Below are 115,888 nucleotides of genomic sequence, written 5' to 3'. Positions count from 1 at the left end.
CCATCAGTAGAATCCTCTTCATCCCCAGATAAAACAGTAATGTCCTCATCACCCTCTTATGCTGACAATTTTCAGGCCTCCCAAGAGCTCATGAAACACCTGGTAGAATCCCTCTAGATCCCATTAGAAGAGATCCAGGAGTCTCAACACTCCTTGGTGGACATTCTAAATATCACCCTTCAGGGTGAAAATCTCCATCTCAACCAGTTATCACCTTCTGTTATCACCTGGCTCACAGAGTCTGGCAAACACCTGCAACTATCCAGCCCACTTGTAAATGGGCAGATAAAATGTACTATATTCCATTCCCTGGTGGTGGTCATGGTTAATGAAAGAAATGGACAAACCTGCTACAGGCCCTCTCCTTATGATAAGGAGTCCAACCTTTTAGACCTGGATAGAAAAAGCTACCTCTCTGTAGCGCTCCAATTTCAGCTGGCAAACTGCCAGATTCAGTTTGCAAAATATGATTTTAACATGTATTCCGAGTTCACACATTTTACTGAACATCTGTCACAGTACCAGAGGAAACAATTTCAAGCCCCTGTTTCAGAGGGCCAATTGATAGCTAAAATCTCCCTCCAGGCTGCCCTAGATGCAACAGACATTGTTTCTAGAACCTTAGCCCTGGCTATATACAGCACATCCTGGCTCCAGTCTTCCAGTCTCCCAAGAGAGGTGCAGAATGAGCTTGAAGACCTTTCCTTCGAAGGGCCCAAGCTCTTCATTACCAACCGATTCCTCCTTCCACACCCTGAAGGACTCAAAGGCAACCTTATGGTCTCTGAGAATTTCATTCCTGCAACAAAGAGACTGTTTAGTAGGTCCCAAACGTGACAGTGCTCTAAACTGTTTCAGTATTATCCACAGCAGGTTTTCTGAGACCTTCCAACTTTAACAGGCAATCTAGACTTCAAAAAAGGGGACTGTCACTTTCATAACAGTATCAACTGCACCCCCCTTTAAGAAATAGCTTTCATAATTCGGTCGAGGGTCTTGAGCAACTACTTTCCCAGCTACTGTGCTGCACAAGTCCATCCACCTTCTTTGAAGACCGACTCTCCCACTTCCTCCCTGTCTAGAAACAGGTTATCTCAGAAAACATGGATCTTAGAGGTGATGGATGTGGGATATTCCATCCACTTCCACACTGTTCTCCCCTCTCATGTCCCTTCAGGGACATCTCTCATGAAGCTCTCTTAAAACAAAAGGTCCAGTCTCACCTACTCCTGGGGGCAATCCAATGGGTTCACCCAGAGTTCATCAGAAGAGGGTGTTTTTCCAGCTATGTGCTAGTTCTTAAGAGAGGTGGCAGATGGAGACCAATCCTCAATCTCAGAAACCTGAACACCAATATCCTTTCCCAGCACTTCAGGGTTGTGATACTAGCCACTATAATCCTTAGATCTCGGAGACTGGTTCGTTGCCCTCAACCTCCAGGATGTCTACTTTCATGTAGATATTCACCCATCCCACAAACATTTCTTTAATTTCGTAATAGGTTTAGAACACTACCAGTACCGAATCCTTCCCTTCGGCCTATCTATGGCCCAGAGGGTCTTTACAAAGCTCTTCTCAGCAGTGGCAGCCCATTTATGTCAATGGGGCATAGAAGTATTCACATATCTGGATGATTGGCTCCTCAGGGTTTGATCAGTTCTAGAGGTACAGTCAGCAGCCTCCAAGGCATTAGCCCACTTTCACTCTCTGGGCCTTCATATCAATCAGAAGTCTATGTTGACCCCAGTCCAAAGAATAGACTTCAGGGAGCCACTCTAGACTCCCTAACTACCAGAGAATTTCTGCCTAAAATCCAGTCTAATCTTAATACAACACAGCCCACAGCCAACTGAAAAGATCTGCCTACAACTCTTGGGCCACATGAATGCTTCCATGTTCATGTCACCTCACGCAAGACTGCACTTCAGGTGCCTTCAGACATGACTAAGGTCTGTGTAAACCCCCAACAAACACAGTCCTTTTAAATACATCACAGTACCTCAAAAAGTTCTGGACTCTCTCAGATAGTGGAAGGATCCACTAAAGGTCTGCATGGGAATCCCATTTTCACATTCCCCACTCTCAAAGATCCTCACAACAGATGCATCTCTTTTGGGATAGGGGGGCTCACACCCAAGGCAAATTGTCCACACAATAGATTATGATCCACATCCATCTCTGTTTCTGAGAGCAATTTGGTATGATTGTCAACACTTTCTTCACACCATACAGGGCCACTCCGTCAAGCTAATAGTCAACAACAGGGCACCAAAATATTACCTCAATCGAGACGCAGGAGCAAGATCCCAGGCCTTATGCACACAATTCCTAAAGCAGTGGAACGGGTTCATTTTTCAACAGTCTATCTCTCAGGCCTCCTGAGCAGGAATTTCCAACAGCATCCCATCATGGATGGGAACTCAACGCTTCTGTCTTCCATAGCATCTGCCAAACTTGAGGTCTCCCAGAAGCAGACCTCTATGCTACTCCAACCATGTTTCCTCCCTAGGAGCAGAAAAGGAAACAGCCACAACTCATTGGGAGATGTCCTGATAACATGGCTCCGTATTCTGCTATATGCTTACCCGCCTCTATCTCGGATTTTCAAGACCTTGCTCAAACTGTGACAAGTAAGAGCAAGGATTATCCTCATAGCCCTGTCCTGGCAGGACAAGCATGTACTCAAACCTCCTTCACCTCCCTGTGGCAGTGCCTCTCTGACTTCCTCTGAGGAAGGATCTCCTGTCACAGAACTCGAGACCCTGATCCATCCCAACCCCTCCTTCGTGACCCTGACAGCACAGTTCTTAGATAGTGCTCGCACATGGAGCTAACCTGTTTGATAAGGTCCAGTCAGTTCTCCTATCTAGCAGGAAACCTAGTACTCACAAAACTTATATTCAAAAGTGGTAACTCTTCCATTACTGGCATTCTCTTCACTCTTCTCAAGCATCAGACCTTCTGCTCTCCAGAATCCTAGACTATCTGTTGGATTTGAAAACATGAGGTCTATCAATAAGCTCAGTCAGAATACATTTGGCCACTATCACTGCCTTCCTCTTGCCTAGTGAGAGCATCTCAGTTTTTGCACACCCCACTACGGCCAAATTACTCAAGGGCCTACACAACTTGTTTCCCCTGAATGGCCCATAGTCACCCAGTGGGACCTTAATTTGATTTTCAATGGCCCAAGGAAACCTCCATTTAAACTGATGGTTGCCTATTCTCTCTTCCACTTCTCCCTTAAAACTTGGATCCATATAGCCGATCACTCTTATGGAAGACAAGCCATTTATTACCTTCTGTAAAGACAAGATTACACTGTCCCCACATCCTCACTAAGGTCTCTTTGTAATTCCACATTAATCAAGAGATCCATCTATGGCTGTTTTACCCAAGGCCTCATGTTCCCAGAGAGGCGGCCAGCCTACATACACTAGATGTCAGGACTCTTGCCATCTACCTTGACAGAACTAAGACCTTCCAGATGCAGGACTTCCAGATCTAAGACTCTCCTAGATTATTGTATTATTTGCAGAGAGGATGAAAGGACAAACCATTTGTACTCAAAGACTATCAAAGTGGGTTTCGGGTTGCATTTTATCCTGTGTGACAAAGCTCTTCCTCTAGCTCAGTGGGTCCAGTGCTTCCTTCTAGCAGGGAACTGCTTCACCCCTTAGTGTTCCTCCACCCACAGCCTCTCTAAGGTGGCCGCTCCCTGCTGGGTCCCAGTCCTGTCTCTGGTTCTCAGAGGCCCTTGCCTCTTTGCTGGGGCTCTTTCCCCTTCAGTGAATGGCTGGTAGGGGATGGGGGGATCCCAGCCTTGACTCTGGACCCCATCCCAGGGACCCTACAAGTAGCAGCCTTGTGCTGTGGAACACTTGGCCAGATTTGATGGAAGGCCTGCCCACCTCAGAGTATTCAATACTGCTTCTACCTTTCCCAGGTGGGTTTCTCAGTCTGGGGTATGGAGAATCACATCATCTAGCTATGCAGTAGCATAACTGGCTTGGGGGCGCAATAACTTGTCCATAAGGCGCTGAAAGGGAGCTGGGGCCCCATGTAGTCCGAAGGGCAGAACAGTGTATTGAAACAGACCCTCAGGCATGGAGAAGTCTTTTCTTTTGCTTCTTTGGCCAGGGGAATCTGCCAATACCCTTTCATCAAATTCAGAGTGGTCAGGAATCAGGCCTTGCCCAATCAGTCAACTAAATAATCTATGTGTGGCATAGGGTATGCATTGAATTTAGAAATCTCGTTCAGTCAGTGAAAGTCATTACAAAACCTTGTGGTGTCATCGGGTTTAGGCACTAGCACAATCGGGCTGGACCACTGGCTGTGGGATTCTTCAATTAGTCTCAGTTCTAACATTTTCTTTACCTCAGCCTCGATTTCCTCCCTTTTTGCCTCTAGGACTCTGTAGAGTCTTATTTTTACCTTGTCCCAGGGTTCGTGATGATGGGGTGATAGGCCTCTGTTGTTTGGCCCGGCTTTGTTGAGAATACATCTCAGTTTTAATGGACCATCTTGGCCACCTTGGCCTTTTGGTCCAACATTAGGTCAGGGGATATCTTCACCTGTTAGTGTGGGTTGTTTTCCTGAGGCAGAATCTCTAAGGTGACTACATATACCTTTTGGACCTGCCAAGGCTTCAGGAGGTTGATGTGGTAGACCTGCTCTTGTTTCTGGCAGCCCGGCTGCTGCACCTTGTAATTTACCTCTCCCACGTTTTGACTACTTCATAAGGCCCCTGCCATTGGGCCAAGAGCTTGCTCTCAGCCGTGGATACCAGTACCATTACTTGGTCTCCAGGTTGGAACTGTCAAACCTTTGCTTTGCAGTTATAGTAAGTCTGCTGGGCCTCTTGTGCCTTCTCCAAGTGTTCTTCTACAATGGGAGTGACTCGAACTATTTGGTCTCTCATCTGTAATATGTGGTCAATTAGGTTTCTCCCTGGGTTCAGTTCTCCATCCCAAATCTCCCTGGCGATGTCTAATATGCCCCACGGGTGTTGCCCATATAATAAGTTGAAGGGGGGAAAACCTGATCTAGGCCTGAGGAACCTCCTGGATGGCGAACATGAGGTAAGGCAACAGGGTATCCCAATCTTTCCCGTCCCGACTTACTACTTTTCTTATCCTAGCCTTGAGGGTCCAGTTGAACCTCTACACCAGGCCATCAGTCTGTGGGTGGTAGAGAGAAGTCCACAGGGCCCATATGTGAAGCAGGGCACATAAGTCCTTCATTATTTTTCACATGAAGGGGGTCCCTTGATCTGTCAGGATCTCCTTAGGTAGCCCTACTCTGTCAAAGATCTTTACTAGCTCTGTTGCTATTGTCTTAGAGGCAGTGTTCTGTAGGGGAACAGCCTCCAGGTACCAGGTGGCACAGCCCAGAACAAGTGTGTGTTGGTGGCCAAGGGCTATCTTTCTCCAGGGGCCCCACCAGGTCCATAGCTATCCGCTCAAATGGGATCTCGATAATTGGCAGAGGAACCAGAGAGGCCCGTAAGTGAGGACGGGGGCTGTGTAGCTGGCACTCAGGGCAAGAGGCACAATAGCGCTGGTCGTCCTCATATATTCCCAGCCAGAACCACCTCCATAGGACCCATGCCAGGGTTTTTTCCACTCCTAGGTGTCCCCCAAAGAGGTGACTGTGGGTTAGGCTCAACACTATCTTCTCATGCTTTTGTGGCACGAGGAGCTACTGCACTTCCTGTCCTTGTGTCTAGGCAATACGTTACAATAGATCTCTCTTGATTATGAATTAGGGCCCCAATCCCCAGGCTTTCCCTTCCATGGGCACCTCATCTATTTCCACAACCTCCCTCTTGGCATTATCATACTTGGGTCCTCTGCCTGGTCTTGCTCAAAACTCTCCCTCACAGGACTGAGCTGTTCGAGCTCAAGTGTGCCTGTCTCAGTTTTCCCCCCTTCTCATTTGGTGTGGGTCAAGCCTGGGACCAGCCTCGGGTCCCTCTGCTCTCTGGGCAGTCCCCCTATGTGCTACCCGTATCTGCCTGCCTACGAGGATAGCCTTCTGGCCCTGGGGTCAGAATCCAGGTACCTAAAGCCTTAGCAGCCCTCCTTTCCCGCTTGGTCTTTGTGGCCTTCCCAGGAACAGGGAACAGATCCTGAGCTATCTCAGAGAACATGGGGAGGGAATTTTCCGCTGAAGAGAATTCATGTACCTCAGCATCCCCCTTTTCTTTCAACCCCTCCCATGGGAGTAGGCTTCCAAATCCCAGGAAATCCCTTCCTATGAGGACAGTACGGGAGCTTAGGGACTACCCTGCAGTAACCTTATGACATTTCTCTGACCCCCGATTTCTACCAGAATGGTGGGGTAATAGTTAACAGCCCCATGAACACAAGTAACCCCCGTGTGTTTGGCCTGCATCAGCTGACTCCGCTTGAATAATTTCCCTGAGACTAGTGTAATAGCATTCCCGGAGTCTGCAAGCGCTTTCCACCCCATTCAGCTTTTCTGGCCTCGTATATTTATGTGGGGTCATTGCAACACCCACAAGGTAGATCAAGGTGCAGGCATCTGCCCAGGTCCCTAAATTACATTGCACGGGCTCCTCGGCATTAGGGCACTGGGCTGCTATATGCCCCAACTCCGCACATGCATAGCACCGGTAAGTGGGCCTAAGCAGCCCTCTTCCTTGGGCTAAGAGGTCTGACTCCATAGTCCTCTCTGCCTAGGTCGCCCCGTCCCTTTGCAGCCTCTGGCTGGCGCTCGGCTTCTTTTCCCGGTTCTCAGTTGTTCAAACTCCAGAGATCAAGGCCAGTGGCTTGATTCGGGGTGAGTCTTCTCTGGGTGGTTGGAAGAGTCCCCTGGCTGCCAGCCGCCTTTCTACTAGCGTGATTACCTCATCGTAGGAGAAGGGGCCATTCTGGCCTACCTATGCGCGGAGATCTGCTGGTAGTCCCTTCATATATCGGTTGATGACCAGGACCTCCAGGATCTCTCCTGGACTACGGATCTCAGGTTGCAGCCACTTCCATGCAATAATTGGGACCTTGAAGGCTTGCTTTCCCGGTACTTCCACTCATGATACCTCTGGGCTCTCACAGCCCGTTACTCCTGATTGGGCCAGGATCTCTGCTTTCAGTTGTGGGTAGTCAGCTGTGGCCTCAGCAGACATGTCATAATAGGCCTTCTGGGTTTCCCCACACAATAAAGGAGCAAGAATGCTGGCCCATTGGTCCTGGTGCTAGGCCTCACACAGTGCAATCCTCTCAAAAGTCAGAAGATATGCCTCCACATCATCTTCCAGAGTCATCTTTGATAGGTAGCTGGTGGCTTTCCAGGCTTGCATTCTGTTGGATCCGTGAGAAAGGTTGGTCAGGGTCTTTAGCTGGTCCGTCGCCTGACTCATTAGTAATTGATTTGTTTCTTGTTGCACCCTCATTGATTCCTGCTGGGTGGTCATCTGGGTCCTGATGACCTCGTGTTGGGCTGCTGTAGCCTGTACTAGTGCCCTCACCATGTCATCCACTATAGTGGACGGGACAAAAAACAAAACAAAAAACCCCCAAAAAACCACCACACGCCACTTTTTGTGTGTGCTTAGTCTGCTGTGCTGTTACACGTATCCCTCTCTGACACCAATTGCAACAAAGCTTTTCCTCTACTTTGGTGGGTCCAGGGCTTCCTTCTAGCAGTAGGTCAGGGAACTGCTTCACCCTTTAGTGTTCTTCCACCCTCTAGTGGTGGGGGGAGGGTAATAAAGCCTCTCTAAGATGGCTACTCCCTGCTGGGTCCCAGTCCTGTCTCTGGTTCCAGAGGTCCTTGCCTCTTCGCTGGAGCTCTTGCCCCTTCAGTGAATGGCTGGTAGTGGGTGGGGGGGCCAATCCCACCCTTGACTCTGGGCCCCAACCCAGGGACCCTACAAGTAGCAGCCTTGTGCTGTGGCTTCAGGAAAGCTGCTAGCTTCCCTTGGTTACTTCCCCGTGCCCCTTGACTTAATGTCCGTACCCTGCTTGGACAGGGGCCCCTCCTAGCCTCCTTGCCGGGGGAGACTCTTGACCTCTGACAGACCCACTAGGTGTGGTAGTGCCAACCAAATGTCCAGTTCTATCTTCCCCTTCTGGCAGGGTCTTTTCCTTCAGGCCTCCAGGCCTGGGAAAGGTCCTTTGTCCTCTTCAGGCAGAGTTTTCCCTCCCCTGGTCATTGTACCACAGGGTTCTCTTCTGCCAGCGTTCTGCTCCTTCTAAACCCTCCTGGTTTCGACAGCGTCTTGCCTGATCACACACATTGGTAGCTCGCCTCACTCTCAACTCTAGCCACACCCTTTCTCTGGAGGGGAGGCTTTTAAGAAGTACTAGGTGGGGCCTTGATTGGCTCCAGGTGTGTTAATTAACCTGGAGTAACTCCTGCTCAGCTACCAGGGGAAAAGGGATTTGCTGAGCCTGAGGCTGATATATTGACCCTCTAGCACTCTCCGGTAGCCATCCAGTCTGATCCTGTTACACCTGTTATAAATCTGCTGGGATGTAGCCCACCTCACAGAATGACAATGCACTTCATTGAAGTCCAGCGTATCTATAACTCTACTGAAAGACATTCCCATAACAGAAATCTGTAGGACTGCAACTTGGTCTTTCATCCTTACCTTTGCCAAGCATTACACCATCTTACCTGCTTCCAGGGATGATACAGTCCTTTGAAGAATCTTGGATTTGCCTCTTCAGCACCCACCTCCTCATTGAGTTACTGCTTGGGAGTCTCCTACAATGGAGCACACATAGGAACATATACTCAGAGAGATTACTTACCTTACAGTAACTTGAGTGCTTTGAGGTGTTTTCTCTCTATGGGTGCTCCACCTCCCCACCCTTCTTCCCATGTGCTGTAAAGGCTATACTTAATGGTTGAAAAGGATCTGAGTAGTGGTGGGTCCACATGCCTCCTTACATGCCCTTGTTTGGAAGCAAAAGGTGCTGCTGTGTCCGCAGATGCTGCTTTGCATTGTCTGATAGGGAGTGCACGGGCATGTATGCATGCTATGGTGGAGCATCCAGAGGGACAAAACATCTTGAGGAACTCAAATTACTGTAAGGTAAGTAACCTCTCCTTCCTTTCAATTACTGAGTGTTATGTCACACTTTAAAATAGCTTTTTTGCAAACACATTTTAACTCTGACTAATCAACAGTGGGCAGAAACAATGTGAAGGTGAGATTTCAGTGCACATCTTCAGAGATTGCCAGGAAAAAACAGACTTTCCTTTGGTTAAAAAAAAAAATACTCTCTCTATTCCCTTCTTTAATCATGAAGTAAACAGCAATGCCATTAAAAAAAATCTTTGCAGGCCACTTAATGATGAAGATCAGTGGTTCCCAAACTTTATTGGCTCAAATACTATCTTCTTAAAAAACTGATTTTTTAAGTACCATATGCAAATTTCTGTTTTAGTGCACATTTACTTCAAGCCTTAACAGGCTTAACTGAAGTATTTATGGACTCTATAGTAAAATAAATGCCTAAGGAAACCTAAAATGTTCAATTACATCTAAGGCTGGCCAAAAAACAAGAATTCCAATTTTGCCAAAAATATCAGGTTTTGATATTTGTTTTCAGTCCAATGCAGCACAAAACTGAGACCTTTCGATGTTTTTAATCGAAAAACAGAAACCCCCATCCAGTAATCACTATAGCCCATGGTTAGGGCACATAGTGGAGATGTGGGAGACCCACGTTCAAGTTCCTAATCTAAATCTGGCAGAGCAGGTACTTACTGAATCTCCTGCATATCCCAAGTAAGTGCCCTAACCACTGGGCTATTGGCTATTCTGGGGTAGGAGATCTCATTCCGGTTTTGATCAGAAATTCCATTGAGGACCCAAGTAACCTTCCTAATGGAAGCTTCATTTAAAGGTACATTTCCATAAAAAGTTTTCATTTAGATGAGTCATCATTTTCCAACTAAAAACATTTCATCGAAAAGTTCCTGACCAGGAACTCATTATAATGTCCCTTTTAAACATCTCTGGTTTTTAGACAGTACATCACAACACGATGAATCAACCATTATTAAGTCTTTCATGTTACTCAAATTACACGGAAAAATTAAATGTCAAATTACATGGTGATATATTTTGCTATGTGCCAATGAACTATATACTATGGCCTAACTTTAACCTGTCTAATGTACATTCAAAGATCCCAGTAATTCTTATCTGGATTGTTGCTGAACACAAGCCACATTTCATTTTGCTTCCTGTGTACAAAATTTTAAAACAACATTTTGAGTAGCAACTGGAGAAAACAAAAAAAGTGCCACTAACAAGGAAGTGTGTTTGTGAGAGAGAAAAAGGCATTGGGGGAGGGGAGAAAAGGCAGCTATCATGGGTGTATTATTTACAAAGAAGGAAGTCAATCTTTAACAATTTAGTTAAATACGATCAGTAGCATTTCCCACATACCTTAGTGGATGATATTGGAATCAACCTCTGTAAGAGTGGTGGTGTGGGATCTGGCAGAAAAAATCGTTAAGGCTTTACGTTAGAAACGGTGGTTCTAGAATTCAAGACCTGTGCATGTTCTTTCTCAGACCAAGGGTGTGTACAAATGTGTGCTGAAGGAGATTTAACAATGTGGAGACTTGGAAGGGATAACAAGCCACTTTTAACTGAAAGGGAGACAAACACATAAGTCAGGGTCATTTTTAAGTGAGCTCTAATTCTAACTGAAGTGCAAAGTTGAAGAAAGTTGTGGAAGTAAGTTTGACAATTTGCAGGGCATTTTAAAATACATATAATGGAGTTAAAATAAGATTTTATAATGGAAGTTAATTGCAAGCTTAACTACTTCTCCATAATAGACTTGGTTATATAACTTAAATGTTCAGGAGCACAATGTGAAAAGAGTTATTTTTATTCATCAAAAGTTGAGAGCAACAAGCACATATTAAAATGAGTATGGTAAAGCCTTTACAAATGGCTTTACACTGAAGCTCTCTCCCAAAAATGGCTGTTGCAACAAACTGTAAACAGAATTAATAAACAGTCTTTTACAAAAATAACACAGGAAATACAAATGAATTAAAAGAAAGCACCAGTTTCTCAAACTTGGTAACAGTTGTGCTTACTGTACTTAAAACAATGTAAAACAAATTACAAAAATGGAATGTCTTCAGTTTAAAATTAGTCCTTACATTTTGTCCTTAAAAACATTCTCTTTTTCACATCAAAAACCCATAAATGGGTAATGTTTCAGTAGAGGGAGGAATAAGTAAACAATGCACTTTTTTCAAATCAAAATCAAATTTGGTCACTTAGCTTTTGTGCATAGTTTAAGGCATCTGTAGCAATTTGTTACAGTTTCCCCCCCAGTGTGGCTGTTCATTACATTGTCACATTCTAAAAGAATAAATAAAAAAATGTTGCAGTTGAAACCCTTCCCACTCCCTCCCCCCAGAGCCCCACACACTCTCACACCCACACATACATAAACATTGCAGCGAAAGGGGCATTTGTACCCTTGTTCTGAAGGACACAGTTCCCATCCCACTTTATTTCAGATTGGCAAATACCCTGAGTTGATTATGGTGTTTATAGACATTCTACCTTTTTCTTGCATATGCAGTTCAAATGTACAACAGTGAAAACAACATGCAACATTATCACTGCAGAATTGCAACACAGTTAGGGACAATGTTCCTCCCTCCTCCCCCCACACTGCAAATTCAGAAGCATTTTCAAAAATTGCATTCCCATACAGCACTGGAGTAAAACTTGGCTGTGCTCTATGATGAATGCTCAGTTCCCAGTGCACAAACAAAATAATGGTAAATGGAATCTTTTCTTGCATCCAAAGGAAAAAGTTGCAGTATCAGATTTGATCTTTTCTTTTTTAAAAGAAAACCCAAAGTTAGTGGTTCTTTCACCGCCATGCATAAAGATAAGTCTAGAACCAATAGTTTCAGAGTACATTTGTAAACATCAAGTCTTGCCAGAGGCAGCAGAGGATGGGCACTTCACATTTCCATATGTTAAACAAGGACTGAGTGGAAGGTATGCTTTGAACATGTTTATGTAAGACTTGCTAAGTCCCAAGAAAATGGAATAGTTCATATCAAGTCTTAGTTTTGAAGACCTTATTTCAAACTTAAAAAAAAATCCATGTGGCACCATGATGAAACTTCTTGTATAACACTTGAAGATTCAGTCATTGCTGTGCTTTGCATATTCAAAGTTCCAAACGAAAGTCAACTGAGGCATATCCATATTGCTCTATGTTCTGATCCTGTAATTAAAAATTGGGTTCAAGTGATCTGTAAAGGAAAACTTGGAAATAAATAATGCTGGCATTGTTTACACTGAACCTTGAGCACATAAGTTTCTCCTCAAACCCCACTGTGCAGATACCTACAGAAGAGGCAGTTTTGTCATGCAGATTCTGGGGTCAGGACAACTGAGTTTCCTGAGGTAATACGTCTGAGTCCATTTCCTCAAATGCAGGATCAGTATCATCACCACTGCTCGATTGCTCTCTTTGCAGACCCTTCCAACTAGCTTTATTCAGTCCCAGATGACCAAGCATTGTTTGCGATAACCTGGTATTTGAAAACCGGGCCCACTCTGCAAATAATGGCTCCACTAAGTAGGTCATAAAACCTTTAAAGAAGAAAGCTTTAAATTAAAAACAGGAAAGAGTACACGTTTTTAAATTAAAGGTTTTAAAGAATTTAGGAAGTGATATAAAAGATTAACAATGCATTAGCAACTCTTCTTCAATTTACACTTAAAAATAGTCATCTTTCAATATTTCTAACACTATGGCACTTTATTAAAATATAGAAGTATAATCTATAGAAATGTTACAGGTTTGTCAACTAAAAGAATAGCATTATATTGTATTAGGAAATAGCCAATGAATCTCATTTGTTTCCTTTTGAGGCAGTGGAGAAATAAAGGAAAAAAATACTGCAGAAGAGAAAAAGGAGGAAACCAATAATCAGATTTGAACTAAGTCTCACAAACTAGATTAAAAAAAACCTAAAAGTCTAACAGAAAAAATCTCATATATAATAAATTACCCCATGGACAATCTGAACTGTATTACAAAGGAAATACACATTAAAATTCCCTCGGCATCACTAGACCAGTTAAGCGTACTGAACAATGACTAGGCAAACCTATGTCTCCTTCAAGGCAAAGATCACTATGGCCTCCACAAATTAAACGGTTCTCAGTGCTGTGTAGCAAGTGAGACAACTTGAAAGAGCCAATTTACACACACACACACACACACACACACACACAGAGCAGTATTTTGTCTAGGTCTAAGATTTTAAAAAGTATTCAGGTGCCTAACTCCCATAGATTTCAATGGCTGTGAGATGCCTAACTACCTTTAAAAACCTGGCTCTATGGACACAAACAAAAATTTAAAGATACGGTTGCCAGAACTGTACTTTTGCCTTATTTACAAAAAACAGTTAATTATTTTTTAAAAATCAAAATTATGGTCAGCTATTCAGCAATTTGGGTGGTTATAACTGATGTAATTTTGTATAATAATTTGAGAACACCAACATCAAAATTTTTTTTTCATTTCCAGTTTTATATGAAATAAAAAATTTCAAATCATGTCTGGGGTTAAAATGTATTAACTTGCTTACTACAGAAGAACATAATTTTTCATTCAATCCCATTCAATCTATATGAAAACTTTAAAAAACTATCAATGTTTATTAATGGGAAAATCCTTTCACTTCTGTCCCTGGTATAAATCCAGCCCAGGTTGGCAGTGACCAAAAATAATCTAAAAGGTGTCTATTGGCCTAAATGACATTTCTGTGCTTTAAGACTATCTTTAAACCAGTTCCCAGTGAATAGGTGTTCACATGCCAAAAGGCTATGTCAACTGGCAGCTTCACTAGAGGCACCAAGGACTGAATGGGTTTGGTGAATGAAATGTCCTCTAACTCTGGAGTTTGTCATTCCAGGTTAGGATTAAGGCACATTGGAGAAGTAGTACGGGAAAGGCTGCATTGCTGCTGCCCATGCTGTACCTGTTCAATGAATACAGGACTTCAGTTTCCAGGACTATCAATCAAGCACCTTTCACGAGTACTAAATTCAAAGAAGAAATTTTAAAGCAAAGAAAAAAATTGCTCCTAGTGAAGAAGCATTGCCAAACAAACACAAAAAATAATAGAAATAAAATGCAAATTCTAGGATTCATAGGCAAAAGCAACTTTCCTTCCTCTAAAAATTACTGAAAGGGAACTACTGAAATGTTTAAAACTGTTCATATACATATATTTGTATTTACCAATTTGGATGTTGGCAATGGTTTCTGACTGTCGATCACACAGCGGACTCACACCCACATGATATTTTTTTTCAACATCTCCTAAAGAGAGAACAATTACTTAGAACAGTAATTTTTAACTATAAGCATTCTGAATTGTTAATTCATAATATACACAGTCAAACTTGTCCTAGGCAACCATTCAAGGTTACAACTGAATCTTTACTCTTCAAATGCATTCTGCAAAATATAACCCACATAAGAGCAGATACATAGATATAAAATTAAGACAATCCTTCATTTCAAGTATCTTTAATACTGAGGAATACATTTCAGTTAGAACTTGAATCAGGATTTTTGGGTCTATCGAGTTAAAGCAGATTCTTCATCAGCTGTTAGTAGTAGCAGATGCAGCCTCTTTCATGAATGTTGCTGAGGACTATGTTCTAAACCCATAGCCCTTCATCTCACAAGTCACTATGACTCTTAGATATGCCTCTTATGATACATTTACACATTCATTGTTATCAGATTAGATGATTTCTATTCTTTTTACTTGCCTTGATGGAAGAATTCCTCTGTTACTTTTTCACTCCATTGCTTGCTCAGTTCCCAGGTCCGGCATGGATTGCAAATATCAGCACACTTCAAAGCCATCTAGTGAATTACATATACTGGGTTACACTACTTTAACTTTTTTCTACATTAAAAACATGAATACAAAAAAGCTGCATAATTTCTAGAGTAGCTACTAATCCATAATATCTTATGCATTTTTCTAACCAGTTGAACAAAGTCAACCACTTGCATTTCATTCTAAAATTATGTACCATAGTACACTAACATAATGCGCTTTGGAGAATTATAAGATGTCATGAACACATGAGTAAAACTGAAGCCAAAAGACTAGTTCTATCCTGGACAAAGTGAATGAGTGTTAAATACAAAGTACCTCTCAAGGGCACTGTATGCAGAGCATTCAATGTGAAGGCATCCCCGCTCCCCATTTTATAACTGCAATAAGACATTTAAAAGACTTAACTGACAGTGTCAATGTGAGAGATCCTAGTAGGATTGAGTTAGTTAGTATAGTGCAGTTTGACTTCCTGCATTACTTACTTCTGAAAAACAAATTACAAGTCCCCACTTAACAGAAAATTCACTGTTTATGGCTTGATCAGGACAGTTCAAACTCTGGATTCTTACTGGTTATTGACTTTTGTAGGCAGAATGACCGATACAAAATCACAGGATTTTTGTACTCTTTAGGAGGGTCCTCCCTCCAGTTTAATGTTCTTATTTCTCAAAGGAAGTGTTTTAGCCTTCTGTACACCTACCTATGAAGAGTTATCTGACAGCACAAACTGAGGGTTCAAAACAGCACAGCAGTATCCCACAATATACCTTAGAGTATTGCCCAAGGGACCCAAAGCTAACTCTAAAACAGTCTTAACCAGTCTCTTAGGGATTTTCTTTAGAGAGGGAGGAGCAAAAAGCTTATGCCTCCATGAAAGATTTTTAACCCAGTTTCTGACTGCTGGGATCAGTGACAGATGGAAAACCTTTACCTGCATTTCTAATTCCCCCTCCTTTGCTTCTGACTCATCTGCTCCATTCTGCTTTCTCTCTAACGTGTGCAGGCAAAAAGGGCTGGTTTTGCCCTCTACCAAGTGAGGATCTTGTGGAGACTCAGCAGGACTTACTGCTACTCCATCTCACTGTCTGAGCTGGCCTCTCACACACAAAGCGCAGATTATGTCAAGTGCCTGCTAGCAAAGAAATGGTATTTTTTACTTCAGTTTTGTCTTAAAATTCTCATTGGTTCCTGGATCATCTGTAAGCCTGTTGCAAAAACTCATGATAATGGTGACCAGAAAGTAGCTGCAGAGGTCGCCTTCCTGTTGCTTTCTTGTTTAGAGGAGGAAATCAAATAGCTTTGACAGGCTATCATCTAGACTGCATGGCAGTGAAGGAGGAATCACCTGTGGTGTGTTATTGCCTACCAAGGTTTTAAAATTAACCTTGAAAATAAGTTGCTTCCAAAAGGTTGAAAGACTACTTTAAAAAGCAAATGGAAATGCTGCTATTCACTCGTTGTACAAAAAGGAACTCACATGCCATCAAATCAAGATCCAACAGAAATAATTAAATATGCAACAATTTTGTCTAAAAAAGAATGAGGTCAATAACTTTCTGTTCTATCACAGGAACATGTTCTGCTTTGAAAGTTAACAACTCAGTTGGTGTCCTGCTTGGCAGTCTCTCTGCAGAGAGAAAGAATTGAAGAAGCAGCATCAAGACAGAAATACCCTCTTGATCCTGAAGATGGTCCCTCCAGAAAAAAGGTGATATGCACTGGCAGAGCAGCATAGGGAAAACATTTGTCACCTGTGCTGTACCTCTTTGTGAACAAACATAAGAGCTTAATTTTCAGTGCTGTCAACCTGACATTTTACAAGATCTAACAACTAAAGAATAAAAATATTCCCTTTTCACTTGTCACCCAGGGCAGCTGAAGACCTGGGAGGAAAATAAAGTATATCTGAAGCAATTTACTTCTGAAATAAAAATGAAACTTTCAAAATAGTCACCTGTAAAATGAAGTGGCGGTGGCCTGCCTCTTCTAAACACAGGTCTCCTCTGTCCAAATGGGTTCTAAACAGGGACAGGTATTCATTTTGCCGACTTATGTCTGTGGCAAGAATCAGAGCGCCTATCTGGCTTTCCATCAGCTGCCTGAAATTAGTGATATAAACATCCAATGGCATGAAAATATGAGGAAAAAGAAATTGGAGCATTGTATTTACATATTTAACTGTATATGATTGCATACATAAACTGTAAGCCATGATGGCTATAAGTTCAGTATTTTCAAACATTTATATAACATTTTTAAAAAGCTACCATATTTATAAAAATATGTTGACATTTCACAGACAGCTCTCTGGAAGAGAGAAACTTACTGCAGGTTTTCAATATTATTATGCAAAATATGGCTAAATTATTCTAGCTGTTAAAGAAGATTAAAAGAGCTGCAATTTAAAAATATAAAACACGAGTTACTGTTTGGGTCACAGAATACAATTATCTCTTACCAGTCAGTCGGTATTTTCTTTCAATCTAATCAACTACTTGTGTAATGAATACACTTGCATCAAACAGTGTTCATAGTAAATATTAGTTTCCAAGTTCTATACTGCATAATTAACTATTCTTGCAAGGCTCATGCCACCCCCATTAAATCTTAAAATTGATCTGAATATTCAGCGAGGATTATTAATTGCTATATAATATTTTAACAGAACATTTGCTTACAAAATTGTCTTATGCCATGGATAATACATTCTGTGTAACTTCACATAATGTATACTCTCTGTATAAAATATAACATACCTATTTTCTAATGACATATGTGCAAATAAACCAGACTCTCTCAACAACCCCACTGCTGATCTCCAGTGGTGGTTTTCTAATACTGAGGTATTCTGCAAACAGAAACAAAATTATTGGTATCAGTCACTAGGTTATTTGTTTAAAAGATTTTATAAGTCTTACACTTCAGTCTATATACCTCTTAAAAAGGTTAATGATTTTAAAACTTTTTAACACTTCTGTTAAGTTTATAGCTTGTATTTCTTGTTTCCACTCAATGAGATAAACATCCGAGGTTCAAGTCTATTATTGAGTGAGTACATTCACAATTTCACTGTATATAATTCTTCTATGCTGAGAAGATATTCAAATCTGGTTTTCATATGTATGGTATTTTCACTTACCTTATATAAAGTTGCTAAGTAATGGTTTGTTTTAATAAGGAAAGGCTGATTAACACCTGGATGATCCAAATCATGTGTGGCGGCTGCAATTAAACTGAGCAGAACATCCCATGGAGTTAGAGATTTGGAAAGCTGTAATAAATATAATAGTATTAATCATGAGACCATTCACAGGTGAAAAAATTCTGATTGGCTTTTCATATCTAGCATTCAGACTCTGGAAAAGTAAGGTCCCAAAAATGATAGTTCAACTTCATCTTTCGTATAGGGCTTTGAAGGAAGAGCGCCATGACAGAAAGGTGAGTGGGGGGAAAGGAATGAAGGTACTAGTATAATTTTAAGTTTAATAAGAATCATGGTACAAGGCAATTCAGGGGAAATTAGCCTATAGGAGTTAAAGGCTCAAGAACAATTTCATCTGACCTTGTCAATAATATCTAGATAGCACTCGAATCTACAATAACGATTTAAATATTTATGGTAGCTAGAACTGTTGTTCAAATTGTCAGCTACTCCATTACCAGAGAATATTTCAAAACCCCTGTTTAAATTAAAAGTTCTTGAAAAAGGTTATTTCTTCAAGTTAGTTGTCCATCTAATCTTCCAAGCCGATCTTAACGTGTACAATTGTCAGTGAAAGGTTCTTGGTTTTAATGCAGACAATATCATTTCAAATAAGGTGTTTTTTATTTTATTTTAAGCGAGTTAGGGCTTTTCATGCCTCAAATACTGTCAGAACTGTTCATTGGGTGGTTTTCCATGCTGTGTCACAATCCCATTTCCTACCTCTATTGGGGAAAAAAGGGGATAATGGAAGGGAGATAGATGATGGTACCCAATAAGCTTTCCATAAGACAGAGAAATTTTGGGAAAGGAGGGTGGAAGTGTAGGAGCTTGCTCAAATTTCACAGCTCCAGCAACTGAGCATTTCACAAGGAAAACAAAAAATAAGGAAGAGGAAAAGTGGAACTATTCATTAATAGTACTTATTTACCATTATACCAAAAAAGAAAAACCTGTGCCAAGCCATCTGACTGCAGGAAGACCAACAAAAAGTTCAGATGCCAGTTTGTTGAACAGCCAAGGAATCTGTGATACATTCAGTGAGTGTTAACTGAGAGGTTGGTGGTTTGAATTTATCCCAAGTAAAGACAGTTTGGGTAAGGAAATATTTTTGTGGGCCTGGCAATTAAGTTTTTAATATGCCGCCTTGTGGTGTCCCTGGAACTTCCTGGAGTAGCTGAATTTTTTTCTTTTCATTTTGATAAATGATTGAGATATACTTATATACCAAATAGAATTTGCTCTTTTTACCAGTAACAAACAGTTCAGGGGAGTAAGTGTTTAGGGTGATAAACAGCATTTGGACACGTGAAAAGTCATTATAATGTAGCCTTTATCAAAGGTTTTCTTTTGCTCAATATTTATGACACTTGTCCAGTGTTTCATGATTAAATATTTAATAGCACTGACCTGCTGGAAAAATCCTCACTTCAAGAAAAATGCATGTCATTGTTGAATCAGAAGCTGGAAGTAATGACTCAAGAAAACCCTCTTCCCTCCCTCCCCATCATCCCACAAAAGTGAACTGCTGTATAAATATTTCACAGCCCTAGAAAGTGTCACCACAAAAGGATCCCAGTTTTTTATTTTGAAAATATGCTAATTTACAGAAGGGAACAACACCTAAAACCTTTCTAAAATAGAATTTGTTACATCCAGAAAGCATCTAGCTGTGAATAGTTAAATATATAACTGCACAATCTTATTTTCATTATCCTCATCCTCCTCCCTCTTTTTGGATGTCACTCACGTATTGCACCGTGTCTCATATTAGGCACAAATCGTCGAAGCCCTAGCAACCTCAATGCAATGCTATAGCTAGCATGCCGGCAAATTATTGCTGACTTGACGCTTCAGACAGTTTAGCTAATCAGGGTAGGTATTTTTTCTTACTATGTGTTCATACAGCACCTAGCACAACTGGGCCCCACTCTTAACTGGGATCTCTAGGCACTACAAAAATATAAATAAAATAGTTCTTTACCTCCCAAAACATTATACACCTTATTTAATTAATATTTATAAGTGCTTTGAAATCTCAGATGTGATGCTATACAAGAGTAGTTAGTGTAAGACCATTACTACTCAGGAAGAATAAACGGAACTAATAAAAAACAGTGTTGAATGAGATAGCTGGTTTCCAACTGGCTACAGTACACCATAGGTCTCTAATCTAATCAGAAAGTAGCATTTTCCTCTGAAGTTCCCTGTCTAGTGCAAAACCTACACCAGAGTACCAGCAATTCAAGTCACCTCTGACAATTGCTGGCTTTGCTCAGCTCCTTACATAGCACTCTCTCTGCTAGGTATCTCCCTTTCATAATGCCCATTTTAGAAAGAAAAAAGGACAGACAACTCTTGTACCTTGCTATAACCTGCATCTGGCAGAGGAGCTTTTTTCTTTAGTATTCAATGTGAACTAAGCATAAGAGATATATCAACTTTTGAAAAACTGAGTCAATTGGGTCTCTACCACCAGCTTCTGGAATGCAGATTTTTTTTTTCCACAGTAGTTTAAAATCTTTATGGTTTTACAGAACACTAAGAAAAATACAAACATTATCTTTGTACCCTTACATGTTATATAAAACAAATTCTGATATCTTACCTTAGGTTCTTTTAAATAACAGTGCATGGCCTGAGTTACATCAGCAGCATGAACTGCATTATGATAAGGGTTTTGACTATGATAATCTTCTTGAACCATAACTATATAAAGAAAACAAACATCTGGGTTTAATTTAAATGCCAATTTTAAACAAGCAACAATATAAATATCACAAATTGACATTTTTGATAAGACATATAATAAAGTCCACATATCAAATTTGTTTAAGTTGAACCATCTCCAGTACCCACATACACAGATTTTATGTGGTCACACAATATTTTTAAAATTAACACAAGATTTAGTATAAAGTCATCTTGGAGATCAAGTTACTCAACTCTGACAAAAATATTAGGGCCTGGAATATTATGATCTTGATAGAGAAACTCTTGCTAAGGAGGTGGTTGCTCACTCTTTCTGCTAAGCTAGTCTGCCTGAATATTGAGGCAACCTGGAATACACTGATGGAAGTTGATTCTATTCACCAGAACGGTAGGGTTGACGCTTCTGCTAACCTTTTGCCTCCCTCATAGATAATTTAGGCAATTCACGGATCACACTGGCGGCCTTGATCAGAAAATGGTGCTCTATAGCAGTCCATCAGGACAGAAGAGCCAGATGTACTGCTTTTAGTTTCAGTACATGTGAAAAAGTCTTTCCTTCCCAACCACTGTCCAGCCACTACCGTAAGAACCAGACTTTTGTCTTCACTTGCCTCTCCAAGTCCTCCTTAATGTCCTTAAGCAATTACAATACGTGGAAGGTCATCTAAGTAGAATCAGTCCAAGGGAACCAGTTTGTAGTAAAACAAACAAACAAACAAACCAACCCTTGTTACTAACCTAGTCTATAATTTCACTTCAACTGTGCACCGGGCACCCACACACCTGTTGGAGAATTTTCCCTTAGTGATACCCACTCGAGTGGCATTAGATCTCTGCTGCCTCATGCCATCATGAAGGTATAAAGGGCGGAGTTACCCTTGATCATCCCCTCAGTCTTTCTCACCAGACAGAGTCCGACAGAGATGGAAAGGAGGGTGGGTTGTGAAATGGACATGTGCAACACATCTCAAACAACAACCATTACAGAATAGGATTGTAATCATTTTCTCTTCTTCGAGTTGTTGCCCATGTCCATTACATTTCAGGTGACTCAGAAGCTGTTTGATTTGGTAGTGGGATCACAGTCTACCTGAATAACGATTGCATGCCACATGCAGGACCACATCAATACTGAAAGATGGCATGATGTGAAGCAAATGTGTACACTGAAGACCAAGTCACTGCCTTGCAAATGTCCAGGATAGGCACCTGAGCCAGAAAGGCTGCACGAGATCTGGTTGCATGTGTTAACACCCTACTCCATGGAGTTACACTGATCATGTCATAACACAAACATATGCAAGCAGAGAGCCATGATGAAATCCTCTGAGAAGAGACTGGAAGGCCCTTCATTCATTCTTCATAGTTGTGACAACCACCTAAATGGTTTAATTTTGTCCAGGTAAAAAGCTTAACGCTCTTCTGACGTCCAATGTGTGGAGTGTCTTCTCACTATGATTATGAGATTTAGGGAAGAAAGTTGGTAAATATACAGCCTGATTAATATGAAAGTGAGAGTCCATGTTGGTGACTAACTTCAGATGAGGACACAGATAAACGTTGTCCTTGTAGAAGATCGTATATGGAGGTTCAGGAATCAGAGCTCTCCTGGCTGAGAAGACTGCAACCAAAAACGCCACCTCTATGGAGAAATGAAGTAATGAACAAGTAGCCAATGAATCAAAGGGGGGGGGGGGGGGGGCATTAGCTTTGCTAACGCCAGGTTTAAATCCCAAGGGGAGACAGGATCCTCCACTTGGGAACATAACTGTCAATCCCCTTAGAAACCCGATCACCATTGGATTGGAGAAAAAAGGGTGGTTATCAACTGGTGTGTGGAACCCCAAGATATCTGCCAGGTGGACTTTGACAGAACTAATGGCAAGACCTTTTGCCTCAGGTATAACAGAAAGTCCAGCATATGGTGGATCAGAGCCTGGAGCAGGGAAATGCCATTCTGCTGTGACCAGATGGGTAATCTCTTCCATTTTGCTAGTAAGTATACCTAGTAGGAGGTTTTCTATTACTTAAAAGCACATCTTGGACCTTGTTTAAACAAATTTCCTAGAGTTAGCCATGGAGCATCCAGACTCTCAGATGTAGGGCCCTGCAGGTAGGGGTGGAGGAACACAAGAACGGCCATACTGGTCAGACCAGTGGTCTATCTAGCCTAGTATCCTGTCTTTTGACTGTGGCCAATGCCAGGTGCTTCAGAGGGAATGAACAGAACAGGCAATCATCAAGTGATCCATCCCCATGGCAACCATGATCCTTGAAGATCAGGTCTGGGTCCAGTAGTAGTGTCAGTTGAGCTTTGTGTGTGAGTGTTAGCAGAGTGGAAAACCAATGTTGCCACGGCCAGAGACCTGTGAGTTTAACTCGAGCATGGTCCTCTCTGATTTTCAACAACACTCAGAGTACAAATGGACCTGGAGAAAATGCATACAGGAACTTGTCTGACGAAGGCAGAGGAAAGCATCCATCAGAGATTCAGGGCTGTGACTTCCTTAAGAACAAACCTGGTGATTCCTGTTGATTTCTGTTGCAAACAGGTCTATAAGGGGTGTCCCCTACTACTGGAAAATGAACCTGGCCATATCTGGACACACAGACTACTCAAGGCAACTGCTGAACAATCTGCTTAAGCGGTCTGTCAGAGCATTCTAAACATATGGTAGGTGAGAGACTTTGAGATGGATTGAATTGTTGATGAAGAAATCCCACTGCCTTTCCCTGGTACCTGCCAGGATCATCCAGTTTCCTATCAAGTCCTGTCGCCTGAAAGCAGTTGTAACCAGTGCCATGATTGGTGAAAGTCCTCAGGGCTTATGTAATGTCAAAGGATTGGCACAAACACAGGTTATGACTATTTTGCACAGGCAACTAACACCACACATGGGAGACAGTAACATAAATACACATTTTTCTTATCTGTCAAGACAACGTAATGCTCCCCTTTAGATGGTCACCCACCTCTATCTACATGAATAAGAGGGAAGTTCAGAACATCTCCATCCAGAATTTCTGCTGCTTTATAAACTGCTTCAGTCACTTGATGTCTAAAATCCTCCCCCTTTCACTCAACTTATTGGTTATTGCAAAGTTCCTAGGGTAATAGACTTGTCATTGATCCATTTTTGAAGAAATAATGGTCTGACGACACGTTTGATATGTATCTTCTCTGACTGATGAAGCTGGAGTCTGGAGATGAATTTGCAAATAGGGTAATGGGGGAGACAGAGGATCTCAAAGTAGTTTCTAGGCACTGCAGAGAGCCCTGATATATCTGAAATACTGAGAGCCTAATGGGGCTGAAAAATGGACACTTGGAGGTACACTTTGGAATGACCTCAAGTAGTCAGAAATGATCTTGGGAGAGGCCTGGAACAATCTGAACTGTCTTTTGGTGTCTAAAAAAATGCAGCCTTCTGGAAATTGGCCTACCGGTCAGACAGAAGAGGAAGGCTTCTTCCTGGAAGTAGCATCCAAGACAGGATTTGGTTCATACTGACAGAGGCTATGATTAGAAACAATATTTTCTTTTTGGCCAGATATGCTAGGATAGAGTTAAGGAAAACTCTGAATAGTGGGAATATCCTTGGAGGACAGGGAAGCCAAACCATGCTGGAATGAAAGCTTGTCTTCCTATCCAAATAGTCTAACTCAGAGAGCTCTCCCGAAAACCATGGAGCTGTTGAATACGTTGGCAGATGATCCAAGAGAATCTTGGACCATGTGGCTGAGGTTACTGATTACCATAAGACATTTAGATAGGTTATTCCAAACTTGATTTTAAAAATGAAATGAACTCCCCTCTCTAGCTGAATCTCAGATAACCAGGGGACAACCAAGGAGACAAGACAAACAGGCCACAGTGACAAACTAGACAGCCTAATGAAACAGGTTCTCCTAGATACTCCCTTCACCTCAGGTTTTTGAGGACAGCTGATCTGTCTATTTGGACCACAGAGACCTGAATCCACTTTAGGAGACTTCAGCCATTTATTAGGAAAAACTGTCAGGGAAGTTGTAAAGCAGAGATTCCATTTGAATAGACTGGTGAAAAGATAAAGCCTTCTTCTGCCTTTCCTTTCTGTCTGGGGGAGAAGAGACATCCTTTGAGTCCCATTTATCCTTTGCTTCTTCAAACTTCATAACCAGAAAAACATGCTTTGTATCAAACAGATCAGGCCTTCTGAGAAACCCTGCCAAAGGGCACAGAAACCTGCTTCTGTCTCAATAAAGAATTAGCCTTCCCTTCATATTGAGCTGGAGAGTATAGGGGAAAAGGCAATGTGAGGGATGAGACTTTGGTCTTGGTGCAACAAGTCATGGTAGAGGCATCCCAGGACATCAATGAAGAGTGACATGTTGCACCACATGATGACTCCTGTATGAAAACAAGAAGGAAGCACCATCTCAGGGTCTGCATCAAGGACATTAGGACACAGAAATGTAAGTCCATGAACAATTAAACAGATCTGCTTTCCCACTGTCAAATAAAAGTAACATTAATTTACACATTTCTCCAAGTATTTACACCGCAGCATCACCTCACAAAAGGTCCCAAACATTCCTGTACAGCTTTTAGAAAGTAGCTTCAATTCCTATGTCAGTGGAGTAAGACTGGATCCTTTTTCACTAAAAAGACCTGAGCAGAAATGGGTGTCAGCAACAGATACCACTGAACTGATGATGACTACAGGTGAGTCAAGGATAAACTATGGTCCACTCCTTTTCAGAAAAAAAAAGTTAAATCCAGATTATATTTCAACCATGTCCTCACTATCTTCTCTTCACTCATTTGTGATGTGAAATTCAGTCTTCAGAATCCCTTACATAGAACTGTGATGCATTGTGAAGTTCACACATTCTTGGACAAAATCAAATTTTTCTGCCAAAATTAATTTCACTGCTCTTTGCTTAATGTGGAAGTGTTTTCCTTTCTCCTCCCCAACTCATTCTATTATTAAAATTAAGCTATTCCCAACATTTTTAAGTGAATGAAGTATGATAATACTACAATTATAGGAACCAGCTTCAAATTAATGCTGTTCAAACTTTCTTGCTAAACTGTAAGCAGTACTTCAATTTGTACAATTTAAAATGCAGTTAAAGAGTAATGTTCACTTTAACAAAAGGCTATAATATTTACCTAAAAATCTACGAAGTTTCATCGTATCTAAGTGGAAGTGTTCTATCAGTCCATGAAGATTGAACAGGTGGAAGGTTAAACTGACTAGACTGTTTCCTAAGAATAAAATAGAAATATTAATTCATTTAAAAAGCATGAAACTAGTGCTTCCATCACAAAGGGAAAATTTAAAAGTTTTTTGATACAAAAATTATGCAAACAGATTGAAATCTTCATGAATTCTTTAAGCATTAGTTAATTAGTCTCCTCCAGTGATTCTCAGTATATCCACTATCAGCAATGAACTGTGCAATGAGAAGTCTCACTCAATATTAAAAAAAATTAAGTAGTCCATGTTCAATGGCACTGCACCTTTAAAAAATATTTAACCTGCAATCCTCCTAAATAGGTTTATTGCTTAAAAAAGGAACACAAGTAATTAGGCCAAAAAACTAGTCACTGTTGGCGACTGTCCCAAGCTGAACACCTTACATTTAGCTATTATACCATGTGGTTTTTTGCACCGAAACCAGAAATTAGAGCAAAACACAAATGTGCAATTTGCTGCGAAATTTGTACTACTACAAATGCAATTGTGATGATCATTTGTTTACTAGGAGCTGAAATATTTCACATCATACATTTGATTTCTTTTTTAAAAAATTTTCTGAGGCAGTAAGGAAAGGCATGCAAATTAAAAAACACACAATACTGACAACTAGATCAGTTTTTGGCATATTTACTTTGACAGTGTCACTTTAACAACCAGTTAAACTGTCACTCAGTGTGCTAGGTGCTTTACTCAGAAGCACAAAGCTCCCCATCCCACACAGCTTATTGTCATGCTTTACCACGTATTCCTGTCATTTTGGTACCACTTCCCCAAAAAGCCGTTTTTCCCAACACCAGGACATGATGTTCTTTAAAAGTGTATTTATTCCTTTAAGAGGTATTTATCCAGAAGTACTCTGCTATATTAAGTTTGTATGGAAAAATCATCAGAAATATGTATGTGCACCACTCTCCCCATACAGCTTCAAAGAACTGGACTTCCATTCTAAAATATCTTCCAGGATGACAGAATGGGAATGATCCATATCTAGGGTGGATAAAAATCAATGATTTTTTTAAATCAGATTTTTATTTATTAAATATACTTTTTATTTTAAAAATAATATTTAATATTAAATTTGAAATTTGACAACCTATGGTAAGGCCTAAACTTAAATTATTTTAATAGAACCTACACAATTTAACAAGAAGTAATGTTCAAGCAGTAAATGTTTGCTGCCAAAAGTTTAAAGAAAGTAAGAACAATGAAGGTGGGAGCACTTGTGAACCAGCTTTTCACAGCAGTAGCCTCTTTTGCAGGGGCAGAGAGAATATTTTCTTCATTTCCTGTTATTCAACTCGGTTCAATGACTAGTTCATTTGAAGTTGAGAAACTAATTGGGAGTTGAAAAAGCAGAAAAACTCATTTTCCTCTTCTAATCTATGAATAAGAACTAGGAGTGAGAAGATGAGATCTACTAGATCTTAAACCCTAAAGGGACATGGTGACCAGAACATTTTTTTTTAAATGACCTTTCATAACTGTTCTTGGAGTTGTGTTGCCCATGTCCATTCCCAGTAGGTATGTGCAGGCTGCGTCACATAGTCACCAGATGGTTTTTCCCCTAGTGGTATCCATTGGGTCGGCTCCAGTGCCCCCTGGAGTCGCGCCCTATATAGGGCCTTGCTGACCCCTTGACTTTCAGTTCCTTCTTGCCATCTGACTGACTGAGGAATAGGTGGGTGGGTCCTGGAATGGACATGAGCAACACATCTAGAAGAACAACAGTTACGAAATGTCAGTAACCATTTTTATTTCTTGAATTCCAGTTCCAAGTAGATGACACCCAAGCAGTTACACAGGAGGAGGTGTTGGAGCTTGGTGACATGCAGATTGCAGCATTGCTCTGTCAAATGCAGCATTGTCTCTCGTTTGTCATGTGATGGCATAATGAGAAGCAAAGGTATGGATAGATGAGTGTGTTGCAGTCCTACAGATTACAGATGTTCTGGATCAGGACCTGTGCCAGGAATGTTGCCAAGGATGCTTGTGCCCTTGTGGAATGTGCTGTCAATGCGGGGGCAGGTACCCTTGCCACGTCATAGCACGCATGGATACAAGACGTAATCCACGATCATATGTTTTAAGAGGAGACTGGTAGGCCCTTCATTCTATCCGCTATTGCTACAAAGAGCTGAGTCATCTTCCAAACCGGTTTTGTTCTTTTGATGTAAAAAGCCAATGCCTGCCTGATGTCAAGGGACTGGAATCTCTTTACTTGACTGTTGGTATGTGGATTTGGGTAAAAGACCGGTAGGAATACATCCTGGTGAGGAATTGTCAGGTGGTCTCAGCTCGGATGATACACTGAAGCTAGCCATGCCTGGAGAGGCCTGAGCTGCAATCTTGCATGCTATATGACATACGTGCACGCTGCCATGTGCCCCAGCAGCTTCAGGCAGTTTTGTGCTGTGGTAACGTCTTAAGTCCTCTATGATGGAGCATATGGCCTGGAAACAAGACTCCGGAAGGAATGTGCTGATTTCACCCGAGTGTAGTACTGCTCTTATGAATTCTATCATCTGGGTGGGAATGAGAGTTGACATCTGTATGTTTAGCAAGAGACCCAGCTTGTCGAAGGCTGATCTTACCAAGTTTACATCTGCCTCCACCCGTGCCTTGGTGCGGCCTTTAATCAGCCAGTCATTGAGGTATGGATAGACCTGCACCTTTTGTTTCCTCAGGAATGCGGCGATGATTGTCATGCACTTGGTAAACACGTGAGGAGCCGCAGACAGGCCAAAGGGTAGAACCATGAACTATGGTTCACTATGAACCGCAGGAACCTTCTGTGACTCGGCATGAAAGATACATGGAAGTACATGTCCTTCGAGTCGAGGACCACATACCAATCCCTCGGATCCAGAGAGGGAATAACGGAAGCCAAAGAGACCATGCAGAATCTCAGCTTCTTCATGAATCTGTTGAGGTTTCGCAGATCCAAGATGGGTCTGAGACTGCCTTTGGCTTTTGGGATTAGGGAATAGTGGGAGTAGAAACCCTTGTTCCTTAGCTCCTGAGAAATGTCTTCCACTGTTCCTAGTTTTAGAAGCATTTGCACCTCTTGGTTTAGAAGCTGCTCATGAGAAGGGTTTCTGAAGAGGGACAGGAAAAGTGAGGGGTGAGGGAAAGAGGGAGACAACTGAATTGAAGGGAGTATCCCAGTTCTACCATGCATAGCACCCAGTGATCTGAAGTGATATGGGCCCAGGCATGGTAGAAGTGGGATAGCCGGTCCGAAAAACACAGGGGTGATGGATCTGAGCTCTGAATTGGTGCACTATCCTTAGGTGAACCCTCAAAAGTTCTGCTTAGAACTGGAGGACTGTCCTTCCAGCCAAGGACCCAGAGCTGCAAAAGGTGGAGGGGGCCTTCTCCTATAGTTCCTTCCATGCTTTCAGTTATCCTGCCTGGGTTGGGATTGATAGAAGTGAGTCAGGGGCTGTGGTTTGAAGTGTTTCCTCTGTGTTGCAGGGGTATGGAGCCCCAAGGACTTCAGTGTAGCTCTCGAGTCCTTGACACTATGGAGCTTTAAGTCTGTTTGCTCCAAGAACAGAACTGGTCCTTCAAAGGGGGAGGTCCTGAATGGTCTGCTGGACCTCATATGGGAGGCCTGCGGCCTGCAGTCAAAAGCTCTGTCTCATGGCCATGGCTGATGACATAGTATGGGCCACTGATTTGGCCATATCCAGTATTACCTGCAGCAAAGCCTTCGCTTCCATTTTGCCCTCTCCTACTAGGAGTGCAAACTCTGCCCTGGAGTCCGATGGTATCAGCTCCATAAACTTTGACATAGTTCTGAGCTCCTGATAAGCCCTGCAGTTGTCCAAGACTGGTGCTGTGGAGGATCCCACCACTACTTTCTCTGGAGACAAGGTGATGATGCTCTGGCAGGTGCAAGGCATTGTTCTTGTCCTTCTGCCCCATGAGGATTGCACAGTGCTGGCTACTCAGGCTTGGTGCCGTGCAGCTGTTCGTGGACCTTCTGAAGTAGTGGAGGAGCTCTGTACTCAGAAGCGAGTGACAGTGACCTCCTGGAATACAATCCCTGAGCCAGGTGGAACGCCCATGGGTCACTGTGCTAGCAGTTGCCACTGTGCTTGCCAGAGCATAGGGGAAGTTTGCCCTGTATTGACCCCGAGGTGCAATCTCTCTGACCAGTGCTGACTTCTCCTCAAAGAATAAGACTCCGCTTCTGAGTCAGAGGAAGAAGATTTGCTCCACAGTGACCAAGGCACTGCGGTGCCAGATGGTGGAAGTGGTGCCGGTGGGAAGGCGACCAGTGCGGCATCATGGCCAACAGCACTAGTTGCTTTTGTGCCGCTGGTGGTCTGGAGTCCAGAGCCCGGTCCCCCCTGGGGGAGACAGCCGTGTCATAAGCTCCATCAGCTCCCTAGCCGCCTTGAATGTTTCCAGTGAAGGGAAACTGTAATGTCTCCTCAAGGCTCTCCCTAGAATGGGAATCCAGGGGTAGCAGACTTGACGAACCCCTCCGTGGAACCAGAGTCAATGGTATCGTACTAGGTAGTGCGGAGCTTGAGTGGCCTGGCCTGGCACCTCACTCGAGCTCTTACGCCCTGCTGGTTTTGGCCCATTAGTCTTTTGTTTTTTTGCATGGCACTGGAGATTGAGAGCAGTGTCACGCCTTTCCATGTGAGAAGCCCCTCGGTGCCTGAGATCCATGCCAGTGCCAAAAGTCTCTTGTGACAGTCTTTCCTCTACGCCATAGTGTCTCTCGTTGACGCTGGTGCGCTCCAGACCTAAGCAGACGTGCTGGCTGTTGGCTCACCCGGGCTCAGTTCTGCATGTGGTCTGAGTGCTGCCTCAATCAGGAGGAACTTTAGTCTTGACTTCTCTTCTTTTTTGTTCTGGGACGGAATCCCCTGCAATTTTACAGCAATCCCTCTGATGCAGTGGTTCCCAACCCACGACCTGCGGGGTCTTTCAAAGTGGCCCACTACTTCCCTCCCACTGGCTGCAGAAGGGAGCCGCTGCCTAAGGACCCAGGCGGAGCACATTGCCGTGGGGTTACAAGACCAGTGCAGGCTCCTTGCTGCACCCAAGGGCACGGAAGATCAGCACTCCCTTTCCCCTGGCTGTAGCAGGGAGCATGGCAAAACGCTCCGCCTGGGTCTATAGGCTCTGGGTTCCCTGCTGAAGCCAGAGGGAAAGGAGATTGGTGCTTCATTCCCCTAGCTCCAGCAGAGAGCAAAGCACTCTGCCTCGGTCCCTAGGTCCTGGGGTCCCTACTGGAGCCAGAGTGAAGAGAGCACTGATCTCCTGTCCCCCTGGCTGCAGAAGGGAGACGCAGCCTAGGGACCCAGGTGGAGTGCACAGGGCTACAGGACGTGTTTGGTTTCCTTGCTGCAGCCAAGGGGATGGGAGATCAGCAAGGAGGCTGCCTCCCTGCTGAGCTTCTTCCGTCTGGTTGCAGTGGGGGAGTGAAGGAAGGGGGGGCTGTTGGCGGAGCAGCCAGGACACATCATGCTTGAGGAGGAGTAGGACTCTAAAAATCAGTGCCTTCTGGTTTGGCCTGCACTTAGCAGGCCACCCACCGTGACTTAGCTTCCAGGCCACGTGCTTCAGTGTGTAGTGACAGTCACTCATCTACACTAGTGCTTTGCCTGGGAATCTGTGACATACCGTGAGTAATTTGTAGGTGTCAAATAGTGAATATAAAAATGAGCACAGTAGCATCAAAATGTTTACTTTAAATAGGTAGTGATTTGTAGTCCTTAATGGTGTATACTTCAATACATTTTATATGAGTTGATAGACTAGTGGCCCTTCAGGGTTGTAAAAATTATATTTGTGGCCCTCGAACCAAAAAGGCTGGGAACCACTGTTCTGATGGGACTCTTCCAGGCACTTCAGACAGATTGTGTGGGGATTGCTCCTAGGCATGGGATTTTTACAAGCCCTGTACAGTTTAAATCCAGAAGACCATGGCATGCCCTAGTCCCGGGGAAAAGAGGAGAGGGGAGGTGACCCTGATAAACAGGGTCCTAACTATTCTATTTTCCTATACTAATCTATAACACAAATTGTAACACTAATATTCTTAACTATTTACAGGTAGAAAATTAGAAATCTACTGGGGAAGCGCTTGCCGAAGCAAGAGAAAAAACAATGTTCCAACAACTGTCACAGACAGTAAGAAGGCACTGAAGAGGCAAGGGGTTGGCAGGGCACTATATATGGTGCCATGAGGGAGTGAGACTCCAGGGGCACCAGAGCCAACCCGACGGATACCAATAAGGGAAAAATCTTCTGGCGACCACGCGTGTGGCGCACACACACGTACTTGGAATTGACATAAGCAAGCACTCAAAGAAGAACAATAATTTCAAATAAGTAACTACAGATAAATTTTCCATTGTTAATTAATCAGTATTAAATACAAAAATGTTTTGATAAATTTACTTTTTTTCCTAATTTATCCAGCCCATTTAAGATTATTAATCCAATAAAGCTATTTCAAAACGCTGTTTTGTGCATTTTTAATTGATTTCCAATTTTCATCCAAATGGAGCTTGACACAAATCACAAGTAGAAAAATTAAACTTCTATTAAATAACATCATTCACCACTTTCTAATGTAACAAAATGTAAAAATTAAGACTGAATAACTGTAGGTTAAGCTCCATAATTGCTTAGATAAATGTAAATAGATACAGTGTATCCTCTTTGTTAACAAAAAGTAGTACCAAGTTATACCAACCATTAGAATCAACCTTTCTTTAGGAAAATAAATAAAAAATACAAATGCAAAAAAAAGTTAAAAGTGACTATTTAAATCAAGGTTTCCTGCTTGCCAATTGTTCTCTATGCGTTTGTATATGTATGTGATACCTCCTGTATGTGTTACCTATTTGCTGTATCATTTCTACCTACTGCATCTGAGGAAGTGAGCTGAGGCTCACGAAAGCTTATGTCTGCTGAAATTAAATTTGTTAGTCTTTAAAGTGCCACAGAACTCTCGTGTTTTTTTTTTTTTAATTAAAAATCAGTTATTTAAATGACTTTTTAGTAGACAAGCCTTTACTGTGCCCTGTACATCTCATGTGGACAAGGTGGATTGATTTAAATCAAAGCAATTTAAATTCACTAAATCATCCTATCCTGTCCATGAGAGCATAGGGGGCATAGTAAGGGCTTGTCTACTCAAAAAAGTTGAACTGGTACAACCTGAATCTGCTTTTACATAGATATTGATAAACTGGTGCAAAAAGGTCATGTGCACACTTTTATATAGAAACAAGTCTTGTTTCAGTTTAGTGAAACATGTTCCTAACTGATTTAAATTAAGCTGAAGTAAGCCATTCTTATACCAAAATAAGTGTACCAGATAGTTTGTGTCTACATATTAGTAGGTCTGTGTAGCTATGCGCTGGGATAACTCTATAGTCTAACGGCTAATCTACATTTGAAACACTACAGTGTAGACATTCACTACAGTGAAAGGAGGGGTTCTCCCATTGCTGTAGTTAATCCACCTCTCCAAGAGGCAGTAGTGAGGTTGATGGAAGAATTCTTTCATCGACCTAGCACTGTCTATACTGGAGGTTAGGCTGGCTCACCTACATCACTTAGGGGTGTGGATATTTCACATCCCCATGTGATGTAGCTTTTGAGTGTGCACATGGCCTATAACAAAGGAAGGATTTTCCCCATGAGTGTTAAGAACACTACCTTCACAAACAAAGTTAGCTATGTTGACAGAAGCATTCTTCCCTCAACACAGCTGCCTCTACACTGGGAGTTAAGTTGATAGAACTCTGTGTGACACACTGTCTGTAAACACCACTGCAAAGAACTCCATATTCACCAATGTCATGTAATTACGATATGTTCTCTACAAGGTATGCCTTGTGTGGTATTATTTTAAAGGTCTTGATCTGCTAAACATTAATATCCTGTTGGACTGTACTTGCTACCATAGTATATGAAGTTATAAAAAATTGCTGAAAATGCTATTAAAACAGGTTGCAAGGTGGGAAAATCCCACAAACAGCCTTTCAGGCACAACAATGGAGTGGCCAGACAATGTTGATGGCTCTCTCTCACCCATTCAAGGATAGATTCCACTAACAGGGATTGTTTACAGTGCAACTTCACCAAGAAATAATGTACACAATGAAATACTAACTAACCAAAGAGGACAACCAGTCACAAGCATCACTGGTCCAGTAAGCTGGAAAAGACTATAAAAGAACAGGAGTGACATCATTACTTTTCTTCACGCCCCCAAAACTAAACACCTGGAGAGACGACTGAAAGAGAAAGAACTGTGGGCTGGGGGAAGGGAGTTCCAGACAGGAAAGCAGTCTCTGTCTGTGAATTGAAAATCTGTAGTCTGCTTATACCATCTCTCATGTTGAAACATTTTTAGATTCAAATCCTGTTAGAATTTAGATTGTGTTCTTATTTTTATTATTTCTTTGGTAACTTCTTCTGATCCCTTAAGCCTACTACATATAATCACTTAAAATCTATTTTCTGTAGTTAATAAACTTGTTTTATGTTTTATTTTAACCAGTGTGGTCTTGAACTGAAGTGTCTAAAAATTTTAGCTCAGTAACAAAAACTGGTGCATGACTTCCTCACATAAAGGGGGAAGCAGACTTATCCAGCGCAACACGGTATTATCTCGGGATGCATTTCCGGGTAGTGAAGAACCTGGGATCTGTGAGGGTTGTTGGCTGTTCCCTATGGTGGGAATGTAGCACCACTAGCTGTCGTGTTGGATGACAACAGGGTCTGGAGAGACTGTGTATCATTGACAGGCGTATATTTGAAGTCAAGAGAGTAAGGAAATTTAGCAGTACCCCAGATACAAGCTGCATCAGGCTGCACGTCCATGACACTCTGTCAGTCAGGGATGTATTTTTTTCTTAGCTATGTACACCTAACTGAAGTTCAGACTAAGGCAGTGCTTTTTGCACCAGTTTAACTATATCTATTTAAATCTACACCTTAAATTACACCAGTGCAACTTTCTTATGTAGACAAGCTCTCAATCTCCTTGTCTTATTCACATTCATTTTTAAGACAAATGAAAACATAACAAGAGTGGATAAAAAATAAACTGATTCTCTTCCACTAGATGAAAATATAAAATATGATGCACTTAGACCTTCCCTTCAACAAAAGAAAGACAGAATACTATTGGGGGCGGGGGTGTAAATGCCCCTTACCTTGCTGGGTTGTTCCTTCGATGTTTCTTTTCAAGGTCCAATCCTCTGACAAGGTCCCTCAGTTTGCTGCCCCTGGACCTTTTTTCCTACAATCTCTCTTTGGTGACCTCATATACTACCAGCCCTCCTCTAACCCTCTCTCTCATTTAGTTTCTGTTTTAACTGCCCGTTTGCCCCTTTGCAGTTAACTGCCTGTGTGACCCCCCCCCTTCTGTGCAGTTTGTTTTAAACCCCATTTTGCCCCTTTGCAGTTGACTGCCCGTTTTGCCCCTTTGCAATTGACTGCCCGTGTGACCCCCCCCTTCTGTGCAGTTTCTGTTTTAAACCCCGTTTGCCCCTTTGTAGTTGACTGCCCGTGTGACTCCCCCCACCCCTTCTGTGCCTTGTAATTAACTCATTGTCTGTGAAATCTCTATGTGAGAGCATTCCCTCCTGTAGTTAACTGCTTCTGCCTCTGTGCTTTTCAGTTAAGTCTGTGTAACCTGTTTCCTACAAGCAACTAGTCCTGTAGTTAATTGCTTCTGCCTCTGTGCTTTTCAGTTAAGTCTGTGTAACACCTTTCTGTTTCCTACAAGCTACTAGTTGTCTGTGTAGCATAGTGGTAAGTGTCCCTGTCTACCATGTGGAAGACCAGGGTTTGATTCCTTGTCTGGTTAATATAAGTGTGTAGCATAGTGGTAAGTGTCCCTAGTCTACCATGTGGAAGACCAGGGTTTGATTCCTGGTCAAGGAACCACTGTCTGGTTAATCTTTGTAGTTAGTTGCCTGTTTAATACTTTCTTATATCAGTTTGTTTTGTGCTTAATTGTTTTTATGTCCTTTTATAACTAGTTAAACATATTACCATAATTAACTCATTTAAATTGATTAATTATTGACTCTGGGGGATCTTTTACATCTTTCCCTCCTCCTTCAACCCAGACCCACATTTCTCTTGGGTGTACCAACACAAACACCATAAAACTAAAAAAAGAGCTCATCTTTCCCCCAAAGCTTTCTCCTCTTCTCCTTTCTTTCATCATAGTTACCACCACAACTATCTCTCTTTCTATCTTATAGACATGAAAGCTTGGTGTCATTTTCAATCCTTCTTTCCCCCCAAATACTGCCAATTCCTTTCCAATATTTTAAAAATTCACCCCTTCCTCTCCATTTGTATGACAAGATGTTAACCCATGCTCTAGCAATTTCCTGTATTAAACTCCATACCATAAACTCCTCCTTGCTGGTTTCTCACATGCACATCTCTCCTTCCTCCAATTTATTCACAATGCAACTGCCAAGATTATCATTCTACTATACTAATCCAACATGTTTCCCTACCTCCACCTGATTCCTTACATTGGCTTACTTCTTTTGCATCAAGCTCCATGTCTATGCTCCAATTACCAAGCAATCCATAACTTCATTGTACCTTTTCTCAGCTATCAACTCTTTCTACATTCCCCCACACACCCTCTCCAGTCTCTAAGTCTGTTTACACACCTATTCCGATCATTTCCTTTGCCAACTGTTGATTTATTGCTCTCTTCTATGATGCCCCTATACTTAGAGCAGCCTCCCCCTTTATAGATACCCAACTCCTACTCTCCTCAAAACCTTCTAAAGCCCCATCTATTCTATACATTTTCCTGGCTATAATGCACAATTCTGCTTTTTGTACTGTATTATATTATACTATAACTATTCTGACTTTACACTGAATTCTTCAGAGCAAGGGACCTATTTGGCATAATTCACCTATTGGATAGAATCCATATATACTAACAGCTTTCCATAACTAACCAGCACAGATTTTAGCGATTGAGTTTCCAACATTTTTAAAAGATCTTTGATAAAGAAAAAGGATAATCAGGCTATGAAGCAAGTGCCTGATGGGTCTATTACATCAGCTCAAGGATATGGTGATGTAAGTAGTAATACTACTGCAATGTAACTAAGTGGACTAGATTTCAAGTCACAGAGTCTAGGCTTTCAAACAAAGTGCCACTTGATCAAAAACCTTTTACAAAATTTGTATCCGCATCTGATCTGCAAATTGATCTGCGGATATCCAAAAATTTGCAGGACTTTAGATACAAAATATTGATCCGCAACCATCTGCGATCTGCAAAAATGGTCCACGGATGTGTATATAATACAGATATCTGTGGATGTGCAGGACTCTGTTAGTCATAATGTCAGGATAATAAATGTGTACTGTTTAGAGTATAATCAAGGAGTAAGATTCCTCCCCACAGACAATGAAGTGAAATGTTAATATATAGGTTTCTTTCTGCCATAAATTAAGAACAGTACAGCATGCTTAAAAGAATACCAGCAGTAAAAAATGAACTTACCATTTGTTAGCCTATCAAAAAGAAAGATATCAAAATTCCATTTTCCAACTTTCTCCAGCATACACTGAAAGTAAATAAAAACATTTGTATTGTAACATTTAATTCAGTATGTTATTAACATAAATCATAGGCCACAGAAAACTATTTCTTTATGACCTAGCTACAGATTTCAACATCTTTTATTGAAAACAGATTAAAGGGACACAATTTATAAACCACATTTCTGTCTGAAAGTTTTCTAGCTAATATTGTTGCAAACTATATAACACTTGTAAATGTTACAAATAAAATCACTATAACTGAAAAATTAGACATCTTTTTGACAGCACTGGGCAGTCAACTTTACTCTTTCCCCTTTTAGTCAAACAAGGAAGAGAAAAATATTTTAAAAGAAGAGGGGGTCAACAAGATTGATACTTCAGTATATATATAGATAGATAGATACTTCAGTATATATCAGATATATACTTCAGTATATATTGATACTTCAGAATATATGGATATTCAGTATATATCTGAGCCAAGATTTATAACCCAGAGTTTTCCTGTCCCTCCCAAAACAAAACTGAAGTGAATTCTAGAATGAATCCTGAAACAGAGAACTTAAGCTCATTTCACTTACAATATGCAAATATGCTTTTATTTCGTAGCCAGTTTCACATTGCATTAGAATTACTGCTTTATTTTTTTAAGATGACTACATAAAATAAATACTATTGGTGTTTAAAAGGGCTTGACAAAAGGAGCAATCTGACTGATTTGGTTCCAATATGTCCAGAAGTAGGACAACAAAGTTGCACTGCAGAATTTATTAGCCACAAAATGTTCTCCAAATAATTACTCTCAGAGGCAAAAAGCCCCCATTAAAGTAGCAGACAAAAAACAAAAATCTAAGATATTTTGTTTAAATGGTTATTTTATCACCAGTAACATTTTTGTTTTTAACTTCAGAAAAAAGTCAATAGGAATACACTGCATTAAGAATGAAAGAATACATAAAAAGAATTTCCTTTCGCCTCATTAGGTTAAGAGACTGTATATATAACAGAGATACACTGTATGCAGAGATGTACATCTAGTTTGTTTCACAAATGCATGTGTCTGGAACGCCATACCTGGCAAAAGACACTATTACGTTTAGCCACCTCCAGTGTTCATTCAAATTACACTTGGTACCTACCATCTGCTGCTTTCATAAACAGAAAATCAATAGATGTCATTCTCAAAAATTAAATGCCTCAGAAGATATGGATATTTAAATAACTAGCATCTCCCAGCATAGCCAACTGGGTTGTTCTTCCTTACTGTCTATGAGTCATCTCTCATACTGTTCCTTTTTGGGGTTTTTTGTTTGTTTTGTTTTACAGGCTAAATTGAATAATCCTGAAGCAAAATTATTTGGAGTCTTTTGGGGGGGGAAGGGCAAGACGGAGTTGGGGTTTTTTTTTTTTTTTTTGCACACAATACAAACTCAGTATAAGCTCACGTTTACTTTCATATATCTGTTCATATACTGTTACAATATAGTAGATATTTGTATGGTTATATAGCATTCAAATTTTTCTAAAAAAAATCTTGAACAATTTTTAAAAACACACCTTTGCTTGTCCATTATAATCATCATCTAAAATGTTTGAGGAATTGGGAACTGTAATACCACGGAAGAAACGAGAAGATCTCAAGTACCGCTGGAAACTAAGTAATCGTCGGATATTCCTTGCAGACACAGATACTTCAATTTCAGAATTTGCTAGAAAATAGAAGAAAATAAAGTCTCTCTTAAAATAGTTGAGAAAAATCTGTGCAAAAAATAAATATTGCAATTCCTTTATTTCACCAGTGTTCAGTAGTAGATGAAGTAAAAGTTATGTCTAGAATAGCTACATCCTCATCACTAAGTAGTCCCTGAGGTATGTTTCAGAACAAATATTTCCTATTTAAGCTTGCTGTAAAGAGCAATTGATCTATAAACTGTATCCTGGTCATCTGTCCTTTAACTAAAAATACAATGTATTCTAAGGAACACTAAAGAATAACCACATGTTGCACCAGCACTGTCAGCTAGACTGCAGACCCATTGAAAATGAATTACGGAGAAAACAGTGCTGCAAATGACAGTGTTTTCCAAAAATAACAAGTGCAAATATGTAATGACTTCAACCAACCAATTATAAGATACTTACTTACATACTAGGAACTGAAATATTTCAATAGCGATGTAGTGGAATATGAAATGACATATTATATAAAGAAGCCATAAGTGTCCAAAAATAACCTAATACCAGAACCAAAGCCATGAGACTTTCTTACTCTAAAATTAGGAATTGTGTTAATTTTTCAAAAGCACCTGTGACTTGGGTACTTTTGAAAAATGTTACCCAGAACACTTAATTTTTCAAAAAAAGCACCCTAATTTCTACTTATTATTGTCATGTACTATGTTCATATTTTCACTGAAAACCTTACCAAAACACAGTGAAACCAGTTCAGAGACGATTTTTAGTTTGTCTTCAGAAAATAACAAAAAATACCCCAAAGTATTCTACTCCACCTTTATTAGATCACTTTTAGTAACACAACTGATTTTTGCCATCCTTAAGACAAGTTATATTGTGTAACATACCAACAGGTGATATCAGGTGGCTTATTTCTGGAACTTTGAGATCAAAGTATGGCTTAAGTTTTCTAAAATTATTTAGATATTTTCATCCTTGAACCTTTAAGGTCAATTCTGCCTTTGGTTTATTTTGTACAATATCTCTAACAAGCAGCTTCATTTATTTTAAAAAAGTTGACTGTTCTTATACTCAAAGTGTCTGAATTTTCTGAGAGAAGTGATCAGTAAAATCATTACAATACATGTTTAAGCAGGTCGGGGTTAATACGCCCATTCCCAAAATACATAAGCTTGAAAGCAGCAAGTACCAAAATTTACAGTCTATACCCTTGTTCTTTCCAAAGGGTGGAGAGATTAATTTCAGAAACCATTGATACAATACAGTTCAATATTTTTGTTCTTAAAATCAAACATTCTAACAATATTTTGTAACTGAAGTTAGAAGTTGTCCCTTAAAAAAGTCAACTTTATTAATCTTCTAAAGCCCAAGAAAGTTACGAAGATCATATACAATCCTGTTTAGTTTTATTCATCGAATAAGTTATCATGACTTTGAAACTCAATACATGATCTTGGTAAATATTTTTTAAGATGAAAACAATATTAAGAATTTTAAATTACAGAAAAGCTACACATTTCCAGAACAGAAACATGATCTCAGTGAAACATGTCTTTCAATCCTCTCCCTTTGGCTTCCCTTTTTAAAAAAGGGATTTATCACTTTAGACATATTTTGCTGAGACTCTTTTCACCTCTTAAAGTTGTCATGATGCAGAGGACAGTGAGCAGACCAACAGATATTCAGAACCTAACATTCTTTTTACCTTACATTCTAGAACAGAGATTTTTAAAGACATGCAGGGAAAAAATATAACTGAGCTGTGTTGTTTCTTTTGATTATGAAGGCTTTAAAAGTGATGCATACTGGTTTTTTTGAACTACAGCTTTTTCTTGATTTTCTTTTACTTTTTTAAAATTACACTGTTTAAGAACATAGGAATTACCGTACTGAATGAGAGCAGTCATCTATCAAGTACAGTACCGTGTGTCTAAGCCTATGTCTACACTTGCCGCCAAATTCAGCGGCAGTCGACGGGAGATATGCAAGCTACGTAGAGCTGGGAAATGCACTCCCGTTGACGCAGCGTTACTACACCTGGCGAAGGTGGATTAATAGTGTCTATTTCTGGGTCGATTGAGCAGGTCTCCACTTCTGCTCAATAAATTGATCTGATGGCGACGAATTTGCCGCCGTCAGTCTAGACATAGCCTTACTGTACCAGGTGTTTCAGAGGAAAGCACAAGAAACCTCCAGATAGACAGATTATTCCATAATTGGGCACAGTGAAAGCTTCTTCCTTATCACCTACATTCTAAACCTTGTTAATTTTATGTTTCAGCAGTCTGGTTCCACTTTGAATAAGGGGAAGCCCATGGCTTTTGTATCGGATCTCCCCTCTCCAAAACGTTGCCCAATATCTTTCCTCTTTACATCATCTTACCAATGCACTTAGGCCTGCTATACACAAAAAAATTATGTTTGAACAGTTGCCAAAAATCATGATAACAGACAACATTGAAGGTTTAAGGACATTCAATATTGCATCAAGTAACTGTGATTAAACTTCCAAAGTTGACAAACTTCTTCTAACATGGTAAAATTTTGTAGTACAGACTAGGACCAAGACACTCAAATTCCTCAAAGCTGCTCCTGAACATGGAACTGGAAAAATTTCAGATAGCTACCATAGAATCTTAAACCTAAATCTTTTTTTCCCCAATAATTTCAATTTAGACTCCTGGACCTCCTCTCTACATCTCCCAAAGTCACTAAATATTGAAACTAGACATTTTGCTGCCCAGGACTCATCAAAAGGGACGTCCAACATCTTCATATCCAGTAGGCAAGTCATAAGTTGGTTCTCTCACTACATATCAATCTATCAATATTTTTATTAATCAAATTTCATGTCATCACTTTTTGTGTCTCAGACCTGTAACCTATCTTTTGGAGCAACCTCAGTGCATGAGGAATAAGTCTCCTCTGCTATTACTGGAAGGTAGCTTCCAGATAAGGGAAATTTTCCTCTCCTTCCTGGTCTGCTTCCCATCATAACACCAATTCTCCAACTTTTACTTGACTGTGAGATACACTGACTGTCTTAAAAGTACTCAAATTCAAATACAAAATCCAGGAATTTCAGGATAGTCTTTGATAAAAGAATACACAATATGAATCAAATCTCTTATAGTAATACAAACATTATTCCTAATCAACATACAGTTTTGGCTATAGAATTTATAGTAAACGAAGGCACTTGTCATGCCACAAACCAGTGGGACTATCTGTAAAAGGAAATGAGATATTACCGTTTAAATTCTATGTAACTTGATTCATTTAAAGATAGCACAGCAGATATGGGTCTTTGGGGGTATGTCTACACTGCATTGTAAACCCAGGTCTGTGGACTCTGTTTGCAAGCCTGTGCTTGGGAATTCACACTGCATTGTAAGCCTGGGCTGGCCCCAGGTCTCACAGAGGTGCGAACACATCCATGCTACACTACTTAGATCCTGATGCAGGTATGCGGCTTGACCTGCATCCACACTGCAAAATGATAGGGTTTGGACCCAAGTCACAGCAGAACTCATGCTCTGACCCACCCTCCTAAGATCTGGGTTCTGAGTGTGTGCTGACTCAAGTCAGACTGATTTGTCTGTGGCCAGAACAGGGACATGGGTTCAAACCTGAATCAAATCCCAGGCTTAGTGTGCAGTGCAGACAAACCCCAAGAGGGACTTAAAATGAGGGCAAACTAGGGATCTTCTGGATGTACTCAAAGAGGTTGTACAATGCCTGGGAGGCTGCATTGTGGAAACGCATGAGATGATTATGTGAAAAATCTGGGAAAATGGTAGATGAGGTTGGGAACGATGCTGAAGTGGAGATGATAGGGGCAATACGATGCTTAGCAAGGATGCATAAGGGAGGGGCAGAATTTCAGAGTTTTGAGGGTGATGAAAAGAAGCTTAAATTTAATACAATATTGGATGTGATGCCAAAAGGAGGAATTCAAGGAGGGGAGTTACACGATCAAACCAGCAGATAAGGAACAGCAGTTTAAAGAGCAGCATTTTGTATGCACTGAATGGGAGCACTGCATATGCCTGGGAAGCCACAGAGGAGGATGCAGCATTAATCAAGACACGTATAAGGCACTGAATGAGTGATTTAGGTGTTTGAATGGAGGGAAAAGAATGGGTCTTGGAGATGTGGAACAGAAAAAGGCTACAGGATTTGGAAATAGCCTGGATGTGTAGAGCAAGGGAGAGGAAAGAGTCAGAAATTACTCCCAGGTTGTGAACCTTTGTTCCATATACTGGTGAAGTTGCCAGTGTATCATTTTTCTTCTTCCCTACGTAGGTCTCCCCCTCACAGTTACTTTTATTAAAGAAATCTTCTATCCACGATTGATGTGTTCCTAATTTAAGATTGTTTTCTGTTTGTTGTTTTCTTTGAGACACTCAAAACTTCATGTACTTTTATTTCATACACATCTTAAGAAGTGAGAGCAATATTGATAAGGGAAAAAGACATCTTCCAAAAATATTGCTCTGTTCAATGAAGCTCAATATTTTAGCGCGCACGTGCACACACAGTTTTGTTATCTTAAGGAAAGAAAAACTTAAGTTCGGAGATGATGGCTTTCACCTCATAGTTCCAAGATGCTTATATTACTCATTCCACACCCTTTTGTTAAACAGAATTATCTATATTAGATGGTGCAAAGATCTAGAGGAAAGTCAGCATTTTTGGATTCTGGACATATGTTCACAAATTTCTCTTTGTAGGAACAACAAAATATACTTTTTTTCCCTCGTTAAAATTTCAACTATTGAATATGAAGGGATACATTAGACAACATATTCAGACCAAAGCATCTGCATAATCACAATTTAATGTATTCAGTACACAATATCCAGGTCTTCAGTTGCAGCATTTTTAAATATTAGTATTTTTGGGGGTGCATTTCTTTAAACTCCTTTATGACTGCATTAGAAAACTTGTCAAACAGTGTTTTACACTAAGAAATAAGTTTTTACAAATATTGAACCTGGTGGTCTTTAAAGTAAAAAGCTTATCCAACAGTCAGATATATTGCTTCACAGCCCTCAGATGTCAAATACTGACCACACAAGGAAACCAAGAAGATTATCTTAAATTTTTTGTGTCCTATTTACCTCTTGCTCAGGGAACCAAGAACACAGGAATTGAACATCTTTCAGTCTTCAAGATATTTTAAAGTAACTTTACATTCTAGTTTGTTACTGACATTGTGCTGCTCGATGAAACCCAGATACTTTTGGGATCTATTTATTTATACAGGCTCCTATATCTCCACCCACCACCGTAACAAAATTAGAGGTGCTTTTATGGACCGTGGGAGGGAAGAAGCTAACTCCATATCTAAAGTTATGTTATTTTGATATTACCACTAAGTATTAACAGCCTGTGAGCATATGTAATTCCGTGGGCAAGTTAATGATAGGTAAGAGAGATGTCAGTTGATTCATAAAAATCTACCAAACTGTAAATTCAGTGATGTCACCTTCTGTGGTATGCCAGCAGGGTTTGCTGCCCTTCTCCAGGTCCACCAGTTGGTGGAACTGATAATGCAATGTTGTTGGAAATGGGTCGAGTTGGGTATCAAAAGCCTTTTCTCCCATGAACGCAATGTACCAAACACGACAAACCTAGGACAATTATGCAGATAGATATTGGAGAAAATGTTTAATAATAATCTTTTTTAATTATATTTTAACACAGGTATGTCAAACATGCAGATCCCACAAAGTTAAATTGTGGTCCTCGAGTGACACTACTGGGTTAGCAGTTAATGCTTAGAACATGATATCTGCGTAATTTTATTTTTTTTTTTTTGGTATGTGTGTGTTACAAATTACTATAAATGAAAGGAGTGCTTCAAGCTGATTTGCCACCATCGGCAAAAAAAAACAAAAAAAACCACCAATGGAACTGATTATCAGCTTTGTTTATTATGCCAAGAGTTGTAATGAGGCAATGATTAAGATGTCAGCATCCAGCCAGAAATTAGTGGAATCCATCTGCTAATGGTGCGAACATAGTTGCATATAACATGCATAAATTACTTTGGATTATAATTTTTACAAAATCCTTGTTTTTACTTGGTCTTGATCATTTTTAGGCATCAATGGGGAGACAAAGACAGTACCAACTAGTAGCTGAGTTTTTGGAGAATACCACCATGGAGGAGCTGGTTAAACACAATGCCCAGTGGCACTTTACATGCTATAAGAAGTGCACCCATAAACTAAATTTGGCAAGGCTGGACAGGAAATACATGACCAACAGGAAAAAGTTGAAGATGCTGGAACAAGAGCCAGTTGGGGGAGAGACTCGCCTTATCTTATGTCCCATGAACAGGTATTTCGAGAAGAACACCTGCTTCTTCTGTGGTAAGTCGGAAGCCTGAAAACATCCATTAAGCACAGTTTGAACGTATGAGACAAGTGAACAACTATATGAAGCAGTCACTCTGAGATAACTGCATGGAAAATCAACTGGGTGCACTGACCCAAAAGATACCCTTACATACAACATTGCATAACACATTGAGAGATGCACCAAGAATGTATGTGATGTGTTGCATTAAAAGGTAAAAGCAACAGAAATGAATACTGATTTTACTACTACAAACTGCAACTCAACTGGAGTTCATAAATTGCCTTTCAGTGACTCTAATGGACGGGAAAGCGGCAGCAATGGCAGATGCAGAGGCTTAGTACAAAGAAATATGTGGTTTGAATGGGATTGAAGAGGAACAAATGCTTAGCAGAAAGGCTTTTAAAGCACTTATTAAAGATTAACTGAAATATGGACATAGTTTTTAGCAATTCTATCCACAGAAATGAATCATATTGCATACCTTAAAAGCTGGAAAAGATAAGAAGCTATCAAAAATGGAAGAAAGTGCGCATGTCACAATGAAGAAGTACTGTCTCATACTCGCACAAAGTACAAGTTAACCACATACCTTGCAAGAAAAAAAACTCCAGTGTGTGGAAAATTGTTTGAAGAATTTTATCACCACGTATCATAATGAAGTTGCTTCTTCACATTGCTCAGCAGAGTTTCTTTCAGTTCCCATGAGAAAGTTGACACTAAAATTATCTTGCATGCCATCAATACCACACAGAGAAATGCTACTACAATCCAGATTTTTGCACAAGACACAGATGTTCTAATGCTCTTTCTGAGACACTACTGAAGACATCTGCAAGATTCTGTTTTTGTGCTTGCTGCTGGGAACAGAATCGCTGTTTATCCCTCAGAGATGTGTTCCTGTCACTGGGACCATTAGTCACCATACTGCCAGATTTCCATGCTGTCTTAGGACGTGAAATTACTGGAAGGTCGGCTAGAAAGATCAAAATCATCTTACTGGAAGATATTTTATTCAACCTCCAAAGACTCTCTCCATACTCTGACGGTGCTCTGAATGTCTGACACAGTCACTGATGAAGTCAAATTCACTGGAGGCATTTACATGCCAAATTTACCATTTGAAGACCAACATTATGACTACTTGGTGGAGGTTTTCTAAGAAGCCATTTTTGCCAAAGGGGTTATCAAATTATCAAGCAATGGAATGGCTCTGAGATGATTTTGCAAATCCAAAACTACCCTCACCATCAGACCAGAACAGGTCTTGGAGGATGAACTGATCACACCAGTGATGTGTGAAATATCATGTGCTCCTGAATCAATATTTCAGCTAATCAAATGCTCATGTGCAAAGACCAGATGCTCACCACTGTGCAAACATTTGGACAGTAGCCCGCCTTGTAAAGGGATGTGAGACTGTGGGGTTGATGAGGATCAGTGTGACAATATGTCTGAGCAGAGGTGCCCTAGACAGAGATGATGATGATGACTTTGATTAATAAATGTTTTCAGTCCTACATGTCAAGGATAAGAAGCTGAATACGAGTCAGCAGTGTGCCTTGGTTGTCAAGAAGGCTAATAGCATATTGGGCTGCATTAGGAGGAGCACTGCCAGCAGATCAAAGGAAGTGATTATTCCTCTCTATTTGGCACTGGTAAGGCCGCATTTGGAGTACTGGGTCCAGTTTTGGGCCCCCCACTACAAAAAGGATGTGGACAAGTTGGAGAGAGTCCAGTGGAGGGCAACAAAAATGATTAGGGGGCTGGAGCACAAGACTTATGAGGAGAGGCTGGGGGAACTAGGCTTGTTTAGTCTGCAAAAGAAAAGAATGAGGGGGGATTTGATAACAGCATCTAACTACCTGGAAGGGGGTTCCAGGGAGGATAGAGTTAGGCTGTTCTCAATGGTAGTAGATGACAGAACAAAGAGCAATGGTCTCAAGTTGCAGTGGGGGAGGTGTAGGTTGGATATTAGGAAAATGTTTTTCACTAGGAGGGTGGTGAAGCACTGGAATGGGTTACCTAGGGAGGTGGTGGAATCTCCATCTTTAGAGGTTTTTAAGCTGTGGCTTGACAAAGCCCTGGCGAGGATGATTTAGCTGGTTAGTCCTGCTTTGAGCAGGGGTTGGACTAGATGACCGCCTGAGGTCCCTTCCAACTCTATGATTCTAAGACATACGTGTCTTAAAATATAATTTAAAAAACACATTGATTTTTAAGCATTTTCTTGAATATATATCTACATAATCATTCTAGATTTGTCATGTTTGATACCGTTGTGTTCATAGAAGAAAAGCCTTTTTCGACTGATACCAAACTGAGCCCATTTCTGATAACACTGTACTATCAAGATTTCCATCAATCAGAGGACCTAAAGCTGGGGACGGTAGGGGGGAAGTGAGTCCCAGCTGCTACCCCACAGAGGGTGGTATCATTGAAATTATGATTCTGTAGTTTTTCACAAAATCAAATGACATTTCCCTTACCCTTTCTATCACTAGTTTGCCTAGGAAATGAGATTTCACTACATTATGCTTCCAGAGTATAAGCTAAAATCCTAAAATGAAATGCTTAACTTGGAACCTTACAGATTGTTGTCACCAATAGAAAAAGGAACAGTTGGAATGTCCATATTTGTGGGTCAGAGTATGTAGCCCTTGAGAGTTATCTTTAAGTTTTTACAAGACCTATAAATACCTTACAGCTTCTACAGTGGGTGATCCAAAAAGGAAATCCTATCAAGGAGACTGGAAAGATATTTTTTGGTAGAAGTATTCATCTCTTAAATGTAGAATTTATACTGAATAGCAAATACTGCCCTTAACCACACCTGTGATCTCCCCACTCATTTTTTGAAAGAATGAATTGTCTACCTTCCTCACCAGCTATTATAAACTCAGGATAATACCAGAAACTTTCTAATTAACTATAATATACAGATATCGTATTTGAAAAGAGCACACAGTTTCAGAGATGAATTTCAATCTTGCTTAGAAAGCGTTTTGGAATAAAGGTAACTTTACAGTTCTAGTACCAGAATTTAAATATAAGAGTTAGAGCATTTTTACTATAGTCCACTAGATGGAGTTCTGTTATCAACATACTCCAATTACCAGTACAGTCCAGTCTGATCAAAGACATTTAGGAAATTCATTATTACCATCTTAAAACCAAACACAGTAAAAGATTAAAATATGCTTTGTTATTTAGCTCTTCCTGGAAACCCAAAATTATCTTTTTTGTTTATACTGGTGCACAAAGCACTTTTAAAAATATATGTTACATATAAACAAAATATGTACATCATATCGTTCTTTATAAGTAACATGTAAAAAGTTCCAACTAACATTATAGCTAAATAATGAAAAAATAATCCTTTATCAATATCTTTAATATTTTTAGCTGTACTGATGTGACTATAAAAAGCCCTTCATCTGGCATCCCACTTTTGATGTTCACCTTTGTTTAGAGCATAGAAACTGAAAGGTTAGAAATGTTCTCTTTTTTTAAAAAATGAACAATGCTGAAAATTGTTCTGTCACAGGTAAAGTACTAATATGACTAACACAGCCTTGTGGAGATTGATCTGGACCAGAAAGAAAAAATAAATATTTACCAACTAGTTGATTTTCCACATTTCAGTGTAAATGTTTATATAAAGGTGGTGCTGAGAGGTCCCAATCAAGCAAGGATCACTGTATTAGATGCCATCAACATATAAAAATGGTCCTCTACTCCAAAAAGCATATCAGCTAAGTATACAATAGGAAGTAACAAGATGATAAAACAGGGGTTGCATAAGGTAACAGATTCACAATATAGGGATTGTACCTCTTCAGTGTGAATTAAAACCGAATTCTCCAGTGGAAATTGACTATATACCAACCCAAAATGTGCAAGGCACTTAATACATTAACTAAGTTGGTTAAGAAAACAATAACTGAATAAAATAAGATCTCTAGATGACTATCCTTACAATAGGGATATATTCTAAGTTCTGGCTCCTCCGCCCGTTCAGTTAAAGAGACGAAGACAGACATAAAATTGAAGAAATTAAAAGCAACCTTTTTGATAATATAGCATTTTGCAACGATCCTAAGATGAAGTTAAGAAATCCTGCTTCAGCACTTTTAGTGAAACAATTCACAACACAAGATCTAACTAGCAATTCTGTAACCGTATCGTCGCAGACATACCTCTATCCACTGAACAAGACAAAACTCTAGATCAGTATAGCATTCTGAGAACTAGATACCTGGAAGCAACAGCAGCTGAAATGTAAATTCTGGATCAATACCACCAGAAATCATAAGACAGACCAAGGGACCTGTCCTGCATGTCCATAGCTCAAACCTCTCCCCTTTACACCCAGAGGATACAGCTGCTTTAGCCAAACTAGAGACAAAACCTATGTCTACACTTGCAGTCAAATTTGGCAGCAGTCGATGGGAGATACCCAAGCTACGCAGAGCAGCCTCCATATCTCCTGTCGACTTCCTAACTCCCATTTACCATGGTGTCTTCAGTTCACTGCACCGACAGGAAATGCGCTCCCATCGATGAAGCGTTACTCCACCCGGCAGAGGGGGATTAATAGCATCAATTTCCAGATCAATTGAGCGGGTCTCCACTTCTGCTCAATTGATCCAGATAAATCAATCTGATGGCGGCGAATTTGTCTCCATCAGTCTAGACATAGCCAAACACACAGATAGGGCAATCCCTCTGGCCAGGCAAGCTTCTTCCATTATTTTCCTGATGCACTGAACAATGGGTTTTGGAGGGCTCCCTCATTTTTTCTTGGTAAAAGTTCAGAGAAAAGTCCCTGAGTGTTCTGGAACTTTTTAGTCCTACAAAGTAGAATTACAGAGTCCTGAAGATAATACAAGTCCTTTCTTTTGCCCCGCCCCCTCCCCTTTTTTGGGGGGGGGGGGGGGGGGGAGGCAAGGATGGCAGTGGAACTAAGGTCCACATCCTGGTTGACGGGGAAGGAGTGTATATTCTTAATTGCATAAACTTGTCATTATGAAACACCAACTGAGGATTAGGGATGAGAAAAACCATACTCTCGGCCAAAGTGAGGGCCACCAGAAAAATGGCTTTCAGAGTAAACCAGCAAAGGGGAAGAGACCTTAGAGGTTCAAAGGAAATGAACTGAAGCTAGAATGTGGGTATACCCCCTACCAGTTTAATAAATCTCAATATACACCCACAGAACTAACTCTAGGTCTTATACTAAAAAAAACAAGCATGGGCTTGCTGAGGAGAGTATGTGCACTTTTGGGGTGGGGTGAAGAGGGAGCAGCAGTGGTTGGAAAGAAGGAGACTCATTCTCCAAAATAGGTTCCTAGGAAGATACTCAGCTAGGGCAACAGAAAATCTAACAGTAGAAGACTCTCAAAGTTCTATGTTCTAAACAAAGATCTCAGATAGAAGCTGCCAATTAACTATGTCAGGGATATTATATTAATCCTAACTATTTTTACTGGCAGAGAAGGTGTTCAAAATTTAGAAGATTAATTAGGTTTTGTGACATGTATATCTCTAACCTCATGCTCCATGGAGCAAGAGTCAAGAAGTCTACACTCAAAAGAAGAGGCAGGTGATGTTTATAATTGAAAGCACTAAAGCTGTGTTTAAATTGGTTACGTTTTAATAGGATGACATTGCCACCCCTTTATGGACATTGCTTATCTGAGGGTCACTGGTACAGCTCAGCAGATGGACTGAAAGGAGTTCAGCTTCACCATTATGGCTGGAGACAATTCCTATATCTGCTGCATCTCCAGGATCTGACATCAAACGACTGGGCCTTCATTATCCTGATTATGAAAGATGCCTTGATCAGACCAGGCCAGAGAAAAGGAGTCAGATCACACCACCAACTCCATCAGGTTTGGCTAAACCCTGATCAAACATCAAAGATGCAAACTTTGTGTTACTGTTGTCAACTCCTCTCTCGTTTCTGTTTTTACTGTTATTGTATGGTGCCATGAAAGGACAGAATTAAGGTTGTCTGGGTTCCCAGAAAATCTCTTAATGGTTATGGACAAAGAGCAATCAATGCAGAAACTAATAGATCCATCAGGTATCTTAGCCACTGAAACCCCATTTTAGGGAGGGATAGTCACATCAAGTTAGTTTCACCTCATTCATCTCAGATTCCAGAGGGTCATGATAGGAAGGCGCTTCTTGCCTAGATGAGGAAGCAGTAGCTAGAGCATAGCAAGATGTTCTCTCTTCCAAGAACTGGTGTCCTAAAACAAAGAACTTTCCTAGGAATTTAAGAACATAAGAATGGCCATACTGGGTCAGACCAGGGGTCCATCTAGCCCAGTATCCTGTCTTCTGACAGTGTCAAATACCAGGTGCTTCAGAGGGAATGAACAGAACAGATAATCATCAAGTAATCTATCCCGTCGCTGATTCCCAGCTTCTGGCAAACAAAGACTAGGGACACTTCAGAGCATGCTTTTGCACCCTGCCCACCGTGGCTAATTGCCACTGATGGACCTATCCTCCATGAACTTTTCTAGTTCTTTTTTAAGCCTTTGATTGTCTTAGCTTTCACAACATCCTCTGGGCAAAACATTCCAGAGGTGCATTGTGTGAAGAAATACTTCCTTTTGTTCATTTTAATCCTGCTGCCTATTAATTTCATTTGGAGACCCCTAGTTTGTGTGTTACAAGGAATAAATAACATTTCCTTATTTACTTTCTTCACAGCAGTCATGATTTTATAGATCTCTATCATATACCCCCTTAGTCATCTCTTTTCCAATTTGAAAACTCCCAGTCTTATTAATCTCTCCTCATATGGAAGCTGTTCCATACCACTAATAATTTTTGTTGCCCTTTTCTCTAACTTTTCCAATTCCAATACATCTTTTTTGAGATGGGGCGACCAGAGCTGCACGCAGTATTCAAGATGTGGATGCACCATGGATTTATATAGAAGCAATATGATATTTTCTGTCTTATTATCTAACCCTTTCCTAATGATTCCCAATATTCTGTTTGCTTTTTTGACTGCTGCTGCACATTGAATGGATGTTTACAGAGAACTATCCACAATGACTCCCAGATATCTTTCTTGAGTGCTAATGGCTAATTTAGACCCCATCATTTTATATGTATAGTTGGGATTATGTTTTCCAATGTGCATTACTTTGCATTTATCATCATTGAATTTCATCTGTCATTTTGTTGCTCAGTCACCCATTTTTCTGAGATCCCTTTGTAACTTCTCAGTCTGCTTTGGACTTAACTATCTTGAGTAGTTTTTATTATCTGCAAATGTTATCCCCTCATTGTTTACCCCTTTTTTCAGATCATTTATGAATATGTTGAACAGTACTGGTCCCAGTACTGACTCCGGGGACTCCACTATTTACCTCTCTCCATTCTGAAAACTGACCATTTATTCCTATCCTTTGTTTCCTATCTTTTAACCAGTTACTGATCCAGAAGAGGACCTTTCCTTTTATCCCATGACTGCTTACTTTGCTTAAGAGCCTTTGGTGAGATACCTTGTCGAAAGCTTTCTAAGTACACTATATCCACTGGATCACCCTTGTCCAAATGCTTGTTGAACCCCTTAAAGAATTCTAGTAGATTAGTGAGGCATGATTTCCCTTTAGAAAATCCATGTTGACTCTTCCCCAACAAATCATGTTTATCTATGTTTCTGGTAATTCTGTTCTTTCTTCTGTTATTTTTGTTTCAACAAATTTGCTGAAGTTAGTACTGAAGTTAGGCTTACCGGCCTGTAATTCTAGAATCGCCTCTGGAGCCTTTTTAAAAAATTGGCATCATATTAGCTATCCTCCAGTCATCTGGTATAAAAGCAAGAGAAGATGAGGAACTTCAGAGAGGTCTAATGAAGCTAATTGAATTGGTAACACAAACTGGCAGCTGAAATTTAATTTTGACATATATAATTTTGAAAGGAATAATTGGGTCATAGACATCGCTGAGTTCTAAATTGATTAACCATTCAGGAAAAACACCTGAATGTCACTGTGGATAGCTCAACATGCAGAAGTGGTGAAAAAAGGAAACTAAAAATGTTTGGATGCATAAAGAATGATAAGGAAAATAACTGTGGAACTATTAGAATGCCTATACATAAATCTACATTATGCCCTCACCTGAAATACCATCTTCAGTTCTACTTCTGCTGTGATCTCTTTTAGAAAAGGTCGAGCAATTCTTATATTCCATATATATGAGTAGTTTACAAGTAAAAAGATCTCCTCTGTACTTATCTTATCTTGCAGTTTAAGCAGATTCAGAAGATTGATGTTAAAAAAACAGGTAGTCTTAAAGAAAGGATTGGCTGGTTTTGAAGGGGATGTATACCCAATTCCATCTTTGACCATGAAAGATCAAATCAAACATGTACATTCTGGAGTGATGGAAGGAAACTTCTGGGGAAGGTGATCAAAGCAGCTGGTGGCAAATGTTGGAGAGAGAATACAGCCTGTTATCAAACTTCTTTACTATAGAAGAATGAACTAGAAGGGCTCTCTCCAAATTTGCCAAAGGCAAAAAGATGGCAAGCTTGCCTGCTCCTCTTGTATGACAGTTTTCATTCCAAAGAGGGAAAATGTTCAAGGTCTGTCATCTGTGGCACTAAATACAGCTATTCTTCCTACAAAATCCTTGTGGAATAACCAGAAAGAAAGTGAGGGAGCTGAGAAGAAGAGGTCAAAGCTAATTTCCCCCAGAGACTGAGTTGGTAGTAAGGTACAGTACACCTTTGCTTGAAGAGTCTGAGGGGGAAAAGAAATCTGAACAGGACTGCAGAGAGGAAAGAAGGAAGGATTTATTTTTAATTGATAGTTAATTGATACATGGAAGTTTACAAGTGAAGAAAAATTGGGCTGGATCCCACCACAAAGCACTCTACCTCTTCATCTGCAGAGGAATTATAGGGAAAAAAAGTTTGTTCCATGGGATAGGGGCCTAAAACAAGGTGAAGCTTCCCAGTTTCTCACTCCTGCATAGGAAAGGTTGGGGAATTGTGTGCATACAGGGCCACAACAGCTGGCTCAAGAGAAAAATTGTTGCCAAGGCATTTCTTGTGTCTCCTAGCTACCTTCCTCCTTTGCTGTTCCTAGACACAAAATTTAATGCTACTAAAAGTTAGCACCTCAACCTGAGTGAGCAGAGGTAGCTGGGCTGAGTGCAAAATATCCTGTCTCCTGATTAGTCATGACCTGCCTGATGGAAATATACCAGACTGATGACACAGTGATTAGCACAGTACATAAAGCTAAATAGCAATGCCAGACAGAGGATTGTTCTCCCCCTACCTCCCCCCAAAATTGTACCCCCTTTGTATAAATCTGTCTATAAGTACATGAAGAATGTCAGTGACTTGCATTCATAAAATGTATTTTAAAAATTAACATTTATAAATTGCATATTATTTCTACAATGTCTTATTTTGCTGTACCTGGGAGAATTACCAATTTTTAGGAATGCTTTTGTGACAAAGTCTGAATTCCCCTTCACTGGATAATTCAATACACCATACTCTTCAAACTTTGTTTTCTCACCTGTTTTGTGTAATTTTAATAACTAGTTTTAGGGGCTTTAGACCATTAATGAGACCTAAAAATAAATTAGTGCATTGGAGGAGAGATCTGAAATCTAATAACTGGAACAGGGTTTGGGTTTTTTTTTATTCTTGCCATTATCATTTAAGTAATTACAACAGCCACATTTTAATTAAAGCCATCAGAAAATGTTTTCCACCTTCTCCCACTGCACTGAAACATATTCACAGAGTTGTACTGATATCTGTGACATTAATGTACTTGGATACTTTGTAACAAGACACTTAAAATCCCTTTCATGTTTGTACATTTAATTTACTACTGATTTTTAAAGAGTTAAAATTTAATTTACATGCATATTTACTGAATGTTTACATTACGGTGAATAAAAATAAATAATAATACCTATTTCTTAGATAGCTGTTTTCATTAGTACATCTCAAAACGCTTCACACAATCTTTTAATGTATTATCCTCACAATATCTCTATGAGGTTGGGAATCATTATCATTCCCATTTTACAGATGGGGAACTGCAGCATAGAGAGGCTAAATATCTTGCCCAAGGTCACACAGGAAGTCCATGGTAGAGCAGAAAATTGAACCCAGGTCTCCCATATCCTATGCCACTGCCCCAGCCACTGGACTCTCATATGGATACTGCAGCTTGTGTACCTTAGTGCTAGCATGTTTAATCATAGCATAAATGCATAAGAAAAATGAAAAAAATTAGTCAAATTCTGACTGAAGTTTATAGTACTTTAAAAAAAGACTAATTATATTTCCTAACACATTGTCAATTAAACAAATTGTTTCAGCTCATTATTTTGTTATGCTGCTTTAAGCTTCATTTTAGGTTTGTTTCCTTTCCACCCATAGTTTTCGGTATTATCTGCATGTGCTAAATCAACAAAGCCTTTCAAAAGATTAAGGCTGGTTCAGGGAAACTGAAGCTTACTGCAGACCTTTTCAATCCTTATCCTATGTCCACTTCCGGAACCATCTATTTTTCTTTGTAAAAGCTGGAAAAATATTCTTCTCAATTGTCTCTTCCAAGTAAATAATCCATTGCTGGATACAAGATGATACCTCACTTCATTCAATAACCTGTGTCTAATCTCAATGTATGCATAACTTTAAACTATACTTTTCAGAATATAAAGTAATACTGAGCATTGGGATTCCTTTGTACTATTTTGGGTGTAATCAGAAGAAAGTAGAGGAAAGATTTTGTTGAAAAGTTCAAGAACAGTTTCTTGCTACGTAAGCAGCTGACTACATTAATTTTTAGAGGCTCAGAAATTAGAATTAATGGAAGCCTTCACGTATTTGTCATTTATCTGCTTTTAAATACTTACAGTGAAAAATACGGAAATCAATGTATGGATGAGAACCTCTTCTTTCTGTTTCAAATCCTGCCCGACTTCTTACTCGCACATCTCCTAGAAATAGGGTCAAGAATGAAATAAAAGAGTGGAAGAGCAGCAGAGATAAAATGCAATTGAACATAGCTGCAAGGGATAAAAAGTCATGTACTTAATGAGGTAGGATTATTCAGATAATAAACCTACTCAATACTTTTTGTTTTAGAGGTGACATTTCAAAACAAAGTTTGAAGATTTGTTAAACATGCAACTGCATGCTTTTTGTCAACTTCTTTTCTGCCTAAGTGTATGTGGCCAAAAGCATGTAGAAATCATTCCAATGAAATTAAAAACAGTTGGCTACACCGTTATGATAAAAAATGCACCTTAATGTGACAGGAAACAAGAATATTAAAACTTGATTTGTCCCTCAACAACACATTAAGAAGGAATATTTGTGTAGTACAAAAGATTCAGCTTTGAGAAATTGTAGCTTTTAGCAAATAAGCTAGTTACACTGTATGTTCTCATATTAAACAGAACGCTCTTCCACTAGCATTTACTTACTTGTGCTCAGTCTGAATATTACATAACAGATTATTAAAATACTCAGAATAGGTCAACATAAGAAATGTCATACACAGATTAATTAAATGTATACTCCTCTTTGGGTCGGTGGAGTGTGTCCTCAGTAGGAGCACTTCCACCGACCTAATGGGAACTGTGGGGAGCCCCATCTCACTCCCTGCCAGGAGCTCCCGGGCTCCCTGGGAAGTGCTTCTCCACTCACAACCAGGAGCTGGACTCCAGCCGCCCACAGCTTGCCCTGTCCCAGCTCACAGCCAAGAGCCAGGAACCAAATGCCCCAGGCTTGCAACAGCCAGGGCATCTCACCCCGCTACCAGCCGGGAGCGGAAACCAGCTGCCCTGTCCCGGCTTTCTTGTCAATTTCACTGCTCCGCTGGAATGACAAGAATGACAGCCCCTCCACCGCCGTAAGGGGATGCAGTACCTACACTGACACTGCATTGCCCTAGCTATGCTGACAAAAGCCCTACACCTCTCATCGAGGTGGTTTTATTTTGTCAAAAAAACAGGGCAGTTTTGATGGCAGCAGGGTCATTGCACTGGGTACACCAGCTCTGTTTCGTAAACAAAAGCTGACTTTTGTCGACAAAACTCTGTAGTGTAGACCACGCATCAGTATTAAAACCGTAAAACATAAGTATGTTTTTAAGTATTTGCTACTGCAACTAAAACAATTAACACTATGCTGTATTTCTTAACATACTAGTTGATTTCTGCATTTGTGTTTTACCAATTGAAAGCTAACAATTGTAAGTTACTTTACTAATTAATTCATTCATTTAGACAAGAGAACTCACCTGAATTAAAAAAATACCCTTCAGCTTTTACAAATAGGAGATCAATTTAATATTATGTTTGTTTCAAATCTAACTCAATACTAAGAGATTGGAACATTCTCAGAATTGCTCTATTTCTATTAATTAAATCCTGTATGTATATTACAGTCCTCTCCCCAAAGAAAACGGTTTTCATGTAAGTCATAATTAGGGACTTAATGGGGATGAGAGACTGTATTTTTAAAAATTGTGAGCATGAACTAAAGAAAATTCTGTAGCTATTTAAATTCCAATAACTGCCACCATTCCAGTGTGTTGAAATTTTTACTCTCTCTCTGTCTGCTTCACCAACTAATTTATTCATAGCACTAACTTAAGCACATTATTAAACCAAGTTGCAAACCACTTTACCAAAGGTCAGAACTGTAGCTGAAGATCCAAAATCTTTGTGAATAGTAACACATTTAAAATTATCCATCTGACAACAGTATGTATGATAGATTGTTTTGCAGAAATTCTATACATTTAAATACTACTGTTTGGTAATACATATAATAATACACCTTATATGAGTAGTATCTTGAGAGGTATAGTGCGAGTACCACAAAGATGAGTAGATCCAGCACTCGTGTATTATAATGAAGTATTTATATATTCATACAGTCTTTAGGGGTATGAAATGTTCTCAGTTATTCTTTCCTTGTTTATGTTTTAAAGGACTGAAAATCCCTTATGAAACTGCTAGTATAAGGTTTCAGCAAAAAGAAAGCTAACCTCATCACTACCCAGGCAGTTAACCCTCTCAGGCTAACAAAGAATGTAAAATTATAAGGCTCTCCAAGACGTTCAGCTAAATGGAGTGGCTCATTCCACTTTCTAAAAGATACAGACACAGCATAGTAGAACTCTTCTGCTAGGCATAAGAACAACTCGTGATTGGTTGGATAAGTAATGTGACCTTAGGAAATAATTCTTAAAAAAAAAATGTAAAAGAAAAACTTGAGAGAAAAAAAAGTCAAAAGATGAAGAAGAGGGAGGGAATTTGGATTGTAAATTCATATTTTCATATGAAATTGGCAAATTGGACAGTGCTGTCCCTCATTCCCCCGGCAGAGTGCAGCTGCCAAACCTGAGTCACATCATCAGGTAACAAAAAACAGGTAAAAAATAAAAGCAGAAGTAGTAAAGGGAATCAAGAAAAGGAACTAGGAGAAAACCACCAGCTGAAGACTCTCTTGGGAGTTTCCTGTTGATAACAGAAACTAATGGGGGTATTGCTCCTCAACTAAACCTATCTAAAAAAATATTGTCTACTGTGTTTTGAATTCCCACTTGCTAGGGGTTAGAGTTTGACAGCTGAGCCAGTCTGCTCAATTGCCCATATTTCTCCTAAACATTATAAGACTTTGAATGGAGGAAAATTTTGAAGACTTCATATCTGAGGAGGTCACTATTCATTTTCTCTTAAAAATTTCAGTAACCTACAGGTTCCATTGTTGAATTCTACCAAAGTGGTATGGATATAGAGGAAGGAATAGTTTAACTATTAAGCTGATCATCAAGCTTAAAGGATGATAGGGAAGGAGACTTGCCTGATGACCATTTCCTTTGATTGAATATATGCAACATATTTCCCGCACCGGAAAGATTCACAGTGGCAGACATGTTGATCACAAAGGGCTGTTCAAGTGGTTTGTTTGAGAGCAATTTTGTTTTGCCAGTTGACCAAGTGAAATACAGCGGTAGAGTTACAAATAAGGGCACTGTTTCTGACTGAAAGAATGAAACACACTTGAGGGGGCAGGTAGCCCTAAAGAAAGAGCAACATACTAGAGATGAATATGGCCAACAATGAAATAGAGAGAACTGTAGTAAGATAGTACAGGGGTGGGAAGTTATGCTTTTATATCTACAGCATGAGTAGAAATTAGGGATGTAAATATTTGTTTAAATAAGAATCCGTTTAAACATTCTAAAAATACAACGTTTAAATGGCTGAATGCATGGGGGAGGGAGCCATGCTGGGCTCGGCGTCTCACTGCCAAGCAAGAGCTGCCTAGCTGCGGCTACCCCCCAATAGAGAGCCGTAGCTGAGCAGCTCTGCCTTGTGGGGAGCTGACCCGAGCTCAGCTGTGGTGCTCCCCCACCCCCCTGCAAGTAAGAACTGCCCAGCTGCCCTCACTCATGGGGAGCTGAGCCCAGCTGTTGCTCCCCTCCCACCCCCGTTTAAACAGTAATAAGCTGTTTAAAACGTTTAAACAGTTGGTTACTGTTTAAACGTTTAGGCTTTTACATCCCTAGTACAAATTTCCCAAATAAGCAGAGAAGAATATGTGGAAAAGAGATTTTCACTACGCAGTTGAAAAGGTAAAGATCTAAAGCCCATAAACTCTCCCTCCCCCACAGTCTTCTTTTATATATTAAAATACCAAAAGCATTTGCCCCAGAAATATAGGGAAAAGAAGACTGGTACAATGGCTCCTGAAGATTCTGAACGGTAGCTCAAAACAAAAAGACCATCTCCTTGCTGAACTGAAATGAAGGGTGGACTTTATGAAGAATGGAGATGAGCATAGAGGAACTCTGGAAAACAGTAGACTATATACAGAGAACGTCTGTTTGTAATGGTTCCATCCTATTCTTAGAAGAAACAGCAATTCTTGCCTTCTACAGGTAGTCTTCCTGGGATGACAAACCTTCATTATCACTTCTTGGACCTCATTTTAGGGGAAGACGATTCTGCTCCCAAGACACAGAAAACCAGAAGTTGATAAATACCTGTTGGCCCTGATGGGAAAAATGGGCTGTCTCCATTACCATTGGGAGACACCCAGAAATTTACAAATGGAACCTGTTTAGCATCTTGTGCAATTTACACTCTCTCTAAATCTGAAGTATCTATATGGATTTTTTTCAGAGTAGCTTTAATCAGAACAGAGGGAGCATGAATAAATCTTTAAGACCCTGACAAATGTCCCGTATCAGGGCCAAATAACTCTTCTGGGAATAAAACAAAGTCACAATTCCAATAAGAGAAACAAATGATATTACAAGGAGTACTGCAAATGAAATTATTTCATCCCTTCATTGAATTCTCTTTTCCTCTGTTCAGGACTGGCTTTAGCCTTTTAAAAAGTTTCATCAAAGGGATATCTGAACTATGGCAACAATCACAAAGAATCCTTTAAGTCTGTTACAAAAGCTTCATAATCTTTTTTCAAGTAACATTCTATTTGCTTATTGGCTAGATTTTTGGGAGCAGATGCCCAAACTACAAGAACAACAGTCTTCATTAACTGAGAAACACAATCATATTCTTCAGGGGGATTAACTTAAACATCTCTTCTGTCTTCCCATACTTTTTTCTGAAATACATGACAAACCCTGCTGAAACTACGTTTCAGAATAATTCAACACATATCTCTAGCGACCCCTGAATGGTAGTCTCTAATCACCACTGCACTCATTTTAAAGGGATTTTTTTTAAATCCACCACTTCAAAAAGGACCAAAAAGATAAAGAAGAATCTTCAGCTTCTTCAGAAGAGAAAGGAGAAAAAACCTTCTTGGTTGAAGTATCTGATTTAATGTGCATGTCTGACATGCACTTTCTTATGTATTTTTGTTTGCTCAGTGTGTTAAACTCTGGTTTTCTCCTAGCATACTTGGAGAGCTTGGATGATTTGCAATCTGAAAGAAAAGTCATCAAGGAACCAGCAAAGGGAGAAACTAGCTTGGAAAAGATGATGGTGAAAGAACAGAAAGGAAAGGAAGAGAGCGCTCCCTTGGCTAACTAGTTGAAATTGCAGAGAGCAGGATTTCCAGAGGAATGTCCCAGTTTAGAGGAAGAGGATCAGACTGAGAATTTAAATGGAAAATGGAGAACAGCCTGCATATAATTAGAAGTAAGACAAAAAGAATCAGGGGATATCTGTTGCTGAGGGGAGGTTGCTAATTTTCTACCTTTGTTGGTTTTTTTGCTTTTTCTTCCTCAATAGTGATGAAGAGCTATGCAAATGGAGACTGAAGGGATCCTGGAAATATAGGGTAAATACTCCAGATCCAGCTGAGAAGTGCATTATCAAAAAAGGCAGACTGTTTAGAGTAGGCCACTCAGTGCCCCATAACTTTCAAGCCCTGTATTGGCCAAGTCGCCCCAAAATGGATCTTGGAGGCAGCAGAAAAGAAAACAGAAGGGAATCAAGGAAACGTACAGGAGCATATGGAGGAACATTGAGGAGAGTCTTCTGTAGCTATAGACAGAAACAGCTGGCCGGGGACCAACATAGCTAGATCACCCTCACAAGATTTCAGCACACACAGCAGAAGAGTTCTACACTGCTGTATTTCTGTTTGATGAGCCATTCCCCACGGTCTGAATCTGGACTGCGCAATGCTTTCAGAGAATGCTAGAGTGGTTGAATATATTTTTTAGAGTGGAGAAAGACAGAGTAGCCATCTCAAGATGACAATGTTCAGTTATACAGCCACTAATAGAGTCAGTTAAGATTTTCCCATTATGTAGGTATCCACAAGATTATGTTTTACGTAGGATTTGGAAATACTGCTGTACCACAGTAACTTCACTCCACTTGGGGTCACTTGAACTTCTATTCAGGACTTGGATTCCAACAGCCTGCAAACTTTAGGGAAAGCAATTCCACAATCATTGCAGCCAAAGCAAGCCAGCAGGGGAAGTTTTAAGTAGTCTTTCTGTTAATTTTATAAATATTTTAATATCCTCCCACATTATGTTACTCAGTCACATTTATAACTGTTATATTTGGTTCATTTGGAATATCAAGTTAAAGGTAAAGCATATTACTGTTTTTTTACCTGTGTTGTCATGGAATTATACTTAAGCCAAGTAGTTTTGTGATTCTAGACTTTATGTGTATGACCTACGTTACAAAAGCGTTGTTACGCTCCTGCACATTTGTATTCCTGTAAGGAAGCCATTATATTACCTATTTCTTATCCATTAACAATTTAAAATTAAATGAAAATTTGGGTTTTATCTGAATCACAGCTAGAATCTACATTTATAATTGCTTTATAGGAAGTTTAATGTAACCATTTAGATTTCAGGTTGGTCTCTCCCAGGTCTATTCATAAGACAACATTAATGAAAAAAGTAGTTATTAATTTGTACAAAAAGGTAAGCTTAACGTTTGGGAATACAGAATGACCATCAACCAATGAACAAGTAACAATGTGTATTATACATAGTGATACAAGTACCCAGGCAGCAAGATTCAGAGTACACTAAAAGTAAAACAGGGCAACTCCTCTTTTAAGGATTTAGTACATTTGATGAGATAGCAATTAAATACAATAAAATACTGGTAAGGAGTTATATTCTTCATAGTAAATTAGTTTCAGGTGTTCTAGAACATTCAAGTGAAATCTAAATAGGTGCAAAATTAAAATTAATAATTTTGCATGTTTTTACCGTTCTAATTCTATTCCAGTTCTGGCCTTTTAAAAACATGTCACAGGATGTTAGATATTGCTTTCAAGTTGATTGTACAGTATTCAAATGGCAATCATGAGTCATGTTTTGAGTTCCCAACTGCATTTTGGTGCATCACGACACCACTTCTCTCCCCTCAAGAAATTATGGGTTTGATAATCTGCTAATACAATTCCATTAATTTTTTGTCATCCCAGAAACCAGCAAGAAAACCAGAAATCAAATCCTTATCCCCATTAAAAACAATAGAATCTATATACCTCAATCTTCTTGCAGACTTAGCTATTATCATTAGGACTATTTTTATCATCAATTTGATGACAATTTAACATTTCTAGTCCCCTTCATCCAAGCATCTCAAAGCACTTTAAAAAGCTGGATACATATTATCATCCCCATTTTCGGGAATAAGCTGTTCATTTTTATGTTTTTGAAACAATAAACTTCACTTTGCTAACTGAAAAGAACAACAGAATCATAGGACTGGAAGGGACCTCGAGAGGTCATTATCTAGATCATCCCTGCCAGGTATTTGTCTAACCTGCTCTTAAAATTCTCCAATGACTGAGATTCCATAACCTCCCTCGGCAATTTATTCCAGTGCTTAACTACCTTGACAGTTAGGAATTTTTTCCTAATGTCCAACCAAAACCACCTTTCCTGCAATTTAAGTTTATTGCTTCTTGTTCTAGCCTCAGAAGTTAACAAGAACAATTTTTCTCTCTCCTCATTGTAACAACCTTTTTATGTACTTGAAAACAGTATCATGTCCTCCCTCAACAGTCTTCTCTTCTCCAGACTAAATGAACTCAATTTTTTCAATCTTCCCTCATAGGTCATGTTTTCTAGACCTTTAATCATTTTTATTGTTCTTCTCTGGACTTTCTCCAATTTGTCCACATCTTTTCTGAAATGTGACGCCCAGACCTGGACACAATACTCCAGTTGAGGTCTAATTAGGATAGAGTAGAGCAGAAGAATTATTTCTCGTGTCTTGCTTAAACACTATTAATACATCCCAGAATTGTGTTTTCTTTTTTTTGCAACAGCGTTACACTGTTGACTCATATTTTGCTTAGGACTCCCATATTCCTTTCTGCAGTACTCTTTCCTAGAGAGTCATTTCCCATTTTTTATGTGTGAACTGATTGTTCATTCCTAAATGGAGTACTTTGCATTTCTCCTTATTAAATTTCATCCTATTTACTTCTGGCCATTTCTCCAGTTTGTTCAGATCATTTTGAATTTTAATCACATCCTCCAAATCACTTGCAATGCTTCCCAACTTGGTATCATTCACAAACTTTATAAGGGAACTTATTATGCCATTATCTAAATCACGGTTGGAGATATTGAACTGATCCCTGCAGGCCCCACTCAATATGCCCTTCCAACTTGACTGTGAACTATGATACAGGAAGAGGCACTAAGTATCACATCACTATTAAAGCATAAATATAAAGGAAAATTCACTAGTGTTAAGGGACAAAAATCCCAGAAGTGAGAGAACTCATGTTACAGACACTCGACCTGAATTTACTTCCTTATACTTAAGTACAGGGGCACAAACTATATACAGTAAGATAAATGGCACTTTGGAGACCCCTGCAATACATGCTGCAAAAAAGTATGAGTGTAGAGTTTCAGTTCTAAAAACAAAATAAGGAAAAACATTCCATCATATGAGTAGCAGAACTGGAAAACAAACCAGTCATTTTCAACAAGCTTTTAAAAGAAGCATATTTTTCCACTAAACAGCTCTCTGAAGTATTTGCTCTCTACTTTCCCAGTCTTAGAAACCTGAGCCTTTAAAAGCAGACATCTGTATCACATAACCAAATTCACAAGTCCAAAAGATGGAGGTTACTCACCTGTAAGTGGATTTTTTCAAGATGTGGGGTCCCTATCTATTCCACACATGGGATATGCATGCTCACCATGCACCTGAGTCTGGAATTAGTTGCAAGCAGTGTCCATTGGCTCGCATATGCACTGTCTCTCTCCTTATGCTCTTAACTAAGAGCATAAAGGACAGAGCAGGCCAATGCCGCTCCTTTTTCCCATTCTTACCACAGTGTAATGAAGCCGCAGCAGAAGAGATGGAAGGTTGGTAGCAGAATACAAATAGTGACCACACATCTTGAACTACCTCCAGTTACAGGTAAGTAACTTCCATTTCTTCTTCAAATGATGGTCCCTATGTGAATTCCACATGGGGAAGATTAACAAAACAGTAGTCAAATAGGGGGTGGGGATGCAGAAGTGATATTTGACTGTAGCACTGCTGTCCTCACAGTCATAACTGCAGTTGATGACTCTTAATTGCACCTTTTAATTGCTCTCCTATGGATGTAGTTTAGGTGTCTTTCTAACATCCTTTGTTCTTTGAAGATAAAAGACCAATACTCTCCAGACATTCAGAGAATATGGTCTTCTCTCCTCTTCTGAAGCATGTGATTTAGGAAAAGATATAGGCAAATAGATGACCTGACTCATATGAGACTCGCAAACTACTCTGGATATGAATCTGGGTTAGGGGCATAACAAGAGCTTTTTTTTTTTTTTTTAAATAGAAGGTAGAATATGGTGGATCCACCATAAATGCTCCCAGCTCTCTGACTTTTCTGGCCAACATTACAGCTATTAGAAAGGCCACCTTCATGGACAAATGAGCCACTGAGCATGTCTCAAAAGGAGACCGAGAGACGACAGAACAAAACTGAGGTCACCACCAGAGAAAAGGAATTGAGAATCCCCTTTAAAAATTTAGTTGTGATGGTGTATTAGAGATATGGTTATCCACTGGAGGATGGAAAGTGCAGACTGCTGCTAAATGCACCCACTGGGAACTGAACATAAGACCCGAAGACTTACAGGTAAGTAATACATTCTAATATATCAGTGATTCCGGCAGAGTCCAGACACAAACCATGTTGATGAGACAAAGTGGAGATGAGCCCACTTCCATTTAGCTGAGTAACAGCTTCTTATAGACCAGTGGTGGGCAAACTGCGGCCTATCAAGCTTCTGAGTGAGGCCCATGAGATATTTTGTTAAAAGTTGCTCACACGCATGAAAGAATCATACAAGAAGCACACGGAACTGACAATTTGTCAAATTTGACAATTTTTGTCATTTTATGTTATATTATTGTAATATTAAGTAATTTTGTAATTAATATTAATTACATAATCTACTGATAATTTTGATTAATTTAAGTAAATTCCTTAATTAAATTCACACATACAATATTTATGCTTTAATATGGCAACACTGCATGAGCCATGGTTCTGGCTTCAGTCTACTAAGCACGGCAGTGTGCTACTGCTGGTGGTCGTGAGTGGTTGTGCTTACCTATATTACTTTTGCCAGTAATCTGCCCTTAATTTTATCATGAATCGCTTTGTGTTTAAGTGGTTGATAGAGATGCAGGAGAATCAAGTGCAAGATCAAAAGGTACAGAGGAAAATGTATCTGTAGTGGATGTAGCCAAAAAGAGGAAAATAGGTGACGAGGGCAGAATGGTAAAAGAAAGCTGGGAGCTGGCTTATTTTGTTATTGAACAGAAAGGGAAGCCATTTTGCTTAATTTGCAACAAGATTATATCAGTTCCCAAAAAATACAATGTTCAGAGACATCATGAAATACACCATTTCTCTCATGTAGTGAATTTTCTGGTAGGTTCTCCCCAACGTGCTCAAAAACTTTCAAATCTGAAGGAAGCCATGAAAACACAGAAGCAGGTATTTAGACTAGCATTAAATGAAAGTGACACAATGACTTTGGCTAGTTTTTATATTGCTTGATAACTTGCAAAAAACAGAAAGCCACTCTCAGATGGCAATAGTGAAACAATGCTTTATTGAATCCTCAGATGTTTTATCTGAAGGATTTAAAAACCAAGAGGAAATTACTGGACGTGTTAAATGTCTGCAACTCAGAAGGCGTACTGTGAGTTGCAGAGTGAACGACATAGCTGCCAATCTGCAAAAGCAGTTTTTCAGAATTATACGTTCAAGTGAGGCCATCAGTATAGCGCTGGATGAATGAAAAGATATTAATGACGTTGCTCAGCTCTGCATCTGGGTTCGCTGTGTTGACAGTTATCTAAAGGTGACAGAAGAATTTTTAAATCTCTTGGGAGTACACGGGTGAGCACAGGGGTGAGTGTTTTTTCGAGGCATTTACTGATTTTTTCAAAGAGCACAGGTTACCTCTGGAAAAAATTGTATCATTTACAACAAATGGGTGCCTCTCTATCATAGCAACACAAAGGATTTGTATTTGTAGCTTTGTTGAAAGCTTGTGTACCTGACGTACTTGTTGTGCATTGCATAACACACCAAGAAGTGCTAAACTTGGCAAGAGAGAGAGACTGAAAGCTGTAATGGACAAAGTGGTACAGATTGTTAATTTCATATGTGCTCACCCCCAGCATCACCATCAGTTTGTGGAACTTTTAGACCAAATTGAAACAGAATATGGAGATCTCATCATGCACACCTAAGTGCGCTGGTTAAGCCGTGATAAAGTACTGGACCGCTTCCTGGTACTTCTACCGACAATCAAGCAGTTTCTTGCTCAGAAATTACTCAGAGTTAGACGGTGAAAACTGGATTTCGGATGCGTCTTTTATCGTAGGTGACATCACTGGTCACCTGAACACGCTGAATGAGTCATTGCAAGGGAAAAATCACATCTTGCCCACATGAATTGTTAATGTCAGAAAAATAATACTACAGCGGCAGTTTGATTTCCATTCAGTTATCGTCACTTCCCAACTTTGAAAAAAAATGCTGGACAAAACACACTGATAAAGGAAATGAAGAATATGATCCATCAGTTCACATGCTGTCTACACTGACAGAGCGTTTTGAGAGCCACTTCTCTTCTCTTAGTGATCTGAAGCCCTTCCTCTCATTGCTCTCAAATCCATTTGAATTTAATTTGAACCTATCTGTCATAGTATGTCAAAGGCTTGGGGTTGATAAAAGGAAGTTTGAGGAGGAATTACTTCACATTCATGCCCTGGATGAAGACTAAATTAACCAGCTGAAGAGGGAAGGTAAATGAGAACTTTGGAAGAATATCCCCGGGCAAGTTCTATGACATTGCATTGCAAAGCTGATGTCAATCTTTGGCTCAACATATACATGTGAGCAGACATTTTCTGCTGTAACACATATCAAATCCAAGAAGCACAACAGACTAACGGATGGAAACCTCAGTAATGAACTCCAATGCACCTGCACATCCCTGACTCTTAATCTGAGAAAGCTTGTGGAGGACAGATCCAACCAGACGTCACATTGAGTATGATGTATTGTAAGGAAAGCATAAATAAATATTTCTTTTGTCTATACTATTTGAAGTTGATGACAATTCTATTAATATATGAATGAATAAGCATTTTCTAGAACTTGTTATGAAATATTTGGCCTGTATTAAATGTATTTAAGTTTATTTGTGGGGTCATGGTTAGTGCACATGCCTGATTTCAATCTCGTGCCCCACTGAGATAAAGGAGGGCCCCTCATGCGGCCCCCTCACTAGCCTACGTTGCCTATCACTGTCATAGAATCTTTTCTATTTTGGTCAAGGATGAACTGAACTGCACCATCTAGGAACATGAACTGTCTGTCTCAGATGACATCCAAATATCAGGTTCTGAGTTGTAGTGGTCCATGTATTGCAGGATAGGGATGTTCACTGAAGGTTACGCTGAAAGCTTCAACAGATCCATGAACCTGAAACTATCTCAGCCAGTTGGGTGTGATGCGGATGAGACCAACTCTGTCTTGGTGAATCTTTCGTAAAACCTTTGGTATCAAAAGAACAGAAGGAAAAGCATATTCCGGGCGCTCCTTCCAGGACATCAGGAGGGCATGTCTCAATGAGTTTTTACTGAGAATTGCTCTAAAGAAGTACAGAGGAAGCTACCTGCTTGCTTGTGAGAAGAGGCCCCAGGCCAGCATTCCCCACTGAATGGGGAGGTTGTTCAGAAGGTCATTGTGAATCTCCCATTGTGATTCATAGAAAAGCGTCTGCTCAGACAGTATGCTAGAGAATTTTGCACTCCTGATAACCATGCTGCTAATAGGGTTATGTGATGTCTGATGCTCCAGTTCCAAAGAACTGCCTCCACGCACAAAGCGATTTTGTTCCTCCTTCCTTGTTTATATAAAATACTATTGTCATATTATCCAACATTAGCTGAACAAGTTTGAATTAGATGGAAGGAAGGCATTGCAGGAGGAGGAGGGAGGAAGGCATTGCAGGCCTGACAGACCGCCCTCAGTTCTAGTAAATTCATGTGCATTCTGGACTCCTGGGGGGGTCCAGACACCCCGTGCCACAATTGTCTATGCGCACAACCCGACCCAAGGGGGGAGCGTCAGTAATGCCTCCAGTGTCAATGCAAGGAAAGGGATCCCTACTGAATCCTCTCTGCATTTGTCCACCAAAAAAGAGCATAATACCTTGGGCAGAACTGTGACCTTGTCATTTATTGTACTCTTCTCTGGTGAATACACCAAGAAAAGTCAGGCTTTTAGGCATCATAGATGTTGTCTGGTGAACTGTGTCATGTGTATGCATGAAGTCATGTGGTCAAAGATGGAAAGGCAATTTCTTTTCTGTACCTTTTCCAATTCTAATATATCTTTTTTGAGATGGGGCGACCAGATCTGCATGCAGTACTCAAGATATGGGTGTACCATGGGTTTACATAGAGGCAATATATTTTCTGTTTTATTACCTAGCCCTTTCCTAATGATTCCCAATATTCTGTCAGCTCTTTTGACTGCCACTGCACATTGAGTGGATGTTTTCAAAGAACTAGCCACAATAACTCCAAGAACTCTTTCTTGAGTGGTAACGGCTAATTTACACCCCATCATTTTATATGTATAATTGGGATTATATTTTCCAATGTGCATTACTTTGCATTTATCAACATTGAATTTCATCTGCCATTTTGTTGCCCAGTCACCCAGTTTTATGAGATCCCTTTGTAACTCTTCGCAGTCTGCTTTGGACTTAACTATCTTGAGTAGTTTTATATCATCTGCAAATTTTTCCACTTCACTGTTTTACCCCTTTTTTCAGTTCATTTATGAATATATTGAACAGTACTGGTTCCAGAACAAACCCCTGGAGGACTGTACCTCTCTCCATTTACCTCTATCCATTCTGAAAACTGACCATTTACTCCCACCCTTTGTTTCCTATCTTTTAACCAGTTACCTGATCCAGGAGAGGACCTTCCCTCTTATTCCATGAGGCAGTGCTGATGTTTGTTGTTCACAGAAAAGGAGGTAGGGCAGGAAACAGTTTTTGAACCCTGTGCATAATCCCAGACTTCTCCGAGGGGGGGGGGGAAGAATCCCCAGGCAGGAGGAAAAAGTGCTATCTAACTATGCTATACTATACCATTAAAATTAAAAAACTAACTATATACAATTCTTAAAGGAATGACACAGTAAAAAGGAGCTGAGAACACAGAAGATTCTGATGCAGACCATGTGGTGGTAGGAAGGAATTGGAAAGACTTTCGCCTGTATCGCCCTTTAGGACATTGGTTGGGAGCATGAGGAGGAATACTGTACATGTGTAAGCCAATAGACACTGCCTGAAAGAAATTTCAGACACAGATGCATGATACACATGCGTATCCCACATGTGGAATACACATAGGGATCATCACACAAAGAAGAACCATGATACCAAAAAAAGAAAATGCTCAGGATTTTTAAGCCAATTATATTGTTTTTTTTGGTCTGGTACCTGACTTTTGAATTCTTACGGGGAAATCTCCCCTTTCTTTATGAGCACTTCAAGAAAAAAAAACCAAAAAAAACCCTCATCCTGAAATGCACAATCTGGGAGACCTCTTCTCCCTTTTACTTTTGGTTGATAAGTAGGACACTTCAATATCATTCCTTCTCCAGATACTAATCTCAGCTCCCTCCTTTGTGCCCTACACTAAACCTAATCTTAATATACTTTCTCTAGGCAGTGCCCCATCCAGCTCACACCCCCTTTATATAGTCTCTTGTCCTGCTAATTGGCTGTTGGTCCTGCCCTTTTCCTTCTCCCTGGATACTGCCCCTGGCCAGTTCTAGGAGAGTGAAGTCAAGATGGGGTTGACTCCCTGAAGGTTGGACAGGAAGGAAGACACTTCTGGGATATCTTCACTACCTCACCTCTTCATCTCCGTAGAGCTGAACAAAGGAACAGGATGGGAAAGAGTTACCCCCAAGCTAGTATCCTCATCACTTTCCCAGCTCCATGGGTTACTCTTCCGATCCAGAGCACATGTAGGGGGAGCAAAGAATTCCTGCTTCAAGTTACTCCATTTTAATTCATGTCATTAGTTCAAATTACTTTGAGACTTAAGATAGTTTCTGTAATGAACAAGTGTATGACGGAACTATTCTTATATGCAAATATTTACTCTGTTATAAACCACTCAATTTTAATTATAACAAAAAATTACATGCTCATTATCAGTGCTAAAATGTTTTGCTATCTGTATACTGAATCAGGGACTACAAAAAGTACAGCAATACAAATACAGACTTTATATAACATTGTTTAAAAATGAACATACAAAGGTTATTGCCACCCATTCAATCTATTTTTTCCTACAGATATAACTGAGATACACAAAACATAAGTCCATGCAAACCTACAAGGTTTTCCTCCTGTTAAATATTCTTCCTTAAATCCTGAACTATTAAGGAAACAAAGCCTTTGGTATCTTAATACATTTTACAACAGACAGTAACCATGGTTTTCTTATATATCTTTATAGTAGTTTGCCCAATGGGGCCTCAATCCCAAATACAATATTTGGGTGCAATAACTTTTTTGCAGCAGTTAGTAAATGGCAAAATTGACTAAAATAGTGACAGCAGAAAAAAAGGACAAATTGAAAAAAGTGTTTAAGTATTTATAAATTACATTACAGATCACCACAACCATTTTAAAGCAATCAGTCACAAAAATAGAACAGTGCTGAAATACAGAAATTGCCATGCTCACCTAGCATACGAATGTACAATGCAGTTTGATCAGAGCTGTCATAGGAAATTGCTCCACGCCTCTGTAAAAAAGATAAAGACAAAACATCAATCTATTTTATAGATGTTAGTCTGACCCTTAAATTGCATTCATTTTGAAGAGCCATGGTCAACTTAATCCTTTAAATTGACTAATTCCAAAAAATAATGGTTTTTGACAATGCATCCTAATTTTGTCCTTGCAGAAGTAGAGAAGTGCCAAGAGAAGGAGGAAACTAATAACAGAAGCCAGGAGAGAACTGGTGGCACAGGGTCTCTGAGGAGCGCTCAACCCCACACCCTTCCCAATTCCCTTTCCAGATGCCTCTCAAAATCATACCCTCACCCTCCCCACTTGCACAACAAAAATAAGGAAAAATTCACACAGCAGAACATAGTTAATGTGGAGTTATAAACTGCAGACACCTCAGCAATGGCCTGTGCTTCTCATGCCCATTCAAAACATTAAAGTTTAGCTCTCAAAACAAACATTTGCATTTACTGGTTTTCTAACTATTTTCCTTGCAACTAGAGGGAAATAACTGATTTTTAAGTTCATTGGCAATTTTTAGAAGTTTTAGAAAAAAAATTCATTTTGGGCCAGACAGAAAATTAAAGTTAGAAATTTTCAGCAAATCAAAGAAAAAAATAATTATGGGTCAAACAAAATATTTTGTTCAATCCAACACTCAATATTTCATTTAAATTTTAAGCATTTTAAAATTCCTGATTTTTTTATGCAAAATTAAAGGAAATTTCAAAAAGAAGTTATTTTGTACCAAAAAATTCTAAATGTTTCATTTTGAAAATGTCAAAAAAAGTTTGTTTTTTAGAATTTTCTCCCCAAATGAAGAATTCTGCGAAGCTAACACAAATTCACAAAATGTTGATACATAACTGAGTGCATTTTTGCCAAAAAGGTTGCGCCTGAAAAATGTACCCCAGCTCTATTTGGTGCAGTAACTTCCTAATGAGGATATTTTTAATTACACATTTCCTGGATTTGTAATGCCAGAGTCTAGGGAATTAAAGTCACATTCTGAAAGGATATAAGGAGCACAAGACACTACTGAGCACCTGCACTCTTAACGTTTTCTGTATTTGACTACAGAAACAACTTTTAAAAATATTGCATAAAGTTATTTTAAAGAACAAGAACACATACGAACACATATGAAGCGTCATTCATGAGCTATCAAAATTATTACTTCCACAGGATATTCAAAGACCCAGAGCAGACTGTACCTTTTTTACCCTCAAACTTATTCTACATTGTATGTCTGGATACTCAATGTGTATGCTGCCGTACTTGTGATTTAGGAATCTTCCTGCAGTTTATTCTGGATTTGTCCCACAATAGCCAAATATTGAGAAAGTATTTTTGCAAACACAACCAAATCAGCAGGATGCGTTGTCACACTAAGCACTACGGACCTTCCTGTGTGCAGCACCTGTCTGCCAGATGTGGACTGATACTAACAAACTTGATTTTTTTTGCCAAAACTAAGCAAGAAGAAATTACACACCTTGTGCAATAATGATGATTCTTTCAGATGTGTCCCCCTATGGGTGCGCCACTGTGGCTGTGTCCCTGCGCTGCTGGTCAGAGCACTTCAGTAGCAATATCCATGGAGCCTGCACCTGCGCTCTCTCTCCTCATATTGCGCCATGTGGCTAGCTAGCATGTGTGGGTTAACCATCCTTAGTTCCTTCTCTACCACAGAGCCATAAGCAAGAACTCTGTAGTAGAGGAGAGGAGGGCCGGTAATGGAGCACAAATAAGGACACATCTCAAAGAACCATCGTTACTGCACAAAGTGAGTAACTTCTTCTTCGAGTAGGGTCCCCATGGGTGTTCCACTGTAGATGCCTCTCGAGTAGTATCCCCCGCTTGGAGGGTTGGGACTTAGTCACAGATGATAGTACTGTGGAGCCAAAGATGGCATCAGAGTCAGAGTCCTCAGTGATTGCATGATGTTCGGCAAAGGTGTGGACTGACGAACACGTCGCTGCTTTGCAGATCTCTGAGATGGGGACATTCTTAAAGAAGGCGACAGATGAGGAGGAGATTGATCTTGGGGAATGTGTATGGATCAAGTCTGGAGGGTCATGTTACAAATCTGGTAGCACTGTCTGATGCAATTTGAGACCCACTTGGAGAGTCTTTGGGCTGACACCGCTGAGCCCTTAGACCTTTCCACCAGAGAGAGGAATAGTCTAGGGGACTTCCTGATTCAAGGGCTTTCCTAACATCTAGGGTATGCAGCATGGCCTCCCTATTGTCTTAGTGAGGTCTAGAGCAGACAGCCTAGAGCAGACAGGTGAATAAATTGATTCATGTGAAACAAGGAGATCATTTTAGGGATGAATGTTGGATATCTCCTGAGTATAACCTTATCTGGAAAGAACACTGTGTATGGGGGATGTACCACCACAGCTGCTATTTTCCTCATTCTTCTAGCTGAGGTAATTGCAATTAGAAAAAAAAGTTTTCATTGATAGGTATGCTAGTGAACAGGTGGCCGCAGGTTTGAAGGGAGGCCTAATCAGCCTTTTGACAAGAGATTTAGGTCCCACAAGGGGGTAGGAAGTCAGGGTTGAGGGAAGAGTTTTGTTATTCCCTTAAGGCAGTATTTCTCAATTATATTTCGCTGCGGCACCCTTGCGTGGCCATGCCATACCCTCCGCCGACAAGTCCAGGAAATCTTCCCCTTTTCGGCGGCCTAGTATAGGCTGGTTTCGGCGGCGCGCTCTCTAAGCTGTTTTCGGCAGCGCGCTATTTCTGTTAATTTCGGCGGTGCGGTTCCGCTTTTTCACAGAACCTTTCAACTCAGCCCACGGAACCCCAGGGTTCTGCGGAACACTATTTGAGAAACACTGCCTTAAGGAACCTTAGTGGTTGGGTACGATAGTACTCAGTACTTCTACAGATTGGTGAAATGCTGTAATAGCTGCTAGATGGACCCTGAGAGAGCTCAGGGTTAACTCCGATTTTTTAAGGGTCAGGGCATATTCCAGAATATGTGGAAGAGTTGCTGACACTGGAAAGATTTGTTGTGACGTGCACCAAATCTGGAACCTGAACCATTTCTACAGTTAGGCGCGTTGTGTGGATGACTTTCTATTGTATAGTAGAACTTCTTGCACTTGCTTTCAGCATGAGCTTTCTAGATGCTGCAACCATGTAGGAGCCATGCTTTGAGGTGGAGGATCCCCAAGCTAGGATGTATGGTGTGCCCTTTATCCTGAGAAGGTGTGGAATGGCCGGAAGGGAGATTGATGAGCTGAATCTTGGCCATGTGGGAACTATCAAAATGAAGTAAGCTCCATCCCTCTTTATCTTTAGCAATACCTTCAGAAGAAGAGGAAACGTAGACACGGCATAAAGAAGGTTCTTGTCCCATGGGAGGAGGAGAGTATTGCCCAGAGTGTGCTGTCTAATTCCCGCCTTGAAACAGTATTGCAGACGCTTCTTGTTCTGATAAGTGGTGAACAGATCTGTGGACGGTGTTCCCCACTGTATGAACAACTTGTTAAGTACTGACGGATGCATCTCCCACTCATGGTTGTGTGGGAATTTGTGACTGAGCTTTTTTGCTATCAAGTTTTGCGTGCCTGGGAGGTAAGCCGCGGACAAAGTGACATTGTGAGACATTCACCAATTCCATAGCTTCACTGCCTCCATGCATAGGGAGGCCGATATGACCCCTCCCTCCCTGACAATTGATATAATACATGTAGATTGCTGTTTGTTAGGATCTTCATATGTGATCCTGTTATAGAGGGAGGAAATGGGCGTAGGTATTCCTGACCACTCTCAACTCGAGGAGATTGATATGTAGAGATATCGCCACAGGTGACCAGTTGCCTCACATTGTGAGACTGTTTAAATATGTACCCCATCCAATGAGGAATGTGTCGGCGGTAAGCTTTAGCAAAGCTTTTGATATGGTCTCTCACAGTATTCTTATCAGCAAGTTAAAGAAGTGTGGGTTGAATGAATGGACTATAAGATGGACAGAAAGCTGGCTAGACCAATGGGCTCAACAGGTAGTGACCAATGGCTCAGTGTCTAGTTGGCAGTCAGTAACAAGCGGAATGCCCCAGAGGTCGGTGCTTGGGCCTGTTTTGTTCAACATCTTCATTCATGATCTGGAGGATGGGGTGGATTGCACTCTCAGCAAGTTTGCAGATGACACTAAGCTCGGGGGAGTGGTAGATACCCTGGAGGGTAGGGATAGTATACAGAGTTACCTAGACAAATTGGCAGATTGAGCCAATAAAAATCTGATGAGGTTCAACAAGGACAAGTGCAGAGTCCTGCACTTAGGACAGAACAAACCCATGCACTGCTACGGACTGGGGACCGACTGACTAGGCAACAGTTCTGCAGAAAAGGACCTGGGGGTTACAGTGGACAAAAAGCTAGATATGAGTCAACAGTGAGCCCTTATTGCCAAGAAGGCTAATGGCATATTGGGCTGAATTAGTAGAAGCATTGCCAGCAGATCGAGGGAATGATTATTCCCCTCTATTTGGCATTGGTGAGGCCACATTTCCAGTATTGTGTCCAGTTTTGGGCCCCCCACTACAGAAAGGAAGCGGACAAATTGGAGAGAGTCCAGAGAAAGGCAACAAAAATGATTAGGGGGCTGGAGCACATGACTTATGAGGAGAGACAGAGAACTAGTCTTGTTTAGTTTGGAGAAGAGAAGAGCAAGGGAGAATTTGATAGCAGCCTTTAACTACCCAAAAGGGGGTCCCCAGGGAGGATGGAACTAGGCTGTTCTCAGTGACAGTAGATGACAGAACTAGGAGCAATGGTCTCAAGTTGCAGTAGGGGAGGTCTAGGTTGGGTATTAGGAAAAAAATTTTCACTAGGAGGGTGATGAAGCACTGGAATGGATTACCTAGGGAGGTGGTGGAATTTCCATCCTTCAAGGCTTTTAAGGCCTGGCTTGACAAAGCCCTGGCTGGAGTGATTTAGTTCAGGTTGGTCCTGCTTTGAGCAAGGGATTAGACTAGATGACCTCCTAAGGTACCTTCCAACCCTAATCTTCTATGATTCTAAGGAGACACAAAGATGGCACTTGAAAAAAAGAGGTCTCTTTGTATGCATAGGATGGGTTCTTCCACCAGTCCAGGGAGTTCTTGATCCTGATGGGCAGTGACAGGGATTTGTCCAGACTGTTTCTGATCAGTCTGTAAACCAAACTGAACCACATCCGTAGGCATCACAATATGAAGTCTGGTATTGGAATCACCACCATTCTTGCTGCCATATGCCCCAGGAGCTGGAGACAGATTCCGGCTGGCACGTGAGGGCTGCACTGAACTGTGTCTAAGTGAGACCAGGGAAAGAAACCTGCATTGAGGTAGGAATAGTTTGGATCTGTAGCACATCTAGGTCGGCCTCTATGAATTCTAGGCATTGCACTGGTGTCAGGATCTATCTCTGGATATTGATGTGTAGGCCCAGCTCCTTGAACAAGCGTATCATATTTTCGGTGGTTCAACGAGCCTCCTGAAGTGATCAGGCTCTGAGCAGACAATTGTCCAGGTAAGGTTAGATCATTAACCCTTGTGATCGTAGATGGGCGGCTACCACTGAGAGAACTTCAGAAAATATTCTCAGGGATAATGAGAGTCTGAAGGAGAGGACTCTATTGGTAATGGTAGGATACCAGAGTGAACCTGAGAAAACATCTGTGATCCGGTAGTATTGAAATGTAGAGGTAAGCGTCTTGTAGATCGAGGGCTGAAAACCAGTCTCCCTGTTCCAGTGACGGAATGATCATCGATAAGGTGACCATCTTGAACTTCTTAGCTTTGACGAACTTGAGAGCTATGATGTCCAGAATGGGTCTCCAACCTCCCTTTCTTTGGGATATTAGGAAGTAACAAGAGAAGAACCCCTTGCCTCGTGAATGTCAAGGTACTGGTTCTATGGCTCCTAACTACAGGAGGTGATCGATCGATCTACCATAGTAGACTTTCATGAGAAGGGTCCCTGAAGTGGGATGGGGAAGGGTGTTTTGAAAGGTAGGAGATTAAGTCGATGGAGTATCCAGATTTGATGATCTCTAGGATGCATCTGTCCGATGTTATGCGCCCCAGGCACTGCAGAGCATTGCCAAATGGTGGCCAAATGGGTGCATGGGCACAGGTAGTAGTGGGGAGAGGATTCGCAGTGCCTCAACTTGCCCATCAAAATTGGTGCTTAGGGGCAGGTTGTTGGGTCAAGGATTGGGAGCCAGAAGGCTTCCGTTTTGAGAATTTCCCCTTTTTCCTCTGCAGCTCATAGTGCCGTTGTGAAGGGAATTGGGACGAATAAGGCCTTTGTTGGTATTGAGGGCTAAAATGTCTCTCTTGCCCTGATGTGTATATTTCCCATGGCCCTGGAATCTTTCAAGGAGTGGAGAGAGGTGTTGGTCTTCTTGGCAAAGAGCTTCACACACTCAAAGGGGAGGTCCTCCGCGGTGGTCTGCACCTCCTTCGGGAATCACCTCATCACTACAGCTGTGGAGATGGTCATATAGTGGCACCTAGGGCCGACTGCAAGGATGTTTTTGCCACCAGTTGCCCTTCCTGGATGAGGACCTTGCAGGAGTCCCAGGAGCTCTCCAGCAGTTTAATCAATGAAATCATGTAATTTATTATAATTTGTGTAGTTATACTTTGCTGTGAGCGCCAGGTAGTTGGCAATTCGAAACTGTAAGGTGGCTGAGGAGTATGTCTTTTTACCAAAGAGATCAAGGCACTTCTAGTTTATGTCATAAGATGTCCTAGAGTAGTGCTGTCAGCCACAAGGGTACACAGCGTCCACCACAATGGAATTGGGTGGTGGGTGGGTGAATAGGAACTCTGATTCCTTTGCGGAGACATACTATTTTTTTGTCCATCTGCTTGCACATCAGGGCCACCAAAGCCAGGGTTTGCCACATCATCTTAGCTGGGTCTAGGATGGCCTCGTTGATTGGGAAGGTGATTTTAGAAGCAGATGAAGCATGGAAGATATCGATGAGATGGTGGTGCGTATATTTAACCTCCTCCGATGGTATGCAGAGGATGTCCGCCACTTTTTTTTGCCAGCTCTTGGAACAATCAGAAGTAGTCTGCCATAAAAGGTGCTGACAGCATGACGGCTTCATCCAGCAAAGAGGAGAATATGGTCATAGGTTTCACCTCATCCTCTGTGTCTACCTCTTGCTCCTCCGCTTCTTGAGGTTCTGAGGCCCATGATGCTGAGGCCCAAAGTAGCATGCCTGGGAGGCTCTCAGGCAATGCTCAGTGCCCTTGAGACAGGCTGTTGGTGTCTCTCCCAGGAGTCCCAATATGACCACTGTGATGGCATACAACCTGGTGCAGGTGCCCACGGATGGCTGTACCAAGATCGTGGTGGTGCCATCTGGTGGTACATTCCCGGACCCTGTTGATATTGGTCTCATATGGAGCTTGGGAGAAATATTGAGAAACTCCTTCCAGCTTGCTATCCGATCCCTCACTTGATATTGGAGGGGCATGGCATGACTGTGCGGAAATATTCTGAGGTCAGCCATGGCTTGGTGCCATGATTTCAGTACCAAGGGACGGAGAGTCAGGTGCTTCCAACATAGTCAGGTCACTGGCCTGATAGAATTCTGCTTGTACTGCGCATGCCAACATTGGTGGCAGTGCTGGGGGACACAGGAACCTCGCCCATACTGATCCCTTCGGTGCTGGATGGGCCGATGCCGCTAGAGGGTCCAACATCAGCTCGCGTACCTGGAGCATCTTAGGGCATTTGGCCTTATCTCTCTGCACCGAAGACTTGGTGCCCAAGCCCAAAGGGTCCATGGGCCTATCAATGGTACCGGACACCAACGGCTGCTGAGAGGCGTGGGTGCCAGATGATCTCGGTGCTGGTGGTGCCAAGATACTGAGCGAGATGGTGATCGCTTTCTGCTATCCATGGGTTCGCTGAGGGGACTTCACGCTCTCTTTTTCGACTTGTGAGAAGAGTCCCTGGACCGTTTCTTCGACCCACTATCCTTCAAAGTCAAAGGTTGAGGGGAAGACTCACACCCGCTGGAGGGTTGAGGTCAAAGAGCCGCCTCCATAAAGATGATTTTCTGACGAAGCTCTCTCTCCTTCAGGGATCTCAGTCGGAACTCCTGGCAAAGGGAACATTTTTGTTGGATGTGGCTGTCACCAAGGCAGCGAATGCTCAGGGAGTGCTGGCCTGCAATTAGGATCGCCTAGCTACAAGTGCGACACTTCTTGAAGCCTGGAGAGCTGGGCATACCCATCTCTAGCCAGGGTGGTTGAGAAGGAACTGAGGACAGTTTGCCCACGCATGCTAACTAGCCTCGTAGAGAGAGGAGAGACAGCGCATGTGTGGGCCCAACAGACATTGCTACCAAAGTTCTCCAGTCAGCAGCGCAAGGATGCAGACATACCTACAGTGCAGCACCCACAGGGACACTACTCGAAGAACAGTTAAGGAAAATCTAGGGTTTACTTTATGGGAAAAAGCTAGCCAGTATTATAAGGGACTGGATTACTGCACAGTTTTTTTCTTTAACTGAAACGTTAGTTACAAACCAGACTTATTCATGACAGTACAGGCTAGCTGTTTTAGGCATGAGGCATCTCAAAAGCTGAATGATACTTAGAAATATTTGGTGTTATGCAGATAGAAACTCCTGCACTGAAAATACAATGAAGTAATCGATACTTCGCTGTCTCAAAATTTTTAAGGAAAGAGGAGGGCCATCCTGATTATTTTATCCTCTCAAACACTGCAGCCTTCCCCGCTATAAGCCCTTACTCATTTCAATCTGTACAAAATGCAGCCACAAGAATCACCTACCTTGTGGGCACCTATAAACATGTCTAGCCCTTATTCAAATCCCTTCACTCTTCCCCTTACCTTCAATATAAAATTTAAATGTTGTAGCTTTCAATGTTCTGCACAACCTAGCTCCTGTCTACGTCTCTGCTCTGCTCGTTTTGCTCCTCCCTCTATCCCTTTCATGTGTTTTGCCAATTCCCATCCCGGGGCCTTCTTTGTGTTGTCCCTGTCCTACTACTGCTAGCTCTCAAAATTTTTGGTATTTAAAGAGTTCTCATGAATTTCTGATTTCTTCATTCAAGAATATGAAGTTTTCCCTTGTTCACAATGCTTACAATCTACCTTTACTGTCAGTGGAATTGAAGCCTCAGGCTGCCCTCTTCCTTTAACTTTTGCAGATGAGAGTGAGGCTCCCCCATCAAAGATGGATGTCATCATTCATTCATTGACTGTCCTCAGGGAAGATGATGTCTCTTTACCACGTGAGGGCCGGCAGCAACCATAAGATGTGGATATGGGATGAGATTACAAGCAGCATAACTAAGGCAGCACAGTGCTAGGAAATGGGTTAGGAAACTGAGGCACAGCACACAGAGGCATGGGGCTGCAGATATAGACCTGACCTGCCTTCATGTATGGCCCTTTATCAGAGAATGAGGGTACTGGGGTAGCAGGAGGCAAGGAAGTGGGGAAACTGGGAACTGGTACTGCTGGGCCCCAGATAGAGAAGATCTCTGCCTACCACTGCTCCGGAAGTATTGCTGCTGAGTCAAGAGAGTAATAGGGAAAATCCCATCCATTTCCCATCTCAGCAGAAAGGAGAGGATAAGTGGAGTCTCCATCTGAACAGCCAGGGAGAGCTTTGCATTTAGGGTTCACTTTTCAATCTGGAATTATCACACACACATTGCCAGAGGAATGAAGGGGAGTTAAAAAGTCAAAAGATAAAATCAAATCATGTTTTTAGTCTCTTTTTTTAACTTAACTTTTGGGACCAATCTCATAATTTTTTATGGTTTGTCTTATGATTTTTTGCTCTCTTGAGCGAGTCTGACTCATGATTTTTGGTCTCTTGAGGTTGCCACTACTGCTAATCTGTCTTCTTAGGGAGGCGTATAAAGGAACAGGATGGCAGATCCCAATACCCTTGGGGACAGGAGGCAGTAAGACAAGTTTCCTCCAAACTTAGAACAGTAAGACCTACACCTACACATTTAAGGTTCAATTTTGACAGATTACACAAACTGGAGGTAGGCAGTTCTTCTCTTAAAAATATCAGAAAGCATGCAAAACACTAAGACAAATCTCATATTTTTAAGCCACTTGTGACTATTTGAACCATGATGTTTTAACATTTGGGGTTGGCAACACTTCTCCTCAAAGTCATTATTTTACAAGTGCTTCCCAAAAGGAATATAAAACCACTGGCCCTCCCCACAGATATGTTAACTATGTAGACTGAAGATAGTCCTAGAGCAAGATCCATCCATTAGCTGTGCTATTTAATCAATGCTTTTCTCTACATCCCATCCAACATTTGTATGTTGTCTAATTGGATTGTAAACTCTGGCAGAATCTTTGTCTTCTTACCTGCCTCAATGCGAACATTAATGGCACTATGCAAACATTTAACAAACCCACATTTATGGCGGCAACATCAGCAGTTCTTACTATGATGACTGTATGTGTAAATCTGTACTTAACTACCATAATAGGAACCTTAAAAAAAAAAAAAAAAAAAAAAAAAGAACCAAACTATCAAATTGGAAAAGAGGGACAATTACCTTTGTTCTAGCTTATGGTCTTATTTACTGCAAATATGAAAAGACCAAAGGTCTAGGGATATAGTGATGTTTATCGGTAGGATTAAGTTTGTTTACTTTCTGCACTTGCATGATTGAATTGTTAGGCTCCAAGGCCAGAATTTATATTTATTTCATTTAACTTGCCTTCTTTTTCAAGTCAAAAACAAAAAACTTATTCCTTGCAATTTCAAGTAAAAAAAAGATTTCCCCACAGGTAAATTTTATATTTATTATAGTATTGTCCAGAGACCCCCAAATCCTGGTTAGGTTCCAATTGTAGTAAATAATGTCTAGAAGGAAAACATGCCATGCAGCCTTATATGCTGGGTATCTAGCTTAATTTCCATTTTGTTTCTCCTTGGAAGTCTATAAACTCAGACATATTCCCCAATATTTGTTTATACAGCACAGAGCACAATGAGGCTCCAAATCCCAATTAGGACTTTGGACACTTCTACAATACAAATATAGAGAAGAGGGGCAAGAAAAAAGATCATGTGAATTGTCAACTAACAGTTTAAAGTTCAGTTACATAACTTGTTAAATAGGCAAATTCTGCACATTCTGTTGAATACATTTCAATCTGTTCTTTCACCCTGGCTGAGTTCAAGCTTCAAGTCTAGTTTTTTAAACTTTTATAGGAGAATCTCCAATACAAAACCACGCCCAAATGAAAGTGATTTCTAGGAAAGAAAACAACTCGTAAAAAAGTTTAATGTTAAATTTCCTTACACGTTTGAAATCCATAGATTCCGATGTTCATTTCAAGAATTATAGTTAAAAATTAAATTTAATTCCATATAATTCTTAATTAGAATTAATTAGAATTTCAATAAAATCTTAATTAGAATTTATTTTAGCTATGATTATAACAGAATTGTACTTTCACAATCAAATGACTAGTACTTAGTTTGAACAGAAGGCCCTGTAGTAATATTACAGATCTCAGAAGATGTGTGATCTTTCCACCCAGAAAGTCACTGCTCTTTTCACAGAGTGCATGGTCATGAGAGGAGTTACATCTGAAGCTATTATAAACACCTTTATTCTCTGAAACCTCTCTTCACATCTAATTTATGCATTTTCCTCCCTTCAGATATTTGGATTCATCCAGGACAATACCACCACCTCCTATTATATGAAGATTGTGGGGATGGAGTACTACCATGCTTGACAGATCATGTAACTGAGATTTCACTGAGAGCATTGGCAAACTTTGAAATTTAAATCGGACAAAAAGATGGTGACTAGACAAGATGCTTTCAATGAGAAGAGGAAGACACCTACCAACTGTGAAGCTGAAAGGTGGTTTTAATAGGACTTGCAGACACAGAGCAAGATCATGACAGGAATCTGCATATTGCCAGAGGATTAAAAGATTGGTGGTCCCTCAAGAATCTGTCAAGTGACTAACAAACAGTCACATGCTATATACCCGCAGCTGTTGACTTCTCTTTCCCAGAAATGTTGGCCGTAAGTGAGTGACTGAGGTTTTGCCAGGATGGAAGCCTAGAGATCAAAGGGGCAATAAACAACTAAAAAGCCCTTCTCAGAAAAGAAGACAGCCAATTGTCACTTGTTGTTCCACGTGAGAACAGACTGAGATGGGGGAGAGAGAGATACTGCAGTATTGTTTGAAAGGAACTGTGGGCTTCCCTAGCTCCCAGGAAATGGTAACTGTTAGGCCCGGGAAAGATAGGAAAGCATGACTTCATTGTTTTAATATCAATTTTCTCTATAATGCTTTTAATTTAAATAAATACATTTGCTTTTAGAAGGCTGCTTGACTCATTGCTGCTGGAGGGAACAGAACTACAGGATCTGAACCTAAATCAGACTTGCTGAAATAATCAGTTGATCACAGGGGACTGCAACCCAGATCTCAGTCTGACAGTGGGAGGCTCATGTAATTCTACTTCACCACACACTCAAAAAAGGTAACTAGTTGAGACCCGGGACATGAGGATAGTGCACTCCAAGAGACCAAGAGGGGTTAAACAAGGCTGTTAGTCCAATAACTGTTAAACTTACAAGTACATATTTCAAAACAGAAGATTATATGTAATCCTCATTGCTCAGATCATCTAAAATTGGTATTGCTCTAACCCAGTGATACAAATAAAACAACTAAAGTGAAAAATAAAAGCACTATGAAACCCATTCCGGAGAGTAGAAAAAGATTTCTATTTATCAGCTACTTTTAACATTCAAACTTCAACAACAGCATACTCTACAAAGTATGGGCAGTAATTATTGCTACAGCATAGTGATAGAAGAAAATGAAAGACTTTTTTCCCCTCTTTGTACAGCATGGGTTTCATCACAAAGATAGCTGTATCATTTCATTATAATCAAAAGTGGAGAAATATGTAGTAGTGTAGTGGACATTCATTAAATTCAAGTTTAGAACAATTCCTGGATTTTCCAAGAATTATGCTGGGAAATTCTCTATCCTTTAAGTAATGCTCTACTCATAAAAGCTAGCAAGGAAGAACCACCTTGATTCTCTGACCCAAAAGGGAAGTCAGCAATTACAGAAAAATGTTTACCTGTAAACCAAGCACACTTACTATGGAAATTTACACAAACATGCAATCCAAAAATAGTATTCTGACAGACACATCAGAGGAAAAGCATACCCTAAAGACAAAACCATCCATCCCAACTTCAATCCAGAATTCCTGAAAACTTCTAAATTGTTATATTGTTCTGTGCTTGAAAAATCCACTTATGCAAGGGCTGTGGGAATCATTGCTTTGAAAGTAGAAGGGTCTAAACCAAATCAGTCTTATCTGAATTTAAGCTCTCTTTTAAAAATAAGTTTCTAGTCCTGCTGTTGCAAAAATGTGAAAAGAATGCAAACAGATGCAGTGTTTTTCTGAATAAGTAGATGAGCAGCTCTCATGCCACTGCTGTTCATAGCTTACCAAGTAGCTTTACACTGTTATTTGTGAAAACTATTAGCAACAGTTGAGATCAGGCACTGGATTTATTCAACCCAGCTCAGCTATTCAATATTGTGTTTTATTCTCATTGTTCAACAAATGGTCTTTGGCTTTATTTACTGCCTACTATTCAAACCCTGCTCTGAAGACAAATTACTAAATTTCTGCCTGAGCTTTTCTATGACACTCATCCTTGAATCAGAGTCCTTCACAAACATTAATTTATCTTCCTAAAATCTCTGAGAGGTAACTGGGTGGCACTATCCCTATTTTACATATGAGGACTTTATATGCTCAATGCACAGCTCCCATTGACTTCAAATGCAGCTATGAGTGCTCAGCACTTCTGCAAACCAGAACCCAGTTTCTCAAGATGGGCATCCAAAAATGAGGCACTCACAATTAGTACCTACCTGTGAAAAGTTCATTTTAAGTGACTTATCACAGAAGAACTCTGTGGCAGAAACAAGAACAGAATTCAGTTCTCCATGGCAGCATTCATTTACCTTAACCGTGAGACAGTCTCCTCTCTGCCTACAATCCCTGCCTCATTCACTACACACCTTCCAACTTCTGTAACAAAATAAGGCTGTAAGCAGCAGTCCTACAGATAAAAGCCTCAACCCCAATTCATCTCCAGAGCAGGTCCTTCCTATATAATGAATGAGGCAGGGGTCCTGTGGAAAAAGTACTGTGTGCTCATTTAATTAAAATTTGTATGATAACACAAGGGTGCCAAATTAAGGCTGTACACAGCCAACTTAATCCTGGCAATTCCTAACTTTTTGAAAGCTTGACTTTGCAACCTCACTATTTTTCATCTTAGTTTTGTGTAATTTTGTAGTTTTTAAAATACAGCAAATTGAAAACTGAAATTCCATTATGATGTGGCACTATACTGAAACATACATGGACCATCAGCACAGACCTCTGCTACTTCAGCTAACAGAGTTATCACTAGCAACAGTAGGTTGTCATCCTCTATATAGGCGGGCCACTAGAGGGGATGAGACACTGTCTGTGGGTTTCATGGTTATTTGTTGATAATAGATGAATGATGAGACTGATGTTTTAATGCATTTCCCAAATGCATATTTGTTTTAGCTCAACTCTATTTAATCATTCTTAGAGGTTTAAGTATAGCACCACTTGACATTCTGTTAATTCTGAATTAATTCAGTTAAAAAAAGTGTTTTTGGAAGTAAATTTCCCTTGTTTTGAGGAAGTGAGTATTATTAAGAGGCACCTGGGGATGGGGTATGAGAGATCTTCCAGGCCACACTTTGCTGCTACTCAGCTACAAGCTCTGTGGTCCTCCTAGCTCCAGTGGGAAAAGTCAGATATTTGCCTGGTGGTGCACCTTTATTTACTGCCTGCATAGAAATGCTATAAGACACAGAAGCAGCAGGCCACACTGTGCACTACAGGGCAGGGTTGGTGCACAAATTGACTACGTGAATATAGCTATTAAGTCAACCATCTCAGCTCTCCAAGGCTCAAGAAGATGGGGCCATCTTTACACTAGACACCAAGATCTGGCTCCCTGGGAGGGTCTAATTCTAGGCTCTAACCTACTATCATACAAAAGAGTTGTATTAAACTGAATGTGTTCTCACAGGAAGTTCTTCTATTTAACTGGTATGCTGAAATGTGGTGTCCTCTGAAAAGTGATTTAAAATGGGGTGGTGCTCCATTTTTGTGTTTAATTTACAAGTAAAAAGAGGTTAGAGTTTGTTTTTATTTATTTATTTAAGAGAAATGGCAGCCCTCACCCTGCCATATGAAAGACAATCTAGATTATTTCTTCCTCATACATTAATTATTCTTCCTGCAGAGAGGACAGAATGACTGATGTGTTATTTCAGCTTACTGTCTTTACACCAGTACCAGAAAGATTCTCCAAACGTATTAAGACTTAAAGCAACAGGTATGTAAATTAGAAGAGTTTAAGACTGACCATGTTAAATGGCTGACCATGTCAGAAGTCACTTAGCTGAAACTTTGTTTAAACTAACATTCCAAACTTAGCTCCTGGCCAACTGTGGTGGAGACTTTTAAATAAATCACTATCTGAATTGTCTACACATATAGGCACCTCTAACATTTTTGTTCAACACCAATGATATGATCACCAACAGTCAACATGGATTCACCAAGGGAAAGTCATGCCTGACCAACCTGATTGCTTTCTTTGAAGAGGTGACTGGCTCTGTGGATGTGGGGAAAGCGGCGGACGTGATATTCCTTGACTTTAGCAAAGCTTTTGATACGGTCTCTCACAGTATTCTTATCAGCAAGTTAAAGAAGTATGGGTTGGATGAATGGACTATAAAATGGATAGAGAACTGGCTAGAACATAGGGCTCAACGGAAAAGTGATAAATGGCTCCATGTCTAGCTGGCAGCTGGTCACAAGTGGAATGCCCCAGAGGTCGGTGCTCGGGCCGGTTTTGTTCAACATCTACATTAATAATCTGGCGGATGGGGTAGATTGCACTCTCAGCAAGTTTGCAGATGACACTAAGCTCGGGGGAGTGGTAGATACCCTGGAAGGTAGGGATAGGATACAGAAGGACCTAAACAAACTGGAGGATTGGGCCAAAAGAAATTTGATGAGGTTCAACAAGGACAAGTGCAGAGTCCCGCACTTAGGAAGGAAGAATCCCATGCACAGCTACAGACTGGGGACCGATGAGCTAAGCAGCAGTTCTGCAGAAAAGGACCTGGGGGTAACAGTGGATAAGAAGCTGGATATGAGTCAGCAGTGTGCCCTGGTTGCCAAGAAGGCTAATAGCATATTGGGCTGAATTAGTAGAAGCATTGCCAGCAGAACGCAGGAAGTGATTATTCCCCTCTATTCGGCATTGGTGAGGCCGCATTTGGAGTATTGTGTCCAGTTTTGGGGCCCCCACTACAAAAAGGATGTGGACAAGTTGGAGAGAGTCCAGCGGAGGGCAACAAAAATGATTAGGGGGCTGGAGCACAAGACTTATGAGGAGAGGCTGAAGGAACTAGTCTTGTTTAGTCTACTGATGAAAAGAATGAGGGGGAATTTGATAGCAGCCTTTAACTACCTGAAAGGGGGTTCCAGGGAGGATGGAGCTAGGCTGTTCTCAGAGGTGGCAGATGACAGAACAAGGAGCAACAGTCTCAAGTTGCAGTGGGGGAGGTCTAAGGTTGGACATTAGGAAAAAGTTTTTCACTATGAGGGTGGTGAAGCACTGGAATGGGTTACCTAGGGAGGTGGTGGAAGCGCCATCTTTAGAGGTCTTTAAGCTGCGGCTTGACAAAACCCTCTCTGGGATTATTTAGCTGAGGTTAGTCCTGCTTTGAGCAGGGGGTTGGACTAGATGACCTCCTGAGGTCCCTTCAAACTGCATGATTCTATGGTTTTGTACTTGACAAGATGGTCTTCCTCAAATATCTTCTGTACATTTTGCAGTGTAAACACAGAACATGTAAGAAAGCCCAGGTTATGCAACACTGGTATTTGGGTTTTTTCCCCTCTGTCAAATTAGTTTCTTGTGATCACCAGAGAAGAGGCTTAAATAGAGATTTGAGTAAGAGAAGAGGTGGTTGCGTGGTGAACAAGCAGTATTTAGCTTTTGCAAGTGAAAAGCATACGATGGGGGAAAACCTGCAAGCATTGAACTGAAACCACCTCTGGTGCAGCCTGGATGAAACTAAAAGTATAACATGAGGTTTCAACAAAAGTATTTCTCCTTAACATAAAATTGTATTTTTTTTTTAAAAAAAAGGGATACCAATTTGATAATTACATTTTTCTCTGAAGATTTTTGCATACTACTTACAAGTAGCAAATATGGTTAACTGAAAATCAAAATTCTTTTTTTCAATTTTACAATAATCACTTTAAAGCATTTTGTGGACAGTTCACTGACGGTTTCACTTCCTGCCTTATGCATTAGCAAGAAAGAGAGATATAATCGTCAAGCAAAATTGCAAAAGGCGCTCCTGTGCATGTACTTTACACTCTGCAAGGTGATGTTATTTGGTAACCCGAACAGAGCTACTGCTGCTCTTTTTAGTTTCATGCTGGAGAATCACCTCTTCCCTGGACCTCTGCAACTAACTAAGGAGCACTGGGAGTCTGGGAATTCTGATTCACAGCCCAGACTCCTGCTCAGGACCAGAAGCCTGAAGAGGAGGCTGGGGAGCCTCCTTCAATCACTAGACCTTGAACTGGGAAATAGTACCCCAAAAGCTTTTAGCAAAGGTTGGAAGACACAACCCACTTATCCGTCTGCAGGACCTAATGGAGAGGTAGAGACTAGAAGCAGCAGGGTGAACTCAGAAGAGAATGGAGAAGCCTCACCAATCCCAAAGATCCAAGAATGATCAAGAACAGCTGGCCCTAGAGAGAGGTCATCTCTCACACACAGGTCTATGAGTTTTCACTTGGGGGCACACTAGCTCCATAAGAGAGGTAGAAAAAGTGAAGGGCTAGAACAGATACCCAATTAGCTCTCTTCAGACAGAGTTGGAACAAGAAGTGGAATCAAACAGATTCATCAGGGATCTCCCCATCTCAGTTCACAATGGCAGGGAGTAGAAAAGTAGCCAAGTGAAGATCCTGTATTCTTGTCTCCCTTCACAGAATGCAGGAACCAGGAGCAGCAGGGCCATCCTTTTTCTCCAACTTCCTCATTAACAAGCATACATAGTAGGAATCTGAGCTCCTGACACCTCTCCTGTGCATGTATGTGATATCCTGTTTTTGTGGTTCATTTACACAGCAACTGGGGAGAAACAGACAAACCTGGTTAGGAATGTAAAAACAAGTTCCAGGCAGGTCAACTAATTTCAAGTTAAGTGTCCCCTTAATTGCAAACTGATTTGCAAGATAAGCTATTAATATGCACAGATCTAACCCATGCAGCTTTGGTGAAACATGCAAAAATACTATTTCTCCTTATGTTCAACTATATCCTAAGTGGCAGTCCCAAGCCTCAGACAAATGAATTACTAAAAAGTAACAAGAACTAAAAAAAATCTTCTCCTTCTTGAATGGAGGGTAACACATGTAAGTGGACCTAAAATATTAAGCCAAGTAGTAGAGACGGAAGGTTGCGAGAGACTTTATGAGCATGCACCAAGAACTGTTCAACTACATTCAAAAGCAGCTTTTAATGAAAACACTATATGAATTTTGTAATTATTCATGAAGTAGTGTGTAGACATCCAAGCAGATGTCTGGCAAACATAAGAGGGTCTTGTCACTCTCCACCCACCAAATAGCTTCATCCTTGGCAAAGTGGACAATTATACCTTCAGTATCTTGATTAAATGCCCTGTAATCTTGTAGAAGTCCTTTTGAGGTAGATTGTTAATCTTGTGCATTCTTCCCAAAACTCCCCCATATAGATAGATTCACCATGAAAGCACCTGACTTCATCGAGGGATTAAAAGAGATAAAGACTATCTTGAAATAAATTATGTGCATGAATGAGGATGCACAGGTCCAGAGTCTGACCACCACCTGCAAAACTATTTAATCACAACAAAGAACCTGAAATAAAAAATGGTCATCTTATGAGGCCAGAATGATTGCTTCACAAGACATTTTTTTGCAGTCCAGAAACTCTGATGCAGTAATAGGTGAGGAGATTAAACAAAAATTATAGGGAGTGGCTCTTGAAACTCTGTTAGAAGATCTTGTCTGAGCATTTAAAAGCCCATCTGCCAGAAGGAATATGAGCATAACAAAATGAAAAAATACAGAAAAAAGAAGTTTAATCTATATTTCACAGATACTGAATGCAGTAAAATACAAGCATATGTAATTCCCCCATCCACAAACCTGGAAAGAGAGAATTGTTGTTTTTCCAACTATTTTGAACAGCAACTGTTTCCATGCTGTGGAAAGACAGCTATAACTTGAGAAACTTTCAGAAATTCTGTTTACAGATTAAAATTTTCAAAAATGAGAGACCAGTTACATTAGAGTGGTCCCAAATTTCAGTTCTTTCAAGACAACTGAATTAAGATAATAAATACATACAGTTCACAACCAACCTATTTGAAGTTATGATTTTGAGATGTTACAAGTTGGGAAAGAAATTAATTTGATTTCAAAATCTGCTCTAGGAAGTTCAAATATTTAAGATAGAAAATTTTTAAAATCTGATCCTCCAATGCCTATTTTTGTGGAAGAAATTAAAGTATATGTTGCATAACCCATTATTTGTAAAGTAATTTGTAACCAAAGACTTTTCCTTCCCACATTTTTCCATTAATAGATTAAGTTAGAAAAAAGGGGCAATCAAAATAATTTGCTACAGAAATACTGCAGACAAACTTGTTTTTAAGATAAATTTGGCGTACTAGAAACATAAACCTCAAATTTTCACTTAGTTATCACTAAATTAATAAAATAATGGCCTCTTGTGTTCCTTAATTTTAACACCCTCCAGAAACATTTAATAAGAACTAGAGAACAAAAGATTTATGTATTCTAACAACTGTAATTATGATGCCTCACCTATTATACTTGAAAGAAACAAGGATGCAAAAGTAATTTTTAATTTGCATTGACACAAGGCATTTCATACTCAAATGATTTATATCAATACTATTATGCAAATTATAATTAATGCAATGCATTATATAATGGCTAAATAATTTTTGATGGAAATATGTACAGTTTATATAAACATGGAAAATATGAGATAGAAAACTGTTTCTCTCCTAACTGAAATTCTTTAAGTATATTGTCAGTACAGATCCTCCTCTCTTGGGACGTGTCTGCACACTGCATAAAGAGACAGAAACTTTCTGGTGCTCTAGTTATGGGATGTTCTAGGCTCTGCTATGTTTATGAGCTCCATGTAACAACTATCAGTAGAATTTTAACCTTTATATACTTTGATTTTCTTGACCGCCCTGGAGGCTGATATCAGAAAATATATGCAAATCATGTAGGTTTTTGTTCAGTCAGAAGAAATCTGTCACTCTCTGAAGCAAGACTGCAGAGATCTTTTTGCCACATTATAGAATACCAAGTTTCTTTAGTGTTCTATCTTCCAAAGGATGACAGTGTTGATTCTTCCTGCTCAGTTTGTCCATAACCTTCTTTCCCTTGCTTTGATAGGTGTAATGCCACAAATGTGAGAAGGTGGCAAATGCCATTTCAAAAAAGCATTAACACAGAAGGCTGGAAAAGAGTCCCACTCAGGCAATTTACAGTACAACAGCAATACCTTCCCTTCAATGCATGGAAGGAATTGACAAAATCCAACACATTTGTGTAATCTGGTTGCTGCAGAGGTGTTCAAATGATTTGAGTGTCAGCCAGTCCGATATATCTTCCATCCTTTCTTGGAGATAACAAAGACTACAGAAAGGACAAGCAACATGACCTTTGTGAAAAAGGTACATTTTTCGTAGTTTATCCTTTGGTCTAAGGATTTAAATAGGGTGTCCATTTTTACAGGATAGATTGGCTGATAAATATTTAGACATCACAGAGGGTGCAATTTTTGAGGTAAGAGAACGTGAGTACCTTGTCTTCTGATGTAAGCTGCCACCACAGCCAGGCTTTTGGAAGACTAGCCAAACGTGAATACTTTCTGCTGGGAATGATCCTCTGATGAAGAAATGAAGACAGTGCTGTCTGTGAGCTGAATGATGCCTCTGAGGCAAAGAGCCACAGATCAAATCTGATAGATAGGAGGCTAGGGAAACCTAAGAGGCTAGGGAAACTTAAGGCCTCAACAAATTTAGCCATAAGCTCAAGGCAGAAGGGGATAAAGCCCTTACTTCTTCTCTAATACAAAAACATGAGAGAACTTCCTCATACCATACTGTTGCGGGACCACTTTATTGCTACAGAATGGTGGTGACTTAGTCCCTTAGTTTCTCATGAAAGAGACTCTGCAAAAGAGAAGGGGAAGGAAGTGAACTGATTTCATGGATAAAATAGTTTCTCTGAATTATTATTATTATTATTTTTGCACTTGTGTCCCTCTGAAGCCTTTACCTAAAGAGGATACACATGAAACTTTGATATTAGAAACGTTAGGCTCAAATTTAAATCTGTGAAAATGGAACTTTAGAGCAGTTACCACTTCCTTTTTAGCTTTGAGATCAACCTTATTATGACTATTAATATGAATAATAAAACTGCCTATAAACCTGGAATGGGAGGGGAACTAGTGCGTATGCTGATGACTGGAGGAAGAGGCATGACTATTGGATGGAATAAGGGAAGACAAACAGGTGAATTCAGAATTGTTAATTTAAGACATGTAACTCATGTCTAGCCATTACAGCATCAATTACACATATTCTTAGCACAAACCATTTTGTTTCAAATGTGACAAAAAGCATAAAATTGTAAGCATATTGTATATATGGGAATAAACAAAAGAACTGTAGATTTAACTAGTTAGCATAGAATTCTGTGTTTTTGTTTTTTACCTATGCAACTGTAAGCTATTGATTTTAGAGATGTATGTTCTTTGGTATTTGAAGAATAAATATGCCTACAGTAAGTCACCTAGTATGCAATATGTACGGGTTGAATGAATGGATAATAAGGTGGACAGAAAGCTGGCTAGATCATCAGGCTCAACGAGTAATGATCAACAGCTCAGTGTCCAGTTGGCAGCCGGTATCAAGTGCAGTAGCCCAGTGGTTGGTCCTGGGACCAGTTTTGTTCAACATATTCATTAATGATCTGGAGGATGCGGTGAATTGCATCCTTAGCAAGTTTGCAGATGACATTTAACTGGGGGGAGTGGTAGATACCCTGAAGGGTAGGAACAGGATACAGAGTAACCTAGACAAATTGGAGGATTGGGCCAAATGAAATCTGATTAGATTCAACAAGGACAAGTGCAGAGTCCTGCACTTAGGATGGAAGAACCCCATGCGCTGCTACAGACTGAGGACCGACAGGCTAGGCAGCAGTTCTGCAGAAAAGGACTTGGGGGTTACAGTGGACAAGAAGCTGAATATGAGTCAACAGTGTGTCCTTATTGCCAAGAAGGTTAACAGCATATTGGGCTGCATTAGTAGGAGCATTGCCAGCAGATCAAGGGAAGTGATTATTCCCCTCTATTTGGCACTAGTGAGGCCACATTTGGAGTATTCATTTTGGGCCCCCCACTACAGGAAGGATGTGGACAAATTGGAGAGTCCAGCAGAGGGCAACAAAAATGATTACAGGGCTGGAGCACATGACTTATGAGGAGAGGCTGAGGGAACTTGTCTAGTCTGCAGAAAAGAAGAGTGAGGGCGGATTTGATAGCGGCTTTCAACTAACTGAAAGGGGGGCGGGTCCAGGGAGGATGGAGCTACGCTGCTCTCAGTGGTGGCAGATGACAGAACAAGGAACAATGATCTCAAGTTGCAATGGGAGAGATCTAGTTTGGATATTAGGAAAACCTTTTTCTCTAGGAGGGTGGTGAAGCACTAGAATGGGATACCTTAGGAGGAGATAGAATCTCCATCCTTAGAGGTTTTTAAGGCCAGGCTTTATGAAGCCCTGGCATGGATAATTTAGTTGGGGTTGGTCCTGCTTTGAGCTAGATGACCTCCTGACGTCCCTTCCATCCCTAATCTTCTATTATTCTATGTTTCATTTCATAGGAATATCATGTCTTTCAGTGGATTATTCAGATTTACAACAACCCAGCCTTCAGTTTGATTTGAGAAAAACAAGGATCCAAAGCATTAGCAGATAAATTGTGCTCTGGTCAATAGGATTTGAGTTTCTGCATTTTAAAATAAAGAATTTGAGAAGTCTTTCTGACAGTCTTAAGATCAAGAAGAATGAGATGACCTGAATTCACCCTAAGACCTTTATTTTCTCCAACATATCACTATGGGCACTATAGAGATCCGGGCAATAAGGTGTTAAAAGTATGGTGCAGAGATGAGAGTGATCATTACTCCCATCCCATCTTTCAGATTGCTGAATGCACTCCTGCAGTGCCCAAGAAAGCTACCTCAAATAAGAATAATATATTGAGGAGTACTGTAAAAGTAATATCAGTAAGGTAAATGTCTTCCTTAAAGTTTTGTCTCAAGTTTTTATAGCCTCTTCCTCCTCCTTCCCCCCTGTGATGATTTGTGAAGCATCAATATAACTTATTAATTCTGGTTGATATTGTGACATTACCATGAAATTGCTGTATCGAGGAAAAGCTTTGTATGTGTATCCAGTATGTCCTACAAAGCCTGAAAGCAGTCTTCCCCAGACTGAGGACCATTAACAGTATTTAACTCTTAATGACTGGTTAATAGATATAGGTGTCTGTAAGGAGAAGGTACTTCCATCTCTTATCTGAAGGGAGGAGATGAAGTGGACAGCAGGGGAAAATCCCCAGAGACAGAAGGATGTTGCTAGAAGACAAACTAGGGAGATACACAGATACAAAGGAAGTGCTGGGCAGGAGAAAGAAAGGGCATGGACAAGTCAAAGACAGAGAAGGCAAGCTGGGGATGAAGTGTTCATGAGGGAGATGTAACCCAGGATATAGAAGCCTCTCATGAGGCAAGAGACCCTGCTTACTTTCCTGAACACAGATGTTCCTCAAGGACTTTCAAGGGAACGGTGAGCTAGGAAGGGGCACTGAGCTTAGAATGTTTGTGTTCTTGATGAGATGTGTTTTTGTGCACTATCTGCAACGTATATAAGAACAATGGTGTTACAATCTGTGCAATGTTTAATGTATTATAGTCTTTATTCCTGGAGGAATTCTGTGCCAAAAAGTTAAAAATTCTGCAAAATTCTCCATATTTGTCAAAACACCACAATATAATTATGCCAGTTTCAATTATTTTGGTAATTTATTTCAAAATACCTGTCAGCATGTATGTATGTAACAATATAGACAACATAAAAAAATCCAGGAAATGTTGTTTGGTGAATAGATTCCTTACTAGGCATATAAATACAGAACTTTGAGTAATAATACATTTAAAACTACAATACAGAAACATATTTCCCACATCCCTCAAAAGCAGTGCAAAGGCTTGGGGGAGTCAGGGATAATGGAGGGGCTGAGGGAGAGGGAAGTAACTGCTCACTGAGAAGGAGTCTGGGAGAGAACCTGGAGGGTGGCTGCATGTGGATGGGAGAAGTATGGAAGTTTTTTTGGGGGGAAAACGGGGGGATTGTTAGGAAGTTGGGAAACCTCCTCCATGAAGACCCTGGCTGACCTCTAGCCTCTCCCATTCAGTCAGACACCTCTGCCCCTGTCCCCATGTGGCCCTGCACCCCTACTCCCATTCAGCCCCTGGCTCAATGCTGTTACCCATTAGCTCCTGTGCCCCAGCCTGTCTCCTCCCACTAGTCCTTCTGAATTCCAAACTATATGACCCTTAAGCAGCCTCATGTACATTATCTCAGATGATAGCATGACAGAAGATTTCTCATAAATCATAAGAAGCCCAGGTCAAGCAGAAAGCACACATTTAATGGATGTTGTAGTCTCCAGTTGTTCGGGTAGAGGAAGACGTGGATTCCCTGACACCTTAAATGTGCTATCAATACTCTGTGCGGAGTGTCCAACGGACAGAATCATGTATTGGTAATGGTTGGGCCCTATTGTAAATCTTGGATACTTCCTGTGAGCCAGAATGATAGCAATGTGAAAATACACATCCTGTAAGTCAAGAGCCACAAGCCACAAACCAATCTTGAGCATGGAGAGATGGAATGATGGAGGCATGTATTACTATCTTGAACCAGAGATGGTGTATGTATTTGCGGAGTCTCCTCAGGTCTAGGACAGGACAAAGACTTCTTTTCTTCTTCAAAATGAGGAAATACCAGGAGAAAAAGCCTCTTCCCCTGAACTCTAGTAGAATCTCCTCTGTAGTTCCGAAACAAAGCCACCAGGTCACTTCTCTTTGCAATAGGCTCTCATGAGAAAGGTCCCTGAAGGATGGAGAAGGGAGATAGGTAGGCTGTAAAGAGTGGAACTGAACTGGGTAGCCACAGGCAATAATCTCTAACACCCTTATATACAATGTTATGGCAGACCATGCCTGTGAAATGGGACAAGGTGGCTTCTGAAGGTCATATTCACATGACTGCATCTGATGTGGCTTCCGACATTCCTGTCAAATTTCCCAGTGTGTTGGGTTGGGTGCTTTGCCAGGAAGGAGGGAAGGCTGGTGCCTTCTGATGTATATCAGTTTTTTTTTTTAGTGGCACCTGGGTTTCCTGTGATGTTAGGAAAGCATTTACTGTAGCCTCTACTGGGATTGAGGATGATACAGTTTGTGCTTCATGTAAATCCCCAGGGAGCATAGAGAGCCTTTAAGCCTTCAGTGCAGAGTTGCTGTCTGTTTGCTAAGTAGTTCTTTGCCCTCAAAAGGGAAAATCTTCAGTCATAACTATATTCTCTCAGGATACCCAATGCTTGAAGCCACAATGCTCTACGCATAGATCTTGCCATCTTGTGAGAAGCATCCATTGCTACTTGTAAGGCTACCAGTTGATCTTCCTTAATTATGTCTTTAACTGCCTCCCTATTGTCATGTGGCAGCATCTTGAGGGTGTCCATCCTGTCCTAGGTCAGGAAGTCATACTCTGCCAACAAGACCAGTTAGCCATAAGCAGCTGTAGAGATGACAGAGGAGAAGGATTTTCCTTCAAGACGACCGACACACACACACACACACACACACACACACACACACACACACACACGACTCTTACTCAACAGATTTCTCTTTTACCACTGACATGATTAAGGAGCTCAGGTTGGGGTGAATTTAGAGGTACTCAAGCCCCATTGGAGGTACTTGGTATCTCTTTCTCCACCCATTTTGCAGTGGGCATTACGGTTGACATCTGCCATAGTGCCTTAGCTAGGTCAAGGAATCCCTCATTTATGGGACAGAACTCCTAGCTGGACCAGAAGTGGACAAGATATCAGATATATCAGAGAAATCCAACGAGACTAATATCTCTATCTCCAGAATCTCTGCAGGCCTCATAAGAAACTCTTGAAATGATTCAAAGTCATCAGGCTCCAGTACTGGTGTCAAGGATACCACTTCATCAGGCAGTGAAGACAAGAGGTCCTCTGGTAGCAATATGGGACGTTTATGATGCTCTGCCCCTGGATCTGGTTCCTCCTGGTACTCTGGGCATGTGGATTGGCCAGAGGCACTAATGGGGAGAGTGACTTCTCTTTCTCATGCAGTGTAGACCAGCCTCTCAATGCCAGAGATGGTGAAACCCAGTTACCCCCAACAGCACCACAACGGCACACCATGGGAATATAGCTGGCTTGCTGGGTATTGGCCAGTCCAGAGCCATTCCTGACAAGCTAGAAACGGCTGAGCCCTGTAGAAGAAGTCAGCATTTCCCTCCATGGTGTCAACCACTGATGTCAAGAGAGACTTCTCTACCCAAAGTTGGAAAGAATGTATGCTCTGGTAATATTGAGAAGCAACAGACCTCCTCGAGGGGCAATACCAAAGTGTACGGCACTTTCAGTATTGGAGTTTTTACTGATACCGGTAGGTGCTTCAGTATCAGTGACAACCCTGGTTCTCCCTGGGCTCATTCTCCACAGTCAGCATCAATGCCAAGGGACACATCACCAAAGATGGGGCTGGCGCTAAGGCTGCTTAGGGTCTGTTGTGCCTTCTCTTCAGCCCTCAATACAGTGCAGGTCCTGGTGGGTTTATACCATCTGCCTGCACGAGAAGGCAGTGAGTTCAGCCTGAAATCTTTGTCTGAGTGTTTAAAGCAGCCTTCTTGGTGCTGACATCAACATCAGGATGTTACTACTGTCTTCAATGTCAATATTGGAGCTGGATTCTGTGCCAGGGCATTAGTGCCAGTGCTGGGTCTTTTCTCAGTGCTGGTCTTCAGTGTTGCTTGTCTCCCAAAGGAGATACTGGATGATGCTGGCTTGTCCATTAGAAAGACTCCAGAGTTCATCTCCTCAGGGTCTGATGAGACCTTCATGGATTGTTCCAAAAGATGGAGCTTCAGCCTCGCATCTTGCAACTTGAGTATCCTGTGAAAAATGACTGGCACACCAAAAGTATGCTGTGTATATGTGAATCTATACAGAAAGGACGCCTGCTGTGTCCATCTTTTAGATAAATTAGCCCATTGTAGAATGGGCAAAGCTTGAAGCTGACCGGTTTCAAGTCTACCATGTGAAGTAGCCCTGTACAGTACGGGCTCTGTACAGAAAGTGGTCAATACTCAATTCAGACAATTTGATAGCTCAGAGGTTATATGTTGAAGAATTGGAAGATTTGAGAAGGTTTGGCTAAAAGCTAAGAAGAAATGGGGAGTTGGACACTCACCAGGTTCCATCTTGCTACCACAGGCTAAGGAGAGACTGAGGGAGACTCATGGCCACACTGATCTTTATTTCTTTGCACGCATGGTAACATGATGTGGCATAAGACGCTCACATGACCTCACAGGACAGTGCTATTCAAACAGACTCCATGCTTGTGTGTGCATAAGATGCATATGCATCTACAGTGGAATCCACATAGATGCATACTCTAAGAATCACCTTAATTACTGGTACTGCCACACACTTCAACTATGATTTCTATTAGTTTCATACATTCATGTGAAGTAATCTTCCTCTTTCCCTGCTCCCCAAATATCTCACCTCTAGGTAGTAAACATTATCACAGTTTACAGTTCTCCCAAAAATTACATGCTAATTTGCTGATAGCAAAGTAATTTTGCTATTTAGTTTTCATCTTCGCCTCATGAACATCAGCTGCTGAGACTCTAATTAAAAAATGACATCTAATTCATTACATTTTGAGAAGATGAATGACTAACCATTGGTGTTTTTAGTAACATCCTGCTACCATAAAAAAAATCAAATGTAATAAGGTCAACTCTTACTGTTCTAGCCACTATTCAGATTCAGTCAAATACCACTCGGGTGTTTTAAATTAAAGTTGTTTGGCAGCCCTTCATTCTTTAAATAAAATCTCCCCTTCGCAGAAGAGCTATTAAAAACGGTCAAATAAAATAATTTATTATTTAGTACCAACAGTGTGCTCATACACTACATAAATGTGAGCATTTATAAAACAATAAAAAATAAACCCCTAGCACAGAAGACACCGCAGGGCAAGTTAAGAACATTCGCAAAATGGTATAACAGTTGTAGTCCAAAGCAAAACAGTTGTAGTCCAAAGCCTACCAACCTAGGAAGAGATCTTTTTTTTCTCCCCCTAACACAAGAACCTGAAACCAAGGCAATAGTGTTTGTAATAAAAAAAGTGGCTAGTAACTAGAAAGATGTCTCACTATTTAAGCAACAGTCCACATTAAGGTGCTGCAGGCCTAAACCCAAAAAATTAACACCCAGAACAACAGGACTATGAGTTACCTCCCAGGATAGGTCAGCACAAATACACAACAATATTTCTTTTAACAGTAGAAGGCTACCTCATGAAGTATTCAAATTACACTATTTCTAGATATTAATAGCTTACTAGCATACAGCTCGATGTGTATTCTCCTAATTCAGAACTGCAAAGCAGGAAAATCACTTATGTGAGAGAAGAATATGTAGATGCCGATATGCATGCTGAAAAATCACGGAGCGTAAATGTTCTTCTAGATATGCCACCTGAATTACAGATATTAATAACTTCATCTGTAATTTTTGGATTGCAAAACCTCTTCAATTCTTGCTAGAAAGTCAGCATAATATAAAGACTTCAGAATTCCAGAGCCCACCAACCTGCTAAAAGATCCTAAGTTTCAAGTTACCAAAAAAGCTCAAGCATTTTGCAACGAAAAGGGTTATTGTTGCCAGAGACAAGCTTCAAATTTAGAGTGAAATAAGTATGAGGGTATTGCTAGGTTTGATCACTGATAATTGGAGAAAGCTAAAGAGTTATTCTCCACAAAAGTTTCTACATACTTTGGCAGGTTATTCCACAGTACTTGCATCAAGATATTAAATGAAAGAGTATGAAAAAATTAGGACATCACTCAACTAAAAATAAAGGTGGAATTACAATATGAGGGAGAACTTATAGTAAAATATTAATATACAACAGGCTTTGTGCACAAGAAAAGCAAATGAAGCCTTCAAAAAACTAAATAGCAACTACACACTGTTATCAGGAAAGAGGAAGCAACATATTAGTTAATTATACACTGTTTACCACAGACCTAGACAGAACACCAACCTTATTCTGTGGATTCCTTTCAATACCATTTATCTGACCCTATTTAAAAGTAATTTTTATCTACCTAAATTAATGTTGCATTGGCACACAAATGAACATACTATCTTCAAAATCAACGGTGAATGACTAACAGCCAAAGTCATTTATAGTTATGTGTCTTGTGCTTAACTAGCCAATTTCTTTTGTAACCTGGTCAGACCTATACCAGTTCCTTAGATAAACTTAAGGCAAATAAACTACTCAAAATGTGCAGTTTAAAGAACAAACAGAATTCTAACTTCCCCCTACATTAGAATCCTTAGGAAAAACACACTACAATCTCTTTAATCCATTTTATGAATTTGTCACATTTACATTTAATATTGAAGGTCTACCATTTTTATGAACGACTAAATCCATTCTTCACAACATCCACCATTAATCATTTCTCACTTCTGGTAAGTGATTTTTTTTTTTTTAAATAAAAAGCAATGAATGACAAATATAGAATTATCCATCAGAGGATCTAGTATAGGCAGTAAAAATAAATTCAGTTTTAATTAGTTTTCTACTGGAGTTTATTCTTGTATATTAAAGCTAGTAAATCTACAAAGAAGTATGTTTTGCCTGAATATTATCTGTATAGTAATTGTTTTGTGATGCTGAGAATACAGATCTAAGAATTCTGGAGGTTGAGGAGAGAAGAAAAAGGAAAGGATCACTATACAAGTGACATACGACACAGAGTAGGTCAAGGATGACTTTTCACTGTTATATTCCAAACAAAAAGCGACATCAAGATGGAGCAGAAATTACTGATATATATTCTCAATTTAAGGGTAAAGAAAACATTACAGAGATGTAATTATACCGAAACTAAGCATTATAAACCAAAGAAATTCAAAATTAAGATTACATTTAAAAGAAATTCTAACATGTTAAGGAATAAATCCACAGTTAAAGCATCCAAACCACGTTAACTAGACCTAAAGTAGTGGCATGCAATAAGCATGCAATTATAATCAAGAATTTTAGGGCTTGTGGCCCCAGATTAGAAAAACATTTTTAAAGGAATTTTTAATATATTTTTCTCCCTTCGTGGCATCAATATTTAAATCCTAGCTGAGTTTCTGATACCACCACATGGTCCTGAGAGCCAGGGCCACAGGAACCCACCCCTCAAGTGCTTGTACTTTAATCCAGCCTCCTCAAGGGTGTATCTGAAACCCACTGAAGAGGAGCCCAAACAAGAGAAGGCCAACAATGCCTTCATTAATATGTTTTGAACATCAGCACAATATGCTATGAGTGATATCTCAAATGGGTGGTATTTGTTTGTGGGCAAAGCTAATTTTTCCTTTTAAGATTAGTCTGTTCCATGGTCTTCCAAAGAATGCCCAACAGAAAATCTAATTTAAAAATCCTTTACCTTCCACCCCAGTGCAAACATTTAAAGCCCTACTACTAATCAAAATCCTGTCATTTTGTTTCTTGTAGGAAAAAAAATCTCTCATAAAGTAAAGAAACTGAAGTGGAATTTTCTGTTACATAGACTTAAACATCAGCTCACTGAAACCTGTACTACAAACAAACCATAATTGGAAACAACTGTCAAGGAACACTGCAAGAGAAAATAAAAATATTTTTAAAAAATGCTGAGTTAAGGCTGTATACTCTATTTAGAGCTCAAAATTAACAGATGTATCTGCCCCGCATATTTTTTTTATTTTATTTTTTTTAATCCAAGAACTCTTTTTAGTACCTGACCTACATTAAAACAAACTCAGCTGTGCTGGTATTTTTTGTCTCAGCCACCCCAACATCCATATGTACCATAGTGCACTCATACCCCTTCATCCCTACACATTACAACTCTCTTGTGTTGATTCCCACCTCTAGGGTGACCAGATGTCCCGATTTCATAGGGACAGTCCCAATATTCGGGGCTTTGTCTTATACAGACTCCTATTGCCCCCTACCCCTGCCCCAATTTTTCACACTTGATATCTGTTCACTTTATCCACCCCACACACAAAGCAATTTTCCACCCCTCACTCCTACATTGCTCAGCTGTGGTCACCATTTTGACAAGTTTCATTCTTTGTATTCTGTGAACTGCAAAATGTAAGAAATAAGTAAAGTGGAATTACATAACAGACAAGCAAGGACAGAAGGAAGGGAGGGAATGTGCATAAGAAGAAAAAATAAAGAAGAAAATTGAAAAGTGGCATAGAATAGAAACAGAACAAACAGGTGACTGCTCTCGTCTGAAATATAAGTTGGTTTTTCAATAACTAAAGAAAAAAGGTAGCATCATACATTACTGATGCTTCTTGAGAAAAATAAATGATTGAAAAGATAAAGAGTGGTAACCACAGGAAGAGAATGAGAAGAAAGAGCAAGAAGACAAGATCATAGCCTGAAACACCATTTATATAGTGCAAGAAGCCACTTACAATTCAACTGGAAAATAGCAATGTTTGATTTGCGAAGATGGAACAAAACATGGTTGTTAGAGGGACTCAAATTGATACTGAACTGCGAACTGTAACTAAGTTTAAGGAGCTGGAGGATTTTTCAGTAACATATGACCAATCACTCAGTTTAGAATTCTGGTATTTAATCTTTGAAATCATTTACAATTAATAAAATTAATAAAGAGCTGGAGCTCTCTACAACACTATCCCAGCACACTATCATCTTGCACCAAAGATGGGACAAGAAACTTAGAATGTTTGTGTAGACCTTTTATTTCTTCATGCCATATTACATACAAAGACTATGTTAAAAGAATATTATGGTTGTACATTCAAATTCTCAGAATTTGTGAAATGTCAAAATTGAAATTGCCCATGCAACCTTAATTCAGCCTCCTTGTGTGCTTGCATTTCAAGTCATAACTAAGAAATTCAGCACTATGACAGTTTTTAATTACATGATCACATACTTTTTTCAAAGGACCCCTGCTTATTCAGTGCATAGGCAAATGAACACAGACCTCTTGGCTCAAACTAGTTTTGATAAGGTGAAAATAGATTTGACACAAGGGCCTCTCATTAAAAAAAAACACAAGTTCCCTTCATGTGCAAGTTTTTAGCCTGAGCACTGGCTGATCTCCAATTGTCATAGTACTGCAAGACGAGATGTTGCATCAAGGTTGCTAGGACCCAAACAACTTATCACTTCAAATGCACCTTGAAAACTGAAAAGCCAGTTCAGATCTATGTGATCCTTGCAAGATACACTATTAAAGTAGCTGATAATGGCACTTTATGCTGGAATTTCTTGTCTTCAATTATATTCATTAATATAGTCTATTCTGATATGATAAAACTGTGAATAACAATGGTGATTATAATAAATCATATAATACCTAGCTCTCATAGCCCTTTTTCCCATCAATAGATCTCAAAGCACTTCACAATATTGTATGTATTTACCCTCGCAACACCCATTGCTGAGATAGGCAAGTATTATCTCCATTTTACAGATGAGGAACTGAGGCACAGATATGCTAAGTGGCTTGCCCAAGGTTACACAGGAAGTCTGGGGCAGGACAGGAAATTGAACCCCATCACCCAAGCCAGGAGTCCCCAAACTTTCAGCTGCTAGGACCACATCACTCAGTCTTGCTCTCATGGTGGGCCGAAGCAGGTCCTCCTGGCTAGGGCACTGGGCCCACGTCATTTTGGGGGGGGGGGGGGGGGGGGACAGAACTGGGAGAGGCCACCACATGGTGCTACTTAGGGCTGGGAGCAGCTCCTGGCCAGGGCGCTGGGCCCACGTCATGTGGGAGAGGGGCGGAGGGAGGAAGAGGGAAGACTTGGCACACCATTTCCGAAAGGTTGCCGACCCCTGCCTTAGGCTATTGTCCTAACCACTGGACCATCTTTCCTCCCTCCTACCTAGAAGCAAAGTTTAACCTTCTTGTTAAACACAGATGAGGAAAAAAGTTGTTGGACACTGCTGTTACAGTACATGGACATCCTGAACATCTCAGGAGCCAAGAGAACTCAAGACACAAATCTAAGTACACTTTGTTTGTATCTCCTTCAGATACAGGAAACATATATAAATTCTACTGCTTTCACTGGTGCTTCCCCTGCACCCTCAACTCAAAAGATAAACTGTTTTATCTGGACTGAGCTTCAGCCAGCTTACTCTTACCCAAACCCATCTCTGTTCAGGAAAATTGATTAAATACATTGTCAAGGACCAGTGAAAAATTATACATGTCATTCATCATGCTGAAAGTAATGTAGCTTATGCCACAATGCCCTACTATCTCCTCAGTGGCTCCGTAACACAAGTTGAATAGGAGTGCCAGTACAGAGTATTCCACAGAACAGCACTCTTAGTATAAATGAGAAATTGGCCCACGCTACCCTCTAGATCTGCACTGACAAACAGGACCCTAGCCACCTTAGGGAAACCTTCCATCATTACAAGGGCTCATAGATATCAACAATACCCCCAGAGTTTGCAGTTTCAAAGACTAAGAATGCAGAATAATCTGCATGAACACTAGATTTTGGTTCAAGCTAGAAAAGAGCTAAACTGGTGTGATTTCTGCACTATTCATACCATAATCAGGCATGGAACTCTACTGACATGGGTCAAGGAAATCTAAGGTGACTTGATTGTGTGAAAGTTGCTATGCTGCAAACCTCTAATCCATCCCAAAAATGGAGTAAACATAAATGGATAAGATTCTGAACTTCAAGATATGATTTCTACACAAGGGCTTAATTTTAAAAGGCGCTAACATAATGCCCTCTTTAGGGAAGTGTTGATAATCTCATCCATCAGCACAGTGCAGTGACCTCAAAACAAAGGAAATGATAGTTTGTGCATGACAAGCTTGAAATCTCTACCCTCATGCCTTCAATCCTAACAATAGATTTACAATATACCTAGCTGTATGCCTAAAGCTAGAAATAACCAGAAACAGTGCCACTGTCATCATGAAAGCCACAGTCCTTGCCCAGAGAGCATACACTCTAAAACAGAGGTGCCCAACCTATGGCCCACAGGCCATACACAGCCCATCAGAGCATTTCATAAGGCCCATGGTCTGCATCAACACAATATAATAACGGCTCATTCATTATCATTTTGTCATCATGTTTACATCATTTTAGTTTATACATGTGTGTAAATAGGTTGTTTCTGTGTACATTGTTGTCTATCTAAATACATACAAAACAAGCTGAACTTAAAATATAAATCAATACAGGTGACTTGAAATCTTATTAAAGTATGTAGAATCTGTTTGGCCCACACAAGGTTTTGCTTAGGTTTACGTGGCCCTTCTGTACAATAATGTTGGGCACCAGGGCTCTAAAATATATATTAAGTAAAAATGACTTCGTAATCTAACAGTTGTAAAATGAGGAGAGTTATTCTGCAAATCTTTATAAAGGGAGTCCCTTGAGAAGTAATTTCTTTATTTCTAGTCTTTCTTCTTATTATGCTCTGTTCCGAAGAAAGGCTAAAAGTGTTCCCAAAGCTGCTTGAGGAGACTGCATACACATGAGCTTCCTCTACTGCAGTGGTTCTCAACCTATTTACCATTGTAGGCTGCCTATGGAGCTGTGTGTGTGTGTTATGTGGGCCGCATCCACATTATATATATACTACCTGTATGGCCCTGAGGATGTCACATGGGCCACAGCTGTGAGCTATTTGAGCCGCAGTTTGAGACAACCACCACTCTACTGGAACAGAGTCACTGCCAAACTTCTCATCTGTAAGAGCCTACCCTCGCCAATCTTGTTTCCTTCCTCAATGTTGGAGTAGCTTCTTTATGTTCTTCTCCCTCCTTGAACACTCCTTGAGAGGAACCTGGCATCTCGTTCTTAAGTGAGGGATGGATTTTCTACTCTTTGCAACCAGGTTTCAGCTTTTGGTAGTGGAATTAACCCCAGCTTAGTCTGCAGCAAGGAGAATTCTATGGGTGGAGAGGAAGCCTCCTCCCTCTCCCCATAAATGATTTTTGGTAGGAAAAGGAGTAGTAATATAATTCTGTGGCTTATATGGTCTTTTTTTTTTTTTTAAATGTAACAGGTACTTATTTGGAGCTTAGCCAAGGAGAATCTGCTTCTGGCTGTGGTTCCTTTAAACTTTCTCTTTGGCTAACTAAAGAATCAGGTAAAGGACTCTCCCTTTTCATTAGTACAGAAAGGGAACTTGAGTCTGATTAATTATATCATCCTCTCCCTGACCTCATTCCCATAAGCTAGACTGCTATATGTGCAATGGCAGCTGAGTCTGTATGTGTGTCTCACTCTTAGAAAAGGGGAGTTAGTCTTGGAGTCATACTATGCTTGCAGAAAAGACATCAATACTATGTTGAAAAAGGAAGCAGCAACCACAGAAGCGATTTTTGGACCACATAGTAACCAAAATGTTTGTCTTCAAATTTCCTGCAGTTAAAATTAAATGAATTATAAAAATGTGGTAAAGTATCAGATGAAAATCACGTATATGAAATAATTCCAATATTTTTGTAATTAACTTTTTTATATCAAACATTTTGTCTTTGGTATAGAGGTTTGTTGAGTTACCTTGGGTGCTTGCTTGCATTGCAGTTATTACTGGCTTAAGGAGAACAATGATGAAAACTTCATGTTCTCAGTTTGATGAAATAGCTACACTTCCAAATTCTGCTAGAAGGATTTTTGTGCATAATTCTGAACTAGGATTTGAGAAGTCAAGGTTCCGTTTCCTGGCTCTGACACAGGTTTCCTGTATGACCTTGCACAATTCACTCAAGCTTGGGCTAGACTACAAAAGTTTCATTACAAAATGTAATGGTGTTGAACATAGGTTAATTACAAGTGTAGAACAAGAACAAACATTATTCAGTATAATTTCAAAAACAAAGGCTAAACCCTAAAAGCCTTTAATCCCTCTGTGGGCTTGTCTACACTCGTGTTTATGTTGCTCAGAGGTGTGAAAAAACACTCCACTCAACAAGTTTTGCCAGCATAAAGCGCTAGTGTAGCTGTGTTATGTCAGCGGGAGAGGTGACATAATAAAACCACTAAAACAAGGGGCAGTAGCTATTTGGCGGGAGAGGTGTCTACCAAAGCAAAGTGAAATGATCAACATTTTCCAGGGGTTCACCGCCGATGACAATTTGTGGGAGAAGGGGAACAATTTCTGCTGGGGCAGGCTGGTGAAGCACCTTTAGTCTTCCCAATGTTGAGGGAGAGTTCTACGATATGATAGGCACCTGAGAAGAGATCTACGGTGGATTGCAAGTCAGCCTCAGTGTGTGCGAGGATAGCACAGACATTAGATACTGAAGGTCAGTAACAGTCCTGATGACCTTAGTTTTAGAATGAAGACGCTGCAGATTGAAAAGCTGGCCATCCATATGAAATGCAATCTCAACTCCAGGGGAAAGGTGGTCACAAATAAGAATCAAAATTATGACAAGACAGATGGAGAAAAGGGTTGGGGCAATAACACAGCCCTGCTTAACACTGGTACGGATGGTGAATGGGTCCATCTCTAACCCATTATAGTGTACGGTGGTGGTCATTCCATCATGAAGAAGACTGAACACAAATTAACTTCAATGGACAATCAAACCTATATAGCACCTTCCATAACGCTTCACGATTTGTGGACTCAAAGACCTTAGTTAGGTCAACAAATGCCATAAACAATGGCTGGTATTGTTCTCTGCACTTGTCTTGAATCTGTCATTCAACAAAAATCACGTTGCTGGTCCCCCGAGATGGTCTCAAACCACAATGGGATTCCGGAAGGACATCTTCAGCAAGAGGGAAGAGATCGTTCAAAAGGACGCAAACAAAGATCTTCCTGGCAATGGAGAGGAGGGCAATGCCTTGGTAATTCCCACACATTGACTTGTCCCCTTTCTTAAAAATGGTCCAAAATGTTCACAATATTGGCACTCTTTAGATCAGGTGAAATTTCCTCTTTAACCCAAATTCTAACAAGGAGTTGATGAAGTTTTTGCCAGAGTGCTATTCCACCAGCTCTGAAGACCTCCACAGGGATGCCATCTGGGCCTGGCATCTTGTTGCTTCTAGTCTGAGTGATGGCACACCAAACTTCCTCTGGAGCTGGGGCAGGGGGTTGGCAAGAGGTTCTATTACTGGATGCTGAAGAATGGAGTTCATGTTAACAGCTGAGACTTCAGATTCATGGTTTAACAGAATCTCAAAATGCTCCTTTCAACACTGCTTGACGGCTACATTGTCCTTGAGAAGGGTGGAGCTATCCTGGGATCGCAAAGGGGTTATGCCATTTGAACTTGGCCTGTAGATGGTTTTTGTTGCTTGAAAAAAGCTTCTTTGATCAGCAAAACTCTGGATCTCCATGGCCTTTGCCTGCCCCACTGATTCTCAATGTCACGAAGTCTCCTTTGAACTACAGCTTTAAGTCAATAAGTCTCTAATTTTTGCTGGCTAGCGGGTTCATTTTGCAAGCACAAAATGCACTTCTCTTCTGATGAATAAGTGTTAGGATTTCCTCATTGTTTTCATTAAACCAATTTTGATAGCATGAGTGGAATATACAGTTGATTCAGCACATGCCTTATGATTAATGGTCTTGAACTTCTCCCAATGTGTTTGGATGTCACTGATGTTGCCAGCTATTTTAGAAAGCATCTCAATGAAACATTTTTGAAGAGTCTCATGACTAGCATGATTCTGAAGTGCCTTGATGTTGACTGTCCAAATTCCTTTTGGTTTAGTATTGTGGTGCAAGCCTTATGTTCATGATTGATCTGGCTAATTGAGGGTCTGTCCAGCAGTCATCCGTACTGCTCATAGCCTGTGTAATATGGACATCAGTGCTATCATGGACTCTGATGATGACATAGTCAAGAAGATGCTAGTGTTTGGAATGTGGGTGTTTTCAAGTGGTCTTATATTATATATTTAAAGATGGTATTTGTGATAAACAAATCATGCTGCACACATTTAACATTAACATTAACTTTCACCACTCTTTCTTTCCCAATTGTGCCTCTCCAGAGTTTGGGATGTCACCCAACTCTTGCATTGAAGTCACCCATGAGGATAAGCCTGTCTTCCTTGGCTGTGACAGAGGAAAATGCATCAAAGCACAGTAGAACTGCTCCTTGTTGTCTTCGCCATCAAATGTGGAAGCATACACACTGATGACTGTGGCATACTGGTTGTTACTAAGCTTAAGATGCAGAGTCATGAGACGTTCTTTAATATCCATGGGAGTTCTAAAAGCTGGCTAGCAATCTTGTTCTTGATGACAAAACCAACTCCATGAATATGCCTCTTCAGATGGCTTTCCTTTCCAAAAGAAGGTATAGCCACCTCCATCTTCTTTCACTTGACCTTGATCTGCCTGACAGATCTCAGTTAGGGCAGCAATACTGATAACCAATCTTGCAAATTCTCTAACTATTATGGCAGTTCTTCTTTCAGGATAGTCACTGTTTGGGGAATCCATGAAAGTGTGAACATTCCAAGTGGCGAATTTCATTATTTTGCTTCATATATTCTGACCATAGCTAGAGTTATCCCACTGGACAAAACCAACCAGCCACCCAAGTGGGTGGCAGGTGGATTGAGATAGCCCATGTTTAGGGCACCTTTTCTAGTCCTTCCCCCATTCAAGGTGAGCAGAGGGGATCCTGAAAAAGACTGTTCAGTCACAGCCACAGCTGCCAAATTGTGCTTGTCTCAAGTCCAAGCGCAAGATGACTAACACACACCCACCACCTGCACGCAGATTTGTGACTAGGAACTCCCAGAGATCATTGCTCCTGTCCCCAGCACCACTCATCCATCATTGCAGGACTTTGTCAGTGGGAGATGTTAACACCCCTTGGCAGATTCTTACACGTGAAATCTTCTAATGAGGGGGAACCAGTGCGCAGACGGAAACCACACGAAACTTCAGAGGAAGGAGCCCTGGACTCGGTGGCAGGGAAGTCTGAGACAACCAGAGGTCTCCGTCCTGCTACAGTCCTCATCTGCCTTCACAGTCACAGAAAACTGACAAGTCCTCAAATACACCTGTTCCACCGTTGGAGACCTGAGAAGTTTGGACTACGCTTCATCTAGAACCTCACCTCAGAACTGCTCACCGAGATGACCCTACCAGAAGTACAGAACTTTGCACAACATAGTTCTCAGGGTCATTGGAACACACAAGCCTCTCCACCACAACAAGATAATGGTCCAAGGAGAAGATTTGAAAATGTAGAAAAACATCCAAAAATATTTTTAATAAATTTAAATTGTTATTCTATTATTGTTCAACAGTGTGATTAAAACTGCGATTTATCGCAACTATTTTTTCTTATCTCATGATTAATTGCGATTAATTTTTTAATCATTTGACAGCCTTAAACTGAAGCATAGGACAAGAGATAGCATGTATAGACAGATGGGGGAGCACAAGGAAACAATGAGAGAATGCTAGGCAGCGTGGTGGACAGCAGTCTCAGCATACCAGTTTCCTAATCATTTGTCAAGGCCCTGACAAGCAACCCTTGCTGGACAGTTGCCAGACCACAATGAGGGGATCCAGGTATTTTAAGCCTCCAGAAGTCTGAACAGAATCACTTGTCCCGTCGGCATAGAGTGGCTACATGGGAAATCTTGGTGGCACAGCTGCAGCAATACAGCTGTGCTGCTGTAAGGTCTGTAGTGTAGACATAACCTAAGCATTGCAGTTGCTAAGCCAACATTTCACAGCAGTAGCTTCTGCAGTGCTGCAGGCACAGAGAGAATACTTTCATCGTTTAGTATTCAATTTGTTGTATTTGTCTTGAATAGTCAAATATGCTCAAATTAACTGGAATTAGTCACACATTCTTGGAGTAAGTAAAAGATTATAGACTGAAACAGAAGTACGAGTTTTCCTGCTTTTTCAACTCCCAGTCGATTTCTTAGCTTTGAGTTAAAATTCTGTTTCACTACAGAATTGTTTTAGGGTTGAAATAGATTACTTTACAAACTGAAAGGTGTACACTTTTTTTTAAAACCAGTTTCCTTTGAAACATGGCACAAAACCTGATTTTACTATTTATACTGAGAAATTGTTGCTGCATTGCTGATGCTGTCAAAATCTGGAAGGCACTTCAAGAGACACTGAAAAAAGAAATATCTCACCAGAAAGTTAAACTTTGAAAATTAAAAAAAAAAGAATTTAAGGACAGCAGTCAGCTGGCAACTCAGGAGACTGCTGCAATTGCAAATGTGAAACATTTATGATTTAGTTTAATAAAATATAAGTGTTATTGTGTTTGTGATTTAGTTCTTACCATTCCTAATTTACTGCTGCTGCATCTGCAGCTTGACACAGGTAATGAGTATTATGTACTATTTCCTAATTTAATAAAAATCAAGTTATCTAAAATATTTCACAAAGTATACCCTCCTAGATGTTGTAAAATGCTGTACTGAGTTGTAAATTAACATGTTTCAGTGATCAGATTTGCACCATTGTTTAAGAAATATGTGAAGTAGTATCAGTGGTAAACTTGATTTAAATCAGTGATTTTCTCTTGTTGATTTAATTCATGATTCAAATCGTCTTGATTTCAATCAATCCACCCTGCTCGGAAGACAGGCTACTGAGGTAGATGGACCATTGGTCTGACCCAATATGGCTGTTCTTATGTTCTTAATATAGGTGGTGGTGTCTTTTCACCAGCGTAACAGATAATAAATTAACTTTTGCTATAAGCAGCCTAACAGGAAGACAGTTGCCATCAAACATTAAGCAGCTCAAGGTTTCTGAGCTTGGTAACACAGTTGTAATGTCAACAAAACACAAAACTTCATTTTATCATCTTGCAGGCACCACTTTCTCAATAAATGCTAGTAGATATCGTTGCAAGAAGCAACATATGCAGCTACAAATACGCAAGTCCCCCTGTAAAGGATGGGATGGAGAGGAGCCTAGGTGACTGAGGCATCTTGGTGGTGGAGCACAACTGAGTGTAGCCCAATGACTAACTAAACCGGTTGTGGGAGTGACTAAATCTTGCGAGAGAAAGGGTGTCTGTACATGATCGCCAAAGCCAGCCCGGGGGCGAGGGGAGCACGCACCCCAGTCACCTCCCCAGCCTGATTTTGGAGTGGGAGATGGCGTTAAGGCTGTAACCCAGTGACTGAATGACCCGGGTGGGCTGGACACTGAGCCAGCTCTGGGATGTCGGCGGGGCCTTACCTGAGAGAGCTGCCTGGGGTTGGGGCAGCCGAAGAGCGCGGAGCTGGAGCTGAAGCTGATGGCCCCTCTGCGGCTGAGGACATGCTGAGGGACCGGCCTGTCCAGGGGCAGCACCGGCAGCTGGTAGCATACTTCCATTGAAGAGTCTCGGCGCTCCGAGCCGCGCCAGGGCATCGGCCGACGCACCTGACTGCACCGGGAACCGCCGCAGAGCGGGGGGGGCAGGGGGGGAGGCAGAGGAGCGGCAAACGGGCCAGAGGGAATAAAACCAGCAATTAAAACACAAGGGGCCCCGGCTCCGCCTCACGCCCCCCTGCCACCCGCAGGGGTCGGGTCGGGCCCGGCCGGGGGCCCGGCCCCCTCCTCAGCTCGCAGGAGTCGGCTCCTGACTCCTCCCCGAGCCCGCAGGGGTGCTTGGGCAGCCGCCGCAGAGAAGGCGGGGAAAGAAGCGGGGCCGGCACTGGCAGGTGAGCGCTGTCAAGGAAGAAGGCGGCGAGTCCCGGGCCGGGCCCCGCAGCGCGGCCGCTGCTGCTTCTGCTGCCGGAGGGAGCCGCTGTCAGCCCCGCAGGCGGGCCGTGCGGGCGCCGCTCATGGAGGCGGGCGCTGGTGCCCGGGGGGCCGCTTTGGGTGAGACACACTCGGCGCGACTATTGTCCGGCACGAGGAGGAGGAGGAGGAGGAGGAGAAGGCGGCGCGCTCCGTCGCGAGCCGGGAATGGGGGCAGCCCGCGGGAACGAGGGACGCCGCGCCCGGGCCGCCCCCACTGAGAACAGCCCCCGACCGCACGCGCTGGCCCAGGCGAGCGGAGCACGGAGAATGAAGTGAGGCAGAGGCACACACACAAGCCATACGGCACGGACTCTGCGTGTGCTGGTGGTGTGTGTACGGCGCGACGCGCGCCAGCCTCCGGGCCGGCTCCACGCAAACCGTCATCACGTAACGCGGGGAGAGGCAGAGGGGTGTGTGGGAGGCGAGCGGCGTGATTGGGGCCAGTTCGCCGACGCGTCTCTCTGCGCATGCGCGCCGCGTTCTTTTCGCGCCTTGGTCCCTGTTCTGCTTTTGGTGAGCGTTGCAAGTGAGGCGCGCGCGCCTGTGCTGCGGCTCCATTGTGAAGGGCGAGGGGGAGGGGAGCGAAGCTTAGAAAAGGACGTTTCCCGCGCGCACAACACGTGGCCGGGGGCTCGTCGCCTCGCGCGAGCTGCCTCCTGTGTCCGCCGGCCCAGGCTCAGCCAGCCGCTCACTGTGGCCTTGGCGAGCTCCAGTTCAGGGGTGTGATGAACGATGATGTCAACTTGGGCGGCGGCCCCACATGTTAGACCCTCTCCAGGTAGGCGGCGGGGGGGGGGGGACTGTTGGAGACCGAGCAGTTCAGCAGCATGTCAAAGCCTGTCTGATTCCTGGCGGGAAACAGCAGCCCC

At 40.8% G+C, this 115,888-nt stretch overlaps 1 protein-coding gene across 3 annotated transcripts; it reads right to left on the bottom strand.

Moving 5' to 3' along the window:
• Positions 1 to 10,868: 10,868 nt before the first annotated feature.
• PDE7A (phosphodiesterase 7A) lies at positions 10,869 to 115,540 on the bottom strand. Of its 3 annotated transcripts, XM_067553854.1 has the most exons (14): positions 114,471 to 115,540; positions 72,513 to 72,573; positions 56,626 to 56,709; positions 39,199 to 39,350; positions 37,601 to 37,664; positions 25,974 to 26,069; positions 20,715 to 20,815; positions 18,044 to 18,175; positions 17,661 to 17,752; positions 16,859 to 17,003; positions 14,828 to 14,924; positions 14,289 to 14,369; positions 12,381 to 12,625; positions 10,869 to 12,254 (listed from the first exon to the last, which is right to left on the bottom strand). In XM_067553854.1, the coding sequence occupies exons 1-13, from the start codon at positions 114,642 to 114,644 to the stop codon at positions 12,414 to 12,416; spliced, it is 1,491 nt and encodes a 496-aa protein (XP_067409955.1). In that variant the 5' UTR covers positions 114,645 to 115,540; the 3' UTR covers positions 10,869 to 12,254; positions 12,381 to 12,413. The 3 variants fall into 3 exon arrangements, with proteins under 3 accessions (XP_067409955.1, XP_067409954.1, XP_067409956.1); XM_067553853.1 differs by having other exon boundaries at positions 10,869 to 12,625; XM_067553855.1 differs by lacking the exon at positions 56,626 to 56,709 and having other exon boundaries at positions 10,869 to 12,625.
• Between the last annotated feature and the right edge of the window lie 348 nt (positions 115,541 to 115,888).

The sequence above is a fragment of the Emydura macquarii genome, unplaced genomic scaffold (genome assembly GCF_026122565.2).
Source record: "Emydura macquarii macquarii isolate MOO-44397 ecotype Brisbane River unplaced genomic scaffold, CSIRO-AGI_Emac_v2 contig_1477, whole genome shotgun sequence".
Lineage (NCBI taxonomy): Eukaryota > Metazoa > Chordata > Testudines > Chelidae > Emydura > Emydura macquarii.
Note: the sequence above shows the minus strand (reverse complement) of the source record. Positions and strands in the feature narration are given on the sequence as shown.

Excerpts from the sequence above, each read along its gene's own strand:
- PDE7A (XM_067553853.1), bottom strand. The coding sequence starts at position 114,644 with ATGCCCTGGCGCGGCTCGGAGCGCCGAGACTCTTCAATGGAAGTATGC. Across the intron at positions 17,753-18,043 it reads ACTTAGCAACTTTATATAAG|AATACCTCAGTATTAGAAAA; the intron begins GTAAGTGAAAAT and ends TTCTGTTTGCAG. Across the intron at positions 17,004-17,660 it reads CATATGTCATTAGAAAATAG|GCAGCTGATGGAAAGCCAGA; the intron begins GTATGTTATATT and ends CACTAATTTCAG.